Source organism: Myodes glareolus, chromosome 20 (assembly GCF_982192425.1).
Source record: "Myodes glareolus chromosome 20, mMyoGla1.1, whole genome shotgun sequence".
NCBI lineage: Eukaryota > Metazoa > Chordata > Mammalia > Rodentia > Cricetidae > Myodes > Myodes glareolus.
The window spans coordinates 29,747,527-29,890,460 of record NC_142045.1 but is presented as its reverse complement, the minus strand read 5'-3'; the positions used below and the strand labels follow the sequence as shown (position 1 = coordinate 29,890,460).

The window sequence follows — 142,934 nt, the reverse complement described above, 5'->3', positions numbered from 1 at the left end:
CAATGGCAGACAGGAAGCATCTTGGTGCCCATTGTCTGTAGTGGTAGAGATATCTGCTCTGGATGCAACTTTTCTTTTATAACAGAAACTAGGGCATCCTGGTACACACACTGTCTCCGTTGGACACTGTCCACGGCACCAGCTCTCCTTGATTGATTTTTCCTTGATTGGCTCATAGTGCACACCTTTCCTGCCCAGAGATTCCCCAGTGCTACAGAGCAATCAGATCTCCTTTCTGACTAGCCCTTAAGTCACTTAACACATGCTTAACCCAAACAATCCCTAAGACCTATTTCCCTGATATTGGGGGAAGATACACACACACACACACACACACACACACACACACACACGTACGCGCGCACACACACATTCATACATGCATACTGCCGCTGGCAGGACTTCTCCATGGCGTCTTTCTTACTGTTCCTGGGTCATTACCTGGCCACAGGTCCTCCTGTACTGCTCATTTTCAGTCAGCACCCCTAGCACTGTCCTCTGTGGAGGATCCTGGCCGAGCGGAGCTCGAGTGAGCATCTGACAAGCCTCTGGACCTTGGCCCACTGGAGGCAGAGCGACTCCACTCTTGGTGCTGTGGCGACGCATCGCCTAGCAAGCCACAACCTGCTGCTGCTATCCAGGAAAGAGACGGAGACACAGTTAGTCAACCCTCTCAACCTGGGGACCCAGGAAGGCTGAGAACTCTGGGAGGACGCCAATCCCCAGAGTCACCACCAGTTTCTCAACTTCCCAACACACATTAAGGTTCCCGAGTCAGCAACAGCGACAGGCATCAGCGACTGAGCAACTACCTCAGAACCAAACACTGGCCGAATAGACTTTATTCTGATCCCAAGGTTGAAGGTTGCAATGAGAGAGAGAGAGGGAGGGAGGGAGGGAGAGAGAGAGAGAGAGAGAGAGAGAGAGAGAGAGAGAGAGAGAGAGAGAGAGAGAGATTGCCCCAATTCCACATCGGGATTCTCAACCCACATTGACTCTTTTTTTTGCGGGGAGAGGGCAGCTAAACCTAGGATCCCTGATTTTTCTCCCCACCTTCCCTGATCTCGGACTAAATCCAGATTCTCTGGGGATAAGTGGGTCTCCTTCCCAAGTGGCAAACAGGTGTTTCTCCCCAGAGGAAGGCCCCCAAACCTGCTTGGGACCCCCAGCCGGCCCTGACTCTTGGGTTCTTCTCTTTCTGAGGCGATTAGCAAGAACACCCAGGCCGGGGCGGGACGGGCGGGGCCTGGCGTGGAGGGAGGGGGACCCGGAGTGGAGAGATTCCAGGGGCGCCGGCACCAGCGGCTAGGGCTGCTGCGCTCGCCACTTTGGACCCAGCGGCGTCTGTTGAATTAGCCAATCAGCGACCAGCCCGGGTCCTTCCGAGTCGCTTCCATGCCAACCGCGGCGGGCGTGCGCCCGGGTCCTCATCGCCCTGGCGACAGCTCACCTGCAGCGCCGCCGGCTGATGCCCGGCCCCTGGGGACGCTACAGGGCCACGGCCAACCGTGCAACCCGGGGCTCCTGAGCCGCAAAGCTGGGCGTGTGGGGCGCACCGCACGGCACGTCGCCACTCGCGCCCCTCTGGCCGGCGTCCCCTGGGAGGGCGGACGGCGGCCTGCCCGCGGTGGCCACCCTGAAAGGGACTGTTCCCCAGGAGCCGGTTCTCCCAACAGCCACGAACCCCTCCCGCCAACGTCTCCTGCGCGGCCTGCTCCCGAGAACCCTGGCTCGGGAGAGCGACGCGGGGCCCTCGGGCTGCGGCCGTGGCGCCCTCCAGGTCGGCCCGAGGGCGCGGCTCGCTCTCCTTCCTCACCTCCTTCTCCAGGGCGCCTGTCCCAGGGGCTCCCGACCCCGGGCGGCGGCGGACTGGTCCATATCTCTACCGACCAGGATGGCGAGGTTCCCTAAGTTGGCAAGAAAAGCTGGGAGAGATTGGGGGCTGTAGGGTAACTCGCGGTGCCCCAGCTACCCGGGGAGATCTTCCCCGTGGGCACCCACTGGCACCGGGAAAAGGAAGGAACGCGGAGAGGTGCTGGGGCTTGGGTGTTGAGGGGGCACAAGGAGAGATTCCGAGCTGGGGTCATTGGGCCGGTGACCTGGCCACGTGTGAAGGGACAGTCCTAGGACTGTAGGTAGGATTGGGGGTTGGGGGCGTTCAACCAGAAAGAGTGGTCAGAAAAATCAAAGCAGTTTTTGAATCTTGGAAATCCTGGCACCTGCAGAGGTTATAGGCAGTCAGCAAACTGAATTACATAATTGGTTAACTTCGTTTGAAAAATAATGAATGTGTATACACACACCTACGCGTACTCAGGATATATACGTATATCAGGAGATGTGTATTTATGTATACATATACATCCTGTTCCTGCTTTTGCTTAAAAACAAAAATCCACCCCTAGACTCTCAAAGCAGTCCCGAAGGTTGTTCAAACTTTAAGCAAAGGTCGTCAGCCTGCAGTCAAAGGTCGTCAGTAATTGTTGTGTTCACTAGAGAAAGTAGGTTAGCGGATGTGAACTGTGTTAGCCAAAGCAGAGGGTCCCAGGAAACATGTGGACTCAAAGTCATCAAAGTAGCTTGTGAAAAGACCTTCGCGAAGGATTCCGGCAATCCACACTGGATGCAGAAGGGCAAGATTTCTTTGTTCAGTATGACAGTAATTCCTATATGTTGCATCATTTAGTTCCTGTGCCTTTGAATATGAAGACACATACTGGGTCCAGGAACGTCTTGATTGCTGTAACAGATGTTCCGAGGCCATCCGGGACCAAAGGAGTCAATGTGCAAGGTGCTCGGCCTGGCGAAGGCAAAGGCCAATGTGACTGGTGTCCTGGTGGCTACTGTGTTTCCTTCAGTGGCTGAAGGTCTCAGCTAGCTCCCTCTAGAGCCTGGTAGCAGTTTCTGACAAAAGCCGGAGTGGCTTGGGAGGGAATAAGATTTGTTCTGGAAGCTTGAACTTTCTGTGTCCCCTTTGACCTGGTGGCAAACATTGAGAGAGGTTGCTTCCGGGAGCCCGGAGCCTTCTTTTCAATCCGCCTTCTTCCTAGGACTGGAGCTTAAGAATCTAGTGAGTCATTAGGCTATCTTGTCATAGATGAGAGAAGTTGTTGCGGGGGAAGGGGGAGCACCAATCTATTGGGGGCGCTGAGTATGACCTAAAATACATTGAAATCGTCAAAGAATGAGTGAAAAGGAAAATAATTGAAATAATTAAATGGGGCCTCAGATGAGATATGCCTTTTGTGTTAAAAAAAAAAATCACTCTTTTGAGTAGCTGGCACCTGATCAAGCCTTAATTCAAACAAAATGTTAGCATTATGTTTAGGCTCCTTTCTTTCCACACACTTTGCCATGCTTGACAAAGGATATTATTTTGTATTTTCTGATTTCTTTCCGTGCTGCTTCAGTTTTCCGCAAACTGAGAATCCTCTGACTGGATTCTAAATTAATCAGGTGAACTGATTGTGTGTATGTTAAACAAAACAAACGAACAAAAAAATCAAATACTTTGTAACTTCATGGCACATAAGGTTTGATTGTGTGAAATCCTTCCCCAGTTAGGGCACCAATGGCAGACAGGGGTGCCTCCGTGAAATGGTGAGTTCATTCTGCTTTTTTTTTTTTGATCCCCCACCAGCCATATCATTGAATGGTCAATCCAGCATGGAAGATGACACCCCCACCCACAGCTATGTAGTTGGGAGTCCCTCAGTGATGGTCACTTCTTCATAGCTCCACAGATGGAGTTCGGTCCTATGGAGAGAACTATGTCCAATTAGACAGTGATTGGTTGCATCCATAACAGTGAGGGAGGGCATTTCCAGGAAGTACTAACTGAGACCCCCCCCACACACACACCGCCACAGAGGTCCAAAGAAACCTAAAGAGATGGCTCATTGGGTAAAGGGGCTGACAGCCTAAGTCAGATTCCTGGGAACTATGTGGATCCTTTGACCTCCACAAACAAGAACACACACAAGAAGTAATGAATGTAAAAAACAGGAAGGAGCAGGGCTGCCAGTCTGGCTTCCAGATGATGACCTGTATGTTTGTCCCATTGCTGTTCCTACTGTTGCTGGGCTGTCCTCTCCCACATCATGACCCAGCTTCTCGGACCTTCTAATGTGGACTGAAGAGCCGTGATTTTGCAGGATTCTTGCAGGCCTTCAGTGCAGGAATGGAGCTGCTGAGGCATTCAGCTTCAGGGGTTCACAGATTCTCAGTGTGCAGGGAGCCTCTGTTGGCTACCTAAGCCCGACTGTGTAAGTAAATTCCCTTTATAATATAGATCCGTTCTATTGGCCCGGTTCCTCTTTAGGGAATGCTAACAGACTGCATGATTTTAAAGGGAAATTAGGACTAGAACTCAAATAGTTGTTAAAATATAAAAATGCCCTTTATATGCTTTGTATATTTAGTAATGTATTAAGAACAAAGAATGCATATTTAATTATAAATACAACTTTATTTGATCTCTATGATATTTAGCACTACGTAAATACTAAACATAACCTCTTTGTTTGTCTGACAAGTAGCGGGTTCCATTCTGGCGGTTTCATAGTAAGTTCTGTCTATTGGTCTTTCTGTCTTCTCTTCCCTCCTCCCTTTACGTTTCCCCCTTTCATCTTTTGCTTCCCCCCTCAAGAAGTCTCCTCTCTCTAATCATGTCACAGGTATTCTATCTCTGGTCCCTTCCTCAAAAACATTTTCCATCCTTTTCATCTCCTTTCTGTCTTTAAAAAAAAAAAAATAAAGAGGGAGATTTTACTTTTACATGTGTGAGCATTTTGCCTACATGTAAGCTGAGTAAAAGTCCACCTACACCTGCAGGTATGTACGTCTGTGTACCATGTGCATACCTGGTGCCCATGAGGCCAAAAGAGAGGACATAAAACCCACTAGATAGAACAAGGGTTATAGGCAGTTATGAGTCATCGCGTGAGTGTTGGGAATCAAACCCAGGTCCTCTGGAAGAATATCCAGGGCCCTTAACCACTGAGCCATCCCTCCTGCCCTCTCTCTAGTCTACACACACACACACACACACACACACACACACACACACACGATTCACATTTAAGAGAGAACTGCAGTGTTCTGAGTCTGTGTTGCCTCACTTACTATAATAATTTCCGGATCCTTCCATTTTCCTAATTTCTCTGTTTCAACAGAAGAATGAAATCCGGATATAGCACCACATTCCCATCAGTCATTCATTGGTTGATAAACACATGGGCCGACGCGTATCCCACGTGAGCCGCAGTGAACACGCCTGGGCGAGAATCTCCACGGTAAGATGTGGAGCCCCTCGGGTAGACAACCAGTATTACTATAGCTGAGTCATAGGGTAATTTTCAGTCTTTTCTAATGAACCTCCCTCCCGATTTCCGCAGTGGCTGCACCAGTTACACTCTCACCAGCACTGACTAAGAGTCTCCTCTCCACATGCCCACAACTGCTCTTGTTGTTGTCCCTTGTTGTCCGGGTAACAGACACTCTACCTGACGTGAGATCCAGTCTCTCAGGGTGGTTTTACTTTGCATTTCCCTGGTAGCGAAGGATGCTCTGCGGGCTACATCTGCTAACTGCAGACAGATTAGACACACCTGGGAAGAGGAAACCCCCACTGAGGCATTTCCTCTGTCAGATTGGCCCCTGGGAACATCTGTGTGGTAATTTCTCGATGCTAGTTGGTGGAAGACGGCTCAGCCCACTGGGCAGCACCACCCCTGGGCAGGTGGTCCTGGCAGGTAGCGAGCTGACTGTGAGCCTGAGAGCAAGCCAGCAAGTAGCCTTTCTCCATGACCTCTGCTACAGTTCCTGTCCCAGTCTTTCTCGGTGATGAGCAACTGTGACGTGGAAGAATACGATGAAATGAACCCTCTCCTTCCCAAGCTGGCTTTGGTCGGCGTCGGATCATAGTCGCAGAGAGCCAACCAGGTCACAAATTGATACCAGAGAGTGGGATCTTTCTACGACAGATCTGGCCATGTTGTTCTAAGGAGAGGATTGTGGGAAGATTTTGGAGGCTTTTGCCTTGGAAAGCCATTGAGAACTCTGAGCTTCTCCAAGTCTGTGGGAGTTTGGAAAATAATGCCGAGGGGACTAAAGATGATGGTGTCTTGACTTGGAAGTTTCAGAATCCCTCAGAGACACTACCATAGCGGTTCATGTGATGTATTTAAGAGTCTGGAAGTGGAAGCTTTGCTTTACTGGGACAGTAGATGCTAGTCAGCTGCACCTGAAAAGTCAGCCGTGATTACCAGGAAACCAGAATTGTTGGGTTGAAATCTTCTAGGGATGGCACTCCCTCGGGGTCAACTCACGGAAGCTGTGATCCAGTCACGTGTGGGGGCAAGGATGCACATCAGCTTGGCAAATGATGTGTCTTGTGTGGTACCAATGTTAGCATCATGAAGGCTGCAAGACTGAAGGAGTCATGGAGAGAAAGAAGTTGACACTTGCCACCATGAGGCAAGGTTGGAATCCCTGAAGAGGTCTGAAGAGACTCTTGGTGAAGCCTCAGTTGCACTGAAGGCCCCAGACTATTAGAGACATAGGAACCATGAAATGACCATCAAGGACAGTGGCAGGTGCAGAATAGAGCTAGCCCAAGCCTACCAAACAAGCTGCTTGACATGCACGGCAGAGAAGCAGAGATGCCCAGAAGATCACAAGTGAGTCCCTGATTACAAAGTTATTTTCACTGTTGGATTTGGATTTTGCTTTGATCTGGTTGTGACTGTGCACTGGTTCCTTCTTGGAGTAATAAAGTATTTGACTTAGTTTGGAGACACCCATAGTTAAGAGACTTGAATTTTTATTTTTTATGGTTTTTTTTTTGATTTTTGAGACAGGATTTCTTTGTGTAATATCTCTGTGTAACAGCCCTGGATGTCCTGGAACTAGGTCTTGTAAACCAGGCTGGCCTCTAGTTCACAGAGATTTGCCTGTCTGTGCCTCCTGAGTGCTGGGATTAAAGGTGTCCGCCACCACCTCCAAGTAAGAGATCTGAATTTTTCAAGAACTTCGAAATCATTTGAAATTTTAAAACATATACAGTGTTTTATTTTATGATAATGATATGAGATCCAGGCTTCAAGCAAGACAGGAAAGGGTATGGTTCTATAGTGGCATGTTTGTGTGTCAAGTTGTATCAAGGGAGTGGACACTTTTGTAAAGCATGTTACTGTGCATTCTTGTTTTTTTTTTTCTGAGAACTGTCTACTCAGCTTATCTGCCCATTTATTGACTGGTATTTTTGTTTTGTGTTCATATAATTTTCGCAGTCCATCATATAGTCTAGATTTTAATCCCATGTCTGAAGTTAAGATTTTCAATCAGTTTCTAAATGATCTTTGTGCAGTTTGAGAGATATCAATATATCTTCTTTCTTTTGCAGGTGGATATACAATTTTGCCAGCACTGTTGGATTAGCTATCTTTTATTCAGTGTATGTCTTTTACACCTTTGCCAAATATTTGGTGGTCATAGCTGTGTATGTTTATTTCTAGGCCCTATATTCTGTTTTATTGGTCTAAATGGCTTTTGTTTGTTCTTGTACTTAATACCTTGTCACTGTGGCTCTGTGGTATAACTTGAGATCACATGTTTTGATAACGTCACCTTATTTCTTATTTATATTTATTATTTGTTCCTATTTATTGTTCCTGTTTCTACACAGGGTTGTTTCAGCTTTCCATACTCTTTTGTATTTTCATGCAAATTTTAGGATTTTTTTTTTCCTGGTTCTATGAGGAATGTCATTGAAATTCTGATGGCAATTGCACTGAGTCTGCAGATAAATTGACTTTAGTCATGAAGTCGTTTCACACTGTTAAGTCTGCCAATCCAGGAGAAAGGAAGATCTTTCCTTAATCTGGTGTCTTTTTCAATTTATTTTAAGTGTCTTCAGTATTTGCTGTACAGAGTTCCCACTTCCTCGGCTAGGTTTATCCTTAGGAACTTTTTAATTTTCGAAGGTATCACAAATGAGTTGCTTTTCCTCATTACTTTGTCAACAAGCTTACTGTTGACACGTAGAAAGGCTACTGAGTTTTGTATGCGATGCACCCTGCCGCTTTACTGAACATGCGTTCTCATCTACATCTTTCTGGTAGTGTCCATAGGTCGCTTAAGTTTATAATCATATATCTGCAAGTAGAGATGATTTTACTTCTTCCTTGCACTATTTTTCTCCCTTTGTGCCTTTCTCTCGTCCAGCTGCTCTAGCTAAGACTTCAAGCACCATAGTAAACAAAGGTGAAGCCTGGACACCCTTGTCTTGTGATTTTCTAGGAGATGCTCTTGATTTAGTAAAATGTTAGCTTCAGTTTGTCATAAGTAGACTTTATTATTTGATGTATATTCTTTCTACTCCTAATTTCCTCAGGACTTCTGTCATGAGAATATATTAAACTTTGTCAAATGCTTTTCCTGACTCTACCAAGAAACTATATGATTTATTTAGTTAAGGTTACTTCTGTGGCATATTATACTTAATAATTTGTGTGCATTGAAACAGCTACACACCTGTGGTTGAAACCAGCTAGGCCGTGGTGAATGTCCTTCTTAATGTGTTCAGCTCTATAGCTTTCTTGTTATGACGTTTATCCAGTTTTGATATCAGGATAATATGGCTTCACAGGATGAGTTTGGTAATGCTCTTTACCTTTTTCTTTTGTGAAACAATTTCAGAATTGCCAGTGTTAGATTTTCCCCTACATTTTTTTTTAAACTTATAAATGAACCCATCTGGCCTTTTGGACTTTTATTTGTGTGGATACTTTGAAGTATGACTTCAATCTCATTGTCTGTTACAGATTTGCTTAAATTCTTTATATCACCTGGATTCACTTTTGTTAGGTCGTATGCATTTGAAATTTTTTTTCACTTCTTGGTTTCCAGCTTTTTGGAAGGTACATTTTCAAAGCATCCCCTAATGACCACTTGGATTTGGGAAGGGCTCTCCAGAGTACAGACTCGTTGTTATTATTTTTAAAGGTTTCTTTGTGAGTGTTTCGCCTGGATGTCTATGTGTGCACCATGGTAGACCATGTTTATCATAGCAGGAGCTGGCCGCAGCTGTCCAGCCACACCCACAGGCGGGCATCAGGGAGAAATGAACACATGCCGCCTCTCGGGCCCCTTTCTCTATTTATTCTGTCCAGGCTCCCAGCCAGGGACTGGTGTGGCACACGGTGAGGAAGTCTTCCCACCTCAGTTAATACAACCAGAATGTATTCCGAGAGGCATGCCCAGAGGCCCACCCCACAGGTGACTCTAGAGTCTGCCCAGTTGACAGTGACATTATCACAGAGATAAAAGCAAATCAATAGTAATATATGTTTCAAATATGTTTTCAAAGTGCTCCTACTATAAAGTAATTATTAGCAGTTAGATGACATTTTAGAAAAACCAAACAAAAGAAGCAATCAACAGCTTCCTGTGTAAATTTCAGGGCCCGCCCCAATGTTCAAAGGGCCCCTCTCTTAGATATGTTTCTTTAAATCAAGGGCAGAATCTCTCTCAACTCCCTAAATTCATTTTCTGGCATAGAATACAGGATATAGTAGGTGCTCATTAATGTTTGTTGATTGAAGGAATGAATAACAAAATGTAAATTATTCTTGGTGCAAAAATGAGCTCCAAATTATCCCTGTGAATCTTACTTATTTACCAATCTAATCATTTGTTGGAAGTCTTTCCTGTTTGCTTGGCTGATTAATTGATTGATTGATTGCTTACCCGCCCACCAATCTGCTGTTGTTTGGTTTTTTTACTCTTTACCCTTTGGGTTCCCACCCCCAACCCCCCAGCTCCCAAATAAACACACACATGGAGTCTTATTCTTTCTAATGGATGGCTGGCCTTAGCTTGGCTTGTTTCTTGCCAGTTTTTCTTAACTTAAACCTTTTGCCTCTGGGTTTTTATCTTTTTCTAGTCTACGTACCTTTCTTTACTTCTTACTCTGTGACTTGCTGTGTAGCTGGTTGGCTGGCCCCTGCCCTCCTCCTTGTCCTGCTCCTCAATCTTTTCTTCCCAGATTTCTCCTCCTATTTATTCTCTCTCCTACCAGCCCCACTTATCCTTTCTCCTGCCTTGCTATTGGCCATTCAGCTCTTTATTTACAACAATTGGGTGTTTTAGACATGCAAAGTAACACAGCTTCACAGAGTTAAAAAAAATGCAACATAAAAGAATGCAATACATCTGCATCATTAAACAAATACTCCAAAGCATAAACAAATGTAACACATCTTAAGTTAATAGTTCACAACACTAATGCCCCCCCTTCTTCCTTTTCAGGGTCTTAAGTGCTTGAGGATGACCTGGAACTTACTGTGTAGCTCAGGCTGATCTTGAACTTGGATCTTCCTGTCTCAGCCCCCTGCCCCATCCTCATGCTGTGACTTACAGTTATGCACCGTCATGGCCAGTTTGTAAGTATACTCTTAACCAATCCAAAGCCTGTCTGCTTTGATCCAAGAACTGCAACCAGTATTTGTTTATCCTGAGATGAAAGTAACTCTGGAACTATAACAAGTCGCCTAAAACACTGCTGCCTTTGCTAATTCTCTGGCTCAGACACATCCAAAGCTGTGTCACTAGTCACAGAACCCTCTCTTTAATGACCCTTCCCCTCAGGGGAGGGGGGCTAGGCTCCCCAGTCCTTTATCTCGCTGCTGAAGGACTTCCTGCCCCAGGATGTAAACTGGTCACGACACCACCCACTGTATACTGTGTGCTACTGCCACCTGGTGGTCACACTTTTTCTTCCTCGCTCTGCCTGCTGACCTCACTGCAATACCTCCTCCATTCCCGCAAGAGAAGCAGTCCAGCTGTTTACATGGCTTTCTCAAGCCTTCGTACCACCCCAACAGTCTCCTTTTGTCCTATTATAAAATACACACCAATGTGGTCACTCATCAAAAAAAATTCTTAGGCCAGAAATCTAGGAGAATACTTAGAAGTCATTTCATTAGACCCTCCCCTATATAGGCGAGAAAACATGGGTTCAGACTTCCGTCAAATTTTGTTTCTACAAGTCCCAGATGCTTTGGGGGCTTCAAAGCCTGAGCTACACCTCTGCCGTTCACAGGCACTCACAGGGTGAACACACACACACACACACACACACACACACACACACACACACGTGCGTACGGGCCCTCACACAAATTATTCAGGAAAACTTGTCAAATGGAGTATTGTACAGTAGAAGTATGTGATGCATGATTAATAAAAACTCAGATATAGATAATGGGGTTCAACCTGAAGACCAGGAAAGCAAAACAGCCAGCCACTGGCTCTTACCTCGACCTCAGTCTGAAATAGTGATCCTGCCTCCGGGAATCTCAGAATGAGGCTGTGTCTGAGAGCTGTTTCCTCATGTTTTATAATCCTCTCTAGGGCTGGGATTAAAAGGCGTACACCAATGGGATGAAAGGCATGCACCGCCCTGTTTCTATGGTAACTAGTGTGACTACTGGGATTAAAGGTGTGTGTTACCACTGCCTGGTCTGTAAGGCTGACCAGTGGGGCTGTTCTACTCTCTGATCTTCAGGTAAGCTTTAATTTATTAAAATACAAATGAAATGGCACTAAAAGTATGTATTGATAATCATGAATTTTTATAATTTCATCCATATAAAATTATGTACAAAAATGGCATAGACATATTCCTAATGTTTTGAGATCAATTATAAAATGTGTGTTGCATTTACATGAGAAATAAAAGGAAAATGAAATATTAAATAGTCATATATGCATCTGAGTGTTAGCTAATAATGGTGAAATTTGTTTGACTCATCTGTAATTTGTAAACCTCCTCTAATTAAAAAAAAACGCTACTTGCTTAACACAGAACGTCATTATTTAGGAAGTAAATTATGGGGGCTGAAGAGATAACCTGTAACACAAATAATTAAAACCCAGAAACAGATATTGGGGTTCAATCTGAAGATCAGAAAAGCAAAGCAGTCAACCAATAAGTAGACCTTCTACTGCTACCAAAAGGGCAAGATTCTGTCTCCACGAATCCTCAGACTCCACACTCCACTGAGTTCCTGTCTTCCCCTTTGTAGTCCTCTATCCGCCCAGCCATACTGTTCCTGTCTCCGCCTCCCTAGTGCTGGGATTAAAAATGTGTGACTCCCAAGTACTGGGATTAAAGCTGTGAACCACCACCACCTGGTCTGCTTCTGGATCAATCCTGTGTAGCCCAGGGTAGCCGTGAACTCAGAGAGATACATCTGCCTCTGTCTCCTGAGTCCTGGGATTAAAGGAGTGTGCCACCACTCCCTGGCCTGTATGACTGACTAGTATGGCTGATTTTCCCTCTGATCTTCAGGCAAGCTTTATTTATTAAAGCATAAATAATATACCACTATAATGATCTAGTGTCTAAAAGCCTGTAATGCTCAGGCAGTGGACCTGATTTCACTTCCCAGCACCCTGGGAAGGAGGCTCACAGCCACCTGTAACTCTAGCTCCAGGAGAGCCAGTGCCCTCATCTAGCCTCTGTAGGTACCTGCCCACATGTGCATGTACCCACACATACACACTCAACTAAAGAAATAACTTTAATAAAAAGAAGTAAATCATCATAGCAAGTTATAGGATAAGATGAACCACATTATCCAAGAGGACTCTCTAAGAGGATCAAAATGTTCTGAATCTGCATTGTCCAATACAATAAGGACTGACCATGTGGGACTACTGAGCATGAAATACAGAATGCTCCCGAAGAACTGGCTACTTTATTTAACTTATCTAGTAGGTAGTATGTAGTTTGTATCTCTGCATGTGGTATCTCAGCTAGTAGCCACCGTGAGAGGGCAGGGTTGGATACTTCTGTTTGAGAAGTTCTGTCATTATGAAGGTGAACGCCTGCTTTGGGAGACTGACTTTTCTCCTAATTATTCTTCACTGTAGCTTATGATAAGCATGCGATATAAACCACCTACTCACTGTAGTTTCTTTAGGAAATAATTACTGTCACCATGACTCACAGTGGAAGCTAGTGAGCTAGAGAGAGGACTCCACTGGCTTCTTGCTGCTTCCGTCCTCTGGGAAAATAGGCTGAAGATTTACCAAGTCAATGAAAACAAGGTCACGGTGGTGAGGTAATGCGTGTATAAATAGAGTTCCAAGTCAGAAGGGAACTCAGAACTGCATCTGAGATAATTAAAATAATCTTCTTATTATTTCCTCTTCGCTTGCTTTGAACACACAGTCAATATCTTACCCCAGCAGAAGCAGACACTGAACCACATTCCCTTGTCTCTGTGTCACAGGAAGGAGGCTTTTGATCTTTTCAGTGGGAAGAAAAATAAAAGTGTGTGCGTGTGCGTAGATGCGCGCGCATATGTGTGTGTGTGTGTGTGTGTGTGTGTGTGTGTGTGTGTGTGTGTGCGTAGAAATTTGCTCTGTAGGTAAGGTGAGAGGAAAAGCCAATATGGAAAATAAAAATGAAATCCTCATTCACATCCCTATAGATCTCAAACTAAGAAGAGAGCATAAGGAGAAAGAAACATTCAGGGTCGCCCTTGGAGAGTGGCAGGGCTTCTCTTCCCAAACGCTCGTTACCCAGTGCTCAGCTTTCCCTTCAGTACTAACCAGGTTCAACCCCGCTTAGTTTATGACACCAGACAAGACTGGGCATGCTCAGGGTGGCATGGCCACAGACACTCTAACATGGGTAAATGCCATGTGTTGAGATTAGCCACCCCAGTTCAGTGGCATCTCTCATTTCTAAATGATGAGTGAAAATTTAACTTCCAACCTCCAAATGAGTTAACCATCTGCAGTGATGTGTTACGTCATGGGTCTCAGCAGGGAATTAAGGCTTGCATACTTAAATTTTGATGTAGATCATTAATCAGAAATATTTGGTTCAATTGCTCTTCTTTACGTCCTGTATCACCCCTTCTCCACTTCCTCTATGAATCTACAAGTTGGAGAAAAGATCTCTATTCTTATGAATAGTTTACAAATAAAATTGCTCAGTAGTTTGATTGTGTTCTTTTGAGCGAGGGATCCTTCACTTGCTGTTACCATTGGAGGTCTTGTTAATTGAAGAAACAAAAACCATTACATTACATTACAGGTCTTGTTAATTGAAGAAACAAAAAACCATTACAACAAAAACCATTACATTACAAACCAAAAGAACTATCTGACTTTTAATTTAAAATTGTACTTACTTGGAAATATTCAGAATGCTAGCAAAACAGTTTCAGTCTTTTATTACAATCACAGAATAGCATTTAGTTAACAGAACAATAATTATTTTCATATAAACTGCATCAGATGAAAATAGTTAACAAAATGATATATGAAATCAGATGCAAAATAATCTTCGGTCCCCATATATAGCCAACTAATTAGTGCATTGAACCAAATTTGTACTTTCAACAACTCCAGAAACCTACCAGTCAAGATTAGTGGCTATTGAAAAATACCACCAGGGTTCCCTGAAAACACTCCAGCTGAGCAGGTCGGAGAAACAGATAATCTACCTGAAGACCTTCTCTACTCTCTCCTCCCCTCCAGAGATGAAACAGAAACCATGAAACAAACACCTACCCAACAAAGACAAAACCAGATATGAGGACCTACAACTATGAACTTCCCAATTCCAGATGCTTGGATGCCAGCATCAATGCACGGTAAGTAAGAACCAGGACAGTTGTCTCCACTAGAGCCCAACTATCCTACCACAGCAGGCCCTGACTATTCCATCATAGCTGAAGCACGAGAAAAGATGTTAAAGCTCCCTGTGTAAAGATGATAGAGGTCCTTAAAGAGGAAATGAATCAATCCCTTCAATCTAGGAAAACACAAACAGTGGGAAGAAATCTATAAAACTGTCCAAGACTTGAACATGGAAATAGAATCAATAAAGAAAACCCAAACTGGGGGAATTCTAGACTTGAAAAATTTAGGAACTTGAATAGGAACTACAAAGGCAAGCTTCATCAACAGAATACAAAAACTGGAAGAAAGAATCTCAGGCATTGAAGATACAATAGGAGAAATGGATACATGGGTCAAAGAACATGTTTAATCTAAAACCTCCTAACACAAAACATCTAGGAAGTCTGACACATGATGTAAAGACAAAATCTAAGAACGATGGGAATAGAAGAAGGAGAAAAAAGCCAGATCAAAGTCCCAGAAAATACTTTCAGTGAAATCATAGAAGAAAATTCTCCTAACCTAAAGAAGGAGAGGCCTATCCAGGTACAAGAAGCTTACAGAACACCAGACAGATTGGACCAGAAAGGAAAGTCCCCTTGGCACATAGTTATCAAAACACTAAACATAATAAAGAAAGAATGTCAAAAGCTGCAAGAGAGAAGGAGAAAGTCACATATAAAGACAGACCTATTAGAATTACACCTGACTTCTCAATGGAGACTCTGAAACCAAGAAGGGCCTAGACAGATGTGCTGTAGACTCTGAGAGACTACAGATGTCAGTTCAGACTACTATACCCAAAATAATTTCAATCACTGTAGATGGAGAAGATAAAACATTCATGATAAAAATCAAATTTAAGCAATATTTAGCTACAAATTCAGTCCTACAGAAGGTGCTAGGATGAAAACTCCAACCTACAGAACTCAATTACAATAATGAAAACACAAGGAATAAATAATCTCAGTCTAGCAAAATTAAATGGGTAACACACACACACACACACACACACACACACACACACACACCATCACCACCACCACCAAGAACAAAAACAACAAAAATTACATGATCAACAATCGCTGGTCAATAATTTCTTTCAACATCAGTAGCCTTAGTTCCCTAATGAAAAAGAATGGATTCAAAAATAAAATCCATCCTTCTGCTGCATCCAAGAACATATTTTAACATCAAGAATAGATATCACCTCAAGATAAAAGGATGAAATAAGATATTGCAAGCAATGGGCCCAGGAAGCAAGCTGGTGCATTCATTTTAATATCTGAAAAACTAGGGGTCAAGCCAAAACTAATTAGGAGAGATAGGGAAGGAAACTACATACTCATCAAAGGAAAACTCCACCAAGATGGCATTTCAATTCTTAACATCTGTGCCCCAAATACAAATGCACTCAAATTTTTTAAAAAAACACAACTACAGCTTAAATCACATATTGACCCTCACACACTGATACCCCACATTCACCAACGGACAGGTCATCCTAACGAAAATAAAACAAAGAAATACTGTAGCTAACTGATAGTATAAATCAAATGGACCTAACAGATTTATAGAATATTTAATCCAAATACAAAAGAATATACCTTCTTCTCTGTACCTCAAGGAACTTTCTATGAAACTGACAATATACTCAGATATAAATCAACAGATATAAGAAAATTGAAATAACTCTGTGCATCCTATCGGATTAAACCTGAATGTCAACAACAATAGAAAGCTTAGAAACTTGTGGAAATTGAAAATTCATTACTGAATGAAAACCGGATCAAGGGAGAAATTAAAGACTTTCTACAGTTCAGCGAAAGGTGCATATATAACTTACCTAAACTTATGGGGCACAGTGAAGCCAGTTCTAGGAGTCAAGTTCATCTCACTAAGAGCTTGTGCAAAAGAACTGTAGAGTTCTCATATTAGCAGTTAACAACACACCTGAAAGCTATGACAAAAAGAAGAGATCGCATCCAGAAGGAGTAGATGGCAAGAAATTATCGAACTCAGAACAAAATCAATAAAATAAAATCAAAGAAAGCAGTTCAAAGAATCAATGAAATAAAGGGTTAACTCTTTTAAAAATCAGTAAGATGAACAAATCCTTATCCAAATTAACTAAAAGACAAAGAATATTCAAATTGACAGAATCAGAACTGAAAGGGGCAACACAACAAACACCAAGAACATTCAGAAAAATCAAAGGACATGTTTTAAAAACCTATACTCTACCAAATTTAAAAAGATAAAAGAAATGGATAATTTCCTCAATAGGTACCAACTTACCAAATTAAATCAAGATCATATAAAGAAGTTAAACAGACCTATATCCCCCAGTGAAATAGAAGCAGCAATTAAAAGTCTCCCAACCAAAAAAAGCCCAGGGCCAGATGGTTTTAATAAAATTCTGTCGGGATTTCAAAAAAGAGTTAATGCCAATATGCCTCAATTATTCTACAAAATAGAAACAGAAGATACATTGCCCAATTCATTGCCGCAGTTACCCTGATAACCAAATCACACAGAGATTCAACAAAGAGAATTACAGACCAATCTCCCTCATGAACATAGATGCAAAAATAGTCAATAGAATACTTACAAACTGAATCCAAGAATATATCAAAAAGACCATCCACTATAATCAAGTAGACTTCACTCCAGAGATTCAGGGATGATTCCGGTATGAAAATTAATAAATGTTATCCACCATATAAACAAGCTAAAGATAAAAAGATCACATGATCATCTCATTTAATGCAAAAAAAAGGCCTTTGACAAAATTCTTTAGCGATTAGGAATACAAGGTGCAGACCTCAACATAATCAAAGCAGTTTGCAGAAAGCTCAGGGTTAACATCAACTTAAATCGAGACAAACTCAAATCAATTCCACTAAAATCAGGAAAAATATAAGGCTGCCCACTCTCTCCATATGTATGTAATATAGTGCTTGAAGGTCTAGCTAGAGCAACAAGACAGCTGAAGGAGATAAAGGGGCCACAAACTGGGAAGGGAAAGGCCTAAATATCTTTATTTGCAGATGATATGATAATACACATAAGTGATCCTAAAAATCCCACTAAGAAACTCCAAGAACTGATAAACACTTTTGGCAAAGTAGTTGGATACAAAATTAGCTCACAAAAATCAATAGCTTCCCATACATAAATGATAAGTGGACTAAGAAAGAAATCAGAGAAACAACACCTTTCACAATAGCCTCAAATAATATAAAATATCTTGAGGTAGCTAGGAAAACAATTGAAAGACTGGCATGATAAAAACGTAAAGTCTTTGAAGAAAGAAATTGAAGAAGATCAGAAGATGGAAAGATTTCTCATGGTCATGGATTGGTAGGAACATAGTAAAAATGTCCAGCCTACCCAAAAGCAATCTGTAGATTCAATGCAATTCCCATCAAAATCCCGACACAATTCTTTACAGATTCTTAAATGCCAATTCTCCACTTCATATGTAAAACACACACAGAGACACAAAACAGGATACCTAGGACAATCCTAAACAAAGAACTGCTTTTCGCAATTTCAAGTTGTACTGCAAAGCTGTAGTAATAAAAACAGCATGGGTTTGGCATAAAAACTGAAACATTGATCAATGGAATTGAATTGAAACCTAGACATAAATCCACACACCTATGAATTCCTGACTTTTTTAAAATAAAGAAAGCCAGAAATACGCTGGATAAAAGATAACATCTTCAATAAATGTTGATGGCCAAGCTGGATAGCTGCATGTAGAAGAATTCAAATAGAGCCATATTTATCACTTTGCACAACACCCCACTCAAAATGGATCAAAGACCTCAACGTGATAACAGATACACTGAACCCTATAGAAGAGAAAGTGGGGAATAGCCTTGAATCCTTGCAATAGAAGACTTTCTGAACAGAACGTTGTTAACACAAGCACTAAGATCAACAATTAATAAACAGGATCTCATGAAACTGTAAACCCTTTCTGTAAGGCAAAGGATGCTGTCATTTGACAGAGCAAGAGCCTATAGAGTAGGGAAAGATTTTTACCAACTCCACATTGATAAAGCAATAATATCCAAAATATATAAAGATCCCAAGAAACTAGATATCAAAAAAACCAAATAACCCAATTAAAAAAGGGGCATAGGAGTTGGAGAGATGACTCAGTGATTAAGAGCACTGACTTCTCTTCCAGAGGTCCTAAGTTCAATTTCCAGCAACCATATGGTGGCTCATAACCACTGAAGTGGATCTCATGCATAAAGACATATATTAAGATAGAATTCATATACATAAAATGAATAAATAGATAAATAAATAAATAAGTAAAATGGGACTCGGATGTTCCCAGAATCTGAAGTCTAACCCCTTCTTTTCAATACTGCTTACCAACTGTTTTAAGTTCTCCAACTTGAGGTCTAAAACAACGACCTTTCCTATTTAGTTGGTCACCCATACTGAACCTTTCGTAGCTGTCTGGTTCCTACCCGCCGTGACAGAGCCTTCAAGGTCTGCACCTCCATAGGCTCTCTCCTTACCGCCCATCATCATCATCATTGTCAGAGAGCCACCTCGAGTCTGGATATGGTATCTGCTTGTCTCAACACCCTGGCAGAACCCCAAAAGTCAGCAGTAATGAAACTCTAGGATTCTTTCTCTGTCCTTCACCTCTCTGACCCTTGACCCTTGCCTATAAATATTTAGTCGGGGGCCTCATCCCAGGCTCTGGCACCCATCTTTGGAATACTGGGCAGGGAACTCCATTTCAAGGCAACCCCTGGGAGTTGCCTTAGTCCAAACTCCGCCTCCGAGAAAGCCCGCCAAACAGTGACCCCTCTCCAGGGAGGGTCAAGAAGGCCTGCCAAATGGTAACCCCTCCCCCAGGAAGGGTCAAGACCACTCCTACAGACTACTTAAATTGCTCCCCAGAGTGAACACGTGGTCTCTGGGTTTCAGGTGGTCTCCCCTCTCTCTTCCCCTCTCCATGTTTTCCCCGGCCATCCAGGAGCGCTGTATTCAACACGGACATCTTTTATTTGGTCTGATTTGGTTTGAATGGAATTATTTGCATTGGCGGAGAGGCTCTTTTAAGAACTCTTCCTAACAATCCACACCACTAACATGTTACTATTCTGCCTTGCCATTCTGCACAGTTCCCAGTGCCAGAAAAGATGGGACCAGTGTCTTCCTGTAGACCAACAAAAGCAATTCTTCTAAAAACTACTGTGTCTAACTGTGACTGCTGAGGTAGTTTTTACTCGGGAAACTGCATATGGAAGTCTGTGGTTCAAGATTAGTAGATAGCATGATTGTATGTGAGATTAAACTGAAGTGAAATGCCCATCCGGAGTGGGGACCATTGTTTTTAAAAGGGCAGATTAAGATCACCTCAAAACTGCTCTCCTTTCTCTGTGATCTAAGGAACATTAATTAGTATGACAGTTTAGTAATTAAATTTTTCAAGATTAATTAAATATGAAGCATAGTCTTCACAACCATTCCAAGACTGTGCTGCCTTCCTGGTGAAGTTGATGGGAGTGTGCTGCTCCCTGTGACTCTGTGGGTCTCCCTGAGAGTCCCTGTTCTGACAGAGCTGTTTAATTCTGTGTTATTAACCAACCAATGTCTAAGACCAGCCAGACCTTTGTGGAGATTATGTATTTATGCTCCAAGCTCTGGGTTTCTGAACTTACTCCTCCTGGGAACATGAGCTCTTCAACAATGAAAAAACTGATTAAAGTTTAATAAAACCTGCCACCTTAATGAGATGGGTGCCTAGAATAATTTCCCTTGCTATATTTTAGAAGTGATATAAACCTCACTTTCAAATGTTTATCTACAAAAGCTTTTCAGATCTACTCACACCGGGGACATATCATAGAAACTCTGGGACAAATGGCTTAGAAAATTTGGAGGCTCCAGGGTCTGTTGGTATTGTTGCTATCTGTTGCCAAAGAGAATCATCTAGAACTCCCAAAAGCCACATGTCATCTAAATGTTTTCTGAAAAAAGTTAAAAGAACAACTAGAGCTATTTTGATATCATTTCTATTAATTGTGTGTTCTTCATAAAATTTTAAGGCCATCATTTGGACATTTTAGTTGGTAAAATACTTATGTTTGAGATAAGCCACTATTTCAAAATGAAACAGAGAATGATGCTTTCTTACTATTTTTCTTAAGTGACTGCATGGAAGTGGTAGTTACTGAATTTATTGAAAATATCACCGTTATCCTTGAGAGACTGAGAATAAGGGAGACAAGGTGGCTTAAAAAGTGAGCCCTGGTGACTGGATAGGCAGGAGTTTTTGGAAAACCTTCTACAGCAGAACACTTGAACACCAGAGACATCACCACACACACACACACACACACACACACACACACACACACGCATACACACACGCATACACACACGCACGCATGCACACAACATGTGCACATGCACACATGCATGCACAGCATCATCATCATCATGTGTGCAGAAGCCCATGGAGACCAAAAGAGGGAGTCAAGTCCCCGGAGCTGTAGCTACGGATGGTTGTAATGTGGGAGCTGGAAACCAAACCTGGGTCCTCTGCAAGAGCATCCAATTCCTTTGTATTTTGTATTTTTTATTGATTTTTCTTGAGCTCTACATTTTTCTCTGCTCCTCTCCCTGTCCCCCCCCCCATCCCCTTCAATCCTCTCCCAAGGTCCCCATGCTCCCAATTCACTCAGGAGATCTTGGTTTTTTTTTACTACCCAAAGAGCATTCAATTCTGTTAACCACTGGACCATCTCTTCTGTCCTTAGATGAGGATATTTTTAAAAAAAAAAAAAAAAGTTTGATGTTCTTGAGAAGCCTTGCTTACATTTCTCCAGGGTCTCTGTGACCATCACAGAACTGCAGAGGGATGCTCTATCAGAGGCAAGAAGGCAGTTCCGTTTAACACGGCTCAGTAGCTGGTGCTGGCTCAAACTTCAAGAGTCTGACTCACCCTGGGTGGTTTATTTCAGGTGTATCCAAGCACAGCACAATTTGTTGAAAACCTTCCTGGTGAAAACTAACTTGAGCAATAAAGCTTACACAAATCTCCTTAATGAACAAAATAAGTCTAATAAAGATCAGAGGTGACTACATCCAAACTTTGTAAAGTCCGTAATGACGGGTTCTGTAGACTGCCCGAGAAAAAACAAGTTTTCAGTAAAGTTCTCAGGGGAGGATCCAGTGTGGTCAATGGCCACGCAATCAGCAGTGTAGAATGCACATCTGCTCCCAGCCTTCTGGGCAGATAACAGGTATCATTCGGGTTCCTCCAGTACTTATCTGTGAGCGCAAAAACCTCCGTGCCCACTGCAACATTTTATGGCACAATCATTGCAAATGGAAAAACGGCGACAAAATGAGGGTTGTCGTCTGACAGCCGTCTGCCTTTATTCTCTACGGGCAGGAAATAAACCTATGTGACATGCTGCCCATTAAACCTTATATCAGCTCCTACCAAGTGACCTTTACAAAACAGCTCTTTGTCAAGAAGGATGGGTGTTGGCCACACATGAATTAAACCAATAGCTCCCCTGTGGGCTGCTTGCACTGTGACTGTACACGTCCAAACATCAGAGTTCGTTTCCTTTAGTAATAGAGAAAAAATACTGTTCACGTTGTTTAAATTTAAGTACTGAAATGTACTACCATGGCTCAAATTATACTATTACTCTTACCATCGTATCCGTGTCAGCCTAAAATATTCAGAATTCCATGACTTTAATCACACATCACATAATTTTTATTGAATAAAATGTTAAGAACAGTACTTCGGGAGCGATGCCTGTGGTAAGTAACTCATTTTAGTGATATAACACACACAGAATACACACACAGAATAAAATCAGCTTCACCTGTCCCCTGCAGATGCACACAAAAATACATCTCAACTATATCTGACTGTTCTCTAAGAAGGGAAGCATTGAGCCTGTAGAGTTAGAATGGAAGCCTTGAAAAAGTTAAAATGTTTGCAAGGTCATATTCTCACTAATATGTTCTCTCCATGCCCCCCTTACTCTAGGTAGAAGAATAAAGCAATACTGGTGACTCTCACTTGAGAATCTTTGACTATGAACCCCCCCCCTCCGCTTCACACACACACACTTGGATTTATGATTCTCAGAGTTGCTGCAGCATCCAGGAAGCCCCAAACATTTCAAGGGCACCAGGCTTTCCGTACTGTCTACAGGAATACGTTTCTCCGAGACTATCTGGGAGAAGCTACAGCTCCTTCAAGTCAGTTGGAGAGGGGCTTCCTCCACAAAGCAGAGTAAAAACGGTGAGGAATGAGCCATGTCTGCCTTTGAATGCAGTCCACGTTCCACGGCCTCCTGAGAAGTTTGAGCCTGTGAAGTATGTGCCGTTTCTGCATGGCTTATGAAGCCACTTCTTGAAAAGCCTTTGAAATACGCACAAACATTTCAACACCGGGATTGGATCCAGGGCCTCCTGAAGGCCAGGAAAGTGTCCTTCCACTGAATTCCAGAACCAGCTTCATTACTTTTATTTTGGAGATCCCACTAACTTGCCCCAGTAGGCTACCAACTTGCAAATCTCCCACCCCTACTGCCCAAGAAACTTAAAATAGAGATGTGAGCCACCATACACAGCTAACATTTACTTTTAAATGTCTTCAGAGTTGTATTATGTGGAGATTTTCTTTTTAAAGCAATTGAAAGCCTGCTGAACCTCATCAGTCCATTTAGTAAAGAAGCTGCCGTCATCCTGTGAAACTGCGAATGCTAGCCCAGCTTTCCTTAATTATACTACAAAATCTATAGGAACCTATCGATGAGCAGCTCCCAACTGGACAGGAGTCTGACTCTGTAAAAAGCTGTCAACACACAGGAGGTCCTGTAAAAGTCAGTGTTTGAACGATTAATTATACTCCCAACTTTTATATCTGAAAATAATCACTAGTAATTACTTTTCTTCTTCCACATCCCTGGTATCAATTAGCGAATACCAGCTGCCTATTTGGCCTCTGTCCCCCTCCAGCCCACACACAATTACCAACACCCAGCTCTTTACCTACTTGTCTGCCTCTGGGCTCCAAGCTGATAGAGCCACCCTCTTATGATAGAGCCACCCTCTTGTGATGGAGCCACCCTCTTGTGATGGAGCCGCCCTCTTGTGATGGAGCCGCCCTCTTGTGATAGAGCCACCCTCATATCTTACAGCTGGTTCAGCTGTCGCTAGAAAAAAAAAAAACCACACACTGATAGCTGATATACTGCAATGGAAGCTTGGTATCTGATTGTATTTGTGCTTGAGACTAAAATGATTCCTTTTTCTTGTTCCGATAATATACCGGTTGGTTCTCGCTTATCCCTAGTATTCCCACCATGGCGGAGCACAGCTGGGGTGTGAACAGGCGGTATCGGAGTGAGCAACGTGCAATCCTTCTAAGCCTCAAGCAACTTTTGAACCCAGTTCATCCTGACATTGCAGGCACTGGGGCGCAGCCTGTCTTTTTAAAATCAAGACGCCCCGTCTGCTTCTTTGGTTATAACTAGTAAGACTTCCAGGAAACTATCCAGCCAAGAAGCGGTTTCTACACAAGCAGTACCTGCCCGTTTTCCTGCTTGGAATTCTTGAGTGCCGTGGTGAGGCCATTAAAAGCATTTGAGCGTAGAAGAAACAATCAGATCTGCGTCTGAGGAAGACTACATCGCCAGATATGATAACGGCTGGGAAGACTCTTAAGGGGTATTTTACAAGCCCTGCACAGGACTGAAGTGAAGCAACTTACCACAAGAGGGCAACAGAGAGCTACTGCCTCATAGGCGTTCTTTGTCCCCTGTTGGGGGAGGGCACAGGACGGGGGAGGGGAGTGGGGGGGTGAGGGTTGTGGTGGGAGTTCCCGTGCTCATCAAAAGAGGTGGGTCTATGGTAAAACTGTATTAGACTTTCTTTTCCAAGCTCTTGAATTACATACGAGCCTCTCAAAGTTCTGATAAGACTCGCAGGGAAGGCGCAGACTTCAGTCTCTGGAAACAACTTAACTGTGCCTTCTTTCGCCCTGTGAAAGGCTTTTCAGAATGACCCGAGTCTTCTGTGGGAGTTTGCGTGTTCATTTATTTTTGTGGCACCAGAGATGGAACATGGAGCCTCACACTTGCAGGTAACTGGTCCACCGTCGAGCCACATCTAGCCCACCATGGGGTACTCTTTAAGATGTTAAAGTGAACACGGTAGGCTTTGAGCCAAACTTGAGAAAACAGTTCCTACCTTTGAGAAAAACCTGCTTAAGACATTATAATATGTAAATGAGCAGGGTCTAATGATCAAGGAAATAAAAAATAATGAAGACGTGGGATGTGCAGATGGGTGAGGTGGGGCGCTCAAAAGATCCTTTCTCTAGAACGCAAAGTATAAAATAGCAGAAAGGTCACAATAACTGAAGGGGGCTCCCACACCTTGGGGGCTCCCATCCAGACCCCAGATTAGGCATAAACCACATCCTAACACCCATTTTCACAGAGACTCTTTATCACAGAGACTCTTTATTAAGCAGGGAGGAAAAGTTAAAGTGACTGCTTTCTGACTCAGGCAGAAAAACAGCAGCAAATGACCTTGCAGGGTTTTTGTGGGTTTTGTTTTTTCGTTTTTTTGTTTTTTGTTTGTTTTTTTGAGACAGGGTTTCTCTGTAGCTTTAGTTGGAGCCTGTCCTGGAACTAGCTCCTGTAGACCAGGCTGGCCTCGAACTCAGAGATCCGCCTGCCTCTGCCGGCGGTGGTGGCACATGCCTTTAATCCCAGCAGGGGTCATTCTTAAGAGAAAAAGAAGAGGTCTGTGTTAGAATGGTCTAGGGTGCATAAAGGAGATAGGCAATGAGGGAGAAGGGGGAGGGAACAAGAGAAAGGGGACAGGGCTATTTGTCCTGGAAGGACAAAGGACCACCTCTGAATAGAGGGGACAGATGTGCCACATAGGCGGACGGTGGTTTATAAAGGTGAAGGGGACAACCCCATGTTAGGATGAGGTGTTTAATTTCAATTGGGCATGCCAATTAGGTGATCCAAAGAGGGCTTTTGATCATGGAACCTTGTAATCAGCCTCGGGAAGAAGAAGTGGCAAATAAGGGCACAGATTTTGGTGGCTAGCTGTAGGAATGTAATCTAACGGATTTTAGCAAGGCAGAGGGAATAGAGGAGAAGGGCCAGGCCCACCAGAGCCACATGCTCGAGTGGGCAGGTGTCCTTCAATAACCATTTCAGAGAAAGTAATACTAATAAGAAAAACCCTGGAAATTTGGAATAACTTAGTTGATAAAAGCTGCTGGGAAGCCAGGGAGTCCGTGGTATCTCTGTCTAAGACTGTTTCTGTGCCGCCTGCCCTCTCCTCCGGCTCCATGCGGCTGTAGCAGAACCGAGAAAGCTGCCTTGGCAAAGCAGTGATAAAAGGGACTCACAGCATCAAACACCTGTATTCCGTATATTTTCCATACGCACTTCAAACCTGCGTTTCATGCGATTTCCTACCAGTAGCATTTATTTCTGCTTTAAAGAACTAGAAAGCATTAAGCGAGTCATAGCGGTTTGAGAAATGTCCCCATAGACTGAGGGTTTTACCGCTTGATCCCTAGTGGGTGGTGCCGTTTGTGGAGGTTGTGGACCCTTGAGGAGGTGGAGTTTGACAGGAGGAAGTATGTTACCGGGAGTGGGCCTTGAGATGTCATAGCATCACCCCAGTTCCAGGTTGCTCCCTCTGCTTTTGTGACGAGATGTGGTCAGCTACCTTCCTGTCCCAGCCGTATCTCCTCCACCATTAGGAACAGCTTCCCTGCAAGTGTAAGACAAAGTAAACGCTTCTATAAGTCGCTATGGTGTTTTGAAAGAAAATGACCCCCCACAGGCCCACAGAGAGAGGTAGTATTGGGAGGTGTGACCCTGTGGAGTAGGTGTAGCTTTGTTGTAGGAGGTATGTCACTGTGCTGGGGGGTAGGCTTTGGGTTCTCGGAAGCTCAAGCCAGTCACTTCCTGCTGCCTGCAGATCCAGATGTAGAACCCTCAGTTCCTCCTCTAGCACCAAGTTTGCCTGCATGCCACCTTGCTTCCTGCCATGATGACAATGGACTAAACCTCTGAACTGTAAGCCGACCCCAACTGAACGCTTTCCTTCGTAAGAGTTGCCGTGGTCATGGTGTCTCTTCACAGCAATGGAACTCTACCTAAGACAGTTGCTTTTGGCCTTGGTGGCTTAACACAGGAGCAGAAAGGTAGCTGATCCACAAATTAATGCCAAAGTGAACATGGTAGATGAATTGATACAAGGTTTATTCTAATAAACCAGGACACAGTGTAGAGTAAGCCTCCGTGGCTGAGGAAGAGAGAGGCAACAATAAGCCGTCACATTTATGTTCAGTATATTTCCCATGATGAACCCATTACATTCAACAGTGAAAAGATTTTCTTCTCAGGAAATAATTCTGTGGAAATTGAATATCCACACGGAAAATGTATTGAACCTTGCCACACACCATTACTAAGTCCTAAAACTGAACCCCAGATCCAAATATATAAGCCAAAACTATAAAATTTCCAGAGTAAAATGTGAGAGAAAGTCTAAGGGCAGGGGCAGAGTTGTAGCTAGGCAGCCTGAGACGAGACTGTGTCTCTCCGGTCTGTTATGAGGTAACTGGAGTCTGATACGAGGTGGAGACGGGATGGCAAAGCCAGGTGGTGAAGCCCTCAGTGACAGCCGCAGGTTACAATCATGCCTTCTAGGACAGTCAAGGCAGAGTCTTCCGTGATAGCTTGAATGGGAAAAATCAGATATATGGTCCTACCTATGGAACAATTATGGTGGAATATTGCACCAAAGCCCAAAGCAAAAATCTGTTTTATATGCCTAGATAAACGCCAACGTAACAGTTGCTTTCTATGATGAACTTTAGTGAACAAATATTTGCCAAATGCCCATCTGGTGAGCAGGAGGCTTGCTGTCCCAGTCGATTCTCAGAAGGAAGATTATTAAGCGAGGCAGAGATTTCCAACTGTGCTGAGACTTCACAGATACAGAGATAGAAGGCATTAGCGCTAACATTTCTCCCGATTTCCCATTTTTCTCTGTTGGGGAGGTTTGAAAAGGTAAGTGCCTGGCGTGCGGTTGGCTGGTGTGGTAGGATGAATAACAGTGTCCCAGAACTACCCATGTTCTCTCCCTGGGACCTGTAGGGAATGGCAGTTTATCAGGGAGGAGCGTGTGTGTGTGTGTGTGTGTGTGTGTGTGTGTGTGTGTGTGTGTGTGCGCGCGCGCATAAAAGAAGGCCAAAAGTCAATGTTGCTGTTTTCTTCATTGCTCTCCACCCTACTTTTTGAGGCAGGAACCTGGTCAGCATTACAGAATCCAGGCAGGTCAGATGCCATGACATGAGACAGAAGGAGCGAACAGAAACAAATGGGAATATGGGGGTCCTTTTAAGAACATAAAAATGCAATGGATACAGAAGGTGGCATGGGATGAAATGGCACTGCTTGAGAAACACCACCCATCAAGCACCCTTCGCCTGCCACATAGGATCTCTGACCTCACATAGGATCTCTGGCCTCACATAGGATCTCTGGCCTCACATAGGATCTCTGACCTCACATAGGATCTCTGGCCTCACACAGGATCTCTGGCCTCACATAGGATCTCTGGCCTCACATAGGATCTCTGACCTCACATAGGATCTCTGGCCTCACATAGGATCTCTGGCCTCACATAGGATCTCTGGCTTTCTAGAAGTTCAGAGTCTGAAGCAAAGCCTGACATGTATCTGAAGCTTAAAGACAGATTAGATCTGCCACTGCCCACTGGCCATGTTAGCTGCTGCACACTGAACGCACACACCAAAAGACAGATTAGATCTGCCATCTGCAATGGCCGAGCTTCTTCAGGCTGAACTTGGACATCAACTCTCTGCTTCTGAAGGAAGAAAGACTCTTCAGAGAAAAGGCAAAGCCCAAGTTACCAACATGGAAAGTTGTTTTCATGAGATCAGGAAGTTCCTTCCCAAGTCTACTCTTTCTTGAAAGCATAGCCCCAGAATCATCATCTAGAAAATAAGAAGGTTACAGCCCCCTGAAAGAGAGTCTCATACCAGCAAAATATGACTTTAGGGCTCAGAGAGAGCCTGACCTGTGTCTCTCCTCTCTTCTGAAAAAATGCTGTTATTCCCCACTCGCTTAGAGCAAGGTTTAGAGATTCGGCACAAATGTCCCCAAGAGAAGTCTCAAATGACACCAGGATTTGGTACTAGAATGGGTACTGAGAGGCAGGTAGAGATGAGAGAAAACGTAGAAAATTCCCAGTGTTTGATTACATTACAGCTGAGTGGAGTCTGAGGGTCTCCCACCCGCCCTGCTTCCATCCCTCTTTTCCCTGGGCTCATTCTGCCCCCTGCAGGCCATGACAGAGAAGTTCTCCTTGGTTCTGTCAGTTGTTTCTGCTTACTGTAAACCTGACCTCGCGTGTCTGACTCTGTATCTACAGTCTGTCTCTATTGGACCCATCATCCTGTGGTTCAAAAAATGTTCACTGCATTGTTCTGAAAGCATACAGGATTTGTTTTCTTGTCATTTTCCCCTTATCGATACAGTATGCAAACCATGTTTGGGGATTTTGTGTATGTAGATACAATAAGATATTTTAGTGATGGGACCCAATTTAAAAGTGAATTTATTAATACTTTATGAACAGCTTTATATACAATAAGGTGAGGTAGGCTTGTTAGATGATGTAAAGCAGGCGTAGAGAGAGGATGGGACGCAAGAGGGGTGCTTTGTCACCCACCTGCACAGATGGCCAAAACGCTTGCAGAAGATGGGATGCAGCCCCTTGTAGGGGTGGAAATGACTTCCGCAGTTTGCAAGGGAAGCTGAGGAGTATAGTTCTCAGCAGGAAGCTGTCATTCCTAGCTCTGAGAACATATAAAAATTGCAGGGCAGAAGCGTTATAGTTGCTTTCTGCTACTGATGGTCTTTGTTAGAGTGGGTAGTTCTGAGTCCACTGAAGGGGAAAGTCCTCTGGCCATGGAGCAAGGAGAGACTCTTAACTTGATCAGTTTTGATGGATCGGGCAACTGCTGTCTTGCATTCCTGAAAAGACTTGGAAAATTCTTCTTAGAGGACTGTAAGCAATGGTTTAGTTGCAGAAGAGCCAAGAGATTCTCTAGGTTGGGAGAGGAGGAAGAGTGGAGGCAGGAGAGACAGAGTGGGCAGATGAGAGAAAGTGGGCATGGAGTTGATTCAGGGTGGCAGTGACTAGTCTCATTGCCAGGATTGTTGTACCAGTTACGCTTTGTTTGTGTGGAAGCAGCATCGAGGAGGGCACAGATGCCATCCATAGCAGTGGTCAGATGCAGTCCTTTTTACTTTTGGAAAGTACTGCAGCCACCAAGAGACAAGATGATCCTGAAGGATGTTAAGCTGATCTGAGTCACTGAGGCAGAGAGGCTAACTGACTCAAAGAGATCCAGCTCTTTTAGTTCTGACTCCCCCAAATAATTTCCAGAGGGACACGAAGAGAGATGAGTTGGATGGCCCATTAGTCCCCTTTTAGAGGTTTTTAGAGGTTTGGGGCACCAATATCAGTAAATGCTTCACAGCTGTCAGAAGGGTGGCAAGGGAAGGTTCAGAAGAGGTTTCACCCAGTGTTGTGGAATGTTAGTTTAACTATGTAAAGATGTGCAGCATTTGTTTACCTTGCCTGCCTAAGCTACCTGACTGGTCTAAGAAAAAGCTAAATGGCCAATGGCTAAGCAGGAGGTATAGGTGGGATTTCCAGGCAGAGAGAATAAGTAGGAGGAGGAATTTAGGCTCGACAGAAGGAGACAGAGGAAGAGAGAGAGAGACTCCAGAGAGATGCCAGGGGCCAGACAGACAGACATGGAGGAAAGTAGAAAAACTAGACACACAGAATGAAAGAAAGGTTAAAAAAAAAAGAAAAAAACAAAAACAAAAACAAAAAAACAAGGCAAAACATAGATGAATAGAAACAGGTTAAATTAAGAAATTAAGTAATAAGAGTTAGTGGGGCAAGCATAAGCTAAAGGCTGAGCTTTCCTGGGTTTTCATAATTAATAAGAAATCTCTATGTCATTATTTGGGAGCTGGCTGGCAGCCCCCCAAAAGTTCAGATTACAATCCAAGCTACAATACTACAATAAAGCTCAACAGTTGACAAAGATCCAGAACACAAGTCAGGAGGTAATAGGTATACAACATTAAGAGACAAAGTTACGCAAGGAAAACTTTTGCTTCCAGGTTAACACAAATCAGTGTTACAGAAGGTAAACCGCAGAATTAACATAAGGTTAAATGTAACTGTACGATGGGCTGAACCATGTACCAGAGTCCTGTAGAGGGATAAGGTAACTGTAATTAGCTATTTATTTACTCTAGACTCCTACATAAGGAACATGTACCTGTAATCTTTGTAAAAGAAGTCAGTTAAAGTCAGTATCCAAAGAATGAATCTAAACAGGTTCATTTATGTCAAATGTTTGCAATGCCAATTATTAATTAATGAACAAAACAAAGTATATCAAGGAAAACACAGTTTTTTGGTTAGAAACAATTTGCTAAGATAAAATTTTTAAAATTGGGATCATTACTTTAAATGATCATATCTGGTATTTGAAAACATGACTTAATACATATTTAGATAGCCAAAATGCCTACAGAGGATTGACCAGAACCCTTATAGAGACGTTAATGACTTCTGTAACCCAAAAGGAAGCTGGGAAATGTAGTTTGTCAGCAAGAAACTCTCAAATTTATATGAAGTCTTTAATCTGTAAAACTCCTCACACAGATCAGGAATTTCCCACTTGGTACAGCAGTGGGTGCTCAAGAAGCTTATGATTTCAGAGCATTTCAGCTGGGAGGTCACCTAAACTGCCCCTCTCCCATCACCAGAGCCTGGGGTTGAGACCCTTCTCTACCATGCTCTCTCGAGAGGCCACCAGCCTGCAGGGCTATCATCAGAGCAGTGGGCCCCAGCTGCCAGGCTGCCTCAGCCAGGAGAATGAAAGAGCCTTTCAGTCCATTTCTTGGCTCGCCAAAGCCAGGCACTGCATCCACCCAACCCCTCCCCTTGTGACTCAGTTCTGCAAGGGAACCGTGAGATGCTTCATCTTCGTGGGTACTCTCACCATGACTATTATGTTATCCAGGCCCTCTATCCCTACCTTCAGGAGTCATTTAAGGAGGAGACAGCTTTATTTTTAGGAGTGATATGCTGTCTTATCTGCTCCCAGGCGTCTGTCTTTAGATGGTGAGAGCACACGGTCAGACCTGGGCCCATGTTTTCACATGCAGTCTGAGCTCACTGACTTGTGCACGGTGAGGGCTTCGTAAGCCCAGAGGTTCTGAGCCAAGCTGAGGGAGTAATGACAATGGTGATATAAGCACAGGGAATTTCATGGGTCCTAAGAATTTGGTCCTTTGCTTTTCTTTTAATTTACACACACACACACACACACACACACACACACACACACACACACGGTTGTTTGCTTGCATGTATGTATACATACCTTGTGCATGCTTGGTGCCCAAGGAGGCCAGAAGAGGGCATCAGATCCTTTGGAACTGGAGTTACTTCAGGGATGGTTGTGAGCTGTCATGTGGGTGTGGGGAATTGAACCCATGCCCTCTGCAGGAACTGCTAGTGCTCTTAACTGCCGAGCCACCTCTCCTGCCCCTTCTCTTCCACAACTAACCAGTGGACTTGCAAGCATTGTAAAGTTCCCAGAAACAAAGACTGATGAGTCCCATTCTGATGTTTCTAAGCCTGGGCAAAGGGATCTCCCTGATTCCCTATGAAGAGCCTGGGTTTGGACATGCTCCAAACCACAATCCAAGCATTCGTCACAGCTGGGGTACAGCAGTTCCAAATGAAACCAAAGACCCAGAGCTTAAAAAAAGGAGAGAGAGAGAGGGGAGAGAGAGAGAGAGAGAGAGAGAGAGAGAGAGAGAGAGAGAGAGAGAGAATAGCATCCATTAAAAAAAATCACAGGAGGATTTAGAGGAATAGACTAAAGTCATACTAATAATTCTAATTTTCTGACTGCAGATTTTGCTACCTTAAGGGAGTAGATGGCTTAAAGCCTGTCATGGCTTTCTTCCTGATTCTGCCCAGGCTTCTTGCAGTTTAAAGTCTCAGTACAAAAACGAAGTAAACAAAAGAAAAAAAAAAAAAAAAACAAGGACGGAGGCAAACGACCTTGGGAGAAAATCAGCCGTTGATTTAATTTAAAAGTAGAAGTGTGAGGAGCAAAAACGGCAAAGTACTCTTTAGTGGTGAGCTGTAGTATGTGAGTGTTTGCTTTTGCTCTCAGAATGAAAGCATTGCAGACATAGATGAATGTCAGTACTGAACGGTGTACAAGACTCCAGTGATCACAAGTTTAGTAGGAAGGCACGTGAACAGCGTAGTAAAAGTCAATTCTCCCAAGTATTTCTTAAGTCAGAAGACAGTAAAAATATCTGGACAAGAGCATCTTAGGAACTACAAAACAACAAGATTTTTTTTTTCAGTGAGTAATAAACATGATTGAAAAATTAAGGTTTTTTTTCTTTATCAATGACATTTCTGTCCCCATCTGCTTAATCTGATCATCCTGCTGACAGCAGGAGACACGCCTGTATTGTTCATTCCTGCTTGCTAGGCAGCTGGAAGAGGGGCTGGTATGTGTCACCAAATGGGGGGGAGGGAGGGAGGGAGGGAGGGAGGAGGAGGGAAAGAGGAGGGAGGAGCAAAGCAAAGTATCTGATGTCGTCCATATATTAAAAATATCCCCAATTCATTGTCTCCTCCAAAGAAATGACATCCGCTTGAAGAGGCAGAGCCGTGAACACCAGCTGGTAGCAAAGAACTATGAATCTTTCCAATATTTCCCTCGTGTGTAATGTTGAGACCTAACTCACGGGAGAACGAAAGCCGGAAACAAACAATTCATAGAGGTTACATTGTCAGAGACAAATGATCGTTCATTTTTAGTCTCAGACTATTTTGTTTTTAAAAGCTTTGAGGAAACAAACCACATACTTGACTAGAGGTACATTGTATTTGAATATCATCACTGACCCTGCACCAAATGCCCTACACCAGCCCACATCACATGGCCACAGCAGCTCTGCATCCCGCCAGAGCCCAGAAGATGCTCTGTCTGTACATTCCATCTTTCCCCAGGAACCTCTTTAAGAGGAGCTTAGGGAATGGTTTTCCTTCCAAGGAAAGTATTTTTTAAAAAAATAAAATTTTATGTGTACTGGTGTTTTGCTCATATGCAACTCTGTGTACCACGTGCTTGCAGTACCCACAGAGGCCAGAGACCCTAGAACTGGAGATCCAGATATGTGTGAGCCGCTATGTGGGTGCTGGGTGCTTGACCCTCTGCAAGAGCAGTCAGTGCTTTTAGCCACCATCGATCTCTCCAACTCCGTGGGTAAAGAATACAAAGGATTGCCAACGTTTTATTACATTTATAATAAAAATATTATAGGTGATATTTCTCAGAGCTCAGCCATGCTTAAAATTTCAGCTGGATTGTTATTCTCATAAACAGAACCAGTGTGTATATACAGACACTGATGAATTCACTGTAATTCTGAAGGAAGCAGAGGGCAGAGGGAGATGCACCAGCTAAGCTGGCACTGGAGGGGAAGTGCCGAGGGGCGTGTGGCAGTTGTAGTGGCCAGAGGATGAAGTTCGTGGAATGTGCGGCATTTGGGAGATTCGGGAAGCAAGCAGCTGGCTCTCTAAGGCTGCCCTGAGCAGCTGCGGGGAGGGTGTGGCACGGCAGGGGCGCTGCTGTGGAGACAGAGGAGGAGTGGAGAGATGGCATGGAAGCTGGCCAGGTCTGCTAAGCCGCGGAAGCAACCAGGTCTCTCTCCTGGCAGTGTTAAGTCAGGAAAGCCTGTCAATTGTCAGGCGGGAGCCTGAAGCGAACACATTGTGTTTTAGCAAATGTGGGTGACACGTGGGAAGGAAAAAGGATTCATTTAGAACTCAGAGAGGGAAGGAGAAAATCCAGATGAGAAGAAAGAAGGATGATAGAACAGAGAGGTACGCCAAGGACACTTGGGTTGTGGACATCAAGGGGAGTGACTGCGGCTTCTTGTGAGATAATGGCATAGAGAGATGAAAAGGAAGGTGGGCTTTTATCCTCAGACTGAGACGTGGTTTACACGCATTCATTCACAAACCCATGACATTTAAGAGTGACGTGCACCTCTCCCTTCAAAAATATGACTGCCCATAAAAATATAAATGCAAACTTGAGCTACTGCCATTGACGTGGTGTATGTGTCTTGGTGTTGAGAAGGTCCCACGGCTATGTTGCATGTTCTCCATAAAGAAAGCTGGGAAGCATATGCAGATCTAGGCTCACATGTATTTTCTTAACAAAAGGTGAGACGCCAGGCTTCAATACTGTCCTGTGGATATGCTGGGACATGTTCCGTGGGGACATGCTGGGACAGGACTGCCCTGAGTCTGCTGGAGGGTGTGGAGGGAATTGTTGTGTGCGATGTCATTTCAGAGCCGCAGTGTTGATCCATGACTGACTGCAGAAGTCAACACAAGTGGACACTCGATCATTTAATATTATTTATTTATTTATTTATTATCTGTTGTTTTACAAAGATGACAGGCAGAGGCTAAAAAAAAAAAAAAAAGTTGGTGACAAAAGTCAAAGAAGAAAGAGGCTTGTAGGCCAGGCAGCAGTTCACCATTGCTCTGTGGCTCTGAGGATGGAGTCAGAGGCAGAGTGAGGGGGAGGGGCAGAGTCAATGCCTGATGCCTGGACCCCAGGAAAGGAATTCAGTTCCCAGTCAGAGATTTCCATAGGAAAAGTAATATAATGAGGGAAGAAACAAAACCAACTGGAGATCTTTGTGGTTCTTGTGGTTTTCAGAAGAAAGGGGAAATTCTGCATTTATCCCATTCTTTGTAGAGCATTAGGCTTCTCTAAGAAGCGCTCCCTGAGTTCCATACCACTTAAAATATAGTCTATTTACCAGTCTTGGTCCCCAGGGATTCCTCAAAATGCACTTTCAGGCTCTTCTTTGGCCTTAATGAACTGGACTGTATTTTTTTTTTATTTTTAAAGATTTATTTGTTTATATTTTGTGTTCACCTGCATTGTCTATGCGCCACACCAGTACCTAGTGCCTTCAGAAGCCCAAAAAGGGTATTGGATCACCTGGCACATGGAATTACAGGTGGTTGTGAGCCAGAAATCAAGCCTGGGTCCTCTGCAAAAGCAACAAGAGATCCTAATGACTGGGCCTTCTCTTCAGCCTGCATGCAGCTTTTAATAGACATTACATGTAGGCCTATCAACGACGAATATCTCCGGTCCAGTCAGTCTTGTTTTTCTACCACACGAGTCTTCACAAACAGAAAGTTAAGTTATGCAGAGGACAATTCTTGCACCGTGATGGAAAATCACCTGCCAGCCAAAACCAACACTGCAACAATAAACTGACTTTTAAAATTTCCTAGGATCAAACCTCTCTTTTTACACAGAGAATTCTTCCTCCTTGTTGATCTCAGGCTGAGGGGCAGCGGGCTGGGGCACTGTGGACCATCTCAGATGCCAACACAGCCCTGGATCTTGACCCTCACTGGGCGGAGGCCTCCCGAGAAGAGCTGCATGCACAGAGATGTCAGTGCGGGAGAAGAGCAGCTTGTAGTCTGCGTTCTGAGAGCCGTGTCTGTCTGACAGGGATGCGTCAGAACATGACGTCAGAACACGACGTCAGAACATGACGTCAGAACCGCGTTTCTTCGTTCAGTGAGTCATTTGTCTAACAAGTCTAGGGAAAACATTCCTGTCAGTTCTGACCCCTGAGATCTGAATTTACCCTCCCGCATCAGACACTCTGTTCTCTGAGCCTCTGTAATATAATATAATATAATATAATAATACATGGGTAGCATTGGCCCTATCTTCAGAATGAGGCTGGAGCCACACCACCACCTCCTTAAAGTAAACCTCGAAAGTCAGTGTTAACAGGCCCTGCTGAGATCCTCCACACAGGCAGAGATATTTATAGTCAATAATTTAGATTTATATTTATAGTCAATAGTTTAATTTAAAATCAATGACTGTTTTAATCAGTCCCTATTGCTTACTATATGGATTCTGTAATAGTGTCTAGAGAGATGCTGCAGCAGTGAAGAGCTCTGGTTGCTCTTGTAGAGGACCTGGGGTAAATTCCCAGTAACCCTATGACAGCTCACAAGCATCTGTAACTTTAGTTCCAGGGGATCCAGCGCCCTCTTCTGGCACTCCACAGGCACTGCACACATATGGTGTATAGATATACATGCAGCCAAACACTCATATACATAAAATAAAGATAGATTTAAAAAATAATATTGCGATAACCAGTCATAATCCCGGCACCTCAGAGGCAATAAGAAGGGTAGTAGGTTTGGGGCCAGCCTGGGCTACATAGCAAATCCTTGACTTACCAAAACCAAACCAAACCAAATTGTAAGATGATTTTAAAGCAGTAGAGATACTTAGTAAAGTTTAAAAAGTTTACTCTTTTTTTGCAGAGCAAAGAGGCTTTTGAAGGGTGCAAAGAGATTCTAAATATAATCACAGCTATTGCTCCTGAGAGCTGTAGAGTAAGTAGTCTGTGGATCTACAATGCAGAACCACACAGGAGTACCGAGCAGGCAAGTTCACAGGGTTCCATGTAACTAGTACCCTGGTAGAATCTACACAGAACAGAAGCTTCTTCTGCTGGGGCTTCTAGGAACTGCCTAGGTTCCATGGTTCAGCATCTGTGTCTTGTTGCACATTTAGAAGTCACCTGTAAAGACATGAACGCTTTCCGCTAGTTTTGGTTCTGCTGAGCATCCTGTGTCATCCTCCCAGCGATTGAGCTGATGCAACTGGCATGTTCCTCAGCAGACAGGGGTAGAAACCCTGCGCCCTGGTTGGTGGCTACGTGGCCTGAGTGTTGAAATGAACGTGGGGAACATCATGACCCCTGCTGCATGCAACGTGGTTACACCATCAATTCCAGTACCATGTCAGTACGTGTGAAGGTTTTCCCATCACGCTGCCAAAAATTATAATCTGAGTTAGGGGCCTCCCTGGGGTTCTTCTCGCAGTTTCTCGTATGTGCAACCCTCTGTCCTGTCTCAGGACACACCTGGGGTCACACAGTCACTTCATCACACAAACCTAAAAGATCTTCCTAACACCTTCCCGTCCTCCTGTCCTCCCTGCTCCCGGACTCCAACATCCTTAGTCTAGCAGCCCTAAGACCCATCCCTCTGGGTCTGCCGATTGATCTATTCTCCTAAAGAAAGACAAAACAAAATATCTCAAATTGTAACACTGGGGGAAGCCAATTTTAACCTGTATAAGTGATCACACCATCAAATGGCCTCCATTTATTTAGTAGTAGATTAACTTTCATTTTTGCACGCAGATGTTTTGCCTACATGTATGTTCATGCACCACGTGCGTGGATGGCTTGAAGAGGCCAGAAGAGGCCATCAGATCACCTGGAACTGGAATTACAGATGCCTGTGAGCCGCCGTGTGGGTGCTAGAAATTGAACCCCGATTCTCTTCGAGAGCAGCCAGTGCTCTTAACTGCGGAGTCACCTCTCAAGCCCCTCAAAGAGATTTGTTAAAACAAAACAAACAACAGCTTTGTGTATACACCGTGTTAGGCACTCTGTTTGGCTCTTCCGCGCACACAGAGAGGAAGCAGTGTTTCGCCGTCGTTGCTGTGTTTTGGCAGTGAGAAAATGGAGGTGCTGGTGGGCAGAGCAAACGGGCCCATGATGGCAGAGATTAGCGGCAGACTCAGAGTTTCAGTGTGGGCGCTGGGCTCCAGGGTCTGTGCTCTTGCGCAGATTGCCCGGCAATCTGTTCCCTCCACCCGGAGCCAGAGTTTTGCATAGATTATCATATTTAATCCCGAGCATAAGCCTTTGAAGAAATCACTGTTATCCCAATTATACAAATCCAGAACTGAAGTTGTGAGGTTCGTAAGTGATTCGTCTAAGTTCAAGCTGGCGATAGGCAAGACTGCGAAGATTCAAACACAGGTCCCTCCGATAGCCCGTGCTATTAAACAAGTCTGTTTTAGCGCTAACCTGACCAGGTCATGTCCTCTACCTCGGCAAAATTACTTTCTTTACCAAGATCTTTCCAATTTTTAGAAGATATATCACCTCTTGGGATAAAGAACACCCAAACTAGGCATGGTCAATGTTTAAAATCAAACCCTCTGTTAGGAATTTTCCTAACATGAACTCTCTGCCGACGCAAAAATCCCAATCAAGCCAAATCACAAGCCAAATTAAAAAATATCCAAGTTTAATGGGATTCTTGTGCTCTCGGGTGGGGACCGGGGAAGCCCCAAAAGAGACCACGGGAGGGGGGAGGGGAGGAGAGAACCACATGGGAACTTTCCAGGGAAGCAGTTTAAATAGACTGGGGTAGTGGTCAAGATTTTGGCTGGCTGTATTGACCCTCCTCCGGGGAGGGGTCAAGGCTTGGCGGGCACAGGGATAGGGCCTCCAAAGATGGAGGTCAGAGGCCAGGACTTGGGACTTACATCCTCCAGTTTAAACTGTAGTTCCTACTAGCTACAAGACCTTGGAAACATTTCCTGTCAACAAACCTCATTACACTGTTTGGAGGAAATTCAAAGTCATGTACAATCTTTAGTGCAGAGCAAATTCCAGCAAAGAGTGGAAATCTTGGCCCTGGCAGACCCTTCCTGTGGGTCTGGAATCCACTATAAAAACTCTTGGGAATTTCATCTTTTTGTCAGGGGGCTGCCACCTTATTGGTCCACAAGAAAATATGAATTAAATAAATTATTTTTAATTAATATGTTTGGGTGTTTTGTCTGCATATTTGTCCATGTACCTCATATGTGCAGTACCTATAAAGGCCAGAAGAGGGCATTAGATCCCCTAGAATAGGCGGTAGAGAAGATGGTGAGCCACCATGGGGGTGCTGGGAACTAAACCTAAATCCTCTACAAGAGCAGCCAGTGATCTTAACCACGGCTGTCTCTCCAGATGGCTGTATCTCCAGCCCTGGGAATATGAACTAAAATACCCAGTCCCTCTGCTTGGTTTGGAAAAACAGTATTAGCCCAAATTTGTTTTTTTCAAAAAGTTGATATTGCTGGGTTACAAAAGGCCTTGTAACTAATTAACTAATTAAGCTGCAACCGACAAGTTAAATTGTAACCAATTGGCTCATTGACCGAGATGAGTTCTTTGGATTGCTCTAGGCTGCCTTTCGTGTTTTCTATAAGAATCTTGAGATCATGTTGACTTTCCCAGAAACTGCGGTAGCTCCCATTTGCAAAGCAGCGTGTTTTGCTCAAATGAACACTACTGACTTTAATTGATCTAAACAATCTTCCTTTTCATAACCCTCAGAGGGAACTTTGTGAGGGTTCCAGAGAGAGTAAATGAATAGATAAAATGCATCTCCTTCAGTGTGGCTTGTCAAGGCTATTTACAAAGTTTAGGAAATTTTGTTTGGGCTTCACATTTTCCTATTCATAATTCTGAGTTAATTTTTCTTAGTTTGTGTGGGTGAGTGGCTGGGGTGTGGATTGCAGAGGCTGGGGAAGGACACTTCAGTGCCCTGCTCCATGATTCTTCAGCATTGAGATAGGGTTTCTCATCGAGCCTGGAGTGAGACCGTCTCAGCAAGCCCAGGCAATCCTCCATGGGGTCACAGTACTGTGGCGTGGCCATTACTGACCTAGTGCATCAGTGCTGGGGATTTGAACTCCTGTCCTCATGTTAGTTCAGCAAATGCTCCTACCCACTGAGCCATCTCCTCACTTACAAAATCTGAAGACAGCTGGCAGTGTCTGACCAGGCATTGATGAAAGAAACCAAGGCCTTTGCTTATATTTTTCGAGCCCACCCATTGGACTGATTCTCCTTAGACGCCTTTTCGGTCCCATGTAGTTCAATGCTTGCTTCGGCTCCACCCACAATGTTGACCATTGTACCTGTTAGTCATTCCTGATCTGGAGACTGGAATGTCCCAGGATGGGAAAGTTTTTAGTGCTGTGGTGCAAAGGGCAAACTTCCTCAGGTGACTTCATTCGAGAGGCGATGGTCAAGATATGAACTCACTAAAACTGAAGGTAAAAGATTACCTTCAGCCTATGGTGTAAGTTATATACGAAACATACATAAATTTTGTTTAAATTTAGGTCTCATCATCTCCACAATACCTCATCATCTCTGCACAAATGTTCTGAATTTTAAAATATAGGAAGCCTAATGGATTTCTGCTCTTGCACATTTTGGACAAGGGATATTTGATTTGCAAGATGCAATATAATGAAAGAGGGCCTCTGGCCAGGGCCAACTGAGCCTGCAGGTGATGTTGAGAATAGTCCTGGAAATTGGTGTCTCACCACCGTGGCTTGTAATAGCTTAGCCATACCCAGAAGCCATAGTAGACATAAATTTATCTCAAAAACCAAGACCACGCATATCCAACTTAAGTTCTTGTCCTGATCTCTGAACACCCATGTCCCTTTCCACAGCGGGGACAAGAAAGGAAGTCAAATGTGGAGTCAGCGGTTTTAACTGGGAAAAGTCTCTGGATTTTACCAAAATACGTATGACCACAGAGCACATATTCGAAACTGGCTTAGAAGACACCTGTGCAAAGTACGGACCCTCATGGGAGTCAAGCAACACTATGCCGAGCATTTCAGATAGGAACATCATTCTTGTCGGAGCTATCCAATTGATCAAATCTGTATAGGAGAAAGCCTCAGATGAAACTTATACCCCAATTTTGAATTTGCTACATATTTTTTTATTGAAGCCATTAAAATCTAGGATACTGGAAGCTCTAATAGGCTCCAAGAAAAAAAGTAGGGAAGTTTCTGAAATTTGAATTCAGTCTGTCTCTCCCTCCTCCTCTCTGTCTCACCTTCCATTTCCCCATCTCCCTGTCTCATGCTGGGTCCCTGAGAGGGGAACTACCCCGGACTGTTTCAGCCAATAACAGGTTCCATGGTCAGTAGCTGGAGGGCTATCCTCCACAAATAAAAGGGGTCTCAGCATCTCTCCCCCTCCTCTTTCTACTTGGTGCTGAAGGTAGGTTGTTATGGGGACGGCTGCACATGTGGGGGGCTTCCTCCATGTCGATACCACTGGAGGATGCCGGCGTTAATTCGAACATGGCATGCTGGAAGTACCAGATCACAAGCACCCTAAACTATCAATCTTTGCAAAGCCATTTTGAAGTCGTTCCAAGAAACGGAGCATGTGAATAAGTGTAATTAGTTGGTAGCAAATGGTTTTGCAGTCAAGTGATCCCAATGTTTTTATTGCCTGAAGAAATGGATTTATTGCATTAAAAAAAACGCTGTGGATATGACATCGTAAAGTGATTTGGAGCATATAATTTGGAAGCAGTTTAAAGAATTGAGGCAGGATGCTGTTATGAAAAATCCTGTCTGCTTCATTTAAACAAAATAAATAGGAGTGTGTCCTAGTTTCATTTGTTGCTGTGAGAAAATGTTTCGACAAAAAGCAACTTGGGGAGAAAGGGATTTGGTTCAGCTCACTAATCCGGGTCAGTTATAGTTCATTGTTGTGAGAAAGTAAGCAGGAACTTTGAATGACTAGATACATCCCGTCCGCAGTCAAGAGCTGAGAGAAACGCATGCATGTGTGCAAGCTCGCTCTCTTGGCTGCTTGCTTGGACTCAGCACAATGCCTCCTCTCTTTCAGGACTCTCTGCCTAGGGAATGGTGCTGCCCACAGTGGGCTGGGTCACTTACCCTAAGACACGCCACACATACACATCTAACCTAACCCAGACCATCCCCCACTGAGGGTCTACCCAGGTGATTGCAGGTGATGGATGTCAACACACTAAATGGAGTTTTATAATAATCACTCAATTATTTGAGGCAAGATAAGTGAATACTTGTCTGCACAGTTCCAACTAGGGGTTTACTGGCCATTCATTCTGTTTTTGGTTGCTTAACAATCTCACCAGTAACGCCAGAGGGCTGCAGAGCTATCTTGCCAAACCTGTTACTATGTTTTGATTACAGCCATTCTAAAGAGGCAGAAGTCAAGCCTCATTCTGATGTGAGTTAGCCTGAAGATTCACGGTACTGACCATCTTCTGATGCCCTGTCTGGTGGTCTGCATATCTTGTCTGAGGAGATATCTACTCAAATCCTTCATTCACTTTTAACTGTTGCTTTTATAAGTTATTGAGGTGTGTTCTTTATGCATTATGGATTCAAAAAAGAAATAATGACTTCTTCGCTGCTGAGCCATCTCTCCAGACCCAGGCCTAGTTTTATGTGTCACAGATTTAAGACCTCTGGTGACCAGGTCAGGTAGGGTCCCAGGCCAGCATTTGTGCTCCAGATCGTCAGTGCTCGACCCAGGGCTCCCCCTGGCGGCCAGAGGCTGTCATCGCCCGTCGCTCTCCGGGTCCCTTCGGCGGCCCCGGGGCGGCCGGTAGGGAGTGCGCAGGCGCGGTCCGACGTGGCCTAGGCCTGGCTGGGGCTGGAGGGTGTCAGGCCTGTGCCCGTGCTCTCAGTGGGCTCTCGGGCTCGGAGCGGACCGCTGACGCCCCGTGCTCCATCTGGAAGGTCAGAGTGGGCCAAAGCTCAGCTCGGCGCGGGTGTGGTGACGCGTGGGCGGGGCCGGCCACAGAGGGCGTCACGCGGGCTTTGTGAGTCTGGACTAACTAATACGCCGCAGGCTGTGGGGGGCTGCGGCCCGCGCCACGCCGGCATCTTGCAGGGAAGCCCTTCTAACCGGAGAAGTTTCCAGAAGTCCTGCAGAGGGTATTCCAGCTAGTACTGAAGGAGCCTTCGCCCTCCCTCCACCTCCCACAGTGCTGGCCCCGGTAACGGCGCTCAGGTCCTAGATCCTCCCGCCCCAGGACACTGCGCATCCCTGGTGCGGGTCTTCCCATCCCTGGTTCCCGCACACCCCCCGGTTCTGGTTCTCCAGTCTTGGGTTCTCCCATCCCTGATCCTTGCTTGCTCCCGGCGTGAGTTCTCCCATACCTGGTCCCTGCTCATCCACGGTTCTCTCTCCAAACCCCACTGGCTTTCTCGCTCCCCAGAACCTAGAGCTTGCCCAAAGGTGAGCAACAGCACTGGAAATGAACGGCGTGGGGGTTTTGCTCATTGGAACACACTGGTTACTGGCATCCAGCGTCTCCGAGGACCCCTGCGGCCTAACTTCGTATCTGGAAAAAGTTTTCTCTGGGAATGCTCACGGTTTTGTGACGCTGCGTTATTTATTGCGTTAGTGTACGCCTGGCTCCGTTATTCCCATGGTTGTGATATTTCTTGACGATCCTCGGGATTTGCTATGTTGTATTATATATACACTTAACGATCTTGCCTTTTAATTTTTATTAGATAAATTTTGTCTCGGTAAAATGACTCTCGGATATCTAAGAAGTTAGCAACTGTCTTAAAGTTTACAGAAGCTCTTACGCGAATAAGAGGGCAGTAGAAGAATGCTCCCCGTTCCGAGGGAGTTACTCTTAGTTCGTGCTCTTTCCTGATTGTCTTAATTGATGGCTGTGAAGGACTTGTTTGAAATGGGAAACTTATGTACTAATGTGGGTTGTGGTTTGCTGCCCATGCATGGTGCTTTCTGAAGCACACAGTTTCCCTAGCAAGTTGTACTGACTAGGATGGTACAGGAGTCGACTAGACGCCACCCCGAGTATCAGTACCCCATGTTTCCTACCGGGATAGGAGTAAGTGATGTAGTTTTGGGATCTCGGTTCTGTCTGCCGACAATAGCTGATCATGGAATAGTTATTGTACACAGCACTGAGACTCAGTCTCAGCTCTTTTCATTTCTTTAAATGTCATATCTCTAGGGTGATGAGTAAGTTAATTAGCTTTATTTCATTATTCCATATTGTATTTTTTAAAAAAATCGGGCAATGGAGCTCAGTAGGCAACAGGTACTTCACTTGCAGAGGACCCAAGTTCAGTTCCCAGGGCTATAACTGCCTCTAATTCCAGCTTCAGGGGATTCAGTGCCTCTGGGTACCTACACTCAGGTGCACACACCTGCCCCTCTCCACATGTGCATAATTAAAAATAATAAAATCTTTAAAAGATCGAAATAGTTCAAAAGTCAGACTGCACTATGACTTTGTGCCCTATAAATGTCTTCGTGTAATTTGTCATCTAATTTAAATAACAAACGCTTCCCATCCTCCCTTTTGTAATGGACCGGGAATGCTGGCATTAGACCTTCTCTTGCTATTTCCCTTAAGAATTATTGTTTGCTACCTTTTCTGTCATGGAATGGCTCTGAGTTTCCAAGGATTTTGAAACAGAATTTTACTTCTACTGGTGCAAAATGAACCACATACATACACATATGAGTGTTCATATTGCTATGCTTGAAGGAGTTGTCTCTTAAATCTTTTATTAGAATGTTTAAGTGGGCTGAAGAGATGACTCAGTGAGTAAAGAGCTAAGCCTGAGGACCTGAGTTCAGATCCCCCCAAAACCTGTAATCCCAGCCCTCCTACTGAGAGATGGAAGGGAGAGCGAGCCTTGTCTGTGGAGCAGGGGATGGGAGTGGGGAGGCAAAAGACCCTGTGTTAGACCGGGTAAAAGACCAGGATACACACCCCGGCGTTGTCCTCTGACCTCCCCAGGTCTGGGCATGTGTCTGCCAACATTTTACACTCAGACTTGTTCACATACAGATCAGAAGAAATAAATGTTTAAAAGTTAAAAGTCCACCTTTTTTTTTATTATTATCAAGCTAATGGAGTCCTTCATTACTTCAGATTGGCCTTCCAAAGACCTTTCTGGTTCCAGACTTTGAGAATTAAAGCATATGAAATCTTTAACAGCTTTTCAGTCTTCCTGAGACGTATAGTAGACAGTTTTCCTCTGTTTAGTTCTCTGTTTTATTCTAAGCACACGAGCCCAGCCTGCTGCCCAGAAACCACACGCAGCCCAACACAGCCAGTCACACATGTGGCCCAGCACTATGTAGATGACTTTGCTAGAAGTTTGTGCGCTTCAGACTCCATGCCTCCTCGTGCACTAGAAAATGAACTGTAGAACGTTTATCCTGTGGCTTCTGGGAGGAGAAAGTGGCTGAGGTCTGTGGATATCTGTGGCATTGTGGTGACGGCAGGGTAGGATTCCAGGGTAGTGACACGGGGGTAGGGCAAATACGGGTTTTTATATGGCCACTTGTATGCGATAGTTCCTGAACTGGGGGCTGAGTGTGTTCTGTCCACTACCGTGAAGTTGCTGTGACTGGACCGGCTATTGGCGGGTCTGTTTTTCACTTCTGAGAAGTCTGACTGCTGAAACCTGTGGCCCCTTCACTGTGTAGACAGCTGTGGAGATACTCTTCTGCCCCTTGACTATATTTTTTTTACTGCCCTGAGAAACTGTAAGGAGTCCAGAGTGGCCAGCACATATGGGCATTGAGCGTTTGCTGTGGGTACGTTAAATTGGACATAGACTTTGAAGTACAGCATAGGCTGTCTTTGGAAGACATCACACAAAGGAGGAAAATCCTCCCCAACTCATTTAGATACATGCCGGAATGATACTTCATTGTATGAGATAAATAAAAGCTGTCGTTGAAGTTTCACCTGTTTCCTTTTACTTTGATAGTGGTTCCTGGAAAATAAATATTAATTTTGTGGACCGCAGTGTAATCTTCTCGGACAAGGCGGCTGCTACGGCAAGGCTTGTATTTATTCTGTAAAGTAAGTAACTCGCCTTTCACCACGTACATAAAAAATTAAATATCTTGTAAGCCAGCCTCTCTGCTTCCTTCCAAAGGCTGCTCGGATTGGTTTTCTGACCCAGTTCTTGGTGTCTCCGTGGCTCTCAGCAGTATGCTAACACTACTGCTTGCTTCAGCCTTGGGCATTGCAGCTAAAGTCCCACTACAGAGGTTTTAGCGCCTTCGTCCTGGCACACAAACTTTCCATCCCCCCGTTATTCTGTTCCCTAGGTACGGTTTGTTGCATCATTTTGCTAACGTCAAGATCCTCTATTTTCGATTTTAGACACCAAGAGAAACAGAAATATGCCCTGATTACTTTATGGGCTTTGTTTGGCATGTTTTATCAGGAGTTAATAATTGTCTTCATTTTTATCTCCGATTTTCATTTTTACTGATTAAATCCTGCATTCTTCCAGGGTTCTATAAATTTTCCCTAAAACCTAGAAACACACCAGAAATTGCAGGGTTTTATTTCCTGAATGCTTTCTGAAGTGCCTTCCAGTCTGGCTATGTCACTCTGGAACTACCTCGGGAATTCCGTCTTCAGCCCTGGGATTCCACTAACTGTGGTGTGCAAGTAACTGTCCTGAGGTCTGCCTCACACCCCATCAGGTCCCCCAAGGCTGCTGTCCGGCCCCTGTCAGCATGGTTTAAGCCTGGGATTTCTGCCTCCTCTTTTATCTGACCTGTTACTCCTGCTACTCTTTCCATCATTTTCTCTATTCTGCATTTCAGAGCGTTTTGTCCTTTGCATGGGCCTTTTAGACAATGTTCTAATTTTATTGTAATTTCCTGTTCAGCCTTTTATTTCATTGCTATCCATTCTGGGCATTTATTAACATTTTCTCTCTCCACTGAGTTTACCTTCCAGATATGTGTGATCTCTAAAAGCTAATTTTTTGGGCGGGAGGGAGGGGTGTCCTTCTGGGCACATGCCTATCTTTTATCTTACAGATTTTTTCCCTTTGAGGTCAGCTGTGGGCGGGGCTCTTCCTCTGGAGCCAGCACCTTGTTTTTCTTTAGCTTGAGACAGGATCTGGAACTCTCCTGGAGCTGACCAAGTAGACTACCAGCCTGCCAGTGAGCCCCAGGGATCCACTTCCCCAGCCTTGGGGTTAATGTGTTGGGAAGAGGTCCCCTGGAGCTTGGAGCTAAACTCTGATCCACCTCTCTAGCTCCCTTTATGGTATTTTAGGATCAGGCATATTTATTTATCAACTGTAAAGTTGATCCTGAATGTTTTGTCTGAAGGGTTGGGTGTGCAGTTGTGAACAGGCAGGCACCATCCTTGAAATTCATTTGTGTGAGAAAGAGAGCTAAGTATGCAAAAAGCTAACTGGGTAATGGCAGGCGGTGTTTCTTGTCTTGCAGAGATGGAGCGAGAGCAGGCAAACGGAGAACCTGCTGAGATTAAGATCATCAAGGAAGCTTACGAGAAGGCCTTTTTGTTTGTTAATAAAGGGCTGAACACGGATGAGCTAGGGCAGAAGGAAGAAGCAAAGAACTACTACAAGCAAGGAATAGGACACCTGCTTAGGGGCATCAGTGTCGCGGCAGAGCCGGGGTGCACAGGCCCTGCATTGGAGTCCGCCAGACAGATGCAGCAGAAGATGAAAGAGACCCTTCAGAATGTCCGCACCAGGCTAGAGATCCTAGAGAAGGGCCTTGCCACGTCTCTACGGAACGACCTTCAGGATGTGCCCAAGTTATACCCAGAGTTCCCTCCTGAAGATCCCTGCAAGAAGTCCCCAGAGCCAGAATCTGTTAGTTCAGCCCCCCAGCCTGCTGAAGTAGATGGGAGCGTCTCTGCTGCAGGTGCCACAGGTGCCACAGGTGCCACAGGCACCAGGCCAGGTGCTGCACCTTCTGCTGGGCTCTTACCTTCACCCAGCTGTCCCGCTGAAGCACCCCCAGCCTACACCCCCCAGGCTGCGGAGGGTCACTACACTGTTTCCTACGGAACAGACTCCGGGGAGTTCTCGTCAGTGGGAGAAGACTTCTATAGGAACCATTCCCAGCCTCCCCCTCTCGAGTCCTTGGGGCTCGATGCAGACGAGCTGATTTTGATACCAAACGGAGTGCAGATCTTTTTTGTAAACCCTGCGGGAGAGGTTAGTGCTCCGTCATACCCTGGGTACCTGCGCATCGTGAGGTTCTTGGATAATTCTCTGGATACTGTTCTGAACCGCCCTCCAGGGTTTCTCCAGGTAAGCTCTTCGAAGCAATGTGTGGGTATAAGCCTAGAAACAGGTAGTGTACCTCATTTTCATTTGTTGATGTTTGTAGCACATCCAGAATAAGAGCAAAAGAAAAAGGGTTGAATCTACAGAGTTCGGGTTGAATCTACAGAGTTCTGAATACATCCATGTTTGTGTGTGCTGGCATTTCCTCTTTTTAAAGTTAAAAAATCTGGTTTTGGTTTTATTTTTGATTGATTTTAGGACCTAAGAAAGCTACATTTTGTCTGAAGAAGAAATGCAGTTACTTGAATTTCAAAGGGAATTTATGTGAATCATGCTGACATAGGCCTGTGAATATCCATAGACGTTATCAAGACCCACCTGGGGGTCTGGACTGGCCTAGAACCACTCTACCAGGAGTGGTTTTACCCCTTGAGGGATCTTTTTTGACAGTGTCTGCAAGTGTTTGCATTACAACTGAAAGGTGGTGGTTACCTGGTGTAATAGAGCGGCCAGAGAAACTGCTCAGTGGCCACACAGTATAGCCCATCAGGAGGAAAATTATCCATCCCTAAACCTCAGTCAGGCGAGGCTGCGAAGCCTTGGCCTAAAGGGCTGAACTGCAGCTAGGATGGCCAGAATGGTCCAGGAGTAAAGACTGATGAGAAGCAAATGTGTGTCAGGGCAACGCTGTGGGCTTAATGGGGTCTGCTGGGGTACAGTCCAGCCGCCATCTGCTGGGAAAGGGTTACTGGGAGATGGGCTCTTGAAAACCGGGACGCAGTGTACATTCAGTGGGTTTGTGTTGAAGAGACATCACTGTTTAAACAAAGCGGTTGCCTGTGCCCAGAGTCAGATAAGATAATAGAACTAGGCACCGGCTGCCTGCGGTCCTAATGCTGCTTTGCCCTGGTTCTTATGGAAGCCAGGCTGAAAGTCTTTTAACAATGGTTGGGAGCTAATCATAGATGTGGAAAACATTCTTGGGGCACAGTGGAAAGATTCATTACTAAACAAGAGGCATTGACTGTTTATCTTAAGGAGGAAGCCTTAGGGTTAACAAGAGCAGGCTTAAGACTGAGGTTAGGGGAGGGGCTGTAGAGAGTTTCTGCTGGTCTTGCAACAGTGTTGCATAGTCATGGGGCCTAAGAGCTCTCTGGGTCCTTGGCTCGGGAGGTGCAGGAAGAGAGCATCAGAAAGATGGCCGGCGCTTGGCTGCCGGATCTCAGCTGAGAAGATGCTCCGGTCCCACCACCAGTTTGTCTTTCTTACTTGATTCAGTTTGGTTCTTAACATTTTACAAACGTTGCTTTTGGGTCCTAAATAAAAAGTAGAATTGCACCCCACGTTTCATTAATTGACTGTCATTCACATATTAGCTATTTGTAGCAGTGTTCTGAAGAATTAATGAGTGTCTACTGAATATATTTATCCTAAAAAAAAACCAAAAAAAAAAAAAAACAAACCCAACCCAAACCAGCAGAAAGCACAGCTGCACAGCTGTCGGTTAGAAATTAGATAGAGTCTCCTATGCTCAAAAAAATCATTGTTAATCTGTTTAGGACATGAGAATAAGGTTATTTTCAATAAGCGGATTTTCTAATACACATAAAATAAGTAGCTATTGAGTTGTTGGGCTTTTGTTGTTGTTTAGGTTTCTGAGTTCCCTGGCTTCACGCCATACTTTAGAAAACATTGTAGTAAGCTTTGTTCTAATCTACCTGAATTTTACTATAGTCAAAATTGATGGATTTTGAGAGATAGAGAAGAAAATCTATTTAAAAAAAAAAAAAGATTTTGAAAATGTTTGTCAGGCCCTCTCCAGAAGTCAGCATTGAGCATGTAGCCTTTGCGCATTTATCTTCTGCTGGCCAGCAGGGGGCGATGTGTCTGAGATCCTTTTGTTTCAGTTGATTGATCGATCGAATGATCCCTCGATCGATCCTTGGGTTTCTTTATGGTTGATGGTGTTCTAAGGTTGGGGCAATTATACTTCAGTTGCTAGAGAGTGTAATACATGACAGAGGAATACATTTAGGAATTCTGTTTGGATAGCCAGGATATGAACTTAAGTCTGAGTGTTGGGAAAAACTGACCTCCCCAGGTGGATCCACAGTATCATTTGGCTTTAGTCTCAGTCCCCAATGGCATACAATGTTCTGCTCTGTGTCTGCCACATCAGGTTCCCTGGACACTTGCAAAGCAAAACCTAAACCTTGTCTCTAACATAAAGAATGTGCTTAGATGCAAGCTGCACCTTGTGGTTGTCAGTGCTGAGAACTTAGGTGCCCTGGCTGTGCCTCAGCTTTTGTCGTAAAACGACTATGGCAGACCGTTTTCACAATGGAAATGACCTGATGGTTCCCGGGATTAATGAATGAAGGAAACGTGGTATGTGTATGTGAGTGGGAACTGTGCACACAAACTGGAGGCCATTCTGTTCAGTGAGAATAGCCAGACACAGAGAGCCAGTGCCACCTGGTCTAAAGACCAAGAGTGGATTGATGGCTACTGGAAGCCAAGGTGTGTAGATGGGGTGAGAGGAGAGGGTTTATCGGTGCACGCTGAGTAAGGAATGACCAGCTGTGCCTGTATAGGTTAAATACCATGCTTCAAGAAAAGATTTGCATCTTCACTATAAAGAAATGATAGGTTTCTGAGGATGTAATATGTTTAACCAGAATATTACTGGTTCCCCTGTTAATGTGACAATTGTATTCTTTTATTTGCCCGTTAACAGTGAAAGGGACCAGCTGGTTTGATAGGATGCTGTGAGGCTTAAGTGGATAGCATCAGTACTGTACTGGAAAGTCATCGTGTGGTAAAGGGAGCTAGTTAGAATAACCAGCCCTCGGTTTGTATTGACCATCTTCTATCTAATGCTAGCACCATCTTCAGTCAAACTCAGGAGCCCTAAGGCCGCAGGAAGACTTAGCAGGGTGTTTACAGAGGTGTTTAATGCAGGAAGACCAAGGTAGAGGATGGTTTACTTATGGTTTGCTGATGGTGGGTCTGTAAACCCTAAAATGCACCAAACCCTAACGTTTGCTTTTAATGTAGCAATTTCATGCGATCCCCTCACTGACGGCCTGTTCTCCCCGAATCTTTCAGGTGTGTGACTGGTTGTACCCTCTAGTTCCTGATAGGTCGCCAGTTCTGAAGTGCACTGCGGGAGCCTACATGTTTCCAGACACCATGTTACAAGCCGCAGGGTGCTTCGTAGGGGTCGTTCTGTCATCCGAGCTTCCAGAAGATGACAGGGAGCTGTTTGAGGATCTGCTAAGGCAGATGTCTGACCTTCGGCTCCAGGTAACCGGATTCCTAGGTGAACTGACCTAAGCGTGAGCACCAGAGGTGTACCTCCAAAGACCCGTAACAGGCTTCAGGGAGATGAGAGCTGTCTGCCGCCGGTTGTGCAGATCGTAGGCGCTGGAGTTAAATTCACTGTGTGGTAGCTGTTAGCCTAGCTGTACCAGCCTGCTCTGCTTGTAGTTTTCTCACTGTAACACGAGGTCAGTGATACTGTCCTCCTCACTGGGCAGTGGTGGGAACCGAAGTTCTCATTTGACAGCTAGCAGGTGGTCATGCCCCGTGGATGGTGCCTACTTCACCATTGTTTACAGCGATGTAAAACTCTGAAGGTAATTCCGCTTTAGTAGATTTGGACATATGAGGTGTATAAATGGTATTTGAAGGAGATGTTGGTTGACACAATATTCTCATGGTGAATGAAGGCCAAATAAAATGTGATACATGGTCCCAAGGGGTTGAGCTAAGTAAGTGTGGTAAAGTTTCTTTTTTAAAGAATTATGAGTGTTGACAGTTACTTGCAGCTAAGTTCAGTTGACAGCATGGCGATGTAATCTTTTGTTTCCTTCAGTCACCAGGTATTGGGTTCTTTTATTAACCAGTTAAACTGTGTCAGTAGCAGGGTGCCGTGAGCAGGGACAGGAAAAGCTAAGGATATAGCTGGGTAGTATGTGCAAGTGTGTGTGTGTGTGCACGTGTGCTTCCGTGTGTGTGTGTGTGTGTGTGTGTGTGTGTGTGTGTGTGTACGGGCAGTAACTTAATCAGTGATGACATAACATAGAACCTCTGTGTAGATGTGTGTGTGTGCCCACGTGTGTGTATGTGTGTGCATGTGTGCCTGTGTGTGTGTGCAGTAACTTAATCAGTGATAACATAACACACAGCCTCTGTGTACATCACTGCCTGTGTGTCCACAGGAAGGCGTGTGTGAAGACTGGAATGTGGGGAGTGGATGTGGTCACACCCAGCTTTACTGCTCACTTGCTGATTAGTCACTTGTTGCTGCAACAAAACACCCGACAGAGGGACTTATGGAAGGGACAGCTGATTTTGGCACGCCTGGAGGATATAACCTGTCACAGGGCTGAGTGTGGCAGCAGGAGTGCAAGGCAGCTGGTCCTGTATCTACAGCCAGGAAGCAGAGGGAGATGAAGGCTGGTGCTCGGACCGCTCTGCCCTTTTTATTGGGTCAGGACCCCAGCTCATGGGATGACGCTGCCTAGAGTGGATCTTCCTGCCTCGGTTAACGTGGTTCAATAATGCCTCCCAGATGTGCCCAGAGATTGGCTCCCATGGTCGTTTAAATCCCACGAGGCTGACAAGAGTAACCATCATGTTCACTGTGGTCACGTGTACGTGCTTACAAGCCTAGTAAAGGACACCTTTGCCCTCACCTCCGTGGGCCTTCACTGTCAGGCTTCAGGGAAGGACCTAAGGAGACTCCAGGGTTGCAGGATGCTGCTCTCTTTTATTTTGCTCTTTGGCTCTATTTTATTTTCGTTTCTGTGCTGTTGCAGAGTATCAATTGTAAGCTGCAAGTATTGGCTCTGATTTTTACATTTAAGCTTTTGTTCGTCCAGCAGAGTATGTGCCAGCACAATATCTTCGGCATGCAATGCACACACTTGACCCCTTCCACCAGTACAGTGCACTTATACATGAGCTTTGTTCATTCCTTGCCTTTGAATATATTCTCAACTTTCTGTATATCCTCAGGTTTATTACTGCATTAATTAAATCCCAAAGTAGCAGTATCCATTCAAGGTAGCTCACATGAACAGCTGCTAATGGTTGCTTTTATACCTTTTCTTTTGAACTTCCCTGTCACCATCTTACATAACCCAAGAAGCTCCAGAGGTTTGTTTGGTAAGGAGGTGACAGCAGTGTAGACAGGAGAAAGCAAGGTCTAGGTTGTGGCTCAGAGGGCAGAGCACCTGTTCTGCAAGGCTCAGGAGAGTGGATTCCAGAACTGCTAAAAGCTGTACACAGTAGCACTGGCATCTGCAATCCCAGCCCAGCCCTGTCCAGCTAGGGAAGCAGAGGCAGGAAGATCTCCAGGAATCCAAGATGTGCCTGGCCAAACGGCATGCAGGAGACCCTTTAAAACGCCAGTGTTGTGAAGGTGAGGACCAACACCCAAGACTATCCTGTGACTGTCACATGTGCTTCATGCCATGAGCACACATGGCTGCACACACGGGTTAGCATACACAAGGGATACCAGCAACGGTAGTTATCTATGCACTCAGACACTGGTATTTGAATGTGTGTGTCATGAGCACATGCTGTAGTGTACCCAGAGGAATGTCCTGCAAAGACCAGCAGAGCTAAGCCCAGTCCTTTATGCTCCAGGCAAACTGGAATAGAGCAGAGGGAGAAGATGAATTCCAGATCCCTGGGAGAGCAAGACACCCCTCTGAGCCACGGAAAGAAGCTTCTGGCACCGATATCAGGCAGTCGGGTTCTTCAGATTCTTCAATAGATCAAGGCAGCAAGGATGCACGCCATAAAGGAAAGCGTGGGAAAAAGGCAAGTTACAGAGGCAGTGGGAAGTGTCTCCCAGTCTGACGGCCATCCACCACAGCAGTGTCACAAACATCACAATCCCACACTGCTTTAAGAGGGACTTTGTGTCTCCTTCAGTATTTCAAAAGCTTTTTATTTTTACACTAAGGACCACATACTCTTTTTTTATTAATGCTTTCTCTGCTTGTTGGCTAAGAGCTTGCTCTGTATTTGTGCTCCTTCTCCTAATAAATAATGTATAAATGGAGAATGGATTTTCTGTGAATTTGTGAAGAAGAAAAAATCATTCTGCTTTTGCTCTTGAAAAACATTATCTTAATTATTCTATGTATTATTTCTTGTTGATAATTTCAAATTAAATTTTATATAGATTATATATCATATGTATGGAAAAGCTTAGTCCTAATATTTGCAGAACTGAGCACTGCCTTGTGACTTCAGGGTCCGCTGGATCCCATCAGATAGGAGAGCTACATACTCCTTTCCTCACAGCCTGGGTGGACAGTGTTTTTGTGTATATATATATATATATATATATATATATATATATATATATATATATATATATATATCTTAACAATGTGATAGTCAAGAAATTATATTTCAGAATATTGTAGTTTACATTCATTTTGTTTTGGATGATGGTAGGCACTCTGTACTGTCTATTCCTCTACACCCATTTTTGTTATTGGGTCATTAATCTTTTTCTGCTCAGTCTCCAGGAGTTTTTATATGTTGGAGACATTGGCCCCAGTGATACAGATTTTCTTTGGGTTTTACTGACAGATAGTTCTTCTCCTATAAAGAAGAGTTGTTTTGTTTTGGGGAGTTGAGTGTGTGTGTGTGTGTGTGTGTGTGTGTGTGTGTGTGTGTGTGGTGTGTTTATAAATTCCACAATCCTCTTATCTTTTTAAAAGCCAAGTTCTTTGTAATCTGTTGTGCATGAAAAATCTTTGTTCTTTCCAGCTATTTTATAACATTCTGAGGTCTGTGGTTACTCTGATTCTGGGTTCTCAGAATGGATGAACTTGGCTTTGAGTTTGGGTGTTGGCCAAACCCTTTGACGCTGTCTGTGAAGTGCTGGTGTACTGATGTTTCCATTTAAGTGGGATGGCAGGCCATTGTGTAGCTAGATATTCAGGTGTCCAATTGAACATTTTCTTCTACCAAAACCAGTTCACTTACAGTCCTTCCTTACTGGCGGAGTCATCTAATCTTTTAACCTGACAGTACCATAGACGTGCAACTCTGAGGGGTGATGGCCATGTGACACAGGTCATGAGCTGGTGGGAGGAGGACATGGCTAGTTTGACTCTGATTTAGTAGATGCTGTGTTGGAGTTGTATTTCTACCTAGAGCACATCAGTGGGAGCTTGTTTAAGACCAGAGCCTTTTCAGTTTTGTGGCAATTCTGGTTTTCTCTTTTTATTAACAAGGTGGATGCCTTCCCTCGCCTCAGCTAGTGTTTGCTGACAGTCTGTTATATAATGCTCTCCTTTCTTTCCTTTGTACTTCACTAATCTTTACATTTTGAACTATTTTTCCTGTTTAGACTAAAGATACTCCAAGTGAAGAAGTTAATTTGAGTCAGATTGTGCCCTGTGAGCCAAGTCCACAAGAAAAGTCGAAAGAACTACCTGAATGGAGCGAGAAAGTGGCCCACAACATTCTGTCAGGTACTGCAGAGCTGTTCATTAGCCCCCATGGTGTCAAACCTGGAACCAGTAAAAGTGTTGCTTATAGATTTTTATATATTAAATAACAGATTAAAAATACTGACTGACAGGTGGCAGGGCGGGGCTTCCGAGAAGGCAGCACATTGCTGTTTAAGTTTGTGTTCTTCCAGGGATCCCTCAGCTATCAAAGAATGTGAGCATAAATCATGTCCTGTCTCATGTGTTCTCATCCTTTATCCCCTCCCCCAGTGTCATGTTCTGGGGTTCATGCCCTCTAAGATCCCCATGTTGAAGCAGCAACCCCCAAAATCACAAAATAGAAAGTGAGGTCTTTGAACAGCCACTGGGTTGTGAGGGAGGAGCCTGTGTGATCAAGATTGGTTCTTCATTGAAGGGGCCCTGGAGGCTGCCCTGCTTCTGGTGCCATCAAGAGTGCCTCGCCAGCATCCCAGTCCTGGCTTTCCAAGAAGCGAATCTCTGCTGCTTATCAACTGCAATTTTGCCGTGTTTGTTACAGCAGCAAAGATGCTTCCCAAGAGAGTGAAAAATTGCTCTCTCGTCTAGAAGTGTAGTAGCTTTCTGCTGCTACGGCAAAATACCCGAGACCTTTGTAAAGCCAAAATGGTTGTCTTGTGGCTCAGGAGGCAGCAGTCCCTGGGTGGGTGCTCTGCTGCTTTGGGCCTCTCATAAGACTGCCAGAACAGGAGATGAGAAATGGGGAGCAGCAGCTGCAGGGGCTAGGGCCCCATACTTCTTTTGAGGTAATAATGCTTGACCTAAGGTCCTGTCTGTTAGGTCCACAGTATCTCCCACTAGCACCCTGACCTCACACAGTCTTCAGGCCACAGAGAACTGTTCTGCATTCACACAACTAATAATTTGATGGGCTTCAGAATGATGGGGTGCTTAGATAGGTCACTTACAGGCTTGGGGCCCCATAAATAAGAGAAGAGAAAACACATGTAACTGGGGACTCAGTAGCCCCTCATGTGCCATTACTCCCCATTATCTAGATTTTGAATATCAAGGCCAAAATATAGAAACATCAGTGTTCTAAAGTTATTTCTTATAATTAAATAATTGAAAATGTATCAGGAAGTCAGATCTGTTTCCCCTGGGGTCTCTGCTCCCTTCTACCAGGGGAAGAAGCCATGGTTTGTGTTTTCTATTTTAGTACAAGTACTAATGGCTGATTTCCTTAAGTCAGTAAAAGTGAAGAATAATCCTGAAACTGTAGTGTTATGTTTGATCTAGAACACTCCAGAAACTGTGGTGTTAGGTTTGATCTAGAACAGTCCAGAAACTGCAGTGTTGGGTTTGATCTAGAACACTCCAGAAACTGTAGTGTTAGGTTTGATCTAGAACAGCCCAGAAACTGCAGTGTTGGGTTTGATCTAGAACAGTCCAGAAACTGCAGTGTTAGGTTTGATCTAGAACAGTCCAGAAACTGTGGTGTTAGGTTTGATGGCTGTCCTCAGGCCTTTGTTCTTCCTGGACTCCCCTCACCAGGGTTGTAGCTGGTCCTTGAGGGAGAGCAGAAAAAGAAAGCTTCCTAATTAGTTGCTGCTACCTACTTTGAGCTGTTGCTCCTCTGAATAAATAGCTGTGCTTGTCACGTGACCTCGCACTGTTTCCTACCACAGATCTGGATCTGGAGAGAATGAATGTGTTTAGGAGCTTTCTGTTCTAGAGCTGGCTGTAGCGGAGATGTAAACTGCAAGCTTTTGAGAGGAGGAGGTGCTCCTCTTGCTTCTTTGTATTTCTCTAGCGCCCCCCCCCCCACCGCAGTGTCCTCTGGCTGAAGACCTCTCTCCCCCTACACAAGGCTCTGCCTTCTTTATGTCTTGGTGGCAACAGCTTTTCTAGTTCAGGCTGTGGGAAGCATTAGTAAAGCCAAGGGTGGGCCCACACCCCAGAGACAGCTGCAGGCCAAGCTGCTCCCGACTTTTCCAGGGTGCTCATGCTTCTGTCATTAGGTTCAGCAGACCATAGGATTAAGAGAACAAGATCCCCTGCCCAGTTAATGCTTGAGTCTAAAGCAAGCAAGAGTCTTCAGAAACCAAGTTCTTTGGTTTCTTGCTTGAATTGTCTTTCTCAGGATTTCATTAGGACCAGTGTTGCCTAAATTAAGGTAGAAAGGACAAGAGTGCCTCATTTCTCCAGCCAGATGCTGCCTTAATGACCTCAATTCAGGAGTCAACATCAGGATTTGATCATAGAAAAGTGTGGTCAGCAGCAGATTCCTGCATATTGTTATACAGCCCAGAGTAATGCAGGATTCTGGTCCAGAAAGATGTGTGACCTAAGTAAAAGGCTTAGTTAGAAAGGGCTTCAGTCAGACCGCAGATGGCTCAGTGGTTAAAAGCACTGACCACTTTGCAGAAGACCTGGATTTCGTTCCCAGCATCCTCATGGTGACTCTCAAACACCTGTAACTTCAGTTCTAGGGAATCTTCCACCCTCTCCTGGCCTCTTTGGGTACTGCATGCATGTAGTGCACATACATTCAGACAAACACATAAAATAAGATTAGCTTCAGGAAGAAGCTGTAGGTGTGCAGTTGGCATGTTCGTGGCCGATGTAGGATCTACTACTGAACCTTGTTTTATGCTCATACTATTAAAGGATTTAAAGGCATAACTAACCATAATCGCTACAATTTTAAATTTCCCTTGTAAAAGGTGCTTCCTGGGTGAGCTGGGGTTTAGTCAAAGGTGCTGAATTTACTGGCAAAGCCATCCAGAAAGGAGCTTCTAAACTCCGAGAGCGCATCCAGCCAGAGGAAAAACCGGTGGAAGTGAGTCCGGCTGTCACCAAGGGCCTCTACATAGCAAAGCAGGCAACTGGAGGAGCAGCGAAAGTCAGCCAGTTCCTGGGTAAGTGCCCATGCTTCCTGTGGGCTCCTTACAGAGGCTCCACTGCTCCACAAGGAAAGAGTACAGATGGCGTGCCTCCCCTCCCCCACAGTTACACCTGCAGCCCAGCAGCGCAGTCGTACTGTCTGTCTCCCCGGGTGACACTTTAGCATCACAGCCCCAAGATTTGTTTTTATAGAGTCACACCAGTCTTCAGTGGATTCCACTAAATTCAGTAAGATTATCTTTTTTGACACCTCAGAAAAATGGAAGTGGATGGTTTTCTTTCTAACAGAAGTGTGTCAGAGAGGCTGAGTTTCCATAGATACAGCAACAGCTAACAGAGACAGTAGCAGTCACGCAGAAAGGCAGTTGGGGATGGTCGTTCGAGAACTTTGCTTGAGGCAGGTGCTAACATCAAGAGAACAGTTTCTTTGAGCCTTTTGTCTGCGGTTGTGCTAGTTGATGGCGTCTGCACAGTAGCAAACTGCGTTGGCAAAGAGCTCGCTCCGCATGTCAAGAAGCATGGAAGCAAACTCGTTCCAGAATCTCTTAAGAGAGACAAAGATGGAAAGTCCACTCTGGATGGTGCCATGGTTGTGGCAGCAAGTAGTGTTCAAGGTAACAAACGGCCCTGGGTTTATTTTGGTTTTTTGTTTTTATTTTTGTTGTGTTTCTAGAAGGGCACTGAGCTACCTGAGACACTCAGGCAGGCTGTGTACCTTAGGCGAGACTGACTTTTAAATACCTTTACAGGATTTTCAACTGTGTGGCAGGGCTTGGAGTGTGCAGCTAAATGCATTGTCAGCAATGTGTCTGCAGAAACCGTACAAACCGTCAGATACAAGTAAGTGCAACTTCATTTTAGAGATAAATAGGTTTCCTGTGTCATCAACTCAATCCATGACGCTTAAGATTTATGTCCTTACTTAAATTTCTGATGGCATATTTTTTACTCACTGTTTCCTAAATACGGAAAAATGTTAGTCTGCTGATTGAACTCCTGTGGCTTTGATTTATGCTGCTAATTGTTATAAATGTTCATTAATGCAAAGAATATGTTTAATTTTTGACTACATAATTTTGACAGAAGTGTTTGCTTGAAGGAAAAAATAAAGATTTGATTGGATTGGAGGCCTCGCATTAGCATTGGCTCATCAGAGCGCCGTGACGACTGAGTCATGGTTCCCACTGCACATTTATATTGCACTAGAGATGCTGTCCGTTTCACATGGTCAGTAGACAGGACAGACATGGATGTGCACAGCTTATCTGATAGTTGGAGGCACGATCTCCTCCCTTGACCTGGAGATCCCTGGAGAGAGCTGACTTCAGTGTGCCCTGCTTAGTTGCTATTAGACTCACTGACCCCTTCACCTTAGCAGTGACCTCAAGCTTGCATACAACTCACAGCCAGTGTCTTTGTCCCAGGAAGCTCCTCAGATCCTCAGATCTGTGTCCAGTTCCTGACTGCTGAGACACAGTGGGAATGGCACAGGGAGGCAGAGGAAGGCAGAGCTTACTCCAGAACCCCGCACTGTGTGCAGGCAGCAGGGTCCTCAGCCAGGGGGCGGGCACCAGGAGGACAGGCATGCCAAAGAGGAGAAGAAAGAGGGCCTGTGACCTTATTAAGGTCCGTGGGCCTTTGGGGTGGAGGTGGGATAGCCTGGCTGCTTTAGAGAAGCCGTGAAAGGGAAGTCACTCACAGAACTGTGGTGTCAGCATTGGGTTTTGTTATGGTCAGCAGTTGTGGAGTTGAGCAAAAGCAGTCGAGCCAGTGAGAGGAATGAGTCAACTGTGTCCCCAACAAGCTACATAACGGTTACTAGTTTAAACTAGGCCAAAGGTGGCAAGATATACCTGGTTTCAAACACTTGAGAAACAAATACTTTAGCGGTGTTATTAAAGAACAAATTTAAAACGCTGGCTTTTGGGTGTTTTCTTTGTTTGAACTTAGGTTTTTACCAATGTGTATTGTACAAAACTGGGTTTCAGTGTGACATTTCACATGTGCATGGCATGTACCTTTGGTCTCCTGCCTTCTGTCTGAATCAGAGAAATTGGGGTCTAAGAATTAAATCTAGTGGAACCCGAGTTGTTTGGTTAGCTTCAAATTAGTTTGGATCTTACTATTTATTTATGAAAATAAAAAGAGCAGTAGGGCTGGAGAGATAACTCAGTGGATAAAGTTCTTGCCTTACAAGTAACTGGAGAATTGGGAGTTCAGATCCCCAAACCAACACAAAGCCAGGCAGGTGTGGCAGCCCCTTGTAGGGGTCGGGGTACAGAAATGGTTTCCTGGAACAAGATGGAATTGGAGATCTCTGGGTTCAGCGAGATAATCTTCCTCAATTAATAAAGTGTAGAGTGATCGAGGAACAGGTGGGGCCTCCACACACATGTACATGCAAACATGCATACAATATGCACATGCATATTTTATGCACATGCAAAAATGTAATATTAGTAGTGGTACTATTTGAGTTCATACTTAATGTATGTGTTCAGGGTTAGTCATATGTGTTAATTAATTTTAATGCTTCTATCACAGTTTTATAAGGAAACCAAAACATTAGAAGTTAAAGAGCTTGCTGGAGTTACGTTCCTAGTCAAGTGCTGGAGCTGTGGTATAAACCAAGTAGCTGTCGTCACATCCGTACTCTGCTTACACTGGGGAAGCGTGCTGAGACACCTCTGCACTTGGTGGGCTGTCCGTTCAGCTTCTTAAGTTCTGGACTGGCTTCTGGAACCATCAGTCTTCCGTTATTTAGATTGCTTTCAGCTTAGGTAGTACTAAGTTTAATTTCCATCCTAAATTGTTTGTTCTTTCAGCGTGGGGTATGCCTTTAATTCAAAGCAACATGGCAATCAGCTTGGGTGGTCAGGTTTACTCAGCTGAGAACAAATACAGAGTGAATTATAATTACCATTTCTTAGTACAGATATTGGGAAGTGAGGGTGCTTGTTTAACCTTTTCCAAAAATGTGTGGATTATTAGTGAGGAGGTTGGTGTGATAAACAAGGTACTTGTCCAGGGTTTCATTGCTCTGAGGAAACCATGACCACAGCGACTCTTACTAAAGGAGAGCATTCAGCTGGGTCTGCTTAGAGTTCCAGAGGTCTAGGCCATTGTCACAGCCGGAAGCATGGCAGCCTTCAGGCAGATGGTGCTGAAGAAGGAGCTGAGAGTTTTTACCTGAGAGTAAGCAGCAGGGAGAGAGAGACACTGGGCCTGCCTTGGGCTTCTGAAACCCCAAAGCCCATCCTCAGTGGTGCACTTCCTCCAACAAGATCACACCTCCCAATAGTGCCTCTCCCTAGGAGCCTATGAGGGCCACTTTTATTCAAACCCCTAGTATTTTAACCATGGCCCTGAGTGAGTGCAATCCTGTGGTGCTGTGTTAGCGTTGTTTTCTTTTCCCCAGAGATGCGCAGTGTGAATAAATAAAGCAGAATTACCCAGCATTGACCTCGTGCCTAGAGGAGCGATTTCATCAACAGTGACTTCGCTTATACAGTTAGAGTCTTGGCAAGAAGGAAAAGGCCATGAGGGAGTCAGGATTTGACCCCAGAATTACAGATTTTGTGCCTGTGAAGGCCCAGAAGTAGAAAATGTCTTTGATGAAACCTATCGGCTGAGCTGGCAACAGCTTAGTGACAGAATGGGATTTAAATCTACACTTTCTATATCTTTACACGTATGACCCTGGAGAAAGCAGAATGAGTATTTATTGGTGTCTACCGATTTAGTGTGATGAAGAAGCTGTGTCCTCGCTGCCTGTGGAAGCCGCTGCTCTCCTACAGAGTTTTAAATCTGCCTAAATCATGTGCATCCTGCCTGGGAGGAAAACAAATGCTTTAGATGAGCTTTCTTACCTGGTGTTTGCTGGCCTGGGTGGGAGGGAGTAGGGACACTGAATCTTTCAGGTGAATATTTAGACTTTTTTTTTTATCTGTTACTTTAATACTTTGGTCTCACTTTTTTAGATTTAGGCAGGTGGAGACATACAGGAATACTGGAAAGCCATACGCAGCCTAGCGCACTGAGTCCAGCTGCAGCGGCTGCCCACTAGATAACCCTCGCTGCAGCTTAACTTCTAGAGCCACAGTGTCTCCTTGGCTCCTCTCTGGCTTGCTAAGGAGGATGATGTTGCTGCAGCAGGTTTGGTCTGCTTGTATTTTCTCCTGGTAAAATTTCATTTTTATCCAGTTATGGAAGAATAACTAACAGTATTTTACTAGAAGAATTTTACTTTCAGATGTCACTAGCTTGTATTGGATTTAGAGTAAAATTTGTAGAAGTGAGGAATTAGCTCCAATGACAGATGCCATAGTCTCTGAAGACGGATCTGCTTGACACCCATGCAGGGATTAGTCTGGCTCCTCTCTTGCATGCAGATCTGTACAGATATTTAAGCAGCACCATTGTCCCTGTCTCTTGTTTTTTCTTATCTGAGGACTCCGGTCTCTTGAACATGATCTCTAGGTCCTTCATTCTCCCCATCATTTCTCATTTTGTTAGTGACAGGTTTAAGTTCGTCAGTTTTCTAAAAGGAATCAGAGTTGACTTGGGTGTTCTAGAGCTGTACTGATACGATCAGGTGCAGAGCGCTGGCTTCTCTTGTGTTGGTCGGGTTTTGCTCTTGATGAAGGAACACAGTATATGTTTTGGGTAGCCATTACTTTGCTGACTTATATCATATTTGACACTTAAAAATACCTTTAAGGTCTGGACCTTTATTTGTTTAATGCCGGGAATGGAACTCAGGACGCTGTTGGTGCCATTCAGCGTTCTTCCTCTAAGCTGCGTCCCAACCCCGCACCTCTACCTTGTTTTAGGGTTATCAGGCTTTTTGTTTTCTGGGCATGTTCATTACACTTCGGTTCTTTCTAGAGTCTCACTGTAGTGCAGCCTCCTTTTTCCTTGTATAACGTCACTTTCTAAGGGTTTCTGTTGCTGTGATGAGGCACCAGAGGCACCTTTGCTGGAGGGGGGAGGGTTTATTTGACTTACACTTCCATATCACTGTTCATATTGAAGGAAGTTAGGACAGGAACCCAAACAGGGCAGGAACCTGGAAGCAGAAGCTGTGCAGAGACCATGGAGACATGATGTTCATTGCCTGCTCCTTGTGGCTTTCTCAGTCCACGTCCAAGACCACCAGCCCAAGACCACCAGCCCCAAGATGACCCCACCCACAGTGGGCTGGGCCCTCCCCCATCAATCACTAATTAAAGCACCCTACAGGGTTCCCTATAGCCCCATTTTATAGAGGCATTTTCTTTATTAAGGTCCCCCCCTCAGATGACTCTATCTTTTGTCAAGTTGGTATAAAACTGTCAAGCACCAGTCCTCTGTGCCCATGGCTGTAATTTCTACCTGTGCAGCAGCATGTCTCAGGGCTATTTCTCGTCCTTTACCAGGCTCAGTCACATGCCATTGTAGTCTTTAAGGCACCGCGTGCTGACCTCACTCTTGGCGCCCCCACCTTCACACTGACCTTCCCTTCTCGGCGGACACAAGCTTGTCTCCTGCCTTGAGTTCCCACTGCCTTCAGAGTCATAGGGACTTGTGGAAATACGTTTTTGGTTCATTGCATTCCTTTGCTGATATTTTCCTTCATTGCTTTCACGAAAAACTTAAGATCCTTATCTTCACCTCCATGGCCTTCCTAAACTAACCATAGCTTGCCTACTTTCAATAAATAGGTGAATAAGATCTGTTTCTCCTTGAAATATTCCAGGTCACTTTTTCTGAGCATAGTACTGATTGATGTGGGAGATGTCGTACTGAAGCACTAACCTGTAGGATCTTGACTCACGGCAGCGTTCTGCCTCTGTCGACCTCAGGAAACACAGTGGGCATATCTGAACAACTCTGGTTCCAGTTACATTAGACCCCTGACTTAGGACATCTTTACAGTCACTTTATTGTCCTCCAGTTGTGGTGTTTGACCATGAAGTATAACTGAAACTATCATTTACTAAAAAGTAGAAGTGAAAAATAATTAAATCGAAATTAGACTTTATGTTCTTATCCAGATCCATGCTTTTGAAGAGTTTTGAGCAGTACGTTTGGAGTTGAAGTGCAGTAAAGTGCTGAGTGGTTAATTACCTAGGAAGAGAGGAATAGGCATCTATTAGGAGAATTGTGGGTAAGGGCTATTAGAGCCAATAAATGAGGGCATATTAAAAATTAAACACAGCAAGTAAAAGCCCCATAATTCCTTACTTAGGAATTTTCTAAGTGATTTCAAATATATGTTTTTATGAACTTGAAGTGCAGAGATGGAGAGAGTTGGCCAAGGTCTTACGATCATAGTATCTGATGTCATTTCCTGACTCCCAGGTTGGTGAGTTTCCCACATTGTAGCAATTCTCGCAGTCTGAAGAGACCAACTCACTCATTTAACACATCAAGGACGGTGTAGCTTTTAGAAGTGCATTGTACACAGAAATATCCTGTTCCATGAGGTATCAAACTGCTGAGCAGGAGCATTCCAGCTATTCGGAGATGGGCATTCATGCTTCTGTATAATTTCCTCCTTTGAAGACAGTCCCTTTTCTGCGCGGCCCCTACGGTGATGGAAAGTGTCCTCCAGGAAATGTCGTGCTGTTCTTTTATCTTCTCAGACTTGGCTTTAAAGACTTCCTGGTTATCACTGCCAGAGGTCACTTTTGTTATGGTCACTTTTCCATGCTGAAGCCCACACTTCATTCTTTTATTGAGTCATAGCTGGTGGATCCGCTGAGAACTCCCTCAGCTATGGTGTCTCTTCTATAAGACAGCCAACCCTTCGCGATGCTGAGGGGTCGCAGAAAGCAGTTACAGGAAGCCTTTCTGCTAATGCTTAATAAGGAAGTCCACATTCCAGGGTGGTTCTGAGATAAGATTTGACTGACTGTGGGCTCTATTGTTTGTAATTACTAATTCCCTGCTAAGGAAAGGTTGGGGGAGCCATCCAAGCCACAGTAAGATAGGTGGCTTTGGACTGACAGCACTGGGTTGGAAAAGCCAGGGTGTTGCAAGTCTGTTCCGGTCAGGAAGGCTGGCAGTGGATTCCTTAAAGCAAAAAGCAGGATCAGTGTTTGTATAAAATGTCAAGGGCTGGCCCTCAGTGCCAAGCCTGGCCGCCTGTGCTCGGTGCTGCACAAAGGAAGCAGACAACTGACTCCTGACCTCCTCACACTGGCATACACAGATAAATGAATAAATGTAGTAAGTCCAGAGGTGACAGCTCTCTCCGTGAGTTTCCTGTGTAGGGGGATTTAAACCTTGACTTTGGTTGTTGTATAGGCAGGGCTTTGTGAATCAGCAAAACTTCAAAAGTCTGTCATCAGGGTAAGGGTAAAATTACAGAGGGGAGGTTGTGACGTCCTTGTATTGTTCAGATTTACTTCCTCAGAGCTGCAGTGTTAAAGACTTACTAGCATTGTCAATATTAAGTACTTCTGTATACTTTTATAATTTCTCATGTATTTTACTATGCGTTTTTCATTGTTCTATATTAATTGTGTACAACAGTAAGTTTCATTATGACATATCCATGTATGTATATGATGCACACCTATATTGCCCTTCCTGTCTCCCTTTTCTTCTCTCATATCCTGAATAGACTCTACTTTTTACTCTTGAATTTTCCACCCACCTCAGATTTCATGTGTAAGAGAAACAATTCGGACAGTGGTCTGTGTGACACCAGCTTCTCTCACTGAACATGGTTCTGCTCACTTCCCTTCTAATGACAACATTTCACTTCCTTGTTGCTGAGTTAGCTGGATTGTGTGCATAGCTCACTGGTTTTCTTTTATCCATTCAGTTTTCTTTTTTTCATTCAGCCAGTAATGCTCACCTAGGTGATTCTATCACCTGACTACTGCAAAAAGCAGTGATCAACATGGGTGTGCAGTTGATTGTACAGTGACCTGTTGCATGCTGGGTGAAGAATCTGAGACAAGTCAGGCATAATGGTACCTGCCTGTAATGCCAACAGTGGAAGGCAGAGGCAAGAGGGTTGAGCTTGCAGTAAGCTTGGTCCGTGCAGGAAGGAGGGCTGGGGAGGAGGAGATAGGGGAGATAACGCCACAAGTGATCATATAATTCATTCATGAAACACTTACTGGATGCCAGATGCTCAGAAGCATAGGGTACATTTATGAACAAAGCAAAGATTTCCCTCTGCAGTGGGGTTTCTATTTTAGTGAGATAAGCAAAGATGTTAACAGTTGCTATGAATACATCCTATGGTGTATAGACAACAGTGAGCTATGGAGGAAGAAAGGGCAGTCAGATAGAATTGGTTGTCACTGAGGCAGGGTGCATGGGCCAAGGCCATGTAAGCAGGTTAGAACTGAGAAAGTAGCAGTGATGGCTCAAGGCACGGGAGGCATCAAGTCGTGACATGTCTGAACGGACAGACAGAACAGCAGAGGTCCAGGGCTTCTGTGTCTTTTGCAGATTCTAAAGACAGCAAGATGGCCAGTGAGTTGGCAGTGGAGTGGTGTACCAGGGGAACATCACAGGATCTCTGCTTAGAGGCAAATCAAATGCTTATGGGTTAGGGAGCATCTGTGATGCTAGAGGTTCTGTGTCCCTTAGATGCTCATGGTTAAAGGGCATTTGTGATGCCTGAGGTTCTGTGTCCTTTAGATGCTCATGGTTTAAGGGCATTTGTGATGCCAAAGGTTAGTTGTCCTGTAGATGCTGCATCTACATTTGTTACTTTGAGAAGTGAAGTAGAGATTTAAATGATTAACAATGTTTGTTTTAATTTATGTTTAGGGATTTTTCACCATTGTTTTTTTTATTACCATTGTAGCTAGTCTTTTATCTTCACACATACTTTGTTTTTTGTTTTTTGGTTTTTTTTTTTGCTAAAAGGGCAGCTTTGTAATTGTGGTTTTTATTCTCCCATGTCTTCACTTATTAACTAAATTAAAACCTAACCTTCAGTTTTGCTTTCAAGAATGGTACAGAAGTCATACAACTCAGTCGCTCCTGATTTCAGGAGAATGTTTTCAGAAATACTGTGTATGTCATTCTTGCCCTTTCTGTTTTTTCAAAGGTATGGGCACAATGCAGGAGAGGCTACACACAACGCAGTGGACTCCGCCATCAACGTTGGCCTCACCGCCTACAATATTGACAACATCGGCATCAAAGCCATGGTGAAGAGAACGGCAAAGCAGACGGGGCACAGACTCCTTGAGGACTACCAGATCATTCACAGCTCTCAGAAGGAGAGCCAAGGAGGGGCAAGCGCAGATGTGGGAGGAAACACAGAAAAGCAGGCGGAGGAAGAGGAGAAAGGAGCAAAGAAGAAAGATAAATAACGAGTTCTGGAGTGACCTACACCAAAGCCTTACCAGACGGAGTGTGTGCGACAGCAGATGTGGATTCTTCACACAAGGAGCAGTGTTTTCTTTGTGTTCATTCCTACAAAATGACTGTCAGAAGCTTGGGGCATGTATCCACTCACAAGAAAAATAATCAGTATTCTTACATCTGGCCTCTAGAAATATGCAGTTTATAGTCTCAGTGAGTTTATTTTCCCTTAAATGTGGCTCAAATATTTTTGCAGTTAAAATAAAGCTTATAATATATGTGACTTAAACCTAATGTCAATCTATTTTTATATGTGCTAGCCTTCAGAAAGCAAAGTAGGAAGCGATACAAACGGCGTTCACAGCCACATGAGTTCTCCTTATGCTGGGATGAGTGACCTAACGTCGGAGCCTCCTTTCTGCACTAATTGTGCTGCACTAATTGTGATCCTGGGGAGACCCAACAGAATTTTGAGCATATAAGCTAAATAAAACCATGATCTTGAAGCGTGTTCTCAGATCACATCTTAGAAGTCTTTCTTACACAGGAAGGAGGTTGACCGTGAAGTGCCATGCAGTTCTGCAATGTTATCTTTTCTGCTAGACCTCTCTGCTAGGAACCAAAATGACCTTTTGATTTAACCCGAAGAAAAGGTTTCTTCACGTCTTTAGGATTGAAAATATGCAATTTTTTGAGAGAATGATTTTTATTAATTCTTTGAGGATTTTGTACTTGGATGAAATTGTTTTGATTATATTCTCCCCTAGCTCCTCCTAGGCTCACCCTCACCCCTCCTCCCAACTTCACGCTCTTATGTTTTAAATAACCAGAGTAGTCTGGTCTGTGCTGCCCATTTGCTCATGGGGGTGGGGTAACGCACCGAGCATCTGCCAGGGACTACACCCCTAAAGAAAACCGACTCTCCCTCCCCAGAAGCCATTAACTGTCAATAGATCCTCAACTAGGGCTGGGGGTTTGTGAGACCCTGCCCGTTCCATACTGGGGTGTTAGGTGGTTTATGGCGTGGAGGCAGCCCCAGCTGCTGGGAGTCCTGCCGTATCCAGATGTCGGTTCAGCCAGTCTTTACAGTGTTTGCACCCCCTCTTCCCCCATGTTCCTGAGCCTTGGGAGGGGTGTGGTATTTTGAAGTATGATTAATATTCTATTAAATTTTGAAGCCGTTGTTAATGGCTTTAAGAAATCACGTTTCCATATCTGCTTCTGTAAATTTTTCCTAAATTTGCAGAAAGTAAAACATAAACATTTCACTTACTGATAGTAATATATTTCACTCAGTCATTAGAGTTTATACTAAAAGCCAGTAAGTGATTTTAAAGGGAGGAACCTATTCCTATCAAGGTAAAGAATATGGGATCCTTTGGTGGGTAATTCCCACTTCAGTGGAAGGCAGGATAGACATTTGATGATATTCTTTAAGCTACAAATATATAATTAAATATTCCATGGTTATTTTATTATTTTGTTGACTTTTGAAGGTTGATATTGGTTTATATAGTTATGTCTATTATAATCATTTCTGAACCTGTAGTTGACTACCTTTAGATTTCATTAATTGGTTAATGAATGTGCTTTGAGAATAAAATGATTTCTGAATTGCTGGGCCTCAGAATATTCATTGGGCTTGGATTTCAGGAATTCAGAACAGATGGGGATTTTTTCTCTCATAGGCTGTAGTGGCTGTTGAAATGGATTGTTAAACACTGTCTCATCAGTTTCTGCATTTATTTCAGAAACAGAACGGCAAGTATTAGGGCCTTGGTTTAAAGTCACCTTAGACCAGAGACGCACAAGTGCGGTCCACTGACCAGATCCAACTGACCACTTGTTTCCAAAAATAAATTTTTACTGGGGCAGTTACACTCATTTGTCTGCACATTTGCTATGGCTACTTTTTTCAGTGCCCCAGCTGTCGTAAGAATATAGGGCCCCAAACTGAAAGTACTGACCCCTTTACAGACAGTGTGCCAACCCCCTGACTTAGACTGAAGATGACTCTTCATCTCCACAGGGTTGAAGCAAACCACACTTCAGACTTGTGAATCTGCTCACCAAACTTTACCATTCAAGATCTTTAAGGAGGCCGATTACACAGGCATAATTAAATTGTTGACTATTGCAGATTAACTCAGTCCCAGTCTTGTATTTATTCCCCATAAGGTCAAGCACTCAAAGGACAGAGCCAAAAGTCCCAGCTTTCTCACTACGTGACTAGGTATGACAACCAGCCCCGTCATCTAGGTGACATTGAACTCCTCAAGTATGCTTAAAGGGGAATTATGAATAAAAAACAATATTCTGTGACTCCAAGAGTTTTCAGAGCTTTGTTGGGAACCTGGTACTTAGACCAAGTATTTATTAATATTTATTTTATTTATGTGTGTGTGCATGTCTTTATATGCACCATGGTTTTTTGTTATTTGTTTGTTTTGTTTTACAATATCTGTGGAGCCCAGAAGAGAACATCACATCCCCTGAGACTAGAATTGCAATGAGCGGTCCTGTGTGTGTTGAGAATTGAACCCCTGTCCTCCACAAGATCATCCGATGCTCTTAGCCACTGAGCTTCCCTCCAGGCCCATATATCTGTTCCTATCTTACCCCCTCACAGAACATCCATAGTTCACAAAGTTAACCCATCACCCTAGCCTAGTTTCTGTTGTCTAGCGACTGGCTGTGGTTTGTGTGCTCATGCTCCTTCCAAAATTCATGTTGACACTTGATACAGGGCAAATGTATCAAGGGTGGGCTTTTAGGAGGTGGTCAGACCATGCAGCCTTTGTCCTCGCTACTGGAATTAGGGCCTTATGAAAGAGCTGGAGGAAGTTAGCAAGGGCCCTTTCTGGTCTTCTGCTTGTTTCCCATGTGGAAGAAGCCTTGTACTATGTAGGGACACAGCAACAGTGGACCATTTTGAAAGGACCAGGTCCACTCGGAACATGGAGGAATGGAAAATCTGCCAGAATCTTGAGCTTATGCTTCTAGAGTTCAGATTTGTGAAGAGACTTTAGTCGTTAAACATTGCACGTTCTAACCCTAGCATGCCATGCAGCTGCTTTCCCCCTAGAGTGACAGGGCAGCTCAGAAGACACTGGAAGTAAAATACACACAAGGCCCAGTGAGCTGACAGTTAAAGAGCCACAAGGCTGTTCTTGCCCAAGACTATCTAATCAGGTGCAGTTGCCAAGGAGAGGAGCCTCTCTAATTGGCCAAGGGGCCTGCAGGTCCTTCACAAGTCCAAGGAATGCAAGGCTCATCAGTCACACCCATGCTAGCCTAGGCTTTTTGATGATGTCTTTGTGTCTCCTGTGGTCCTGTAAGCAACTCCTCAGCTATCCTTTGGTCAGCAACCTCAGTAACCTCTCTGACTCACTAGACAGTCGTCTTACTTTAGTATGGGGTTGTTGTTTGTGTCCTGTTTGGGAAAATAGGCAATTTCCCCAAGAAACATTCTGCATCACCATTGGCACCCCTAAAGGGACTTGGCAGAACCAAGGACGATGGGGAGGGGGGCGTTGTGTGGCTCCTGAAGTGGGTGCTGGGATACATGGCTGAGGCGGGTCCCTGTGAGACTGGAGGATCTGCAGGGGCAATGCCATTAGAGCTACCTTTCCCAAGTGGGATGGTGTGCCATCTTACTATAGTGCTGATTACATATCCCCAGCAATGGGTGACAGGCAACCAAAGCCAAACCTCTTGAGAGTGGAGCATCCTTGGGAACCCTAGGGTGGCCCATCCAACTTCCTCATGTCATCCCGTATGGGCATGTCTACCATGTGAGCATAGAGATGTTGCTGGAAACATGGAGGGACTGGGCAAGGTCCCTGGAGGCCGCACACTCGGGACAGAGTCATGTGCAGACTCTGATGTCGGTCATGAGCCCTTTCGTGTCAACAATGAGACCTGCCATGGAGCAGGCTCAGCTGTCTTCACAGGAAGAGCTTGTCCCATTAGGGAGGAGAAAGGACGTGTGGATGCTGCACCAACGTTGAGTTAGCCTCTCATGTGTTGAGAAAAGAGGGAAAAGGTAGGCTGAGGTGACGTTGACCGTGACTACTTAACCAGATGTCAGAACACAAGAATAAGGAGAGCGCAAGCTAGATGTCGGCTTAAGAGAATTCCAGAGACTGCGAACACACGGGGAAACTGGACAGCCAGGAGGGAGGAAACAGGAAAGTGACGGGAAGCACCTCTCGGGACAGAGGAAGGGGAAAATATGGGATTCAACCAGCATACTAATGCCTAGTGCAGGACTCTCGTACTCAGGAAGCATCCAGCATCCTCAGGGGATGCCGGGTGGCCGTTTCCCTCTACTTGATACCAGATGTCATGTCCAAGGTGGGTGTAGGGCACCCAAAAGGGCTAGCCAGGGAGAAGAGATGTCCTAGAGCAAACTGGTTGTGAGATAACCCATAAACCTATTAACCTGCAGGGTTACTCTTGAGGGCAAAGATCCAGTCCATCTGAAATGTATTGATATATTTTGCCTGCATGCAGTGCCTGGTGAGACCAGAAAAGGGGAGTTGGGCACTCATCCAATTATGAGTGCTGGGAACCAACCAGAGTCCTCATCAAGAGTCGTGTGAGACATACAAACACAATGTACTCTTTTCTGTCAAAGAATTAAATAAGACAAAACTCTTATTTTTAAAAACATGGTCAAGAATTACTTGGCAGGGGGGCTGGAGAGATGGCTCAGTGGTTAAGAGCATTGCCTGCTCTTCCAAAGGTCTTGAGTTCAATTCCCAGCAACCATATGGTGGCTCACAACCTGTAATGAGATCTGGTGCCCTCTCTGGCCTGCAGGCACACATGTAGGCAGATATTGAATGCATAATAAATGAATAAATATTAAAAAATAAATAAATAAATAAATAAAAGAATTACTTGGCAGAAATCTGAATTCCACTAGGGTCAATACTTCTGAAAGTCAAAATACATGCTGTCAAACTGCCTTCTGTTCTCAATTATAGTTTTCTTATCAGTTGTGCCCCAACCAACAGCGTGGGAGTGTGAGGCCTGGTTCTGGTTGTTCAAAATGAGGCTCAGGACCCCTTTGTGGTGGAAATAAAACTGGTACGCTTGCCTGCTGACTTGGCTGGTTACATACCCTTCGGCAGAAGTTAAACATTCGGCCTTGCTGGGATACTTTGGATTGTGCTGTCATTTTCTGGGGAACCCTGACCCATTTCTCACAGCTCAGGGGCTCTCATCCGCTGAGCCATCTCTCCAGTCCCTCCGATCCCTTCTTGACGATTGTCTGGACTCACCTCTTAATATCCTGTAAGAGGGATTTCACTTCAAGATGAATGTTTTGGGGGGGAACAACCCATATTCAAACATATCACCTTCCTGATAAAAATGTATAGCTCAATTAAAAATAATAAAGTATAAAAAAAGATGAGGGAGAAGGCAGAATATATTAAAACAGAGATGACTCAAGAGTAGAATGCAAATATGATAAGCCTATCAGAGCATGGGACTGCCTAAACCCCAAGGAAGAATTTCTTGACCTGACAGCTCACAGTCGTCAAAGTTTAGACTTATCTTTTCAAAGCCTAAAGCAATGAAGGCGGGCGTTCTTAATCCAGCACCCCTAGCAAGGCACAGGGCAGTGCCCAGGAAAGCAAAGTCAGAAGGCGGGGGGCAGAAAAAGTTGGATATTCTGGGCGTCTGTAACCCAGACACAACCCACAGTCCCAGGCTCTTCTACACCTTGCTCACACCAGGGCTTGCAGACATGAGCAGTACCCTATGACGTCATGCTATGGCTCCTGGCAACGCATTTTCCTTCCGGGTTCCTAGGTATCCCCAGGTCTTAAGCACTAGGTGGTGCGCAGGGCAGGGAAAGGGCGCGGGAGGTCCCTAAGCTGCCGCGATGGGAGAGGGCCGGGGAGACACTTACGAGGGGGTGAGCACAGACCGCCTGAAGCTGGAGCTGCTGGAGGAGATCCACTTGAAGTGAGTGGGTCCCGTGGGCTTCGTCTCGCCGCTAGACCTCTTGTGACCGGCAGGGTCGGAGCTCTGATATGCACAAGGAGGCCCCTGAGCCCGGGTGGCGGGCAGATTCATGCAGGGCTCACCAGGCACCTCCCAAGGAAGTGTTATATGGAGAGGTTCACTGTATGTGTGCCTTGTGTGTGTCTCTCTCTGTGTGTGCAACAGATATGTGCAGTTCTCAGGGTGCCCAAAAGATGGCATCTGATCCCCGAAACTGGAGTTACAGGTGCTTTTGAACCTCTATGTGGGTGCTGGGAATCAAACCAGGTCCTCACCTGGAGTAGCCAGAGCTTTTAGCCACTGGGCCATCTGTACTGTCCCCGTTTGCCTTTTCATTTAGCGGAAGTCAAGGGAATACAAGTGAGTTGTTATATTTGTGTAGATCAAGCACAGAGAAATTGTAATGCTGAAAAAAAAATAAGTGACTGGTTTTGACGGTTCTGCTAAATTCATTTTCTTTCTGTTCCTTTTGAGGAACTTCAGAAATCTGGGACCCTCTGTGCTTTTCTTGAGTGGTGGAAGCGATAGGTCAGAATTCTACCAGGGACCTGTATCCTGTCTCTTAAGTGCAAGAGGGAGGGAGGTAGAAAGGGAGGGAGGTAGAGGGGAGGAGGGAGGGGAAGGTAGAAAGGGAGGGGGAGAGAGAGACAGAGAGAAGAAACTAGTTACATCCATGCTTGGTGACAAACTCTTGTAAACCCAGGGACTCAGCACGAGGTGAGGGGCTGGAGGGCAATTAAGGCACTGGAGGGGATACACTGTTTCAAGGTAAAACCTGGTCTGAGGATGCAGCTTTGCAAAAGAGCCCCTGAGCAGCATACACAGCCCTTTTCCCTGTCGCACTCTGACCGGATCGCCTGTTTCTTGGTCTTGTATCAAAATGCGAGCATTCTGATGCAGACTGTATGTTTCTGAGGCAGTCAAGGTGCAGAACAGGGCTGGGAGAAGTCACATCTCAGCTCTGTCACCCAGTGACTCCAGACCCCAGCCTAGCTTCTTAGCCGGGCCAATTCAGCCAGCATTCAGGGCATTGGCTGCCATCCTTGGGCACGTGTTCATGGAACTGTTCGTTTTGTTGTTGTGTTGTTATTTTTGTTTTGTTTAACATTTATTGTGCGCATTTGGCAGGGGTTGCACGTGTCACAGTGCCCAGGTCTGAGGACAACTTAGTTGGTTCCCTCCTTCTGCCATGTGGGTTACAGGGATCAGACCCAGGTTGTCAGGTTTGTAGCGAGTGCCTTCAGCCGCACTTCAGTGCCTTCAGTTCTCTGGCCAGCCCTCTGCGGTTTCACCATCCTGCATTCCGGTAACCTGCCACTCACTCAAATCCTAACAACCTCAGAGTCGCTTTTGATTTTTAAAATTTTTCTTTTTGTGTCTCATTAGTGCCTCCCGCATCTGTGTTTGGGATTATCTGCTGTCACCTGCTACTGTAACTATTCCTCATGCTAGTATTTAGCATGATTTGGAGAAGCATGTAACAGCATCATTGGGATTGTATTTGAGTGTAGGCACATACTGGTTACCGGGAGATTCTGGACTTTGGTGCATTTTAACTCTTAGGACGGACTAATTGGCTTTCATTTCCCCAATAGCCGCTTCTCCAGTAAATGGTCTTTCATAATAATTTGGCCCTGAAGTCTGGATGGGTTGCTATGCATTAGTTTTCATATGTTTTCTTTTATTGGATTAATCTTAACAAAAATCTTTCTAATAACAGGGATGTCGTGCATCTCTCGATGCTTGAAATACGGCATAAGATAGCAGAGCTGGAGACCAGCCTCAACAGTGACCAAGGCAGGTACACAGTAAATGTTACATGTGGGACTCATGTGCCGGGTGGCTATTGTGGGTGAAATGGCGCATACTGGGTAATAGGACCAAGCTTTCGATGTTGCTTTTTGGTATAGTAGTTTACAAGAAAGGCTTCCATAGGAACACTTAAGAATGCCAAACCTCTGACAGTATTTGTCTACTTTATAAGCTCAGAGTATTCATTAATATGCACAGTTTAGCTGTGTCACATAAATATGTAATTTACTTAGCCGATAATAAAATTAATAATAATAATAATAATAAAGCCTCCGAAACGTCACAGCCATTTTATCTAAGGTTATAATGGTCTCTTCTAAGCCCAGATGTATGTGTTAATTATCCCCGGCCCTGTGGGAGCAGCCCCTGGCTCACTCGCTCAGTAGTTACATGGACACGGCTAGCCGGACTGTTCTCAAGGGCCTGTCTAGGTCTGGGAAATGCAGAAGGCTGGGAATGGCTGAGGCAATGCAATGCGTAATCCCATTAGTAAAACATTGCTGAGCAGAACCGAATGTTAATAGCTTTCTTGGGGAGGATGGAGGATGAGGCACAAAGTACCTAGGGCAGGATGGCAGGCGCTCCTTGGTCACTCGTCTAAAAGATAAGGTAAACGGGTGTAAGTACCCCCACCCCCGTGTTTACTAGGTCTCGAGACTCTCAGGCAGTCAGGTGCCGTTCTCCCCATTTATTAAAAAACAGGATTCAGGAATTTCAATTGCTTCTCAGGTCATACAGTTGGTTGAGACAAAAACCTATCACTACTACGGCCGCGACCGTGATGGCACTTACCATGAGCACACAGGACAGTTCCGGTTATGTGGTACTGTGAGGCAAAGCACCCTCTAACTCAGCAGCTTAAAACCTGTTACAGATGGGTGGGTTCACCGTGCTTGTTGACTGGGGTCTCTGTGGTTGCAGCCCAGTGCTGCCCCTGGGGTTCAGTCATCTGAGGGTTCAGATGGGCTGGCGTTCATCTCCCTGTCTCACAGAGTACAGTGTTCCATGCCCAGTCTCGCCAGCAAGAACCACGCGGAACACTAGGATCCTTCTGTAGAAATAGCTTTAATACTTCTTGGGAGAGAGAGTATCAGCCAACATGCCCGGGGACCCAGATATGAAGGAAGCCATCCCTTATATATGAAACAGTCCTAGCTTCGGACGTGTCGCTCTTGGATTGGTCAACTGTCCATTATCCCAGACGATGCCTCGGGAGTAGGCGGGGACAGCAGTGGTGGAAAGTTACCAACACGAGTGCGCTTTCTTGCTCACCTGGCGGTGAAGCCGGATGTCAGCGCCATCTTGATGATGGAGAATGTGGCTGTGGCCCTCTACAGTACAGTCCTGAGCAAACATTCTAAATGGCAGGCATGGGAGTTCTGGGCCGGGGAGAGGACACTTCCAGATGGGTGTGTGGTTAGAGCCACTGTGTTCTGTCGGTGTAAACAGGCATGGATTCAAGAGACGGAAGACAGGCGCAGTGTGTCATGGTCCTGTTGCAGGCTGGGAGTGAAACTTAGAAGCACAACTTCTTAGAGGAAGCCTTGAGCTCAACCAGTACCAAAAGGAAGGTCATATTTCATTGTGACCTGTGTGATGGCATGTAGTATTTCAGTCATTTGCAGAATATAATTCACTGGCCTGGGGAGATGGCTCAGCAGCTAAGGCTACTTCCCGCTCTTCTAGAGAACCCAGGTTAGCTCCCAGCACCCACATGCAGCAGTAACCATAGTTTCAAGAAACAGAACAGCCTCTTCTGGCCTCCTCATGTGCCTTCGTACACATGAAATATACTCACACAAAGCACATAAATACAGAAATGAAAATGCATATTGTTTGCCACTGGGTGTCCTAAACACAAAGCCATTTAGGGAGAATGCTGAGTAACCAGGAAGGGGACACAGCCTGCAGCGAGAGGCTGAGGTTCCCGAAGGAGACACATTGTGAAGGTTGCTGAAACATTAACGAATCTGTATTTATCCTGAAGGATGCGTAAAGGTTCCAATTTTATTACTGTGTCAACCTTATAAGGTTATGGCAGCTTTTGACAGCCATGGTTACCCTCACTGTGTGAGTAATTCCTATATGCTCTCCAGTCCTTAGAACCCTACCACCGGCCTCCCGAGCTCATGTTCAACTGCTTCCTTTACCCTCTTCTTCCAGAGAGAACGAGTAATTCTCCAAAGACTTCAGTGAAGTCTTCACCTTTGACTGCATCTGACTCCACATCTCCCGTCTTGCTCCTGGGTGGCCTGGCCTAACCCCTGTTAACTCTTCGCTTGTGTGTAATTCCCTTCTACCCGCACTGGTCAATGACAATACTTCAGAGCTAGGCCCTGTGGTCCTGCATCATTTTCCTTCCATCCCCAGCCATCCCCAATGTATGCTGACTTGCTGAATTCACGTCACCTGAGGCACACAGACTTCTTTGGATCCATTTTTTTTCTCTTTAGCAGGCTTCCCCTACACTTACACAGCAGCACCCTTCAAAACATAGTGTTTTTCTTTTTTCTTTTTTTTCCTCTTTTTTTTTAATTGCTTTATCAAGAACACAGTGTTTTCCTGTGTCTGCCCAACTCTTTCTTATCTTTATCTTATTTAATCTCATCCATCTTATAAATAGATTAATTTACGGGTAAGAGAGCAAGGAAATACAACCAGTTTCAAAACAGGCCCCTTGACGCCCTTTGGCCATGGCACCTATATGCAGAGAATGAGGTTTCACACAGTAGCGGCCTCTGAATTTCATCTCAAACCTCAGCAATGAGACAATAGGAAAGTCACCTGCCCCTCAGTTTTGTTTGGTTTGGTTTGGTTTATTTCATCTGGAGACAGAAACTTTGGCTGCCTTTGAGGCTCGGGGACATTTCCCCTGAGGGGATGGAGGTGGGCAAAGGTCCAGGCTTGCACAGTGAGTGAGTTCCCGATTGCCTCATTCACAATTGCGTTCACTGGTCAGGAGATTTGCCTCCAGTCGCCTGGAACTCCTCATCAGGATCACTAGCACGGTGTGCACTCAGGCATCCTCCCCTCGGCCTGTGCCCTACATTGATTAGAAACCTAACTTTGAAACGCTCTGTTCTCTTGGCCCTTGGCTTGTGACAATCTCATTGTCCTCCTAAGTACTGGGCTCTGACATTTCTCGTCATCCAGACTACTGGGGGAAAAAAAAAAAGACTTGAAATGCCCCAGCGTTCAGTCCTTTCTTCTTTAATACGTGTAGCAAGTGTTGGGTCCTTGTCCCTGTGAGAGTAGCATTGACTAAGTTAGTTGGCCTCGGGGTGATTTGGCTGGGGAGTGTTACAGGTGCACAACCCTGACCAAATTACTTAAGAGTCCTCTTGATCGGCACGTCCTGCCATGCTGGTGGAAAAGCACACCGCCCACAGGGTTGCGAACTCGATGGGTTCAGCTGTGTGCATGGAGTTCTCAGCCGCTATTCTAATGGTTCTCAACCTATGGGTCATGACCTCTTTGGGATTTCATATCAATTTCCTGCATATCCGATATTTACATTGCAAGTCATAACAGTAGCAAAGTTACCATTATGAAGTAGCAACGAGAATACCTTTATGGCTGGGAGGCACCACAGCATGAGGAGGTGGATTAAAGTGTCACAGCGTTCGGAAGGCTGAGAACCAGTGTTCCCCTCTATTCCATGGTCCCATGGTCGACATGTCTGGCTTGGTGGCAATACCATGCAGTTTTTGTAGAGTTGTATAGTATAATTTGAGGCCACATCTCACACCTCCAGCTTTCCTCTTTCCACTTAGAATTGCTGTGGTTTGCGGGCCTTTTGTGCTTCCATGTGAATGTCCATTGTTTACTTACGTGAAGAATTTCCTTGGAATTTTGATGGGGATTGTGTTGAGCCTCCAGAGATCGTGTTTATAATATTATGATATATATCGAGTTTTATAACAGATATCATGTTTTACAATATTCTGCCCATCACGAGTGCGGGAGGACTCCTGGTGTCTTCTTTAGTTTGGGTCTTAAGGCTTTCATCGTAGCAGTCTTTCACCTCCTAGTTAGATTCATTCCTCGGATTTCTGGGTTTGTTTGGTTTGAAGCTATTGCGCTTTTTAAACTGATTTACTTTTCAGCAAGTTCATACCACTAATTAGAAATCGTATTAATTTTTGTCTGCTGATTTTGTATCCTGCCTCTTTGGTGAAGTGTTTACTGTGTCTGGGAGTTCTGAGGAGTCTGTAGGGTCCTGTAAGTCTCGGATCCTGTCAGCTTCGAATAAGTGATAGCTTAACTTCTTCCTTGCCTCTCAGGACCTTTCATGTTTTCCTTACATCTCGGTGTTCCACGGAGGGCTTTGAGCCCTTTGCTAAATAAAAATAGAGAGGGGGAGAAAGAGAAGGAGGGAGAGAGGGAGCGAGGGAGGGAGCGGCCTGTGCCGAGATGTAGAGCAAATGCTGTCTGCTTTTCTGCATCCGGCACAGTGTTGACTGTGGTCTCTATTGTGTTGAGAAATATTCTCTCTATGGGCAGTTTCTTCGATGCTGTGGTGAAGGGCTGTTTTGCTTTGTCAGAGTTTTTCCTGTGTCTATTGAGATGATCATGTGATTTCTATTCTTCTGTCTGGTCCTATTGTATTACACTCAATGATTTGCAGATGGTAATAACCATTCATTTTTTACCCCTGAGTCTGATGGGATTGTCCTTGACCATGAACCAAAACCTTGAAATACATTCTCAGCAGATGCCTAACTGCCACCAATCCAAAAGCCAAGATTGTCACCAGACAGCATCTGAGGTCTACCGCAGAATTCACCCCAATTTTCTATACCCTACTTGTGGGCACACTAGTATATTTGGAAAATATCTTAAGCCTTTCTTAGTTCTGTAACTAATAAAATATTATGTAAACTCACCTATGGCAGAATGTGTTATGTGGGGCAACTTGAACCCCTGTTCCTGGGCTGAGGGCACTCATATTTGGCTAAGAATGAAGCCTCATATGCCCTTTGAGGTGAGAGCTGTGTTTGTATCCACAGCAGAAAAATATTGAAATTAAGAATTATACTCATATAAATAAAAAAGATAATCTGTTTTGGGAGCATTCTTGTCTGGCTATAGAGCTTCCATTGTCAACGATGCAGATTGAGACAGATGATTTCAGTCAGGCAGTCAGAAAGAGAATTCCATCTACTTGGGGGTCAGTGGTGTCTGTTGGAAATATGCCTGGTAATTCAGGGCTTTGCCTTCCTCTCCTTCCTGGTGCATTTGGTGCAGTGACTTTGGGCTTCTGTCTGGGAAAGGGTGCACCTGGTGTTGGAAGGTGGGAGGGTGTGTGTCCTGGTATTGGAAGGTGGGAGGGTGTGTGTCCTGGTATTGGAAGGTGGGAGGGTGTGTGTCCAGGTGTTGGAAGACAGGAGGGTGTGTGTCCAGGTGTTGGAAGGTGGGAGGGTGTGTGTCCAGGTGTTGGAAGGTGGGAGGGTATGTGTCCAGGTGTTGGAAGGTGGGAGGGCGTGTGTCCAGGTGTTGGAAGGTGGGAGGGCGTGTGTCCAGGTGTTGGAAGGTGGGAGGGCGTGTGTCCAGGTGTTGGAAGGTGGGAGGGCGTGTGTCCAGGTGTTGGAAGGTGGGAGGGCGTGTGTCCAGGTGTTGGAAGGTGGGAGGGCGTGTGTCCAGGTGTTGGAAGGTGGGAGGGCGTGTGTCCAGGTGTTGGAAGGTGGGAGGGCGTGTGTCCAGGTGTTGGAAGGTGGGAGGGCGTGTGTCCAGGTGTTGGAAGACAGGAGGGCGTGTGTCCAGGTGTTGGAAGACAGGAGGGTGTGTGTCCAGGTGTTGGAAGGTGGGAGGGCGTGTGTCCAGGTGTTGGAAGGTGGGAGGGCGTGTGTCCAGGTGTTGGAAGGTGGGAGGGTGTGTGACCTGGTGTTGGAAGGTGGGAGGGTGTGTGACCTGGTGTTGGAAGGTGGGAGGGTGTGTGACCTGGTGTTGGAAGACAGGAGGGTATGTGTCCAGGTGTTGGAAGCCTGTACCTAGCAGTGCCAGTCTGGGGTGGAGCTGTTTCCTGTTGACAGGGTGCAGTCTGTAGTGGAGTTTACTGTTTCCCTCATTCTCCTCAGACCCCAGCACTATCAGAGCGCAGTCTTCATCTCAGGTGTGCTAAATAGAAGTCGAAACACAAGCCATTGTTTTTCTTTCTGCAAGGTCCAACTTCAAGGTTCGGGGCCTTGAAGTGAACAAGGAACTTTCAATTCTAAGCTGTGTTTGCCTACTCTCCATTCCCCAGTGCTGAGTGTTTTGGCCTTAGTAGCTAAAGGGTTTTAGAGAAAAAAAAAAAAAACTGCTTGAAGAATAAAGGAAACTCCCTAAATACAGTGCTGCTGCAGCTGAGCAGCTGAAAGGAGACCCTTTGAGTCGTAAGAAACTGTGTCTAACTGCAGTTACATCATCTCTTAGCTCAACTTTCACCTTTTTTGCTTTGTTTGTTTGTTTTTTGACACAAAGTATGTTATGCAGCCCTGTCTGGGCTGGCACTTCCAGTGTATCAGGCCCAGCCTCCTGAGTGCAGGATTTAAAAATGTATGCCATCGTGACCAGCATTCCCTCCAGCGACTTGAGAATGTCACGCAACCTCTCTGAGCCTTGATTTCCTCATTTGTAGGACTGACCTTTAACATATGAGGGCTACAGTTTTCGGTGTCGAAAGCACATACGTGGTTAAGACTGACTTTAGGCACTGGATGGTTACTGGTGCTGGGGGTTATGAAGAGATCTCAAGGGAAGAGACAGGTTCCTGATACTCCCCATATTAGAATATACTATAAGAAAACAGGAAGTGAAGGATAAATGGGGGGGCAGAGAACAAGGAAAAACAAGATGTGCAGGAGGCACCAAAGCTGTACTGAGTTCTGGCTGTGTGGTAGCGTAAGGGTGGGTCTAATCCCAGCAGTCCAGGAAATCCCATCTTAGAAATAGCTCACTTGTCTTACCACTGAAGTCAGGTAAATTTGAACTGGTCCATATTTTACTGTGTATGTATATGTGTGTGTACATGTCGGTGCAGGAGTGAGTCTAGGTACACATGTGTTGCGTGTGCATGTGCAGGCGAGAGGCCAATATCCTCATTTTCTTTGATCACACGCATCTTCTTTACCTATTTGCTAATTACTTAAGACAGGGTGTCTTTGCTGAACCCAGAGGTCATACAATTAGTGAAAAGAAAACAAAAAACCTGCTTGAAGGAGAAAATACCTAAATATATTGCTACTGTAGCTGACAGGGTCTGCCGGTCTCTGCCCCTCCCCCACCCCTGTCCGCGTCTTTCTTACGTGTGCGGTGTGCGCCGAGATCTGAACTAGGTCCTCATGTTGCGCATCAGGCACTTCATGGGCTGAACCATCTCCCAGCCGTGATTCATTTTATTTTAATGAACAAGTAAGTGGCATTGGGGTGATCTTGTCCCCTCCCCCATTTTCGTTCAGGCAGTGAATGGAAAGTCCGGTATGAGACCCAGCTGGAGCTGAATGACCAACTGGAAAAGCAAATCGTGTCTCTGAAAGAGAAAATGGAAAAGGTCCGTGGAAATCCTTCAGGTACAGGAGCTGTGATCCCCGCGCGGAGGAGCAAAGGAGGAAGTACGAATACAGCAACTGTTTGTTTGTTTGTTTTGCAGATAGACTGTCGTCCATTCGTGCCTATGAAAAGATGCCGGTGGTAAGTACAGGGCGGCCAGTCGAAATGAACCAAGGGAATGCACGCAGACATGTAAAGGCTGATGCCCAAGCCAAATAAAATTCAGCGGAGCTGCACAAGAACCGAGCCCTTCAGGCTACCCTGCCCCTTACAAGCTGGGGCTAGGGGTGAATGCAGGGAAGAACAGCTGAGCAGGCTGGGAACTTAGAGGTACCTGCCTCTCACCCTCTAAGAAGCCCGCTGAACACCAAGTACCGTCTTCTACATATCTAAAACGTGTTCATTCTGTTTCCACATTAATCCAAAACATGTAGACAGAGCTGTGTACACAGGAACATACACAGATACAGAAAGACACACAAAAGCAGCAGAGTGACCAAGGTTGCCCCCGTCACGACACAAATCTTTACTGGGCCTTCTCATTCCTTCTTCTCAATGTTGCCCTCACATTCTTCCCCTTTATAATGTTCCTGTCATCCTGGATAAATTCTTTTCTACTCATTTTTTTCTACTCATTTGACTTTATCCTTGAAAAAGTAGAAAAGCTCCAGGTGAAAGCTGGAAGAGAGAGAGAGAGAGAGAGAGAGAGAGAGGAGAGAGAGAGAGAGAGAGAGAGAGAGAGAGAGAGAGAGAGAGAGAGAGACAGGAAAACCCAAGTTTTCTCCTCTATCGTGGCTCACACTGCCCTCTTGTGGCTCTTTTAGGCATGGCTGCTGTAACTAGTGTAAGTGCCCTTCTTTGGTAGCCTTTTAATAGGACCCATGGTGAAGTGTGACCGGCAAAATCCTCCCTACAGAAACTAAATCTCTGGTTCCCCGCTTCTTTATGCCTGGAACCTGCCCTCAGAAAGATTCTGTAGCTCACATCGGAAACACTTAGTGTTTAAGTCTTTAAACAGGGATTGGGAATCTAGCAACAAGGAGCAAGAAACGGCCTTGTTCATGGAAGTATCTCACCAAGGACTGAGGAGCAAGCACAGAGATCCGAGTGCTGTTGATCTAGTCCCAAGCTCACAAAAGGATGGGAGGCGTCGGATTCTCTGGGACTGGAGTTTGAGGCAGTTGTGAGCCTCCTGATATGGGTTCTGGGAACCAAGAGTGGGTCGTCTACAAGAACACAAAGCGCTTTTAACCCCCAAGCACCTCTGCAGCCCCAGGTTCAGACTTTGTCTTTGTTGCGGATCATCAGGCTGTAGGAGCTGCCTCCACAGCCGTACTCACAGTTGATGGCGGTTGGTTTGAATGCTACCGTCGTTTCTTCGGCCTTATGGATGCCGACATTTAAACTTCGTATAAAGTGCATTGAGTTGATGTGAGAATCGTATCATGAAAAGATGACTGAAGGGATCTTGGATTCTGAGAAGCAGGATATGGAACTCCCACTGTCTGCTTGACTGTGGTAGGCCTGTGATCAATCCATGTACCCCCCCAATTTGCATTCTCCCCAAAGAACAAAACAGTTTGCTTGTAGGCAAGTGCATAGTTTCAAACCAGACAGAAAAGAGGGCCACGTGATACATATATGTAATAAGCAGGCTTGCTCACAAGGGGGCGCTTGTAGGCTCAGTGTGAAGAATCTTAATTTTTCCATCGGAGCTGGTGTTGTCTGGAGGCTGCCATGAACTAAATCGGTTAACTAAGTCCCGTTGCCATTTTTCTCTCTTAGAAACCCCTATGGGATGTTCTAGCTTGCAGCTCCCCGCCCCTGCCTAATATTGCTGTTGCTTAATTAACATTAGTTTTGAGAAAAACCACAGGTGACTGGTAAGGGCTTTCTTTCTGTCTGTTATGGTGGTGCAGGCCTTTTCCCTCTTATTTAAATCTGAAGTCTGTTTTACTGCAGGTATGTTAACATGGCCCGGAAGCTTCTTTTCCTCACCTGGTGTTTCAATCTACTCTTAAGAAGCAACCTTTTGAAAACAAGAATGTAGGTGAAAACCCGTTCAGTTAGAATGCCAAGAAGCAACTGTTGTCAAAAGCAGTTCTTTGATAGAAGCGTGAAATCTCTGTGTCTTTTCCGAGGATTTGGTTTTTAGAGCACCTCTAGCTACGGTTTGTCTTCACTGGATGACTTTCTGGCTTGTGGCCATTGGTTTATGCAGAGGATAACTGGCTGCTGGGGAGATCAGGAACATTACAGTGTGTCTGCTGTGGCTTGGAAGTGGTGACAGCATTTGCCCGCTGATAAAAATACTCACTTTCCTAATACCCAGTTACTTTGTCATCAGTAAAAAGAAAGAATAAAAACCCAGAATAGACCTTAAAGTTATTTAAGAATAATTTAGTACTTTTAAAGCTTTGTGTGTGTGTGTGTGTGTGTGTGTGTGTGTATGCAGTCAGTTTTCTGTACTGGTCTAGACTCTAGGGTATTTGATGATGGTAGTATTCTAGGGAAATCCAGATGAGTTCTTGTCTTCTCCAATGTGTAGTTAATATGACTGCTGGTCTCATTCCAGTGAGATTTCCACAGCAAACCTTCCTGTCTGAGCCATACTATAAATTTAAAGCTTGCCACGTGTGTGATACACAACTCAAAGCAGGTGACGGAAAAGAAGAAAGATGCAGCCCAGGAGTCGTGTCCCACACAGCTGCTGCCACGTGTGGGCACAGTGCCAAGGTTCATCGGAGAACGTGGCTATCTTGTTCTATGTGGCCCTGCCACGGAGTGGACAGGAGATGGCAGTGCAGAAAGTCAGGACGATACCGCCACCCTCCAGCTGGTCTGTAGCTGCTGTTTAGTACATGAGATGAGTGCCCATCAACCAAAGATTTATTTAAGAGTCCTAGTTTGGGTGTAAATTGGCCACTGGTCCCGAAATGGCCACACTGCTGTGTTTCTCGGCTGTGCTGGAGTAGAACCTTCCATTCTACCTAAGACGCTCTGCTGTGGAGCAAGCGAGGGAGGTGAAGGCAGAGTTGTCTAGACCCTGAGCTCTGCCAGAACCTTTTTTAAAATACCTTGTTTTTAGTTTATCATTTTTTTTTTTAAAAAAAATTCACTTTTATACGCACTCCATTTCCCAACACATACTCTATTTCCTGGCCTTAAAAATTCATAAACTAATCTCAGCTAGCCAAAAACAAAAGCCACTGCAAAATTGAAAATCATGCTTAGTGCCATTTGAAAATGAATTTATTAGGACACAAATTGTGTACGTAAAACCAGACTGGCTGTTGGGCGAAGTTGAAGAGTCCAGTAAGGATTCTGAACAGACACACCCAGGGCTCTGCTTTCAGAGTTCAGTGTGACATCTGGTGGCCGAGAAATGATAGCTGATTCCTGCTGCCTGGAGGACAAAAGTTCATAGGCAAGAGACTGAGGACATTTTGGAAGACATAGCTGAAGGACCCGTCTTCATATGAGACAGTTTAAGAAGGGACAACAGGGTGCAAAGAGGCTCCAGACTTATCACTGGGGACTTGGAAGCAGCTGGTATGGGAGAGGCAGGACGAGCCAGTGAGCAGTCACCACTCAGGACTTGGTGCCACCTCATGGGGCTGGCACACTTTCCCTCAGCTAGGAGACTGTTTTCTGCCTAAAAATGCCATAGCTCTGGACCTCAGAGCTTCAAAAATAGAAGGTGAGAGTGCGACACGGCATTGAGAAAGGAACGGTGTGCATTTTAGGAAGCAGAGATCCGCTCTCATCTCCGGCCCTGTACCTGGGAAATTCCAGCCGGGTCCACATCACAAGGCCATCAACCAGGAAGATGGTTTGATAGAAGACTTTGAACTCTGTTGAGGCCACACTTGCAAAGGTCTGTTCTCTGCCTGTGAACTATGGCGGCAGCAGAGAGACAAAGGCAGAGCTATTCCTGGCGTTGTGTGTGGGATTCCGTTGTTGACTGATTGGGCTTAGAGTTTCCTTAGTTGTGGTAAACTTTTGTAGGTTGTGTGACAGACTAGGGTGAGTCTGTTTCCAGCCAGCCTGCTTTGCCTGCCCTGTGGGGAGACCTTGAAGCTGCTCTCCCAGCCTCCTGCTTCCCCTCCCCCCATCTTCACAGGGGTATTCCTGATCTTTGCTCTTCTAATCCCTTCTTGGCAGCTACTTCACAGAAGGCTAGGTATAAAACCAGCAGTACCGAAAGTGATAAAAGAAAGCAGAAAGGTGGGTCACGCCTGTCTGAGGCACTGTAGAGCAGGCAGATCTGCCCTGATTGGTACATATGATACCAACTGATCAGCCCAGTTAGGGTGACAGTTCGGTTTCTAAGGCCTGATCATGACCCTAAGATGTGCCCTAACAGTTGGAATACTGTGGAAAGAAGCCATGAGACAGAGTTTGGAAATAGAGGGTTCCCAGCAAGTTGCAATATAGGCTGCTTTGGGATGATTAGGGACAGGAAGACTGGGAGCTGTTAATGAGCAAGTAGGACACGCCTCACGTCCACTCTGTGGGAGACAGGCGAGGCCCAGGCCAGGTGGGTCTGTTATATGAAGGATAGTGTCCTGAAGGGGATGACAGGAACCCCAGAATTGCGATAGTGCCTCTGGAGAAAACCCGCTGAGGACCGACTGCAGCTTCTCTTGGATGTCGTAGGCATGAGAGTGACCTCATCGTCACTAGTGTTTTGGGCAGATCTAAATGCTACGTTTTAGCCATGCATTTCTCTCACTCTTCAATGTGTTTGGTGTTACTGGTCTTAGTCACCATGATCTGTTTCATCCCCTCTTTTGGGGGGAGAGGAGCCTTCAGTTTTTATCTCTGTGGATGCCTGGTGTCTGGTCGTTTACACTAGTGTATCAAATAGACATGAAGCATATAGCTGGCAGAGGCAAGGCAGTCTTTGCCTATACCCCATTGTTAGAACAGCAGCCCCATCGTTAGAGCGGCAGCAGCTATGTGATGGACAGCTTCCGAGTGTGTGACCCTGGGAACCGTCTCACATGGGTTCTGCTTCCTCGTCAGCCACACATCTCTGGTCTAATTACGTAAGCTCCAGGGCTGCGATTTTCCCGACAATAAACAGAAGGACAGTAAATCTCATGATTCACACCAAATGAAGTCATCTGTGAAAATAGATAGATAGATAGATAGATAGATAGATTCTGATTTCTCTTCCAATCTTATAGCCAACCCTTTACCCTTCACTAGAAACTTCCAAGCAGAGGCACAGTTCCGAGTCTTAATCCAATCTGGGGGCCTTGGGACAACAGGTTAATTTGAAATAAACCGAGAAGGTATTTAATTCACAGAATAGAGTTCAGTAAACATGATAACTGCTTTATGTATTATTACTGTTACTTTAACACCACCTAGTGCAGTGCACAGAATCAGAGTCACGCTTGGCTATAGCATTCGTTCACTGGCGAACGTTTTCATGAGTTTTTTTATTGTTGCTTGGAACTACATGTGCATAAAATTCACTGTTCATATTTTCAGGAATCTTTAAACACGTTGCTCAAACAACTAGAGAAGGAAAAACGGAGTCTCGAAAACCAAGTGAAAGACTACGCCCTTAAACTGGAGCAGGAATCCAAGGTTGGTTTAACTCCGAGTGAAGCAATGTTCTTGAAGCCGTCATTCGTTTCTAGCATTTCCTATGAATGCCTTCACAATCAAGAAGTTTTTACAAACCCGTTTCATTTGGTATAAAAAGTAGGAGACATAAAGCCAGACGTGGTAATGGCCCCATTAGTGTGGCTACCCCGCTCTCACACAGGATTTACCCGTTGTCTTTCAATAGGCGTACCACCGGACCAACAATGAGCGCCGGATGTACATCGCGGAAATGTCTCAGGTAAACTCCTCTGATTGTACCTTCTAGACACTTCCTCTGGCTATCGATCATCTTGTTTTCCCATTCTTGTTTGTTTGGCAGAGAAACAAATGTCGAAATTAAGGAAGGAAACAGACTGGGTTTTTTTTTTTTTTTAAATATGGCAAGTGGAAAGGAAAAGACATAACTTTTATACAGGGATGAAATGGTCTCCCCAGCTAAAAGATAGCTGTGTGTAGTTTGCTTGTAGTCACTGTGATGCAGATAAACTGGTAATCTTCACGTGTCACTTCCTGTCGGCAGTGGGTCTGAGCCACCCAGCCAAGCACACCCGTCAGTGGAAAGTGATCAATACATTGTGTGTGCCTGACTCTCGAAGGCTTCCGTTGGGTTTTCAGTTTCATCTGTGACACTGGTGGCATTACAGAGGTCATGCTTTGCATCGCCATGATGACTTAGGTCGCCTCATGGTTTATAGGATTGCCTTCATTTTAGTGGCTGTTGTACCCACCACATCATTCATCATGTATATACACCTTGATAATTGATTCTTACTTACATATTTAAATTGTTAACTCTAATTTGCTATGCATTTTATGATTAGGACATGGATTCCGTTTTCAGTAAATATTATCCAAACAGAAGTATCCAGACATCAGATGGATGTATGAATCTCAGGAAAATATTCTAGATTGCCAAGAGAAATTTAAAAATTATTGGCCCACAGATAGTAATTGCAGACATATGAAAGAATGAGATACAGTAGGGACTACGAGTAAGGTAAAAAGAAAAGATGGTTCAGGACATAGTTCTGAAGCCAGAAGGAAACTGTAGCTAGGCAGACAGGGAGGTGGGGGACCTAGGGACATGAAGATCAAAGTTAGTGATGAATTTTGAGAATGATCTATGAAATAATTCAGAAGAGGAGCTAGGTGTGGGGATTGAAACTCCAAAGGCCAAGAGTGTGGGGAAGTTGAGAATGGAAATCAGAATTACAGTGGCAAAGGGATGCTTGGGGTTTTCGTATCAACAAGGTAAGTAGGATATGAAACATGGTGGTCAGTCCCTGTCATCTCTCAGCCTAGGAAAACAATCAAGGCCAGCTTCTTGGTCCTCAGCCTTGTCTGGGAAGCAAGGCTTGTACCTGCAGCGCAGACTCCCTCCGGTCCATTCTTTAACTCCACACTCTGCTTGGGACACACTCTTTCCAGTTAGAACTTTGGTGGGGGGCAGAGCCATACCTGGCTTTTTGCTTGGATGCTGGGGTTTTGAATCGAAATCCTCATGCTTCCAATCCCTGAGCCCTTAGCTCCCGAGACGTCCCCCCAGCCCGACTTGCTGTATGACCTTTCTGGACCCTTGAGGAAGGATCTGATACTGTCGTCGGTCTCCTAGTCTGATGGAGTATTTAGAGAGCCCTGCGTGTGAAGAGCACACACCGCGAAATGTCTGACACATCAGTCTCTAAACTCCAGCAACTGGAGGATGCTACCTCCCCGTTCCTTTCTGATCTCTTGAGGTTCTTGCTCTCTGATGGGGTTTCTACTTGCCTTCTGGGTCTCTTGTAGCCAACACATGTGCCTGACTCTTCCTGTTGCATTATTGTTTACTATGAAGACCATCAGATAGCCAGTGTTCAAAAGCATTTTCACAACTTATAATAAAAGCCTATTACTGGGAAAAAAATCCATTCATGTAAAACACCCTTGAAGATTTGTTTTGTCTAGGGTGAAAAGTGAAGGTCTTTTGCCCCTGAAATGCCCATTTACCTTTATTTATCTAAAAAAAAAAAAGTCATTTAAGCTAGTCTCTCCTCCTCACTGTGCAGACTCATTGAATGTACAATCAAAGCCTACAGCTTTCCGTGAAGGCGTTAATCCTGCCCCTGGTATAAATGTTAATGAGGATTCCACTCTAGAGTGAATTGCTAATCTCTGTCTTCAAAGGTGGTTCTGGCCCTGCACAGGCGGCAGTGCCTGGGAAGGTTAATGGGTGAGTTTTGTTCTTCCCACACTGAATGCATAAATAATTGCTCCCGCGGGAGCTGTGTTTGCTCAGTCTGCTGAGGACGCCTCTGTAGCACTCCTTCTGGCTGTCTCCAGCCCCCGACTTTGTCACCTGGTTCAGTCCCTGCTTTCCTTCCTGTGACCTCTGTGGGAAGAATTTAGACAGATAGCCTGGCTTATTGCAGAGTAAACACACCGGCAAGCAAGCGGTGAGAGAAGCCAATGACCAAAGAGACCCGGGGCTTGACCCTACACGCTAGGCAGCCATTGTACTATTTTTCTAAGGTCTCCAGAACAAGCAGCTTTTCCTGAGGGGCTTTGTCCTGCCCAGGTGACTGACAGGCCTGTTTGGAGCTGTCTTTATAGGAGGAGGCAATGGTGTGTCTCTGTTCTTTATCAGAAAGCCTTCTGCGATAGAGAGACCCTGTAAAGGGTTAGACTCCTCCAGCCAGATTTAGGCCTCCACTCAGGGCCCTCCGGACAGCTCAGGTGTCGGGCTCCTACCAAGGTCAAAGATGTGACTTGGGTTCCTTTTCTAGTCAGTAATTAAAGTCCACTTTAAATTCTTGATTTAAAGATATTGACTGTGAGGCAGGATCCAGGCCTTGGGTCTTCCCAGCCTGCTAACATCTAACCTGCAGCTAACAAGCGGGATGGGTGTGCTTTGTTGGCAACCGACCCCCTCCCACTCCCCCACCCCCATCATAGGTCTCCTTTACACACCGTGTGTAGAGGTCCTGCTTCACACGGGCTCCCAGGCACAAGGAATTATCAAAGACTGCAGCAGGACTAGCTTCTCAAGAGTGTTATGAGACCTGATAAATTCAAATTTTGGTATTTGTTCTGAATAATATAGGATTTTAGCGAAGGGCTTGAGAGCTGGAAATAGAAATGCTTTGGGTTTACAGGTGTGGTGTCTGCCCACAAAAGAACATGTGAGCATGCGTGGAAGCCCAAGGAGGACAGCGGGTGTCTTACTCTCACGACAGGGCCTCTCAATGAACCTGTTAGGCTGGTGGCCATGACACACAGATCTTCACTGACTGCCTTGGGAGGTCTCCCTACTGTCAACATAATGTGCCTCTCCTGACCCCTCAGATGCTGTTGTCTTTGGTTTATATCACTGAGTTTCTTTCCTCCAGTTTTGCCCTATATGGATGAACTCATTTATTCAAGGATTTGGTGGCCATCTGGAAGTTGATTGGCCCGAGGCATCCTTTTGCCTCTCTGGAAGAACTACAACAGAGATATAATATTTAACATGATCTTACCTTTCTGCTTTAGCACTGTATGTTCCTTGCGTTTTCTGACTTGCTTGCGGGCTTTGTGCTTTGTGTATGTTTAATGTCTACTACAGGAACTCTTAGAGACCCACACACATGAGTGACTGGTCTTCATAGCATTCTCTGTAAATTAAAAGTCACGTGGACTACGGGGTCCAGAGGGGGTTTGTACAGAAACTTAAATGGCTGATCCTAGTAGAAAATGGCTGAACTTCCTGTCACTTAGCCGCCTCTACACATGCTAAGAGACATGTTCGTGAAGGAAATGGGCTGAAAATGAATCCGTTGGGAAGGAAGAAAATAACACGCTCTTTTTGCATTTCAGGTTTCTGGCTTAAATCAATTTTCTAAAAGGCAACAGATGGATCCGCTGCCTAGAATGAAAGAGAGTCTGGTGAAAACGTACGTCTAGGTAGATCTCTCCTCACTAGCTAATTATACTTGCCCGTGAATGGCGCTCACACAACAGGTGTCTTTTATACTTTGGAAGCTGAGATTCTAGATTTTGTAGCGGTGTATAAAAACGCACACGGGAAGAGACCGCACACTCCACAAGCATGAGATTCAGGGGTCCCAGAAGCACTGTTAGTCTCCACACCCGGTGACGTGTTAAAGGAAAGCAACACAGCACCCAGAGAGAGTGAAAACCACACCCACTAACAACACCACAGACACTGCTCGGGTCTGCCTTGACCTTCTCAGAGGGGAAACGTGTTTGTTACTATAAACACAGTACAGTTTAAACTACCCATCTTATGCAAATGCAGTCACTTTATGATGAAGAACAAAGGAACTCTGAGGTATTTCTGAGGCTTTATATACTTGTGAACTTTCCAGGTCCTGTAGGAAATATGATATCACCAGATCCTTCTCTATATAACCTTGTTGCCATGTGTGGGAGCATATTCACATATAACACTGAAAAAATTAAACCAAGATATAGGTTAATTACAATTCAGTCCTGCCCGAACACAGTCAAGACAAGCGGTACCCAAGGGATGTGTACTATGACAGGTGTCTTTGGGAAAGACTAATGGTGTAGCTCAATTTTGCTCAATTCTCATCTAGATAGATTGAAGTATATTTTTCATTCATAATCCTTAATTTTTAAGATTACAATTAATTATCTTTACACATCTTCATCATGGAATTATAATGTACTTTAAATCTTAAACAGTGACAAAGGAACTCCAGGGGAAAATAATTAAATGATTATACCGGAGATTCCCAGGCCCACCTTGGTGGTAAAAGATTCTATGGTAGGTTCCAGAACTCAGGGCATACTTGTATTTGAGCTAGGATGTGTCCCAGAGGAAAGATACAAATGAAGTCCGCAAGGGGAAAGACTCCTGAAATAAAGGCTGGGAGACCTAGGTGCCACCTTGTGAAATTCCATCTGAGCAGAACCCACTGATACTCTTGGTCCCTCCGAGAACGAGTTACAATGGCATGTTGACGGCACGCAAGGCTTTTATCTCCTGAGGAGGCTCCCTGGCTGCGTAGCCTCTAAGGTTTCTGTTGGCCAGGGTCACTCCTCTACCTAACTCGCACTACCATTCCAGACTCTATGAGGACAACCAAGTGTGATCAGCACTGTAGGTGCAGGGGGACATTATTACACCGTGGGCAAGGCTGTACCAGGGCAGGGAACTGTGACCACCTGGGCAGTCTTTTCTGAGGACAGTAACTCCCGTCTCAACTGTTCTCTGCACAGCCAACTTACATAACTACCTTTCGGTTTTACCTTTACACTCATTCAAATCTCTTTTTAAAATACCCTGCTGCTTCTTTGGAATTTTCTTTGATACTGAAGAGGTACTTGGAAAGTTAAGTTCAGCCTTATTTGCACTACATCAATGCATGTATTCCTAAACATTAATGCATGTGCCATAAACATGCCTCAGACGTTGACTCTGAGGAGAGTTTGGATTTTCACTGAATACTCTTGAGGCTGGTTGTGTCAGAGCATGAACTGCAAAATCACGTCATCCTGAGTCTGAAGTCATCATCCTGAGGGGTCTGCTACCTGGCAGATCTCATCAGGTTTGACTGAAGGTCGCCCAAGGAGATCATCAAGGCGCCCATCCCTTCCTGCCCCCTTGTGGAGCAGTGGCCATCCACCATGCCTCCATCTGCTTGTTTGGGGCTTCTGAGCCATCGGTCCACGCTGAGCCTGAGGCGCTGACCTAGGATGTGGATGCTGTGGGCTGGGAATGCTCACTCATTCAGTTGCCTCACAGCCTTCAGAGCTGCGCCTTCCCACCCAGATCCCTTCTGTCTCTGATGAATCCGAATGTTGGAGAGATTACCTACTGTAGATTGCTGCTTAATCGTCTTTGAACGGATTGCTAAAATGACGAGTGGTCAAGCGGCTGGACCGATAAGACCTTCGCTGTCTGAAACTATCAGCAACCCTTGAACCTTCCCCAATAGGGACATCTTCCAGAGAGGAGGTATTGAATATATGCATGTAGTCCGGACTGCCTTAAAATAGTGTCTCCGGGTTACTGACCTGACCACGGTTTGGGATAGCTTGCTTTTGTGGATTAGTCAAATATGAGTCGTATAACCAATGTTGGGGCTAACAACGGAGTGGCCGATGGACACAGGAGGAGGTGTCAGCACCATCTCTCAGCTGCTGAGGAGGTGGTGGCTCTTAGGCGCGGTCAGAACACGAGTGGGAGCTGGTGGAATGCACAGTTAGATGTCTGCTCAGGAATATTCTCCTCTCTAGCTGTTCATATACTCGTTCTGTCTGTCACCAATGCTACTTCTGAAAACCACTAAGACCTACACATGGATGTCATAGCAGCTTTACCTGTGATAGTTAAAGGTGGAAAAATCCTAAAATGTTCCTCAGTGGGGGATGGATATTTTTATGTCTATGCATATATACTATATAAGTCATAGTAATAAAATGCCATTTATACAACATTTGGATAATTCTCATAGTTTTCTGTAAAGGAATATGTAAATGTGCTTCCATTCACACAAAGTTCAATGAGGGAGGAATAAGCTGGTATGTGATCAGCTGGTGTTATGGCCTTAATGTTGTTCTGGTTCACATTCTCATATGGGCTCATCAACTGGCGTTTGTAACACAGAGGCTGAGGTAGTTCACTTATTTTTAAAAAGGGTTAATTTAGCCTTAGTTTGAAAGGTTCTGGTCTAGGATTGGTTGCCCTCCCTGTGCTGTGCCTGCATCAAGCAGCACACTAACACTTGGTAGTACAAGGTAGGGCAAAACCGCCATACACAAGGCAGGGAGAAAAGGAAAAGAGGAAGGGGCTGGGTCCCACTGTTGGCTTCAAAGTTATGTTTCCAGTGACCCCAAGACTTCCCACCAGACCCAGCTTCCTGCAGACCCCACAGCCTCCCTGCCTCCAGTACTAACTGGGATCATGTTTAACACATGGACCTTTGGGTCATGAGCATCATCCATTTGCAGAACCAAAATTTGAACACTGGCTTATGACATTGTTCGACACTCAGAATAAATCAGAGTACCAGGAAAGATCCAGTTAAGAGAAATTCTATTTAAAATGTCAAGCAAAAAGTGGTTCTGCCCAGTTGAATATCACAAATTTTGGTCTGACTTCATGAAATTGTAAATGAACAGAATTATCCCCATCTCACTGAAAGATCTGTTCTAAAGACCCTTGCACATGCTGCTTATAACGAATTGCTAAGATAGTGAAGGGAAACACTATTTAGAAATAGGTTAGGAAGTTACAAAGCTGACAGGTAGCATTGGACTATGGTCCATGGATACATTAACTGAGAAAACCGGACTTTACAAATAAGGAACTCCAACGGTGATGGAAACCACAGCAGCAACTCAGCCGAGAGCCAACTGCAACGTTCCTTTTTCTTTGCGATGCAGCCTCCTCTTTGTTGGTGAAAGTTTTATATCGAAGGTCCTCGAGGAAGACGGAGCTCTTCTTCATGCTCCCGAATAAAAGCATCTGTGGGACATTAACTGTGTCTTGTTGAGGGAAATATTGTCTGGAAAACTTATTTTTGAGACAAGAAGCAGATATAGGAAATACAGCCATCATCTGGAGCCTTAAGACAGTAATTCAATAAACTATGCCAGCATTAAGAAGTTCTACTAGATTCTAGATGATTCTCGGATACAGATTTTAGAGTACCTAACTTAGGTAGATATATTTATAATAGTAAATAAAAGTATAATGTAAAACAACTTGATAGGGTTATGGATGATTTGTGTTTATTCATTTTTAGTATTTTCTATGAATTGTGTAGTTTTATTTCATTTTAATGGGAATAAAAAGTGAGGGAAAAATTTATGATAAGCTGGCTTGCAGAAGTCTAAGTAAAAATAATAGTGTTCGGTATTATTTTTTTAATAAAGCAAGAAGCATGATGGTTAATAAAATTTTGCACTGACTTGCTTTGGAGCAGACAGAAAATCAGTTTTCCTCTACCACTTATCCAGTGTGGCTCTACATGAATAGTCTCTCTTAGATTCAGTTTATCCTTTTGTAAAATGAGGGTGAAACCTGTACTGGATGGTTGCTAGGAGAATTGAGTTTTGAAAAACTCCTAACTTGATAAATATTCTCAAATTCAATCCCTTTCCAAAGTGTAGTTCATTAGTAAATACAAAGAATAAGTAAAATAAGAAAGACTCCATTTGTAAAGAGAGAAAAACAAGTATGAGCGATAACTTGAGCAACAATTATGCCACACTGTTGTGCTGGAGCCATTTATGTGATACCTGTAAAGTGGTTTCTAAACCTCACTGAACACACTTGAACAATGTTGCAACCTGTTATTCTCACATATTTATTTACGCACAACGGAAGCAATCTGCAGTTACAGTAAAGCTGAGTGGTTTTTAGTGTATTCTCCAGGTTGGGTAACTGTCACCACTGATTCTAGAACATTCCACTCCCCCCCCCACAACTCCCAAAGAAAGATCATACCTTTTAGTAGTTAGCTCTTACCCTGTTGCTCTTGGTAGTCACTAATTTTTCTATTTCTGTGGGTTTTCCTATTATTATGTCCTACGAGAGTGTGCAGGGTGTGGCTCACCAGTCCAGCTTTTGATCTCAAGAGAATCCACGTTAAGCACAGTCAGATTTATCGTGATGATTAGCTAGCATCCCAGATTTTTATGGAGCATTGGTTATCAAAATCATCAGTTGATGGGGATTTGAATTATTTATACATTTCTGATGATGTGAATAATGTTGCTATGGATACTCCCGACAAAGTTTTATGTATGTTCTTTATTTATTTGAATACAAAGTAGCAGGCTTCCTGGTGGCGTTTTCACATATACTTGGGTTTGGGTGTCCTTTCCGGCCCTGTCTGTTCTTCTCTCCCATCTCCCTGCATCCCCCGTTGTCATTTTCTGCCCTCAGAATGCCCTCTCCACTCTCATACCTTCAAAACTACTTCCCCCTGAAAGGCCTCTGTCTAGTTTCTTGGCATCTGCATTATTTCCAGATAAACACACATAAAAATTGGGAGCTGAGATCCAGGTCTGAGAAGGATCGTGTTCACTTGTCTTCTAGTCCTGCATCACCTTGTTTAATATATTTCCATCTTCACCTATGTTTCGTCTTCACGGATGATTGAGTTTCCATTGTGTATATGTGCCACATTCTCTCTGCTGATGGACAGCTAGTCTGGTTCTGCTTCCTTGCCGCTGTGAACAGGGCAGCTGAGAACATGGGTGTCACCGGGTTCGAGTCCTTTGGTTGTGCTTCAGAAGCAGTACAGCAAATTCATGTGGGAATTCTACTTCGGGTCTTTAGAGAGGCAGCCGCACCATGCTCCACAGTGGCCGTACCACTTGGTCCTCCTCCAACAATGACTAGGGTTCATCTTTCCCCATACCTCCATCCGTGTTCGCTGTCATTAGTTTTTCTGCTGGGTGAGATTCTGACCTGGGCGAGATGGAATCTCAGATTCATTTTATTTGTATTTCTCTGATGGATAAAGATGTTGGATACTTTCTCAAATTTCTATTCACCATTTTTCTTCTTTTGAGAACCACCTGTTCAGTTCACTGGCTCATTTATTAACTCACAGTCTTGGTGCTTCAGGGAGAGGGTTAATATTTGCATTCCTTTGTCTAGTCTAGATATTGATGTCCTGTCTGAAATATACCTGGTCAGGAGTTTCTCCCTTCTGTGGTTCTCTTTGTGCCTCTGGCTGTCTCCTTGCTATGCAGAAACTGTTTAATTTCCTGTGATCCCTTTCGCTGCTGGGTTGCTTTGCCGAAAAATGAATGCAGATTGCTGTATCTTGAGGTGCTGCCCGCCCCCCTTTGCTGCTGATTTTTAAGTATGGTAGTTTCAGCCTTTCACGTTGTAAACTGAGCTTTTATTGACAGCTTTGTTTTCCCTCTTTCATTCTAGCTTTATTGTGTCTGCGTTTTTGGTTATCTTTCCCGTTTCATCAAAACTGGGCATTTGATATAACATCACATAACTATTCTGAATCTCAGATGCTCTCTCTTCCCTGGGGCTGAAGGCTGCTGTTACGGGGTGACATTTTAAACTTCATTCTATGAAGTTGGTATTTTCCCTCATGAGCAGCCACTTTGTATTCTTCTGAGTTCGCTAAGTGGTTACTTTGGAATTAGCAGAAAAATTTAAAGTGCTTGGAATCAATAACTCGCTTCCTTCCTGGGGGACTCAGCATATATGTTTGGACGGGCTCTCCATATCCAGCCAGGAAAATCCCAACTCTGCCTTTGCATTCCCCTCTGCTCCTTAGCGCCTCAAATTTAGCCAGAGGCGAGAGTTTAGGTCCTTCCCAAGAACACACATGGTCTAGGTATGTATAGTTACACATGAGTAGGGCGCTTCAGGTTCCAGGGCGTGTGCTGAAGATTATCGGTGCCCACCCCAGCCTTTTAACTTTCCCGGTTAGCTTAGCTTTAAATAGTAGTAGCCATGAAATTAAATGATGGCTTCAATTTGTTCCAGCAAATTCTCCAAGAGAAGTGTTCATGCTGGACCATGTCCAGAGAAGGCCAAAGAAGAAGACCTTTGCAGCCAGTGATTGGTGGCTCCCATAGTATGTGTTGGCTCCTGGTTTTACCATAGCCACAGGCTGTTGGTTTTCTTGGAGGTAAGGGGCAAGCATAGGACTAGGGAAGATTAAGTTCTGCATAACTCAGTGTTCTCACCAACACCCCAAGTTTGTTTTTTTTTTGAAAACTCTTGAGATTTGCTATGAATTTTTGATTTCTAGAGTTCTAAGTTACTTGGCTTGAGCCATTTTTGCCAACTTCTCTTTGCTTTTATGGGGGAGAGAAAAGTTTTCCTGCGTAGAAGGAAAATGACAGGTCCTTACTTGGTCGTTTTTGCTGAGACCACTTTCTAAGATAGTTTTAAAGCACTGGAGCTAGGGCAGCCTCTGCTGTCTCGAAGAAGAACACAAGGAAGCAACCTTCACAAAGCTGCCTAGGTCAGTCAGAGAAGATTCCACGGGATCGAAGAACAGAAATCTGTGTGCTGGTATTAGTTTATTGTCCCTGTTCTATTTCTTGGCCTCTCCCTGTTCTTGCCTTTAATTTGAATTAAAAGGTAAGTAGCAGATTGGTTCCCCTCACCTCTTTCTAGACAGGGCCTTCTACGGTGGGTACCTGACAGGCCGCTTCTGGAGCCTGGCCCTTTGTGTGCCCGCGTTTGCAATGGTTGCCCCATAGCTGCAGTGAGATAATGCCACGTGGTCGCCTAAGACTGGGCTGTAGGCAGAACATGTCAATGAAGACTTCCTTACCCCAGACCGGAGGAACGGGGTCAGCCATAGGTGGCGCATACTGTTTTGTTGTTGTTGCAGACAGCCGTGACAGAACAATTATGATCAATGCTTATTTTATTTCAGCGGAAGATACAATTCCATTAATCAGAAGATAACGAATGCCAAGAAAGGACCAGTAAAAAAGATTTCAAGATCAAACCATCTTCCAAAACTCAACCCGTGATTCCAGAGCTGGGCATACTTCTATTTTTTCCATCTTTTCTTCATCCAGAATCTTCAGTTTAGGAGGCTGACGCTCAACACATTTCTCAGCAGAGGAAATTGATAAGGAAGAGCGGCTTCTCTCGCTCTTTCAAAAATCGATTGCTCTGACTGCATAAAAGTCGTGTGTCTCCAGTGACTTCAAGTAACCAATACCTGTGCTTGTGGTTCTTACTGTGTCCTAGGAGGGAGCCTGAAGGCTGATGTTATTCCAGTAGTCTCAGCAGGGTCTTTCTGATCTGCTCTGATTATGCCGCCAACTGTGTGTTTGGCTTCTAAGTTGGACATTAGCTAAAATTTTATATGTATTTAAAACCTTTATGCAATGTTAGGTTACGTCCTGCTCACGCAGCTCAGTGCTTTAAAATCAAGGTTTCCAATAAGCACAGATCACATGCACACGGAAGTGTGACTGAGCTGTCCCCAATCACCTCATCCGTGCACTGCGTGGGTCTCAGCGCCCCACTCTGCTGGTCACCTTGAGGGTTTGGGGCAACTCTTATCACCTCATGTTCATCACCCACATCTATAAAATGACTATGGTAAATTGTATTGTTTATGAGATTTCTGGCCGTTCTAGAAAGCTTATTCAGTCCCAGGGGCTGGCCACTGAGTATGTGGTGTTTATTAGCTCACAACAGTGGTCTGATTCTTTGGATCAGCTTTCCAAGAGTTTGGAATACTGCAGACTAGAAGTAAACAGAGCGTGAATAAGAGAAGATTTGTTTTAAGATCCATAAACGTTAATGAATCCTATTCATGTTTAGGGATTTTTGAGACTTAGATGTTTTTTGTAACTTGTAATCTAGGCCAGGAAAACCCATATAATTTACTAGCCGATTTTAATAAGAGAAATGATTGGGATTTAAATTTCCTGTGCATGTTTTCACGGGTGGAGCTTTGATCCATATCTAATGAGAAGCATCATTTGTTTCTTCCTCTAGGCAAGGGACTGACGTCTGTGTGTATGTATGTAGGTGGAAGATGTGCACACATGTGCGATGACACCTGTGGCTGCCTGCACAAGACCTACACAAGGTCAAGCCGGTCATCCTTCCAGAGCCAACAGCCCCTCCCCTAGCTGAGGAGCTAGTGAAGGTGTGAGCTGCCAGAGAAGGGGAGTCCATTTTCTCTTAAGGGTGTGGTCCCTGGTAGGTTCACAATTCTCCAGTAGATGGCTCTGCATCCATGCATTTATGTATAGCACTAACTAGCTTCAATGGAACATATATGTATATATGTGTATGTATATATATGAGATCAGGGAGGAAGTAGGGTATGTATGATATAAATACATTGTATTTAAAGAATAGACTGTATTAATAAAATGGAATGTAGGCACAACAGTGACTTTAATGTACTTATTTTCTTTTTCTTTATTATCTTTTTTCTAAGTTTGTTTCTTGGGACCAATTTTTCTCCTGGCTTTGGGTATCATTTTCTCCATATTATATCTATATAATTTTTACTGGACTGGGCATTAGTAATTTCACATTGTGGATTATAATGTTCTTATGAGCATTTCAGTTGTTTACAGTTCTGCTTAATATTTCAGACTTCTGTTGGAGTGGGTCAGTTTCTCCATGAGCTAGGTCACTAAGACTAGCTAGCCTGAGGCCCTGGTAAAGATACCCTGGGTGACATACAGTGACACTTCGCTCTGCCTGGCCCCAGCTTGGGTACCCCGAGGCTTGCGGACATTCTGCTTCACAGCTTTGCACCTCTGCCTTGGTGTTCAGCAGGGGCTCATGGTCCCCTGTGAAGGCTCGGGGTTCTGTCTTTGCACAAGTCTTTGTGTTCTGCAGCGTCATCCCCTTTCTCCAGCTCCTGCCTCCTCAGCTGTGGGAAGTGGTCCTGTTAGCGTGGTACCCCCTTCCCTGAGGACTAGCGTGCTGTGTGTGCTGTGGGGAGGAACTGAGCAGGAACAGGGCGTGCTGCATTTCTCAAGGCTCATACTCTCATGCCTGCAAGCAACCGTCTCGTCTATTTTTGTCTACCCCTCTGCTCAGTCGCAGTGAATGGATAAATTTGGCTTCGTCACTCCTTCAAGGGCAGAATTAAAGAACTCATCCGCTTGATACTAAACTTTTTTAAAGCCAAGAAAATCTGTTAAAATGCAGCATAAAAATATGTTTTGGTTTTTCAACTATTATACTTCTTTGTGTTAGTGCCTGGATAAAATGGGGCACGTGGCTTTGTCTTGTCTTCCCTGACACGGAACTGAAGAAGAGGAAAAGAGCGTTTGGTGCTCAAACTGCCGGACTGTAGCCCAGACTGCTTCATCCTCAGCCAGCAGTTCCCTTTCTCCGTGAAACACACGTGAAGATCATGTTTCACAGGTGGGGAGCGCTCTGTTTACCAGTGTGAAGTTCGTATATACTGGGTTGTTGTATGCGTTAGAAACTCTGTTCAGGAGCACACAGCTGTGTTTAGTGACAGAGGGAAAGAATTGTGAATGACCCTATATCAAACAGATATACCCTTTGGTGTCTTCTTTCTGGTCGTCACTGCGAGTTTGTCTTAGTCTTTGACTTTGAGGCATGGTCCTGCTATATATTTTACTGTAGTGGCTCACCTTGGTTGTCTAGGAAGAGGGAGCCACAGTTGAACACTGTCCATCAGATCAGCCTGGGGGAGGGGCTGCAGGGCATTTTCTGCCTAGCAGGCCTAGTTCACCGTGGGCATCACCACCCCTTGGTAGGTGGTCCTGGATCGTTAACAAAAGTGAGCCAGCCCCATTCTTCTGTGGTCTCAGCTTCGAGCTCTAGCCCCAACTTCACTCAGAGATGGCCTGTAAAATGGAAATAAACCAAGTTACCCTTCCCTCTCCTAAGCTGCTTTCTCTAAATGTTACACCATAGCCACAGAAAACTAAGCTAGAATCCCTCCGCTGGCAACTGCCGTCTTCCTCCCCCAGCTTCTGAAGTGCTGGCACCATAGACACGTGTCACCATGCACAATCAGAACAAAAATCTAAGCATAAAACACGTACGTCATTTCTAGGACTGACCCACAAAAACATCCAAGATCCTTCTCCTTGGCTGTGCCTCCTCCCCACCCTGGTCGTCTTTTATGCTTTCTGAATGGATTAGAAACACAGTCATGTTTTTTGTTTGTTTGTTTGTTTGTTTTGATTTTTCAAGACAGGGTTTCTCTGTAGCTTTGGAACCTGTCCTGGAACTAGCTTTTGTAGACCAGGCTGGTCTTGAACTCACAGAGATCTGCCTGCCTCTGCCTCTCAAGTGCTGGAATTAAAAATGTGCACCACCACCGCATGGCAACATAGCCATGGTTTTAATAGGCTTATTTTCTATTTCATTTATCCAGTCTGTTTCTATGACTGATTTTTCTCTTGGTTTCTGAACTCATTTTCTGCCCATTATATAATTTTTACTGGATGCATTTGTGTAATTTTATACTGTTGTTGATCTTTTTTTTTTTTGAGCTTCATTCCTGTAAACATTTAAACTACATTTTTTTTTAAGAAAAAATGCGAATGCTGCCAGGCGGTGGTGGTGTACACCTTTTGTCCCAGTACTCGGGAAGCACAGGCAGGCAGATCTTTGTGAGTTCAAGACCAGTCTGGTTTACAAGAACTAGTTCCAGGACAGGTACCAAAGCTACACAGAGAAGCCCTGTCTCGAAAAACCAAACACATGGGTAAATAAACCATAAAGATAGAAAACAAACAGAATGTGAATGCTGGGGATCAAATTCGGGTCCTCAGTGGGGCAAGGGCTTCACTGACTGAGCCAGCTCCTCAGTCCCATGCTATTATACAGATGAAAGTACATTATCCAAAAAGAGGCTGTGAAGCTGTAGTATAGTGATTTAAAAGGGCTTTAATGACACGATACCTCTTACACCCATGTTCATTCAGAAAATGAGTCCTGGAAGTTTCGGATGACATCACCCTCAGCACCCACTTCAGAGGTAAGTTAGAAGGTCCGGAAAGAAGAAACAAATAAAGCCTCTCCCCCCGCTCCGCGTGGCTCTTGGTCTATGTTCTAGAACAGCAACAGAGAAGCAAACTGGAGTAACCAGGCTGGCCTTAAACTGGCCATCCTCCTGCTTCAGCTTCTGAGGCAGTACACATTCCAAAGAAGCAGTCTCAAAGCCCCGATGTTCAGTAGCCCTACGCCGTGGAAGATCTTGAGTCCCTGAATTATCGAAGGTAGCAGGTTTGCTCCAAGCTCACCAGGCTAATCCTTATTTGGTGGTTAGGTTATGTGAATAAAGCCATCTATCCTTGTATGTGGTCTGTGTTTGGCCACCAATATTTGGGTTTTACTTACTAAAGCATTTAACCTGTTCTCACTCATATTGTACCAAGCAATATTTCTAATAAATCTTAGAGGGACTGGGTATTTTAGTAGCTAATAGTATCTACTAAAATCTTCACAATCGCACAGATAAATCAGGCCATCCATGGATAGTAGTGTTCTTTGGCTAGAGGATTCTTAATTTGCACTCAAAATTGAATCCAACTCTACTCTAAAGTCTTCTGACCGTAACTAGAACACTTTTTTTTAAAAATTAGAATATCTTTGCCTTTCCATGAATACCTGTATAGAAGGTTGTTCTCTCAGGCCTTGCTACAAATGCTTTATAATTTGATAGTCCATTGCTAGCTGGGTCCAAACATGTCTGAATGGGAAATGTGGAAAACAGCTTCACTTGGGACAGGAATATACACCCTTACTGGTCCGTGGTCTTTGTGGAACCCCAGTGGGCAGCAGACACAGTGAAGACCTTCTTCCCAGGAAAGTGGTGGGCTCCCTGACTGGGCTCTGGCTCTACTCTCTGAGAGGAACACTTCTGTCTAAGTTTTCTTAGTAGCCTTTGCTTCGCTCTGCTTCTCTCTTCCCAGTCATCTCGCTCAACTTTGAAGTGAGTGCCAAGGGCTATGCTGCCCTTTGGGCATGCGCATCTTCCAGGGCTCATGCTCTGCACAAACAGTGGTGCCCAGAGATGGCTTTAGATTCCCTTTAAAAGTCAGTTTCCAGGTTTACAGATTTATTTTTTGGATGATACAATTCCATCTACGCAGCAGTGGAAGGCTGGGGAGATGGCTCAGTTGGTAAAGGGCTTGCCTGACTGAGGACCCCAGTCTGATGCACACAGCATGCATATAAAAAGACCACAGGATGATGTGCCTTGTAATCTTAGCACCAGGGAAGACAGGAGGATCCCAACATGTTGCTGGTTAGACAGTCTAGCCAAATGTTGAGTTCCAGGTCCAATGAGAGATCCTGTATCAAACAAGTCTGACGGAGAGTAATTGAGAATGGCATACAACACCAACCTCTGGCCTCCATGCACACATATACACACAAGCCCATATATTCACATGCACACATACACACACACGTACACACACTACACACAGTAAAGGAGGAGTAGATTCTATATATAATAGTCATAATTTCCAAGCATAATTTGTTTCTTTGGTCCATTCCTCTTTCTTCCTCATGAGAGTCACCAAACAAGTATTTAAATTTATCTCCTCCTGGGAGTAAAGTTGACAGTCCTGGTTGAGCTCTGTCTCAGCACAGGTCCTGGTGGCCCCTGCGGTGTTCTTTGCTGTGGGGACCCTAGAGGGACACAGTTCTCAATTTCTAGGTTTTTCTTGAAAATGGGTTATTTACACTCAAAGTCACTTTGTTTTTTTTTTTTTTTCTTTTTGGCTTTTCAAGATAGGGTTTCTCTGTGTAGCCTTCACTGTCCTGGAACTCATACTGTAGACCAGACTGGCTGCCTTTATTTTTTAAAGTATGACTTAAAGGCATACTTACTACTAATATTTTCCCCAATATCTTTTCTTGGGTCTGCACACCTGCTGAGTCCTTCATCCTCTGTGAATAACAGGAGTCTTCAGACTTCTAAACTCAATGTCTTTTTGGGGTCCCCTGCTCCCCACAAGCTGCTGAATTAATGCTACTTGTTTCAGTGTTCTGTTCATGCAGCAACTACCTTCAGGTGTCAGAAGCGCCATACAAGGTTTTCTCTGTTATCCAACGCCCCTGCCTGGCTTCATCAATAAAAGAAGTAAATACAAATAATAATAGACTATAACTGGGGAGCATGGTAGGAGACCTCCAAGAGTTCAAATTGTTGGCAGTGTCAGAGTGTGACTTTGTGCCCCTATCTTTAAACACACACACATGCACATACACACACACACACACACACACACACACACACACACTCAGGTGTTATGAACGTTTCATAATAAATATGAAAAACTAGCCCAGTAGGTTCTTCTTGCCTGTCACTATATATTCCAGATGTCCCCTTTCTACTTTGTGTTATCCCCAACATCCATCGACATGAAATTTCTCCCTTTAAGAGTGCCTGAATTTTTGGTGACAGAAATTCCTGACGGCTTAGGCCAGCTGTCACTGTGGCTAACACAGGACAAGCCCCTTTGAAACTGTCTTCTCAGACACTTCAGCCACAGACGCTCTGAGGAATCTGCTGACTTTCACGGTTCAGCAGCATGGTTTTGCCCGGGAGTGGGGGCCACTCTGGATCCTGTGTGACACAGCCTCAGCCACAGTTCTAATGTCATTTCCACTTAGTTCTGTACCCTCTTACAAGGCTCTGAGGTTGGAAACGAGGGAGATTTTACTAGAACCAATTCCTGCTTTTGAAAGTTAGTGTAGTAGTTGATAGGAAAACTGTCAAGATCAATGACAGTCTTCTGCTGGGCACAATCAGTTTCTATGTTATCTTTTTTTCTGCCTAAGGGAAATGCTTCTTAACCTATGGGGTGAGTGTATTTGTTATCAACTTACTAGTTACTGGGATAGGAATTCTAGTAAAACAGTCTCTACCCTATGATGCTAAAATAGTTATGATTGTGAAAGGGGACCTGCAGGCTGTCTGGATCCCTTCTCAGGTTCAATGGCACCGCTACCGGGGAAAGAAGAAGGTCACAGCCTGGAGAGCTCCAAGTCAAATGGAAAATACTTTTCTTTCTTTCTTTCTTTCTTTCTTTCTTTCTTTCTTTCTTTCTTTCTTTCTTTCTTTTGGTTTTTATTTGTTTGTTTGTTTCTCTGTGTAAAAAAAAAGAAAGAAAAAGAAAAAAGGAAAAAAATAGTTGTCATTGTCGAGCAGAGGCATAAGAGGGTTCCTACTGAGTTGCTCTAACAGAATGTCACAGACTGGCTTAGGAAAAACAGAATCTTATTTCTACCAGTTCTGGAAGCTGCCAAGTTCAAGATCAGTGTGTTGGAAGATTCAGTGGTGGGAATGCTCTGATTCCAGCTCTACAGACTATCTTCTCATTCATGCTCACTGTGTGGAAAAGCCAAAGGACTCCCTCAGGCCTCTTTTACATAAAGGCACTAATATAACTAATGAGGGCTCCTTCCTCCTGACACAATGACCTCTCAAGGATCTCACCTCTTAATACCAACACCTCAGAGTCAGAATTTCAGCAGATTAATTTTCAGGGAGTCATGGATTCTCTGCTGCAGAGGGAATTAGGAATACCTTGCAATTTTTCCTTGTTTTCCCAGATTAGCTAACAAAAGAAAATATGAGTCTGTGCATGCTGTGGGGGAGAGCCAAGCCGGACAGATGGAGCGCTCCTGGTTAAGCATTGTGAACTTAGACCACACCGCTCTTAGGACCACACTTTTGGGCTAAGAAAACTGAGCAAGTAAGAGAGGGTCTGGCCTCTCAGACGCAGGGCAAGCTCCACAGGAAAATTCAGGCGGAAGTGAGGATGGTTGGGAATTGAGCAGTTAGCCGGGGAAGCGTAGGGGACATGGCCAGTGCCGATCCCAGGTCCCTGAGCTGGCTCACAGAGGTTAGGGACTTCCCTGGGTTCATGTTTCATCCGCAGCACCAAAGAAATTCTTCAGCTTGGTCGTGGGGTTTCTGGGAAGAGAGACTAATTTGGGGAGAGAGGCTGATTTGGCTGACTTGATTAAATGCTGAGTTTTGAAAGCCTGATGGGGGAAGTGAGAGTGTGGGTTCTATTGTCACACCGAGGAAAAGAGCTAAGCGTACAAACAGAAGGGCTCTTGCACAGTTTCAGGTTAGAAAGGACAAGATGAAAACTGCCCTTTTCCTCTCTGCATGGCCCTAGCCACGTGATGACAACACGGTCACTCGGATAACAAACTCGTTTTGATTATGCAATTTATTTCCAGCAAATCCTGCCTTTTGTGCCTCACTGCACAATGGGTGGCATTGTGAAATAGAATAGGTCATAGGCTCATGTCTTTAAAGACATAAAGTCCACAAGTGCCAGTCAACTGCTGGAATGCCCTTAATTCGCTCTTATCTTAAAATACATTTATTTTTATATGTATGTGTGTGTGAGAGACGTGTCTGTCATTGTTTGAGCATGTGTGTGTGAGTGTGTATGTGTGTGAGTGTGTGTGAGAGTGAGAGAGAGGGAAGTGTTGGTGGGGGTTGAAAGGGAGGAAGAGAGGGGTGTGTGTGTGTGTATGTGTGTGTGTGTGTGTGCATGTGTTGGTGGGGGGAGAAAGGGAGGGAGAAGGGTCTGTGTATGTAGAGGCAGAGAAAGGGAGGGAGAGCGGGTATATGTGTGTTCACAATGTGCATGTAGGAACCCTGGGAGGCCAGAAGAAAACATCTCTGGAGCTGGAGTTATAGGTGGTCATGAGGGGCTATGTGGGTTCTGGGAATTAACCATGAGTCCTCTGTAAGAAGTGCTCTTAACTGCTAAGCCATCTTTCCAGCTCCATAATTGGTTCTTCAATTCAAATATTTCAATGCCTGCTACACGTCAGGCATTTTTCTAGGTCTTTATTCTGGAGATTGGGAGAAGACAAAATAGTGTGTTAGTTACATCAGGGTAAACGATGCAGTAAAGGGGCTCCATTCTGATGGGAGTGGCCGGGAGGTGTCTTCACAGCAAAGAACCACACAGTAGAAAATCTGGAAAGAGAATGAGAGGAATGAAGGAACAACAGGAAGACACCATGACCAGAGGCTGAGAGGTCAGGATGGCAGGAATCAGAGACCAAGAGACGAGAGGACCTTATTGGGCATGGGAAAGAAGAAGGGTGTTTTCATAAGACAAGGCATTCATATTCAGGCTTCTGTCTTAAGCCTTGGTTCTGGCTATTTGGTGAACTGCCAGAAAAGATGGGTGGAGGCAAAAGGGGAAGCAGAAGTTTGAACACTACAGAACAGAAATATTTGTGTCTATAATTCTACAACAGAACTTGATGGTCAGTGGACTTCTGCTAGTCATACATATTACAAAGGTGGCATAAAACTATTCTTATATTATTGTTTTATATATATATATATTAGCCACATATTATTTAATATATATGCATGCACACACACACTTTAGTGTCTTATATGGGAAAGGTTTTAAGTAAGATGCCTGAAATTGGTGAATTCTCTGACTTTTAGCTTTTGTGGTTATAGTCTCATGAAAACTTTCTCTTCAGTGCCACTATTGTTGAAAAGAGACAGCTTTGGAAATTAGCCAGATGATCAATAACCTTGGGCACAGTATGTGATAGTCGCTAAGACACACCAACGTAGATTTTCAAACGGTGAATGCTTCGTTTGTTTTGTTTTCTTCAACACAAGAGTTCGTTTGAACAAATCTTTTATTTTATATGCATACTATAGAAAACAATCAATTAGCTGGACCCGGTGGCACAGACCTGTAATAGTAGCTATGCAGCAGGAGGATCACAGGTTCTAGGCCAGCCTGGGCAACTTAGTAAGACCCTCCCTCCCCCATCTCTAAACGAAGAGCAAATATGAGGGCCGAGGGAGGTGCCAGTGCACACAGAGCCCTGGGTTCAACCTCCAGAACCAAAAATGAAAGTAAAAATACAATAATAATTTAGTTAGGAGAGTCATGTAAAACTCGTGTGCTTTGCCATCTTGTAGGCTAGAGTGAATGAGTAATTTTAGGTTCATTTTTCTAGTTTATCAATGTAGAATTAGTGTTACAACATTTTATGTCGTGGTACTATATTCAGTATGCAGATGCTGTAGGGACTGTAGGAAGTGTCACCTGCCCATTTGTCGCTAGTGACACAAGAATAGTTCAAGAAGGTTAAAGGCGACACAGGAAATCGATGGTTTGTGTTCTTTTACAATGCACAGGTTGATGGCAGGTTTTGCTATCCAAGGCTAATACCTCTTTGGGGCAGATACTTTTAAGGCTACCCTGAGCATTGCAGAATATTTAGCAGAATTATTCAACTCAGCCAGCTGAAGCCAGTTCACCTCAGTGTCCTTGGACGTTGCCAACGGTTAGGCTGTGAAGAGGCCTGTCCAGCAAAATCCCCTTCAGGGAAATCCACTGTAAGACCGTAGGTAGCTGTGCACTTGAAAATTAAGGTTTCTTTTGAGATGCTAAATATATCTAGGTTGATTCTTCTCCATTTTAGCCTTTCACATTCTAGATACAAAATAACAACCGCAACAACAAAGCAACAACAACAAAAACTACCCCCCCCATCAGGAATGACTTTCTCTCTTCTTATCTTAAGGTCATTTTTTTTATTCAACCTTAATATGTCTATATTCATAGCCCCACAGTTGCTATTCCTGACCCCTGGAACAAAGGAAGGTTAGTTACTGTTAACAAGAAAAAGGTTCCAAGTGGCTGCAGGCCCCAGAGTCTGAGTATGACTGCCCCCTTGTCCCATATCTTACACTGATGAAGGAGGCCCTCCTCTTCACAGACATTTGTTCTCAGTCCCCGATGAGGTTGAAGGCAGTAGAGAGGTGGGGTTTATTAAAATGCATACATGTACAGATTTCGCTCTGAAATCAGAGGATTGATTTCAGGCCCCCTGTAGATACTAAGATCTGCTAGTATTCAGATCCTTTATATAAAATGCTGTTGATTTTGCATATAAACAACACCTTTAAGCATCTATCCCGTAAATCAGCCTTTTGCAGGTGGAACATACCTAATTTGAAAATCTAAACTCTTCTGAAACTCGGAACCCCTTTGCTGACGTGATGTCACACGATCCTGCCTTTCCACATCCAAATACACATGGGGATCTGCGCATGGTGCAAAACCACTTTTAAACCCTGCATAAAATCACCTTTGGGTCCGGAGTATAAGGTGCATATGAACATGATTGTACATCATGTGTAAGGGCTGAGTCTCTGTACTATTGCCTGGTCTGAATCTCATTCGGGTTTCACCTCCAAGATGTCTCAGTTCGTATATGAGAAAAGAAATTCTTAACCTTTGTTAAAGGTTTCAGGCCTGAAGGCTTTAGATAAGGGATGCTCACCCTGTAAAATCTAACACGATGCAGACAGGGGTTAATGTTCTATTGCTCAGGGAATGATAGAGGAGGGGTCTGTACAAGTTTAGCAGTGATGCAGTTTTCTCTCTCCTCCTTTGTTTGAGACAGGGTCTCTATGTAGTCCTGGCTGTCCTGGAATTCACTAGGTAGACCAGGCTGGCCTCAAAAGATCCTTCCCCCTCTGCCTCCACAGTGCTGGATTAAAGGCGGGTGCCACCACACCTGGCCAGTTTCTCTTCTATTTTCAGCCCACAGTTTGAAGAATCATGGATGAAAGAGGATCCCCCAAAACGACTTATCTCACCTTTTCCCAACCAAATAGCAGAGAGGCACAGGGCTATTTTTGTCTACTCTGATGACCTAAATCAGCCGCCCAGAGCAGAATGCAACAGTAGCGGAGGGCACCCTGAGGGTTTGCTGGGAGACAGACCACCTACCGTGGTGGGTCTCACAAAGCTCTTCTTTGCTGTGTCCCAGTGAGACGTGTCACCACAAAACGGGCTCCTAAGCGTTAGAAGCACCTAGACACAATAACAAGAGAAGGATCTTATCTCAGTGCTGAGCCAGGGCTGAATAACGGGTTTGGTCAGCAGCCACCGGAAACTTCTTCACTGCCTCAGTTTCTCAGCTAGGAAAATGGGGCCATCGTGTTAAATTGCAGTTACAAAACAGAGCAATTCCAAAATCCTGAATTAAAGAAACTGCCATACGAGCGCTGTCCATACGCACAGGCATCAGACAAATATATTTTATGGGACAAGCTGGCGCATCTGTAGGACCGCTAAGTGGCTGGCCCACCCCAGGCATCCATCACAGCAGAGGGTGCTCTGCCCATGCGTAGTGGAGCAAGCCAGCCTGTTGCGTGAGTGGCGGGCCTGGGGTGTCCACGTCACTCTGCCCAGCGCTCCCACAGCCCCCGGGCGGGCGCTCCCTGCGCCTCGCTCCGCCCCTCGCAGCGCGGGCCCGCCAAGAAGCTGCGGAGCACTAGACGCCATGGCCGACCTGATCAGCAGTGGAGAGCTAGGCCGGAGGCCAGGGCAGGTAGGAGCTGTCGGGGAGGCAGCTGTGAGCATCACCCCATCCGGCCCTGCAGGCACAGCCCTACCAGAGCGCACCCAGGAGGCTCCATCAAGGGCCTGGAGCTGCGCTCCGGTGTGGGGCAGTTATTTGAGGCAAGAAAGCCACCAGGCCAGACTTTGAACCCCCTGACCCCGGAGCCCGGAGCAGAACCTCGGGCCATCCTGGGATTGGGAGACCCAGCTTGAGCTTTCCTACAGGGAAGGTTTGGGCTATAGGAGCGTGCATTAATCTGCATGTCTTTCCGGAGCCCCTGTCCTTGCACTGTTCGCCTTTCGAAGATGGCGACCCAAGGTGGCCTTGCACAAACAAAGCCTGCTTGCCAGTGTACGCACCGGGTCCGTCCGTACTCTGCAGAGAGAGGTCCCAGAAGCGCACTTTGATCAGACCCTTGGTGACCCACCCACAGGGTTACTATTGTAGATTAAAAAAAAAAAAAAAAAGTAACGTGAAACCCGGCCTGGTGACTTAGCCCCCATGCAAGCTGAGGCGGGAGGATGCTATGAATTCAAGGCCTGTTTTGGGTTATAGTGTGAAAACCTGTCTACAAGACAAAACAAAACAAAATAGCGGGAAAGTCTGGCTTAAGATGCCTAGAGGAACATTACTCACTCCAGAAGGCGGAGCCAGCACTATCTGTTCACAGATCTTTCTAGACAAATAGGAGCTGGGTCTCTTACACCTAGATGAGTTTTGTTAAAACCTGTAATAAGCTTTCACTACTTAATCTTCCGACCCTTTAGGGACAAGCTTCAGGAAACAAAATTATTTTTGTAGATTGTTTAACGGGTTTTGGTAATTCCGGGGATGGGGGGGGGGGGCGGTAAGGTGTTTTGTACGCGCGCGAAAGCGAAAGCGGTAAGTAGTCTGATGGCTCAGGATTAAGCAAAGCTGCACAAAAATGGGATTCTGAATAAAATGCCTGATTTTTTTTAGTGGATTCTGACCCAGGAGAGTGGAGAGCCCCCTCGGAGTCTTGTGATCCTCCGCGAGCCCCGCAGTTTGGTTAGTCTCCAGATAGAGCCAAATCCCTCCTTGGTCTCCTGGGAAACCGGAGGCCGGTGATTGCCCTCTGAGAGTTCAGGCCCAGGCAACCGCTGCTGATTGTCGGCAGCGCTGCACCCCGTGATAAGACTGACATAAATAACAACTCACTAAAATGGAGGAGTGATTTGCTCTAAGCACTTCAGCACCTGCTGTTACTAATTAAGGGTTTAGACTGCCACAGTTTGCAGATGGAGATCTGGGGCTGTAAAACTGTAGAGACTGCGGGTTTCTGAATGCGGCCAGAAATGAGGTGGGGTAGATAAGGACATTGGTGCCTGTGGGGTTATAAAGCTGTCCATCATTAAAGGACGCATCAGGGTGTTAATAGGGCACACCCCTAAGAAAGCATGGGGTTTCTTTTTTCTCGTCATTTTAAAAAAAAAATTCCAATGAATATGTATTGGTTAAAAAAATGCACTAAGCAATTCATAACAGAAAAAAATGGTATCAAATGGAATCTAGCCAATTGTGTTCTTAGGTGGAAATCATAGACGTGTTCAAAGGCAATTTTGCAAAGGAGAATATGCTAGAACTTTCCATTCCTTTTCTCTCATCGTTGGCAAACCTTCCTATTGCCTGTGTTCCGATGTTTCACCATCAACAGCATACTGAGTCAACACTCGAATTTACACTAATTATACTTTATTTGCTAAATTTACATTGCTGGGTAGTGGACTTGAGTGGTATTCTAAGTATCTGTGTGACTGCTGACACCCTGAGTATGTTGTGGCTATGGCTTTGTAGGTCAGGGAAAGAAGCCTTTGGCAAAGAGGACCAGTCACATCTTTCTGGAACTGCTTTGTTTTGTATCGCGTGCCTCAGCCCCCAGCATTTGCAAACCTTAGGCTCCTGCACAGAACGTGATTTCCTAGTCTGCTACTTCCCACCGGTCTTAGTTTCCTCCCTGCCTCTTCAGACTCCTCCCCATGTCTTTGTCCCTTAAAACTCTTGACCCTTCTCCACAAGACTGACAGATTCTGGGGACCCTGGGAGGGGGACCTGGAAGGAGAATCATGCAGTTAGAATACCAGGTACCACCCAGGACAAGGCTCAAACAGGCAGCCGCTTTTGTTCTTTGAGCCTGTAACTCATGGCAGTGGGGAGAACAGTTTCCACTGCCCAGTCTGAATGCACATCCCTGGAATTCTTTCCCATCCTGTCAGCTTGAAATGACAGTGTGTGTGTGTGTGTGTGTGTGTGTGTGTGTGTGTGTACTTGTCTTGCAGACACAGGTCGTGTCTCTTAGAGCCAGTGGTGGTGCCTGGAAACAAGGGGCAGATACTGGTTCCTGCCCTGAAGCCTTTGGTCCCTTAGCCTCACATCGGATGTTGGAAATGGGCAGTAACCAAGGCTCAGTGCAGTGTTCTACATCCCAAGGATTGTGAGCCCTGCTGTCTGTACCACAGAGAAGGCATGGAAAGCCCTGTCTGCAGGGTGCTTGGCTGCCCCTTCCCCTGTATTCTTAGCACTGCCTCTGCCCGGTACGAAGGCTCAGTAAATACCTATGAGGACAGTAATTATCAAGCACAATTAAGCAGGAGCACAAAACGGTAAGATGTCTGAGAAGACTAAGAGAACCGAACTTCCTAACAGAAAATTCTACAATTATCCCCAGCCTATACCTATTTTATATTACCTATCCCCTGGCTTCTACCTGGTTTTAGTGTCATGGTCATACCACCTTGTTTTGTTCTCAGATGGCTCAGTGAGAGGAAAATTACTGTATTAAGATAAAGAGAAAAATGAGGAGACTGGAGAGGTAGGTGGCTTGGTTGGGAAAGTGCTGCGGCTCAAGCGTGAGAACCTAAGTTTGGCACCCAGTACCCAGATAAAGCCAGACATAGCCGCACATGCATCTGTAACCTCAGTACCCAGATAAAGCCAGACATAGCCGCACATGCATCTGTAACCTCAGTACCCAGATAAAGCCAGACATAGCTGCACATGCATCTGTAACCCCAGTACCCAGATAAAGCCAGACATAGCCACACATGCATCTGTAGCCCCAGTACCCAGATAAAGCCAGACATAGCCGCACATGCATCTGTAACCTCAGTGCTTGGTGAGAGGAGCCAGAATCGGGGTGATCCTGGAGCTCATTGCCCAGCCAATCTAGCCTAATGGCTAGTTCAGTGAGAGATTTTGCCTCAAAACATAATGTGGAGAGTGATTGAGGAAGACACTTGACCCTCACCCATCCACCACATACGCAGGTACATGCCACACACATCAAACACATAAACACTTACACACACACAACACCACATACACACCACATAAGCATGAACCACATATATACATCACATACACACACTACTAACATACTGCATATATAGATACCACATACACACACCACATACATGCCACATCTCTGTCTCTCTCACATACACATACAGAGAGACACTCCACAGAAACATTTGTATAATCATTTTATGAATGCTCTATCTGTATCAGATAAATTATATTAGCATATTGGCAGTTACTTCAACTAGAACATTATTTGGAAAAAAATTAACAAAACTATAGCCTTCTTAGAGTCAGGTCCCATAACCACTTACCACCGTTACAGCAGCACTCATCCTTGGGGGGAGGGGACTCAGGAAGGTGCTGGGATAGAATTAACCATGCGGTCCAGTAGAGTTGGACCACAGACACTAATGGATTGCACCTGAGATACTCCTGACCCATGGTGTGGCTTTCAAATGACGTGAAACAGACCACAGGGGCCTCCCGATTCTCCCTGGGTCTCTGTAGTTTCCAAGAGCTGGGACAGGAGGATTGAGTGTTTGAAACCAGCCTAGGGATCATACCAAGGCTGTGTCTCAAATAGCAAAATAATTGTTTTTGAAGGAAAAGGTTATGGTATGTTTTGAAAACGTTAGGGCTCTTGAGGGAAATAGAGGTAAGTTTGGAGGCTGGTGTCAGTTTGCAGAAAACAAAAGACAAGGACACATTAACGAGTGGACCCTTTGTCCTTTGCCGTCGGTGGGGCAGGTGAGCCAGACCGGCTCCTGCTAGTGGATTGAGTATAAATGTTTCCTCCACCTCCTCTGTTCTGAACGCCACAGCAGGAGACACTTAAAATAATTCAGCCTCCAACAAGTAAATATCACTGCAAAAGAAAGGGGCAGGACAACTCTACGTTAAAACCTAAGGAGACACAGCCACCCGATGCCGGGCGTGGTTCTAGATGGAATCTTGGTTCCAACACAGCCATGTCTCTCAGAACCTAAAAAACCCACAGTCAGACTTGAAATCTAGAAAGCGGCAGGCCCAAATGTGCGTGACCGAGAAAAGCTATAGCTTTGTAGACGGGAGAGGAGAGATGCTGAGGTGGGGGCCTATTAGTGATGGGCAGAAACAAAGGGCTGCACGTGTGCTGAGGGCGATCACCTGGCGTGGAAGCAGCTACATGCAGAACACCTGCGCTCAGCTTGTTCCTCTGACCAGAGCAGGGAGGCGTTTACCTCCGGAACACGCCTGTGAACTAATGTATGGAAAGTGAGCTGCGTGTGGGAAGGAGGCTCCCAGTGTGGGTAATTTCCAGTCCTCTGTGTGACCAGGAACCGGCACAGATTCCGTCTCTGCTCTCCAGTCCGTTTTCCAGTTCCCTGCCCCCTAACACTGGACCCAAATCAGTTTCCATTTAAAGGACGCCACCACTGGGGACATTTACAGCCACATTGTCCTTGAGTCGTAAGTTTCTCTCAGATTCCCGGATGTAGGAAGGTGCAGCTGCCCAAGTGTGTAGCTCTCCTGGGCATACATTGTGAGCCTGCTTTATTAGGAGTGTTGGTGTCCTCTCCAAATATACATCCTGATGTCCTCATTACAAGGTGTTGACATTAGGAGGTGGGGCTGTTCTGAGGTGATTAGGTCACTCGGGCCTGTCTGTCATCAAGAATAAGTGTTCCCGTAAAAGAGGCCCAAGGTAGATCCATCAGCCTTTGTACCGTGTGAAGGCACACCGAGAGGCTGCCTTCCCTGAACCAGAAATCATGCCTTCGCTTGACACTGGACCTGCCAACACCTTCATCTTGGACTTGTCCTATCGACAAGAAAGAGATGGGTTTTGTTCATAATCAACCTTGTTTTAGTACTTGTAAAAGGGCAAGCTGAAGGGGCTAGGACAAAAGAGAATAGAAACAAATTTCTGGATTCCAATTTGCGAGGCTGAGGAGATAGCACAGTTGGTAAAGTACTTACGTGCAAACATTAGGACCTGAGTGTCCGTGTAAAGACCAGGCACAGTGACTCATGCCTGAGGTGCCTCCCCGCCTGCGTTGGGAAGAGACAGGGGGAGCCCCTGGAACTCACTGGTCAGCCAGTTTAGGCAAATCTTTGAGTTCCAGGTTCAGTGAGAGACTCGGCCTCGAAAAATGAGATGGAGAGACACAGAAGAAGAAATCCCATGCGGTCTTCTCCCGACCACCTGCAGGCATACACATGCTCAATCACACATGAACACACAGCAGGCATGACTGCATGTTCATGTAATTCTAGCTCTGGGGATGTGGAGATACGGGGATTCCTGGCCAGACAGCCTGTCATAGTTAGAAAACGCCAAGCCCAGTACGAGACCCTGTCCTGACAAACAAGGTAGACGCTGCTGGAAAAACGACACTCAGGGTTGTCCTGTGACCTCACACAGATACACACACACACACAACACAATGCATGCACGTAGACACAAGTAAAATTCTAATTTGTTTCTTCAGAGACGTTATCACATTCCAAAAACAACAGGTTATAAAAAACACCAAAGAATATAAAATCTTAAAAATTCACAAGTCATAATAAATTCAGTACTTTTTAAAGGACTGTAGGCTGAGAATGCGATCTAATCTATCAAATGGGAAGAAGACTCTTCCTGGGGTTTCTAACATTTCACAGAAGATTCCCAAGGAGAGAAAGACAACAGAGAGGAAAAAGTGACCCCTGTTGAAGAAGTACCGTCCGTTTCCAGAGTCAGTAATGAGTTTTTGTACTCGGATACTATCAGAACACAGGAGATAAAGAACATAAAGTCACCCAAAGAAAGCAAAGTCACTTGGTATATTCTATAGCCACTCTGAATATCACAAGGTGATGCACCATCATCTTCAAAATTCAGAGACCTAGTACAGCTAACTACTGTGGGCGCAGTGACTGCCTTCTCAGGCTGGAAGAGTCTCCTGAGCCTGCACTGAAATTCAATAAAGTGAATCCCAGAGAGAAGCAAGCAGGAGCTACAAGGAACAGTATGGACCAAAGAGATGATAGCAGAAACCATTACGTGTAAATATTAATTGTAAATACAAAAGATAATATCTTAAATTCCAGACATTCCCAACAGAAGTACGTGGGGGCTGGAGGAGAGGGAGATATTCATATGAGGGATGCTGCCTTGTGTGGAGAGAGGCAAGGGCCCAGCTGTCAACCCATGTTTTCATGTGGCCAAAGATTACTAGGAATGAGGCCCAATACACAATGATAAACTCACTTAAAACATTATGAGATATTTTTGTCTAATTGTTTCGTCTGCATGTATGTATATGTAGCATGTGTGTGCCTGGTACCTATGGTGGCCAGAAGAGGACCAGATCCCTTGGAACTGTCATTAGCAACAGCTGAAAGCCACTGCTGGGTGCGGGGAATGAATCTGGGTCCTCAGATTCTGAGGTGTAAGAGTAGTCAGGGTTCTTAAAACCACTGAGCCATTTCTCTAGCACCAAATTTAGATTTTTTTATTTGTTCTCCAGAATATGTTTTTAGCAAGATGCATAATATGGGACTTGCTAATTTGACTTTCTCACAAAACACGTTTTCCAGTAGAAAAGTCCAACTAGGAAACATGGTGGTAATCCCAGCGCTTGGGATACAGAGGCAGGCGGATCTCTGTGAGTTCAAGGACAGCCTGGTCTACAAGAGCTAGTTCTAGGAGAGGCACCAAAGCTACAGAGCAACCTGTCTCAAAAAAAAAAAACACAAAACAAGCAAACAAACAAAAAAGAGACTGAATCATAACCGTACCTGTTAATGGAACAAGAGAGGTTTACAGGGAAAGCACATTCGGATCTTAATAAAGTAGCAAGATGCTTAGACCCAAGCAAAGCCCTGGGCATGGAAGCAAAGCAGAGCTTCCTGGCCTCGAGTGCTGCTGGGGGGCTGCTGTTGCGTTATTTCTCCGTTGAGTTTGTTTGGTGGTAATCACACACGGCTTCTGCTTCTTCCCTTCTCTTTCAGGAGCGACTAGACCTTTTGCTGGTTGGCGATGCCACAAGATACTTCCTGACTGGCTCTGTTCAGAAGTTCTTCTCCACCACAGCGCAGATCACCCTGACCGTGAGCGACGTGAAGAAGGTGGCTGCGCTTTTGGTTGCAAACTCTTTTGACATCGTGTTCTTGAAGGTGACTTCCACCTTAACTGTGGAGGAACTGGAGGCTGTCAAGTTAATCAGGTAAAATGTTTCGAATCTTGACTCTGTATCTTTAAAATCGCCTTTGAGACCTATCTCTTGCATCTGTAAGATACAGTTTGCCGATATACTTGACATAAAATCTGACCACTTTGCGTTTTAAAGGGAAGCGTGTCTTCACACGTAGAAGCTTCACAGTGTGGGTATGTGGCCGGTTTGGCATGCTGTTGTAAGAACTAACAGTTTAACTTGAGAAAGAGTAGGTATGAGTGACAACAGGGGGCTTAATTTATTTTAACAAATTAATTTTATAATTAATAATAATTTAAATTTATTTGGTATATAATGCTGATATTGGCCCCATAGGAATGCTTTTTAAAATATCTGTCATTAAAATGACTGTAGCCGCAGGGCGATTGATAATGAAAAGTCCCCAGACTATCTTGATACAAAATATACAGCTTTAATAAACAGAAGTAAGACTTACAACAGCTTACACCAGAATCCAAACGATCCGTCTGGATGCAGGAGCCAGGCGAAAAAAGAGAGCTAGCAGAGCTTGCTTGCTAGGTTTATAGGTAGGCTTTTGCCTGAGGGCGGCACGCCCCAAAAACAGAATATGATTGGCTGAACTCCCCTATCAAATGACACATCGTTTTAGAGTTTCTTAAGAGCTATGGTGGATGTTGAAGCTAGAACCCTGAGCTCTGTGTGGAGTTGGCAGTGGCCTGAATCTATTTTTGGGTGTGATGAGGTTCTTGGGATCAGAGTGAGTCAGGACCCTACCATCTCAGACACCTCCATTTCACCTTAGATCTCTGTAAAAGACCAGCTTCTTCGTGTCCAAGCTGCTTTCAGAGAGCTGGAGTCCCATGGAGGGAGAGTTACTTTCTTCCAGTGGGATCCCAGGGCACCTTGAACCACTCAGGATGTACGGAAACAGGATTAGGTCGGAACAACTCGGCTCCCCTATGGAAAGAGCTGAGGGAGAGAGCAGAATTAAGGTGGTGTCAAGACAGCCCCTTGTAAGCTGGTTGAGAGCACCTGGGGACTCTCTTAAGAGGCCTGAGAGGTTAGGGGACTAGGCAGGCTGAGGCAGGAAGAGACTAAGCCTGTTAGATGGACACCCCCCCCCCCCCCGACCAGGCTACCTGGACTTCCTGGTCCTCTGCCTTGCCCCTTAACTAAAAGCCTTTGTATGCAAGGGGCTTGAACAAAGACTGATTTGGGTATTTACGGGGGACCCTGGACCCAGCCTCCTACAGACAGATAAGTTTATGATAAAATATGGAACATAGAATAACATACATTCACTTTTACATAAACTAACAGTACTATGCAGGGGTTCTTAGTCAGGTTCTAGTGCTATGATAAATACTACGACCAAAGTAACTTGGGGAGGAAAGGGCTTATTTCAGTCTCCTGATGTTAGTCCGTTGTTCAGGGGTGTCAGGGCAGGAACTCAAAGTGGGGACCAACAGCCTTGGAGGAGTGCTGCTTTCTGGCTTGCTCCTCATGCTTGTTCAGCCTGCTTTTTTATTCTACCCAGGACCACCAGGGGTGGCACCAGCCACAGCGGGCTGGGCCCTCCACATCAATCATTAATCAAGAAAATGCCTTCCCGGCTTGCCCTTGGGCCAGTCTGATGGAGGCATTTTCTCAGGTGAGGTTCGCTCTTCCTGGATGACCCAAGCTTGTGAACTGAAGAACCAGCTTTTGCTTAGCTGGCGTACTGTCCACACGAGTGTGGTTAACTCTTGCGCAGGACATTTTAGTTTGGAACCTTGCAAGCATACGAAAGCAGACTAGAGCAGTGAACTCCCAAGTCCTCAGTGCAGCCTGGATTGCTCTTTCCTCTTCCAGAAAGTTCTGCTGCAGGTGGATTTCACAGCAAATCTGATATTGTTTGGCTCATCCATTTGGCGTTTTAGTAAATAGTTGTCTAAGACTGGACTCAACAAAAGTCCCAATACTAGTGACACATCTATAAATGAATAATTCTTTAATGTTGAAGTATCTAATCAATATTCGGTGTTTCTTGCTTATGATTCCAAAAAAACTTGAAAAAATTCAAACTTCAGCTTTCTTTTCCTCATATTATTTTTGTCTTAAATTATACATATGTATCTTTTCCCAAACACACACATGTATGTGTTTAAAAGAGTTTTTAGTTTTATGTAGGTTTCCCCAATCTGTATTTTGATGATTTTATTTTTTTATTTACTTATTTTTATTTCATGTGCAATAGCATTTTACCATGGGTGTATGGTCCCCTGGACCTGGAGCTGTAGACAGTAGTGAGCTGCCATGTGGGCGCTGGGAATTGAACCAGGAGCCTCTGGAAGAACAACCAATGCTCTCAACCACTGAGCCGTCTCTCCAGTCCCTGATTTTATTCTTATAGTGGTCTTGAAATGTCCTTTTTTTTCCTGCAACCTTTTTTAAACTAATGAGAAATCTGAAAATATGGGTGCGGTTTAGGTTATTCATTTAGTGACAAAGGAGCGGTCCATCACATCACTCCTCCTTGATCCGAGATGCTGAGTTTAAAAGTTTTTTCCATCATATCGAATTCTGCAAGTTCAAGGCATCTATAGTTCAGTTCCTAGTAGTTCAACTCTTGTGTCTGACTTTCTTTGAATGATGATTTTGTTTCATTGTAACGCTTCTCCCTCAGATCCGGCAAGAAGAAAAACATATATTTGCTGTTTGTTTTTATAATGCCTGAAGAATTTAAAGGTACGTATGTGACTTCCTCGTGTGGCATGTGCTTCATTTTCAAGCTGGAATCACAAGGTTGGCGCTAACATGATTTCTTTAGGCTGTATTTCAGAATATGGAGTGGATATTAGTTTCACTGAGCCTCTGACCTTGGAAAAGATGAACACGGTGGTAAAGTACTGGAAAACATTTTTCATAAATATGGGTGAGTTAAAATATATTTGCAAAAGTTTAAGAAATTCTCATTAATAGTCTATACAAAGCCATGTTTGCATATCTTTAAATTGATTTTTCACTTATGCCTTTATTTGTGGACTGCGAATTTGCTATGTATTTCATGAGTGTGCTTTTAATCATAGTCAGGAAATAAGTGTAAATAAGGAAGAAAAAAAATCCTTTATCTGCAAGAGAAGTGGAAATGTTCAGAAATTTCCAATGAGTTGCATGATAGCTGTGTGATAAAGGGTGCTGTTTGTTTTTGTTTGAGATTGTTACTATGTTTCTTTTCATTTGATAGCCTGGCTGCCCTCATATCTTGGTTATTAAAATGTAATTGATTAGGTTACTTCATTACAGGGATGTTCAAAAAGCAGGAGCATTAACCTGGAACTGCACAGGAATTCCTTCTTATATTTTTTTACCTCTTGAACTGAATACAGAGCCACCCTTTCTCTTGCATAGCTTTAGATACAAAGCATTGACGTCAGTGCCTCAATTAGACCTCTTCTTTGTAATCCCTTACCTATTGTACTGTGTGTATTGCAACACTTTAGCACCGATTCCGTTAGTTTTTATCCCAAAAGGACAGCAGACTGCCTCCACGTTCTGGAATTAATGTGGTTTTAATAACTAGCTTTTGCTTGCTGTACGCTGGGATACCAGCTGAGAACTTTTTTAAGAATTAAGCTGATATTGGACGGAGAGGATTGGTCGAGGGGTGGGGAGATTTTGCATACGAGCAAATAGTGAAGACCTAAGATACTTGATGACTGTATTAACAGCGCTGTGTGGAATACTTGAAACTTGCTAAGAGTATCCATTGAAAATGTTTTCAACACATGTGCAATAGAATAATTACGTAAGGTGATGGATACTCTAATTTGATTGTGCTATGTTTACAATGTATATGTGTATCAACTCTACATCTTGCACACACTCACTCACAGTTAACATCTCTGCAAGGCTGAACACTTTTTTTTAAACTTAAAGTTAATATGTTCTTGAAACACACTGAGGGTTATTAATATATAAGTTCACATTCTCGTTCACATATGTTTTCCTCTTTAGAGTGTTGGTTTTCAGTGGTCAGTGTAGTGAGTTCACTTTGTAGCACCTCCTCCCCTTCCCCCAAGCCCCTAACCCCTCTGGCCTCACCTTACTGGGCCTGACTAAGCTTGTGGCAAAGGTCCCTTTGCACTCTGTTCTCTGGTCCTCAGGGCAAACACAGCTGCTCACCACCTGTCCGGCACCTCTTATGGGTCACAGTCATTCTCTAGTTGCTCTGTCATTGCTCCAAGGGCCGACAGCTGCAGATTCTTTTCCCCTGGAGGCTATATCTCAACAGTGCAGTAGCTTGACGCTTACTTATAAATAGGAAGATGATGCATAAGCTCGGTTGGGGGAGCACTGTAAAATACCTAAGTTACCAGGTTCTGACTGGATAGAGGATGTCCTGGGGGTACGGTGTGGTATCTGTAGCCTTTCAATGGTACTTTCTAATCTGAGTGGTTTTATACTTTCTGGAATGAAATCTATTTGCTTTCTATTTTTTTTTTTTTAAAAAAAACCCTGCTTTGTAAAAATCACTGGCTGTGCTTTTAGGATTAAAATGAGCTCTTTCCAAACTCCCGGCAGATGTGGAAAGCATTAAGAGGCTTCCGGAATGTGGACTGCACCTCCAGACTTCCCGCAGTGACTTTTCTACTGATCTGTTTCTTTGGTTAGTTCTATTTTTCCTACTTTTCCATATTACAAGTGTTTATAGTGTGTATATTTTATTAAAGATACTGCAGAGAAAGTCACAACAGGACACTAGCCCCGGTACTGAGAGGGCTCAAGAGGGGCAGTCTCTTGCCTGGAAGACAGGTGGTCTCTTGCCTGGAAGACAGGAAGCATTCTTTGGTTTAAAATTCTAGAGCTGAGGTCATGGTACATCACATAGTATAAGAAAGCTCCTTGATACTCAAATCAAATAATAGAAGACTCTTTTAAAACACAAGTTTAAACCTCCGGTATTTGAACAGACAAGCACAATCTTACCTAGTCTATATCTAAAGCACTTCTTTCCTGTTGTCTGTTTTGAACTCACAAACTCAGTGCTTCAACTATTAGGAGAATTTATTATACGACCTATGAAGGAAGCTCAAGTTTTTCTGCGGGGCAGTTTGTCTGGGCTGTCTCAGTGTCTGATGCCTCCCTTCTGGGTGTTAGAACTGGCATTCAAGCCTATCTCCCATGAACAGTCGAACTTGGGGTCAGACTCTTCCGATGTTTTGTAAAAACCGACTTTTGGTGAATGTTTCCCTCTTTTTTTTTTTTCTTTCTTTCTTTTCTTTTTTTTTTTTTTTAACACCAAGGAGGTTTTTGATAGAACTTAGAGAGGCCCGGAATGAACAAGTGCTGTAGCCCACAGAGGCTGATGGTGGAAATGCTGAATTGGGCTTTCCTGGCATGTGTAGAATGCAGCCATCTACTGTTTGGAAAAAGGAAGGGACTTGGCAGCCAGTTCAGTGTGGCAGACCAAAGATGACCTCACTGGAGCGGTGCATGGATAGCAGCAGCTTTGTGGATCTTATTTAGCAGCTGAGCCGCAAAGAGGTTTATGGAAAGATGACCCCCGTCTGGGGGCGGGGTGCCGCGAGGTTTCGTGATTTTCCTATACTACATGAAAGCATTTTTCAGTGTCTACTAATCTCGATTCTTTTTCTTTCCCTCCTAACTTTACCACTGTAAATAAAAGTAAAATTTCCAGTCAATTTATCCACCCTTTTGGATAAAGAAAATAGGATTATAGTGCTAGGGGGATAACTCAGTCAATAAAGGAGTTGTTTGGAAATATGGGGACTTGAGCTTGAGACCAAGAATTCAAACACAAAACCTTTGAGATGTGGGTGCTTAGAACACCAGCACTGGGGTGGTGGAACAGAAGGAGAATCCCTGGGGCACCTTGGCCAGCCAGGCCCACTTCATGAGCTTCAGGACAGCGAGAGATCCTGTAACAAAAGCTGTGGTGATTAGCGCCTCAGGAAAGACACCAAGTTGAACTCTGGCCTCTACATGCGCTCTCTCTCTCTCTCTCTCTCTCTCTCTCTGTGTGTGTGTGTGTGTGTGTGTGTGTCTGTTTCTCTATCTCTGTCTCCCCATCCCCTCTCCCTATCTTTCTCTCCCTTCTTCCTTTTCTCCCTCTCTCCCCCTTCTCCCCCTCTCCTTCTCCTTCCCTCTATCTTTCTCCTCCCCTCCCTTCTTTCATCTTTCCCTCCCTCCCTCCCTCGCTCCCTCCCTCCCTCCCTCCCTCCCTCGCTCCCTCCCTCCCTTCCTCCTTTCCTCCTTTCCTCCTCTGTCCCTCTCCCTCCGCCTCTTAATTTTTCAAAAACGATGAAGGGGGCCTGTACAGATGGCTCAGCCATCAGGAGCATTGGCCACTCTTCTAGAGGAGCCAGGTTCAATTCCCTGCACCCATGTGGTAGCTCACAATGTCTGTGCCTGCCGTTCCAGGGGTCCTAGTCCCTCTTCTGGCACGTGTGGGCTCCAGGCACACATGGGTTACATATCATACACATAAAATAAAAGCTAATAGAATAGTGAAAAACCATGGATTTCTAGGATCTAGACAGGAGGGTCAGAACAACATCCATTAAATGAGAAAATGGGAAGGGAGAGAAACTATGCGGATAAAGCTGGAGGAGGGAAGGTTAAGTGGCTTTGTTCGTTTCTCTGTAATGGACCTTAGCTTCTACATTTTTATTTCATATATATGGGTGTGTACCACAGGCATGCAGTACCCTCAGAAATCAAAAGAGGGCATCTAGTACCTTGGAACTAGAGCTACAGATGGTTGTGAACCATCACATAGGGTGCTGGAAATGGAACCTATGTCGTCTGCTAGAACATCCAATGCTCTTACCACTGAACCATCTCTCCAGCCCCATGTGCCTTAACTTCTTAAGGGTAGATACAGTCATGTTCTGTGATTTGCAGAGGGACTGTATAAGACCCGGTGCAAAGTATTGTAGGTAAAAACTACATCTGATCTGCCTGACATTATAGCATGGCCTGTAACCGGCTCAGAACACTTAACGTTAGCTTACAGTTGGGCGGGAGCTGTCTAAGTCCGTCTGCTTTATAACGGGTTGTCTGAGCATCAACCGTTGTGTGTAATTTATCAACTACAGCAGGAAGGAGAAGTAGGCTGGTGGTACAATGCTTTCCCAACAGCACGAAGTAAAGAATAAAAATACAGAAACATTGTCCGTGGGTGACTGCTTGTAACTTGGAACAGTCACAACAGATAGAATTAGAATGTCTTAGCCCTGGTTTTATGTTATGCTTAATCAGTGTGTTTTAGTGTTTTGACCATTGGATTTATGATATTTCAAAATCCGAAAGAAAAGACTTAGTACCGAATGTGTCAGGTACAGTGATGTGATGTATTTGCCACCCTTTGTATGAAGCAGGAGATATAGTTTCCATCTGTTTAGTGACTCATTCGTCTGACAATTTTCCTCTTTAATATGTGGCTTGATTTTCACTTGCTTCTAGCTTTGGGCAGCTGAAAAATGACCCCGAACTTGGAGGAAAGGCCCCAGTGCCGGGTCCCCAGAGAATCAGGAAGACTTCTCTTCTTCACTCAAGCAAAGAAAAGCTGAGGAGGTGAATGTTGTCGCGGCTTTGGTGTCGTGGATAACCCTCAACCCACGGGAATCACGTCCGCACATTTCCCAGGTTTAGCATTGCCAGCAGTCTAGATGAATCTAGGAAATGTGACCACGAAATGCATGCCACCCTTTCAGCCGTCTGATCGGCTGGCATCAGTGCCGCGGGATGACTGGAGACCAGTAGGGACTCTAAGTGATCTTATTCTGTGATTCTCTGTTTTCAGCTGTAGTTCTCCTCTTTCCCCTGCATTCACGCGTTTCCCGCATACACACTGGAACATGTATGAAGGCATTTTCACTGTGGAAGGGACCTGTATCTAGTGAAGCTCTGCGAAAGGGAGCCAGGCTGTCCACAGTCAAGTCGTCTGTAGATATCTTTGCTTTCTGTCCTGTTTTGTGTTTCGTTCTTGCTTTATTTAACGGCTAGGATTATTTTTCTACCCTGTGTTGAATACTACTTTTCCCCAATAAGATTTATGACACCGCTCCCCCTGCAGATGAAATGCAGACGATCCAATAGACTGTAATTTGCTAAGGCGTCCTCCTGTTTAATGTGTTTAGGCAACTTTTCCTATTTCACCGCGAGACCGCTTTGCACGCGGAAACTTCGCCGTGTGTTTCATCTTCAGCTCTTTTGCAAGTGAGTGTTCTCTGTGGAAAGCCTTCCAGTAATAGTGTCCAGCTGTTGGCTCCCCACTGCTTTTCCCCCAGAATAGTCCCCGAGACATCTCTGCCAAACTCCAGGACTCCTGAAGCCCTATAAAAATTCCACTTACCAACATATTTTCCACCCCCTGACTATATATATGTCAAACAAGATATTTTTAAATTTAATTTTTCTTCTATTTTGAAATTAAGAGAAATTTAAGGACTTGCCTAAGGGTCCAGTTGCCCTACACATGTCAAGATTGCAAGTGGATAAATCATGTCCTTCGGGGAAAATGCCAAGGGCTTGAATTAATTCAATTAGATCTACATTTGCCATGTACGTCTCTTTTGGATGGTAGCCTGGACACAGTTCCTTACGTTTCAGTCCTTCTACTTAGGAAAGCTATCTTCTTGTTTTCCTTCAGCCCAAGCCACAGCATGTGTAAAACACACACGTCACAAGACACCAAATGATCTCTTGTTAGAAATATAGTCCAGACCCAGATCCTGACTCCTTCTGGCTTGCTAGGCTTCTAGTGTGCATTGAAAAAGGATGTCTGTATAACATATGGTTCTTTCCCAGGGACATACTTCAACAGATCTTCAGGGCTTGGCACTACCTGGGCACCCACAACTATGGGCCTGGTCGAGGGAGCTGGGGCTGCCAGGGCACAGACTCTCTACCTTGCCAGTTGTTCACTTTGTGCAGCAGGCGAGGGGGAACCCTGAAAGTTGTGATTGTAGGAGCTGGGAGGGCTCCTATGGGGACATGGCCTTCCTCTGAAACAGAGACCAGATGAAGATGGGGACAGTCCATTTTCACAAAAACCCACAAAGAAGAACTGTTTATCCCTAGGCCCAAAGAAGAAGGTGAGACTAATGCTTCCTTGTTTCCTTACAACCGTTCGAACAGAGAGCGCATCAAGTTTTCCTGCGAGCAGCTGCGCACTCTCCTTCCACACGTCAAGGGGAGGAAGAGCGATGTGGCTTCCGTTATTGAGGCAACAGTTGATTATGTGAAGTATGTCCGGGACAATCTCTCTCCAGCCGTCATGGCCAAGGTACTCGGTTTCTAAAGTCCTGCTCAGCAATGCTTCCATTCACCGATTTTTATGTTTGTTTTTGTAACTGCAAATGTGTGTGTCCTTAAGTCTGTTTTGATACATGCACCTTTGTACCTGTTTAGATTACAGAATCCATCCAGAGCAATAAGAGGTTCTCTAAGAGACACGTGCCTATTGATCTGTTCCTTCCATTTGCGGCCACATCACAGAGGTATGGCCAGGGCTGTGGGAATTCTTAGTCTGTGTTTTTTTTTTCCTCCTTTGCTCATGCTTATAGTGGACAGGAACTGCAAACATACATGGTGAGAGCCCAGGCTAAGGATCTCCCAACCCTTAAAGGATCTCTCAAACCTTAAAATAAGCTTTGAGACTCCACTTGCCCAGCAGGGGAGGCTGGATTCTAGAATTCTCTGGCAGAGGTTGAGGACTGTGGAGCATCTAAACCCTGTGAGTAGGCAGTCCTTAAGCTCACGGCTACAAAATGTGATGTGCCAAGTGATAACTCCTGACTAGAACTTAGGAGTCTGTGCAAGCAAAGAGAAACCAAAAAAGACCTTTGAAGAATCATTAAAAATCCTCAGTACCTTTTCGTTCTGTTTAAATAATCTTTAACCGAGACTCTGTCTGGGCTTTTCAGATCTTGACTAATAGAAAAATCTTTGAAGAGCCGGAGGGATGGCTCCGTGGTTAAGAACACTCGCGGTTCTTGCCAGAGGATCTGGGTTCATTTCCCAGCGTTCACGTGGCTGCTTGCAATCAACTGCCACTTCAATCTCATAGGGTCTGATGTACTCTCCTGGCCCTTGTAGGAACTGCATGTATGTAGTACACATACAGACCTCCAGGAGACACTCAGACATTCAAACAAATACATTTTTAAAACCACAGTTTAGAACAGCCTTTGACCTCAGCACTGTTCACGCTGTCTTCCTGGAGAGAAGTGCGAAGTGAACCCTTCTTGTCTTTCAAGGGAAGATGCTGTGCTGACAAGCGCTTATGCGTCTGTGCACGAGATCCAGTGCTTGAGTGTGTATCCCGTGCAGGCCGCAGGAAGGCCCGTGGAGGAAGCTGTAAGAGGTGAGCTGTGGGTGACCCTGTGCACTTCACAGAGCACGTGTGCCTGAATGGAGGCTCCTTAGCTCCTGGGTCCCCCTGAGTCTCCCTGAGTCCCCGTCATCTCCTGCCATAACCAGGTGGGCAGGTGGAGCCGAAACACCACACAGTGAGTCCTGGCTTCACCTCGAAGCGTTCAGACGGCGTTCTGTTAGTTCCTTTTGTGTCACCGTGGCAGAGTCCCCGGCAGAGCAACCTCAGGGAGGACATGCTCGCCTCCCAGTTCCAGAGGATTCAGTCTGATGGTTAAGGCAGCACTCACATGATAGGACATCACAGGGCAGGGGTCAGGGGTCAGAGCAGGATGGAAGCGGGTGTGGGAGGCCCCAGCTCCAACCAGCTGCATTCCAGCTTCCAAAGGTTTCACAACCCCACAGAACAGTGCTACCAGCCAGGGAGAAAGTTTTCAAAATGAGACCAGGGGGCATTTCAGATTCAACCACCAGAGTTATCTTAGGGGCAGAGGCTCTGCTGTTCTTGCAGAGAACCTGGGTTCAGTTCCCAGCACCCACACGACACTCACAACTGTCTGTACTTCCAGTTACAGGGGGTTCACTGCCCTTTCTGGTCTCTCTGTAGGCATAACATGCATATGGCACACATACATAAATGAATGCAAACATCAATGCACATAAAATAAAATATAAATTGCCTCAAAATTGACTATAATTGCCAGAAAGTATATCTTGCTAGCACACGAGAAGTATATTGATAAATTTATTTCTTATAGAAATGAAATCTAAAACAAAACATTGTTTTCTCTCAACACCCACAGCACAGAGGATTGGTTCCAAGTCCCTCTGCAGACACCAGATCTTCAGAGTCTCAAGTCCCTTCTATAAATGGAATATCATTTACATATAACCTGGGCACATCCTCCTGTTTACTTTAAGGCTTTTGTGGGTTGGATGACACCTGATACAATGTAAATTTATACAAATCGTTGTTACATTATATTGTTCAAAGATTATATTGTTCAAAGAACACAGTCTGTCCATATTTCTGTAGACTTGCTGTTCTTTTTGTTTGTTTTTAATATTTTCAATCCATGGTTGCAATGCCAACTTGTGGATATAGAGAACTGAGAATTAATATGTGTTCATATTAATTCAGTGCCGGCTTTGTGTTGAGCATTGAGAATGTTGGTTTATTTACTTCTTTCAGAGCTTTGTTTTAAGGCCGTCACTCTGAGTCCTCAACACCCTTAACCCACATTTTCTGTTAGATTTGTCTTCTTGGTCCTCATCCCTTTCTAATGACATTTATTCATATGATTTGTTCACTGGCTGTCTTCTCCCATCGGAGTGCCAACCCCACAAAGGTGGAGGGTTTTCCCTCCTGTTTTAATTCACGGTTATATTTTTAGCGTCTAGAGCAGTGGTGGTCAAGAAATACGTAGACTACAAATACCTATTTAGATGCATGCAGCCCTCCTCCCAGACGCGTTTCTGTTATAATTTGTGCAAGCCTAGGCATTCCAACATAGCTGTGGAAATAAGATGGGAAGGAACAAAACCAGAGTGAAAGAGAGCAAGTGTGTGACTTTTGGTAATCCTGGAGGCTGCTTTCCATAGAGGAGACAGTAAAGTGGACCCTCTAGTCTGAGTGGCTGGTGCTGAGTAGCAGGGACACCTCTCTTCTTATCCAGTCTTTCATGAGTCTTTGGTTCCTTCTTTGAAGGAACTGTGTTGCCATGGCATCCCACTGTGAGATATCCTTGGCCATCACTCTCTGTGCTAATTACAAGCCTGTGCCCTGGTGCTCTCCTTGGCATCCCCAACTCAGAGATGGGGTTGTTTAATATCAGAGATGCAGTGGCAGACAGGATCCCCAAAGCAAACCGGTTTACCCAGTGTGTTTAATGCAGGACAGAGGCACCACATACATGTCTAGGGCATAAGGGGGATTCAGGGGGATCAGAGGGAGCTCTGAGACAAATGTGTTCCTACGGTTATGTCTAAAGTCGAACGAGAAGGGGCCAAAATAGAACATAGATCCCCTTGGTTCTGAAGCCAAGGAAAGAAATGCAGATCACTTCAGTGGTCTGCTTAGACCTTTCTCTTGACCTGGGGAGAAGGGAGAAGAATAGAAAAAAAAGAGGAAGAGCAAGAGAAGGAGAAGAGGAGGAGGGAGAAGGAAAAGAAGAGGAGGAGGAGGGGGAAGGAGAGGAGGAAAAGAGAAGGAAGAGGAAGAGGAGGAGGAGAGGAGGAGGAGAAGAGAGGAGACGAGGAAGAGGAGGAGGAGGAGGGAGAAGGAGAAGAGGAGGAGGGGGAGGAACACTGCTTACTGACTTTTCAGCCTGTTTTCTTATAAATCCAAGACTGCCAGCCAAGAGGTGGCACTACCCACAGTGGCCTGGGCCCTCCCACATCAATCAAGAAAATGTATTATGGACTTGCCAGTCTTTTGGAAGAATTTTCTTTATTGTCTCTCTTCCCAAATGACTCCAGCTTGTATCAAGTTAACATAAAACTAACCCAGACAGATAGTCAGTTTGGTTACAATGGTAGACACACACACACACACACACACACACACACACACACACTCACACTCACACCAAAAAAGCAAAGAGATCTGCTTGTCTTCTAAACTCTCTTGTTGTGATAAACCAATATAAACATACATTGTTGAGTTAAATGTTGTTTCAAGAACAGCCGTCAGTGTTTAAGTGTAGCAGCTGTCCGCGTGTGTGACATGGGAAATGAAACTGAGGGCCATGTAGTTCACGTGTTGTAGCTCACAGACACTGTTCTCTTTCCCGTGGCAGGCCCATCATGCTCTGTGTCCGAGAGCCCTATTGAGGACCTAATGAAAACCCGAGTCCCCGGCAGCGTGGCCCTCTCTCTGAGTCCCTTCCACGCTGTCAGATGCTGTTCTGGGACCGTCCCTCCCCAGGACACCGCTGCCAGAAAGAACCAGAACATTTCCATTTACCTGCCATCCGCTGTGCCCAGTGGGTCCAACTTTCTTCCTCAGCACCGCAGCTCCATGCTTTGCCAAACTCGTTGTCGGGTAAGTGGTCTGGGCTCCGAGAGTCAGACTGGGGTCTCTCCAGCCAGTGAGCTGCACTTTGCTGCTAATGCCCTGGTCTTGGAGCTTATGGTCTGTCCCACAAGAGCTGTGTTGGGTTTTAAGTCACTCTGTCTGAGTGGGGATAATTGCCGCAGTTAAGTTACCCCAGGCCTTTATTCTCCATGCTGCAGGCTTGGTAGCTGGATGTCTGGTATCAGGAATCTAGATATGACCTAGTCACCTAGCATTAGGTGACCAAGTAGAATTGGGTTTTTCTGGATCTGGGTGCTCCCCCGCCCCGCTCCCCTCTGCTTCCCCTCAGAGTTCCTACGATACTCCAGCCCATTCCTCTGTCTTCATTCTCAGCCGACCCCCTACCTGCTTCTCTGTCTCTTGTCCGCAGTGGTTACCATCACTGCATGAAAACCCATCCTTCATTTGCCATCAGACTGAGTTTAGACACCAGTTTTTATACAACAGTCCATGAGTACCCTCATGTTCTGGCATGTGCTTCCTGGCACTTCTGGGAATGTAGTGTCTGCCGACATGAAGCTCACACCCATGAAATGTTTGGGGATCCAGTCAGAGAAGCAGGTAGCTGTGATATGGGTTGGACGGTGTAGGAAGAGGACATAGAGTCGAATCAGGTGCTGCTGACTCCTGGAGAGGTCCCTACTGTCTAAGCCAAAACCCAGAGACAAAGAATTAGCGCCATGAGATGAGCAGTGTGGATGAACAGGGAAGTAAGTGGATGGACCAGCGTGAACAGTGCAGTCTTTTGTGGAGGCCGTAACTGAGTCATATATTTGGTCTAATGATGCCTAATGTATCCCTTCTAGGGCAGAAAATGTCACTTCTATGTGACATCTGTGAAGTGGGAATAATAGTGACTGTCCCAAGATTCACTTGTAAGAAAGACATCTCAAGGGGGGTTACAGAGAAAACTTGGAGTATGTGGATAACACTATGAAGTGCCAGGAATGGTCAGAGTAGGAAAGCCGCGACAAATGGAAGAGGATGGAATAGTACTGATTGATTGATTGATTGATTGATTGATTGATTGATTGATTGATGACTAGCTAATATGAGATCCTGCCTTGTCTGTTCTGGTCTTGAACTCTTAGGTTCACGTGATTCTTCTGCTTAAACCACCCCAAAATATTAAGAGCTACAGGCTCACAACCTGAACCTGACACTTTGGAAACTACAGGCTCACACAGCCGATTCATTTTTCATGGTTGACATGTACTTACTGTGTATGTTTTTACTGTAGAATTTTTATAAAAAATTGTTTTTGTTTTGTTTTTTAAATATAGGTGTGAGTGTATGTGTGTCGTGTGTGTGTGTGTGTGTGTGTGTGTGTGTGTGTATACTACAGTGCACATGTGGAAGTCGGAAGACAGCTTTATTTGTTTCTTCCTTCTACTTTATTGAGACAGTCTCTCTGGTCTCTGCTACAGTGTACTCCAGGCCACAAGCTTCCCGCCGGTTCTCGCGCTACCTCATCCAGCGTCTTTGGTGGGTTCCAAGACTCGGACTCAGAGCATCAGGCTTCTCAGCAAGCGCGTGTCTCCGCCGAGCCATCTCCCCCACCTCAAGAAGATGATTACTTTTAAGAAAAAGAAATATTTGAAACCCTGTAGCTTTAGTCACCCAAAGACTCCAGTTGACTTTATAAACTATTTCGTGAGATAGAAATGCATCTGTGACGTTGTGAGTAAGAATGCGCCAGCCTTCAGTTAGTTAATGTGTGCGGCTCTCTCCTTTTCAGCAGCAGCTGGGGCATGTTAGCGGTCCATGGTGGAGGCTCCTGTTAGAGACCACAGGCTGGGCACAGTTGTTCAGTTCAGCAAGAAGGGACAAAGAGAGGTTTTTGAAAGCCACTGGCCTTGGCTTCTGATGAATGTGCTGGAATCTTCCAAAGATATATAGAAAGACAGTTGATGACAGTGATAGTCTTGTGTTTTCAGGCATCTTTATCCATTCTGGGACTTCCTGGTCAGAGAAGGGCAAGCAGCAGCAGCCTTAGTCACCCACACATATCCATTCTACCGAAAACTATTGTTCACTTTGTGAAAATCGTATGACAAAGAAGACCTGTGTGGGTAGAGACCGCTAAGACCAGGAAGGCATGTTGATCCTCCCAAGGCCACCAAACACAGATCCTGCAGCCTGCTTATTTCTGCCACTGATTTCTAGCTAATATCTTTTGTAGATTTGACATTTTAACAGCCCCCTTTTCATTCATCACCCAAGCTAAAACATTCAGGGGTGTGTGGAATGGTGTCTGCTTTTCCACTTGGTGGCTGGGTACAGTAATGTGCTTCTGGCTGCATTTCTCAACTACATGAGTGGGCTGAGAGCCAGGAGAACACCTTCCTCACTGGGCCTTTAGTTACAGACCCACAGATTTCTGCTTTGTCCTTTCTTCCTACAGGGTGGTAGAGCAACTGTTGGGAATGGGGAGCTGTGTTTGTTTTATATTTCACTGAAATGTTCTTATACAGCAGTTTTATTGTTGAAGTGTTCAGGTTTGTAATCCATTGTTTTGTTTAATAAAATGTTTTCTCTTTTAATAATTGCATGAAAGGAATTTGATTTTATTAGATTTCTGAGATGCTTAATAATTCTTCAGCTTTTTTTTTTTTTTTCTTGGCATAAGGTCTTTGAAGATGCCAAACTCTGTAGATGTGGGGTGCGCTGTGGGAAGGAACTGAAAGTTCCCAGCTTAGAATCTCTGCTTCTTATGTGGGTGATGACTGTCCACAGTCTCAGCTGCCTTTGCTTTGGCATTGCAAGAGAAGTTATTGAGGTGTTTTGGGTTCTGTGAGCTTTGCCGTGTCCCTGACTGACTTCCCTTGCTGCTGGGAGAGCTGCGTGGGTGGACTTTCTCCAGATCCACACATGGGTTCTGAGAGAGGCTGTGGCCAGGAATTCTAGGAGAAAAGACTTGTGGAGCATGATGCCAGGAGCCGTTTGTCTGCTTACGGCCCTCAGTCCTTACCTTCCTTAAAAACTTAAAGTTTTTTTTTTTTAAATTAAAGATTGGTGTTGCTAAAGTTCCTTCTCTTGGCAGACATCAACAGCTTCTACTCCTCCCAAGGCCCCAGCCACAGATGAAGATGTGATTCCCCCAAAGTTCTCTCTGAGGGCCCAATGAGTTTATTAGGCTCCTTTACAAATCACAGATGAGAATTCACTACAACGGTGTTGGTGCCCTTCCAGCAAAGTCTACCCCTAGAAAGTCTTATGCGGTAGGGATGATGGCTGCCCCATAGCCACAGATGAACCCTCTTCCTCTAGTCTTCCTCAGCCTTTATCCTCTAGCCCCTCTCTGAAGCCAGGTGTGAGTAAGGCAGTGTTGGACTCCAGTTGCTAATGGAGGAAAGTCACACAAACAGCCAGGTCCTGAGTCCTGAACTTCATGCAAGGAAGCATGAAGAAACCTTCAAGAAACCTAGGAGAGAACTTCATTCACAATAAATTATGTTCTTCCAAATAAGCTCAGCTCTCAGCCAAAGACTTAGCAGGCTTCAGCCCATAGAAGTATTCTTTGTGTGTGTGTGCGTGGTTGTATATTATGTGCCTATGGTACATACATGTGAGTGTGAAGGCCCCAGAGAAAGATGGCAGGTGTCTTTTCCTATTGCTTTCTGCCCTGTTGCCTTGGGCCAGGGCCTTTCATGGAACCCTTAGCTCACCGTTTCATCCAGACTGGTTGGCAAGTGAGCTCTCGGGATCCACTTGTGTCCACCCCTGTTGCAGGCACACGTAGTCAGGTTCAGCTTTTAACCTGGGTCCTGGGGATTTGAACTCAGGTGCTCATGATTGATTGCAAGTTAAGTGCTGCTACCCACTGACACCTTTCTCCAGCCCCAGGATTTGCTTTAGAAAGTCAAACTGGCAGGGCATGAGACAGTGTGGTATGAAAACTACAAGGAGATTGCCCAGGGTGATGGCTTCTACGTTCCTGTTACTGGCAGGATTAGCAAGACTTGATAGATGACCACTGTGGGAGTGTGAGGAAGGACAAAGTGATGAAGGCAGACACCCACGTTTCCATCTTCAGTGGCTAGTAATGAAGTTCATTGAGAAAGTAGGAAAGCAACGCTTGGAATGGCATGGAAGAGTAACATCACTAATTAGCATCTGTGGTACAGCAGGCTGCCCTTGGGGAGGCCGCCTAACTACATCCAGATACAGTCGGTACAGGCAGGAACCCTGGACGACAGATGATGTCATCCTTGTCTGATACTGCGGAATTCATCCCAAGGAGCCACTTGGTCAGGCCTCTCATGGTGCTCTATGTTGGCACCTTCCAGAGACCTCTTGTGGATGGGGCAAAACTTCCAAAGACAGAGGACACAAGGTGCCAGTGGCTGGTGTCTGTTTGCTGGTTGTTTGAGTCATGGGAAACTCAATTTCTCCTTATTTCTAGCTTCTAAGTTGTAACGCTTTGACAATGTCTGGTCTTTGTCTAGTATGCAAAAGAGCAACAAGCTGCCTTGGAGGAGGGGCTTCCCCTTTGAAAGGGCTCCACTTCCCTTTGGGCCTTCTCCCACTCAGTCTGCCTGATGCCGGGTCATCGAGGATTCAGTTTGACTCCAAACAGATCAGCGATTCTCCAGTATGAGTAATGGCTTATCTAGGTGTGGGAGGGAACTTCATCAATTTCCAGGCCATATCCTCCAGAATCAGATCTGAAAGACTCAGCTAGGCTGGGGCTTAGCACTCTGCACTTCAATGAACCCTAACAGATGTGTAGTATGTATTCAATCATCTCCCCCAAACACACCCTATACTCTTAGATGGATGCAGATACCTGTAGGGGACAAGAAAAAAAAAATGAACACACAGTCATACTTCATTGACCCTCAAACCCAGCAGCTTTTACAGATTTATTCGTAAACATTCTGGCTCCATACATCCAGGACAGAGTCCAGCATTCCATAGGACAATTCTGACACACAAGGTTGGGTGCTGTTGTTGTAACCGGTATAATAGCATATTCATCGAGGGTGTAGAGGGCGGAAGTCAGGAGATGAAGGGTCGATTGCAGGCCTAGCCCGGGTAGCGTTCAGAAGGTAGGTTCTGGTGTTGGTAAGCCAGACAACTGGGTCATACGGTTTTGAGAAATGCAAAGACAGAGGATGCATGGAGTTTCTGGAGAGCACGGAAGCTAGCAGCAAGATTTAGGGTTTGTCTAGATGGCATGGGGACTGGGTGAGGAAAGCCGCTTTTGTGCTTTTATTAAAGGTATTGTCTACAGTAGACTACCGAACATGTAAAACAGCCCCAGGCAAGCTTGGCAGACTGACAGCAGCCCCTGAGCCTCTCGGCAGTTCTCTGTCGAGCTCTCCAGGGTACTGCTGACCTCTGGCTCTCCCTCTCCATTCTGTGGGCTCTCTGGTATGTGGAATGAGGAAGCAAAGCGGGAAACCCAGGATCATCGTGGTTAATCTGGTATCAAGAGCTGGTTTCGTCACCATGGAAACGTGACACCCTTGTGCAAGACTGAGAAACCCTTCATCTCTCTCTTTCAAGGTTGGTTGTACAATCCAGGATAATCATCTTTCTGAAAACAATAAAATAATTGGAAAACACAGGCAGCCGTGATTGGCTTAACGACAGGATCTTGCATGCTGCTGAGTTTCTTTCTTTCTTTCTTTCTTTCTTTCTTTCTTTCTTTTTTACAAAGCTTTTAAAAAATGTTTTTCTCAATAGAAAGGTTACAAGGAAGTCCAATTATAAAGCACGTGTACTGTGTGCTAAGTAAAATGCCAGCAAAATGGGTTTCTAGAATATTCTGGCCTACTTGTTTTGAAAAGTGGTCTTTGCAAACAAATATTTCTTGTCAGTTTAATTCTTCCCCAGATAGCCACAAGGGTTCACGAGAGGGAACGTGATAACATTTTATAAAACACCAAATTCTTATTCCTTTCAGTCTGCCTTAGGCTGGTCCCATGTCCCTCGAAATGATAGCTCTTTTAAAAAAAATTAAGCTTAGGGGAAACTGTGTGTGTGTGTGTGTGTGTGTGTAAAATAACACCAACAACAACACCTACAACAGATCTTAACAAAGCACGTGTCTCAAAGATTTTCCTCACAGACTCAAGTTTGAACTAGGAAGTGTTGAAAAGTGAAATACCACGTGTGCACTCGGGTCTGTACACAGAGCCTAGAATGCACCGGTCTCCCTCCTGCTGTAGGCTTGGCTCGGCACTCTTCTGTACCATGCTAATACTCATGTTCAGGTAATAGTAAGGGGTGGGCCGCCCACTGGAGATAAACTCTGGAGGTTCATTTTATTTTATTTTATTTTATTTACTATATTAAAAATGTCAGAGTGACATACTGACTTTATCTCTTAGCGGAGTGCTCTAATTTGAACTACCACGTGACATTTAACTTCTAAATACTGACTTTTAAAGGAATTTTATGTATGGATGTTTTGCTTGCATGTATGTGTGCGCCACTTCCACGTCTAGTGCCTGCAGAGGGCAGTAGAGAGCACTGCCTCCTCCCGGACTGCAGTTTACAGATGGTTGTGAGCTGCCCTGTGGGTGCTGGGAATAGAATCTGGGTTCTCTGCAGGGGCAGTCAGTACTCTTAGCCTTTAAGCCACCGTCCAATCCCTAAAACACTGGTTTCATATCCCTTGCTAGAGTATATTCTGTAATGTTCTTCCGTTATCATGTTATTAAGTTCTTTTTCAGAGTGCTAGTGCATCAGAGGCTGGCACAAACGTCCCAAAGCCTTCAGCTGAGTTTGGGGAAAGACAGGCAAGCATGATTGCAGAAAAACTAGTTTATTCTAGAAGCAAAAATTCCTATTTGGAAAAAAAAATGCACCCGAACAGATGCCTTGGCATAAAGGGGCGTTTTACAGGGTTAATCTTAACCCTGTGCCTGGGAGACATTCCTGCAGCATCTGCTGAGCTCAGAATCCTTGCTAGCTATCTTGAGACTTGAGGAAAACTGGATATGGGGAAGGGAATTTCTTTCTTGGCCTCCCTTGCCCCCACCGTGTGAACCAAGATTGCTGGGTTGCAATGTAAATATTATTGCTGGCCACGAGACTTCCCAGAGCCTTTCAAGGCGCCTACCCTAGAGTTTGCCTGGCAGCGAATGTGTTTATATGCGGTATCACTGTTAATTCTGTCCGAAATGGAAAGTTTACAATAGAGATGTATTAAAATGGTGGGATTGTAGGTAGCAGAGGGCAGATACAAGGAGAGCATGTTAAGATATCTGCATGTAGAACCTTGGCCCTGGTCCAGGCAAATCTGGAAAATAATGCACCCAGTTGTCTATCCCACCGGCAATGCCGGTAGGAGTCCTCTCTATGAGGAGGCACGTTGGAGTCCCAGCCTGGCTCAGCAAAGGTGAATGCCCACGTGCCTGGGTAAATGGTCTGCTTGCCGAGACCTCAAACAGCTTATGAAAAGACGCCTGGCCAGCATTTCATCCCGGGTTAGCCGTGTTAGAGAAATTGGGTTAAAATGTTAAATCTCTGCTGCTAGAATTGGCTTTGTGTCATTTGGGTATTTCCTGCAGATGCTACGGAGAGCTCAGGAATACTAATCAGATCCCGCTGGCACAGCTACGCCAGTTGTGGCAAACTTCCAGCCGAAAATTATTTCTCACTGTCTGCATGGCTATTCTGCTCCCCTTTACACAAAAGCAGGCCCACACTATTGGCCATTGTGTCCCCAGACTCCCAGGCCCCGCACCCTCAAGTCCCCAATACCACTCTCTCCTCCTTCCCAAACCTCCCCTTTGTCGTGGATGCAGCTTGGTCTCCATATCACCCAATAACCGACCCTTGTCCGCAGCCACTCACACGAACGAGTCTCCCCTAAGGAGCAGCTGCATGTCTTAAGAAGAACACCAACTTGGAGTCCCGTCACAGACGGCATCCCATCCCTCTGCACACACGAGGTAACTTATTTCTCTCCCTTCATCTGTTTCCTTTCCTCAAACATTTATTACTATATTGATTTCCTTATTAAGGTACAAGCTTAGGGCTAGGGTTGATAAAGTTCTTGACGTCTACCGGACCCTCAGCACACGACATCTATCTATCACGTCATCTGCCTCCTGGCAGTCTGTGCGCTCACTACGATACTGTACAGGAAGAGAAGGACTGTGGTTCCTAAGGTCGCTGTGCATCTCCTCCTAGATCCACGGTGCTCTAACTAGCAAGGACATCTGGGGTGCACTGAGTGGTTAGGATTCTTTCCCTCTAATGTTAAGTCTTAAGATCCTTATCAGTTGAGGGTTTATTGCTCTTAGAAGACCTGGGTTCTGCTCCCGGCACCCACATAGTGGTGCACAACACCTGTAAGCAGTTCCAGGGGGATCTGACACCTTCTCCTGACGTCCTCAGGCTACTGCATGCACATGGTGCACATACAGGTACTCAAGGACACACACATACACATGCTACATGTATGTGTACTCAAATACAGACATATACACATAAAATAAATAAGTGATAGAGTCCTGCACCATCCACCCTTTTTAGTTACTAGCACCACACACTGTTATTTGATAGCCTCTTGTCTGCCCTCCTCCACACTCTTGTGTGACCTCCTCCACCCTATTGTGTGTCCTCCTCCACCCTATTGTGTGTCCTCCTCCACCCTATTGTGTGTCCTCCTCCATCCTATTGTGATGTAGATGGGCCTTCTGTTATGTGTTATTTTCATTGGTTAATAAAGAGACTGCCTTGGTCCTCTGATAGGATAGAAAATTAGATAGGTGGAGTAAACAAAACAGAATGCTGGGAAGAGGGAAGTGAG

General features: G+C 44.8%; 4 protein-coding genes across 12 annotated transcripts in view; 3 read left to right on the top strand and 1 right to left on the bottom strand.

Annotated features, from left to right (window-relative positions):
* The window catches only part of Ccna1 (cyclin A1), an 8,977-nt gene extending 8,290 nt beyond the window's left edge, over nt 1–687 (bottom strand). The window contains exon 1 of one of the 2 annotated variants that reach the window (XM_087899505.1): nt 442–687. In XM_087899505.1, coding sequence (XP_087755631.1) covers nt 442–606 — 165 coding nt within the window. In that variant the 5' untranslated portion in view covers nt 607–687. The remainder of the gene's footprint in view (nt 1–441) is intronic. The other variant, XM_087899504.1, reaches the window with a different exon arrangement.
* Nucleotides 688–43,259: 42,572 nt separating this feature from the next.
* Nucleotides 43,260–70,016, top strand: Spart (spartin). Of its 6 annotated transcripts, none has more exons than XM_048424564.3 (10): nt 43,260–43,378; nt 46,412–46,506; nt 47,901–48,736; nt 51,821–52,018; nt 54,371–54,547; nt 56,097–56,220; nt 58,902–59,096; nt 59,538–59,696; nt 59,832–59,922; nt 68,141–70,016. In XM_048424564.3, exons 3-10 carry the CDS (start codon nt 47,903–47,905, stop codon nt 68,406–68,408), a joined length of 2,046 nt encoding a protein of 681 aa, XP_048280521.3. In that variant the 5' UTR covers nt 43,260–43,378; nt 46,412–46,506; nt 47,901–47,902; the 3' UTR covers nt 68,409–70,016. The 6 variants fall into 6 exon arrangements, with proteins under 6 accessions (XP_048280521.3, XP_048280526.3, XP_048280524.3 ...); XM_048424567.3 differs by lacking the exon at nt 43,260–43,378 and adding an exon at nt 43,464–43,638; XM_048424565.3 differs by lacking the exon at nt 43,260–43,378 and adding an exon at nt 43,464–43,691.
* A 4,244-nt stretch (nt 70,017–74,260) lies between these two features.
* On the top strand, nt 74,261–101,044 carry Ccdc169 (coiled-coil domain containing 169). 3 transcript variants are annotated; one of them, XR_007230095.3, is made up of 9 exons: nt 74,261–74,379; nt 76,139–76,219; nt 83,674–83,780; nt 83,861–83,901; nt 89,263–89,361; nt 89,567–89,620; nt 93,214–93,290; nt 99,854–99,998; nt 100,758–100,871. XR_007230095.3 is itself a non-coding variant. In XM_048424819.3 (8 exons), the coding sequence occupies exons 1-8, from the start codon at nt 74,297–74,299 to the stop codon at nt 100,855–100,857; spliced, it is 642 nt and encodes a 213-aa protein (XP_048280776.3). In that variant the 5' UTR covers nt 74,261–74,296; the 3' UTR covers nt 100,858–101,044. The 3 variants fall into 3 exon arrangements, 2 of the variants coding, with proteins under 2 accessions (XP_048280776.3, XP_085538684.2); XM_048424819.3 differs by lacking the exon at nt 99,854–99,998 and having other exon boundaries at nt 100,758–101,044; XM_085682558.2 differs by lacking the exons at nt 74,261–74,379; nt 76,139–76,219; nt 99,854–99,998 and having other exon boundaries at nt 83,668–83,761; nt 100,758–101,044.
* Nucleotides 101,045–113,131: 12,087 nt separating this feature from the next.
* Sohlh2 (spermatogenesis and oogenesis specific basic helix-loop-helix 2) lies at nt 113,132–136,710 on the top strand. The gene is made up of 11 exons (XM_048424818.3): nt 113,132–113,215; nt 120,524–120,738; nt 123,374–123,435; nt 123,518–123,622; nt 125,272–125,356; nt 128,176–128,286; nt 129,853–130,000; nt 130,126–130,214; nt 130,974–131,080; nt 133,887–134,131; nt 135,592–136,710. The coding sequence occupies exons 1-11, from the start codon at nt 113,168–113,170 to the stop codon at nt 135,745–135,747; spliced, it is 1,371 nt and encodes a 456-aa protein (XP_048280775.3). The 5' UTR covers nt 113,132–113,167; the 3' UTR covers nt 135,748–136,710.
* Nucleotides 136,711–142,934: the final 6,224 nt, after the last annotated feature.

Excerpts from the sequence above, each read along its gene's own strand:
- Spart (XM_048424564.3), top strand. The coding sequence starts at position 47,903 with ATGGAGCGAGAGCAGGCAAACGGAGAACCTGCTGAGATTAAGATCATC. Across the intron at positions 54,548-56,096 it reads AAGGAAAGCGTGGGAAAAAG|ACTAAAGATACTCCAAGTGA; the intron begins GCAAGTTACAGA and ends TTTCCTGTTTAG. Across the intron at positions 59,097-59,537 it reads GAAAGTCAGCCAGTTCCTGG|TTGATGGCGTCTGCACAGTA; the intron begins GTAAGTGCCCAT and ends CGGTTGTGCTAG.
- Ccdc169 (XM_048424819.3), top strand. The coding sequence starts at position 74,297 with ATGGGAGAGGGCCGGGGAGACACTTACGAGGGGGTGAGCACAGACCGC. Across the intron at positions 83,781-83,860 it reads GGTCCGTGGAAATCCTTCAG|ATAGACTGTCGTCCATTCGT; the intron begins GTACAGGAGCTG and ends TTTGTTTTGCAG. Across the intron at positions 89,362-89,566 it reads AACTGGAGCAGGAATCCAAG|GCGTACCACCGGACCAACAA; the intron begins GTTGGTTTAACT and ends GTCTTTCAATAG.
- Sohlh2 (XM_048424818.3), top strand. The coding sequence starts at position 113,168 with ATGGCCGACCTGATCAGCAGTGGAGAGCTAGGCCGGAGGCCAGGGCAG. Across the intron at positions 113,216-120,523 it reads TAGGCCGGAGGCCAGGGCAG|GAGCGACTAGACCTTTTGCT; the intron begins GTAGGAGCTGTC and ends CTTCTCTTTCAG. Across the intron at positions 131,081-133,886 it reads CGTGGAGGAAGCTGTAAGAG|GCCCATCATGCTCTGTGTCC; the intron begins GTGAGCTGTGGG and ends TTCCCGTGGCAG.